Genomic DNA, 125,422 nt, shown 5'->3' with positions numbered 1-125,422 from the left:
CAATTCTAAGAACTCATTTTTTCTATTGTCTCATTGATTTGCAGAACGCGAAGAAACTGAAAGTTTTAAACTTAACAGGTTGTCTTGAGTTAGTTGAACCTCCAGCATTCCCTGCTTCAATTAAACTAGAAAGATTGATTCTGGAATCTTGTTGCAAATTATCCTTGATTAGCCCATCCATTAGCAATCTGAGCAGCTTAGTTTCCTTAAATATGAAGTCTTGTAATGTGGACCAGCTGCCAGATCTGGGTTTCATGACGGCTTTAAAAGAGCTTGTGATCGATGGGACTTTTATTGATAAGATTCAGTTCCAAAAGATTCTATGGAGCAACTTGAGACTCTTAGTGCTTGCAAGTGTGAAAGGTTAGAACAAATATATGAGATTGATCACTTACGATCTCTCTCTAATCTTGCACTGGATGGAGCTGCTATAAAGACCCTTCCAGTTTCCATCGGGTCGCTGGAGAAACTTCAACGCCTATCTTTAAGGAACTGTCAGAAATTAACTGAAATTCCAAAATCCGTTGGAAAGCTCAAGGAACTGCAGTTTATGGACCTGTCAAACACGGGAGTTGATGAATTGCCTCGTTCGGTCGAGCGTTTGGAAAATTTGAAAGTGCTGAAGATGGAAGGTACTCACATAGGAAATTTTCCTGAAGCAATACAAAATCTGCCAAAGTTGGAAGAGATAGATTTTTCTCTCTGCCGGAATTTGGAGATTCAGATGGACTGTGATCTTGCAAGATTATCCTCCTTGAGAGTCTTGAAATTGTCCTACACCCGAATTGCCCACTTGCCTGAGAGCATCTGTCGGCTCTCAAATCTCCAAATGCTTGAATTGCGTAACTGCGAGAAGCTTCAGGCTTTGCCAGAATTTCGCTCTAGTGTATTCATCCTGCGCTATGCATCATGAAAGATGTGGACGGCCTTGGAACTGTCATGCCTGACTATTATAGAAGGGTGGTACTCTGGTGATGATCCTGTTCCAAAGTGGTAAGAATCTCTAAACTACTGCAAAATGACAGATTGGGGATCGATTTATCTAATTTTGGCCTTTCAAAAGACATGAAGTTCATTTTTAAGTGGTATTCTTAGCTCAACAAGATTCATGCAGTCAAAGTTTGGGGCGAAATGGTGAATTGTCAAGTCTTTCGAATAGGTAAATATCTAATTAGATCCCATATCTTCTTCAATGAGACATACTTGCCAATTGAACTCATTATTGTTCCGTGTTGCCTAGTATTCCACCACCTAGTAACCCAAGGTTGAAGAAGGCAACAGAGACCCAATTCTGGAATTTCTAGGACTATGGTTGGTTCTGAAACCATTTTACTGCAGTATAAATAACCTTACGTGGTTGAATAATTACTGTGCTTCTTTAAATTGTAGCTGTCTTTGATCTTCTCTTTGACAGATAATTAAAATTGTTGCAGTTGAAATTGTCTGAGCTGGAGCATAATGGTATTCAAATTTGGCAGCAATCGGGAGGACTCATGGTCAACAGATTTCATCCGTTTTATGTAAGAGGCGATGGTAAAGTCACCATCGAGAACTCAATTCCATAATTATGAGGAAAGGTGCGTGGTGATATGGCCAGACACTGTATAGGAGATTCATTTCAAATGCAAGAAGGCGGTATCTCTTGTTTCAATGATTCGCTAATTCCATTAGTTGCAGTAAGTTCGTATCGGGAGTAACTTTGAAACTCGTCCCTGCACGCGTACTACAGTTTACTCTGTTGTCGTCCTTAATATGATTATCCCATTCGTAGTAGACTGTCCTTCTTCGGGGCAGCTAGCTTGGCCAAGATTATCAGCCTTGTCTGCAGAGTCTGTTCATGTACTAAAAGCTCGTGTGGGATTGCCTCGACTTCTTTCGTGCTCTTAAAACTTTTTTTCCCAGTAGCATGAATGCATTTTGCCTGAATGACAGGACAAAGATGGTCGACAATATCGATCAACTTGATCCAATGCATCAGGATCGCCCGACCGAACTACCTGATACACAGAAAACAGAATCTGCTGGCCTGCCCCCGAAACGTTTCCCTTGCAAGGCGAACAGATCAACTTAAGTTAATTGCAACTCCATGCATGCAAAATTACCGATGACTTTTCCCGTTGAAGAAGACATATAAAGCCGCTATTTCCCGTCGAACAGAGGAATGCTATTTCCAGCATTCCATTGAACATCAGAGAAATACAAATAGCTAAAGTTGGAGCTATTTTCATGGCTTCTATCTCCGAAGCAATGCGTTGACCTGTACGCTAGCTATTCTTCCTTTTCTTTATCCAGCGGCAGCCCAGCTGCTAGTTGACCTTGACCGTTCCAGTGATGAAAACACCACCAAAAACACCCTTCTGACCGTAATTCTTCAAGCAATTTGAAAGCGGAAGAGTTAAATAATTGTACGAAATATTCATAATGCGTGCACTTGCCGATTTCTCGATGAGTACCCGAGAGAGAGCGCGATCATGATGACGGTTGCCCTGGTTCTGCTGGTGATAGCCGTCATAATAGGCGGAATCATGAAGAGGGAACTTGGTGGTAAGTAGGCATTCGACGTAGCCATGCTCGGTGCCGTAACAGTCATCACTGTCGCTGTCGCAGATGTCGCGCTCTTGCCACCACCAAGGTCCACGTCATCGTCGCCATCACAGTCGACACGGTGTCGCACACACTTGCCAACCGGGTCATCATCACCGTCGCAGCTGTCCATGGTAGCACACAACGGAAGAGAACTGCAGTGCTCGAGTACCGCACCGGCATATTTTCTCGCCAGATGGGCGTCGCAACTGCCAGCGTACACACCAAGCCTGGGGTCGCACTCGAGGTCGTCGTCATCTTGGTCACGACCGTCGAATACAGGGCCGGTTCGTGACATGGATATACATCCATGGCCGTCGCGGATGCAGTCGCCACGGCTGCAGACTCAGAGCCTGTGCTCGGGATCAGGGCCAACATCGTCACAGACATCACGAGTCTCAAGCACAGGAGCCGTACGTAATTTCAACGCACAGTAGTGGCAATGGCCGCCGCAACAATCACCGCCCCTCGCAGCCAACATCACCGAGGCTGGCCACGCAGCTGCGATGGGCGCAGCCTCGGAGCCTACGCTCTGAATCGGGTCCGCGTCGTCACAGCCGCAGGTCTCGAGCACAGGAGCCGTACGTGATTTCAACGTCTGGCAATCGCTACGGCCGTCGCAACATCGTCAACCTCGCAGGGCAGTCGACAGCATCGCCGCCGCGGTTGACTCAGCTGCCACGGGGCGTTTCGGTTCAAGCCCCACATGCACGTGTTGACTTCATATATTCCGATTTGGTTATCTGTACTACTCCTCGTTTGGAGAAAATATTAAATACCCTAAAAGTGTCACGCCAATTCTATTCTGAATCATTCACACGTTGACGCAATTTCAAATCAATACTCCTTCCCTCCCCACTCGCATTCGAGAAGCAATTACTCTCTTGTCTAATCTTCCATCGACGACTTGCTTCCACATGATATTGCTAGTATGAGTACCTAGAAGGGGGTGAATAGGTGTCTAAACAATTTATCGATATACGGAAGCGATTCTTAGCATATGATAGAAAGTAAATTTCTCTTAATTAACAAAATGAAATATGATCGAGGTAGAAAGAGTAAGGAAGAGAAAATTGAACACAGGATTTATAGTGGTTCGGCTTATTCCAAGCCTACGTCCACTCTTCCGCACCGACGAGCCCACCGGCTGGATTTCACTATGATCAAAAGAGAAGTTACAGCACAGCTTTGCCTTGATTCACAAAGTGTAGATGTTCTACCACACCTCCTCAAGGTTTCTCACAAATATAGACTCTCTTTTGTATACAAGTATTCGCTCAAAGGATTTATCTAAACAAATAGGAGCTTCGACTTTGGAATTCTTCTATCGCGCACACCTTGAACAACTAAGACAGTCTTCCTTATATATTCATTTATGCCATCATACCCGTTGGCACTTACCAAAGGAATTCCTCCAATCTACCCGTTGGACGAAATCAATTAGGAAGATTGTTCAAGCTATAAAAGGAACGTGTTGATAGCCCATCAATCATGTTCGCCCATACAATCAGATCTTGGTTTCCATAAGCGTAACCTTCCAATAATACTTAGGCAATCACCGGATCTTCAATTATCGAATCAATCTTCGATCAATCAAAGGACTCCGTTATGTCTTCTCCAGCCACGAGATCTTCTCCAGTTGATAAGGTCAAATCCTCAACGAAACATTCAGTTCGGATAACCTTTCTTCAACGGATTAGAGATCAATGAGGATAGACTTTGAGTCTTGAGTCTCGGCTGTCCGGAGGTCTTCGACTTTAAATAGCGAGTCCGCAAGCCTTCGACTAGACCGATAGAAACGTTTTGTCAACTTCAAAATACTTCAAGAAGATTTCTCCAACAATCTCCCATTTTTTTGATGGTGACAAAACTTTCCGCAGATTTGGATATCTTTGACCGCAAAACATTCCTCAAACACATATGCATATCTTATAGAAATAAATGGCTAAATGAATAACACTAGAATCTGCAACCACAGAAAATAGGTTAGTCCAATATATGATTAAGCCATTCATAAGATATCAATATTGATTAATAGAAGCAGTCAAGTCCAAGTCTAGTTCAGTTCTCATCCAGACACAAAACAAAGTCAAACAGGTTCAAACCATAAACCTCAAAACAATCCAACAAACAAAAAGTTTAATGAATGAAAAGTTTTTGATCAAATCTTGCATCTCTCCCCCTTTTTGTCATCATTAAAAAGGATGAGATGAAGTTAAGATTGCTTGGGAACGTGGACAAGCTGGAAATCTTCCATAGACTGAACGATGCCTTCCAGCCTCTTAAAGTCTTCCTTTAGTTGTGCAATCTCCTCACTCTTGGCATTGGACTGATTCTGAATAGAGAGGGCTTGCATTTTATCAATTAATGAACATGAAGAAGCTTGACCTTCATTCTTCAAGCTTTGAACTTCGCATCCCAAGGCATAAATCTGACCTTTCATCTCCAAGAGAATATCCATGATTCTGCGAAAATCTGCTCCATTATCAGCCTGAGTACTTGCTTCGGCTCGATCTGATGGAGTAAATGCAAAAGATGGTAGATCAGCATAATCTTGCAGATTTGGCGATGACACTTCATGACCTTCTTTCGGAAACCGAGATGCATAAACATCCTCTCGGGTCCGCGGTGAGCGATCGACTCCTTCACTTGCATCGGGACATGAAGACTTCACTCCTTTCTCCCGATCTCCCCATGTTTTCATGCCTACAGTGTGGAGAAGAGTGTTCTTCATGTTCTCCTTCTTCTCTTCTTTCTTCTTTGGTCTTTCCTCCTCTCGTTTCTTTTTCAGCTTCTAATTCTTTCGCTTCCTTCTCCCTGTCTTTGTCATTTGTTCCGAGTCTTGCTATGGAACAGGATGACTTAAATTCTTTAAGGCCAATGCAGAGAGAGTGATGTCTTCCTCATCATCTTCATCCTCTACGAGGAGAGCTCTTCTTTTCTTGGATGGAGCAACCATGGGCTCCTTCCCTTTTCTTTTAGCTGCAGAAGATATTTGATGAGATTTTGCAGGAGTCTTCTCCTTGAATTTCTCCAACTCCTTGCTCAGTTCTTTCAGACGCATTTTGGTAACCATTTTCAGACCTACCACCATATGATCGCATGGTCAAACACAAAGGATTTGTGGAAGCTGAATATTCAGATGTCTGAATAACTTCGTAACAAGGCTTGGATAAGGGAGTTGACCTTTGTCCTTCATCATTGCCCTATACATGTGAAACATCACGGTGTGAGGGAGAGAAAACCTTTACCAAAAAGAATGGCATACATCGCTTGGCTCTCGAACTTGAGACATCGTCTTGGAAGTTGATTTCGGTCGAAGGCAATTAATCACAATCTTGTGAAGCAAGATGTTGTATGCACCCATCCTTAAGTAGGTGATCTTTTCATCTCGTTCTCCCGTCCTTCACTAGTTCAAGTGTGGCCCGAGCAATGGAAACTTTGTTTGTTTGATATCTTCCTCTTTCGACTTCTAACACATCTCGCCAGCATGTTCATATCCACAACATAGTCTTGGTCTTTTACGCTGAAAGAGAATCTATTCGCATCCAAAAATCTTAGATTTGAATAGAAATATGCAAGTTAATTCAAGATATGCCTCGTAGAGTCGGAGCGTAACTTTTCAAGTTGAAGATAACCGAACTTTTCCCTTAAGTTCACATTCACTGCATCCAAAAATCAAAATCCACACTCCTAGGGTTTATTACCCCACGCTTCAGCAATTTTGAGTACAGATCCTTTTGCTCCTTTGATCTGAACAAATCTCCCCTTTTTCCTTGATTTTCAACCGCAACACCCATCTTCGGTTGAAATTGACTGTACAATTTATCATCATCATTCCCATCCACAGGATTCGGCCCCCAGTCACGAGGATCACTTGGGATATTTGCAAGGGTTTCCTCAGCCACCCCTTTTCGAGCAATTCCCAAACTTTCCATTTTTTTCAGAAAAATATATTCGTTCCCATGTCCTTTTTCTTTAAGAAAATCATCAATGTATTTCAAGGAGTACGAATTCCTTTTAGGGCACGATATAACCGGTAAATATAAGCGGGCTTTTGAACTCTTACATGTGGTCTCGCATCCTCGATGATTTCTTCCCGTTGTTGATGATCAACTCCTTGAGGACTAGATGGAGGAGAATGACGCGTTGAGAATGTTGTGGGCTCGCTTGCTGTTCCGGGAGCCACTTCATCTTCGCAAGATCGAAGTGCGTAGGTCCCTCACTCATCCTCTGTGGTCCCCTGCTTGCGATTCTTGAGGACTTTCTTGAAGATGACATCTTTCTCAGTCTTTGGAAGATTCCTTGCTTGACTTTCCCAGGAAAGATGACAACTTTTTTTTAGGATTGAACGAAGAAGACAAACGGGAATGGAGGATTGATGCTTTCTAGGGTTTTTGAGAGAAAAGAGAAGAGGAATCGACAGTGCTCGTTCGGTTAAAAAGAAGAGTAAACGAACCGTCACAAAGGAAATAAAAATATACATTTTCAAAATAACTGTCTTTATCCGCAAAAATAACTTCCCTTTTATAAATGAAGCGATGCAATATTTATGTCAATTAAATATAGCAACAATTTAAACACAGTCTGATGATCGTACCTTTTCAAGATGAGATTCAAGGAGAAAACTTACAGTCGACAAACGTACCAAGACTGTCTTTCGATAAAGTCTTGTAAGTCCGAGTCCGAAGGTCTTTAGACTTTGATATCCTCATACCTCAAAATGTTGAGTCCGAACCGTATAGACTCAAATTGATTTTTCTCCAAAGGCTTTGTGAATATATCAGCCAGTTGATTCTTTGAGTCAACAAATTGAATTGAAACATCTCCATTTTGAACATGATCTCTAATAAAGTGATGTCGAATCTCTATATGCTTTGCTCTTGAGTGGAGAATTGGATTTTTGGTGAGGTTGATAGCGCTGGTGTTGTCGCAATTAATCTCCGTGCATGAGTCTTCAATTTCAAAGTCTCTTAGCTATTGTTTTATCCATAGAATTTGCGAACAGCAGCTTCCCAGGGCTACATACTCTGCTTCTGTTGTTGAAAGAGACACAAGTGCTTTGTTTCTTGAAAACCAAGACACCGTCCCCGTTTCCAAGCAACGGCAAGTTCCCGAAGTGTTTTTTCTATCAACTCGCAACCGGCCAGATCTCGCGTCTAAATATCCCGGAAGATTAAAGTCTCCTTCTTAGATACCAAAGACCGATGCTTGATGATGAAGCCACGTATTTAATGATGCGTTTCGCAGCATTGAGATGGGATTCTCTAGGATCTGATTGAAACCTTGCACAGATGCAAACACTCAACAAAATGTCGTCTAGAAGTAAGATAAAGAAGTGAACCAATAATGCTCTTGTACAGCTTTTGATCAACTTTCTTTCCTTCTTCATCTTTGTCTATCTTCAAAGAACTTGACATCGGTATGTCGGTCTTTTTGCACTTCTCCACCCAAATCTTTTGACAAGATCATTAACATATTTTTCTTGATAAATAAAAGTTCCTTCCTTCAATTGTTTTATTTGAAGACCAAGAAAGAATGTTAACTCTCCCATCATACTCATTTCAAATTCATCCCGCATAGACTTAGAAAATTTCTTGCACATATTTTCATTTGAAGATCCAAAAATAATGTCATCCACATATATTTGAACAAGTAAGAAACTTTTGATTTCATTTTTGATAAATAAAGTTGTATCTACTTTACATTTAACAAAACCATTTTGTATCAAAAACTTACTTAATATGTCGTACCAAGCTCGAGGTGCTTGCTTTAAACCATACAAAGCCTTTTTCAGTCTAAAGACTGAGTCTGGCTTCTTTGGGTCTTCAAACCCTGGTGGTTGTTCCACATAAACTTCCTCATGGATAAATCCATTTAGGAAGGCGCTTTTGACGTCCATTTGGAATAACCTGAAATTCTTATAACAAGCAAACGCAAGTAATAGTCGAATAGCTTCTAACCTTGCTACTTTTGGAGCGTAAGTCTCATCATAGTCTATTCCTTCTTCTTGCGTATATCCTTTGGCCACGAGTCTTGCTTTGTTTCGTACGACTTTTCCTTTCTCATTCATCTTGTTTCGAACACCCATTTAGCTCCAATAATGCTTTTTTACCTTTTGGTTTGGATGTCAATTCCCAGACATCATTAATGCTGAACTGTCTCGAGCTCTTCTTGCATAGCTTCAATCCAGCTTTCATCGACAAAGCTTATTCTATGCTTTTTGGTTCAATTTCGAAACAAGAGCTACAAAGACTAGACTCTTCTCGCCTTTTGGATCCGTGTGCGAATTCCTTCATTCATTTCGCCGATTATAAGATCTTTGGGATGACTGGACTTATGCTTCCAGTTACTTGTTGATTTGTATGTTTGATGATCTCTCTCTTTGATTGAATCTTCACGAACATCCTTATTCTGGTTTTCCAGAGTCTGAGATGCTTCTTGAGTTGTAAGCTTTGGAAGGTTCGGAGCGGGTTCAAACTCTTCTTGATGAGTCTAACTTGATTCATCTTGTGTTGAGTCTTGAAATTTGACATTCATTGACTCCTCCACAGATCGGCTCTTCTTGTTATAGACTCTAAAGGCTTTGCTTGATGTAGAATATCCAAGGAAGATACCTTCATCGATCTTTCTTCAAACTTACCAACTCGATCTTTTGCATTTTTCAATATAAAACATTTGCAACCAAATACATGAAAGTATGAAACAATAGGCTTCTTATCTTTGAACAATTCATAAGGGGTTTTCTCTAGAATAGGTCTTAAGAAGACTCTATTGATGATATAACAAGCTGTTGAAACAAATTTTCAGCCCAAAATCGTGAAGAAATCTTGCTTTCTATTAAAAGAGTTCTAGCCATTTCTCGAAGAGATCTGTTCTTTCTTTCCACAACTCCATTTTGCTGAGGAGTATATGGAGAGGAGAACACATGATTAAAGCCAGATTCATCACAAAATTTTGTAAAATCTTGATTTTCAAATTCACCTCCATGATCTGTTTTTATACAAGAGATAACACATCATTTTTCATTTTGAACTTTTTTAGCAAACTTTTCAAAATACGAGAAGGTTTCAGACTTACTTGCAAGGAAATATACCCAAGTAAAACGGGAGTAATCATCCACAATTACTAGGCAATATTTCTTACCTCCAATACTGTGTTTCGTTGGTCCGAAGAGATCCATATGTAGCAACCGTAGTACATGATTAGTAGTGACATGATTTATTGGCTTAAATGAATTTCTTACCTGTTTTCCCAGAATACATGGAGTACATGGATCAGTCTTTTGATAAGGTAATCTGGGTAGTCCTCGAACAAGCTGTTTTGTTGAGATTTTGGCTAACTGCTTCATGTTGACATGACCAAGCTTTCTGTGCCATAAGCTTGCTTCGTCTTGAATTGAGATAAAACATTGCGATTCATTTGGTTTCACATCCGTAAGATAGATGTTTCCATGTCTACAACCCATGAAAGATCGAGTAGAGTCTTTACCGATTCCGTAACATATTCCTTCTTGAAAGAAGATCTTGAAACCAGTATCACACGTTGACTAATGCTGAGAAGATTGTAATTGAGTCCTTCCACTAAGGAAACATTACTTATTGTGAGATTTCCAATTTTCACAGTTCCAAATCCCACAATACTTCCTTTGTTGTTTCCTCCAAATGAAACTTTTCCACCATTTACTTGAGCAAGTTTTATGAAACATTTTGAGTCTCCCGTCATGTGTCTTGAGCATCCACCGTCAAGATACCATTTTACCTTTCTCTTGACGGTGACCCGCATTTAAAAAAGAGTCTCAAGCTTTCTTTGGTACCCAAACTTTCTTGGGTCCTTTGGTGTTAGTAACATAAGCAAGATATTAGCCCATATTTTCTTAACAGGTTTCCAAACCATAGGACACTCTTTTTCAAAATGATCCGACTGTTACATTTTGAACATTTTAGAGCATTCCTACCTACGGATTTAACAAAAACTTTCTTGAAGTGATTTTTGTAAACCTCATTCGAGAGTCTTTTCTTAATTCTTTCTTTTACTTTAGGAAAATCAATCAAGGGAATTGTTTCTTCTGTCCTACCTAGACCAGACTTATTGAAGTAAGGTCTTTGTGCTAAAAAAATTTTCTCAAGTTTTTCAGACCCTATAGAAAATTTCTTTGATATATTTGATAAGTCTGTTTTTAAAAAAGCATTTTCTTTTAAAAGATTATCTTCATTTTCTTTAAGATTGGAAAAGACAAGTCTAGACTTTTAACTCTTTTTGCTAAAACATTTTCCTTTTGTTTTAGAGCTGAGTTTTTTTTTTTAGTTCGGAAATTCTTTTGAGAGAAGTCTTAAGACTAAAGCATAGTTCATCAATATATTTAGAAACTTTGACAGGGAATTTTAAAATTACTTGCCTCAAAATCACCGTCCGAGTCCGATTCGAGTCCGAGTCCGATTGTGCCATCGACATAGATTGGCATATTCATTATCACTTTCTTCACACTCGTGTCACTCCAGTGTTTCGGCTTTGAGAGCTTTTCGAAATTTTTCAGCTTTTCCTTTCTTCTTCTTCGAAGAAGAGGACAAGTTGGGTCCGATGTGTCCATTTTTCTTACATTCAAAGCAGACTATGTCTTTGTTTGGTTCTCATCATCAACAGACTTGGTCTCGTTGTCTTTGAAAGCTTTGTTTCTTTGAGTTGAACCTTCTTCCTTTTCTATTCAGTTTTCTGAATCTTCTTATCATGAGAGCAAGCTCCTCATCATCCATATCTTCTTGTAATCAGTATCATCGTAATCATCATTTGATTTTAATGCAATGGATTTCTTACCTTTTGGATCTTCATCTTCATTGATCCGTTCCACTTCATAAGATTGAAGAGTTCCAATTAGCTCGTCGACAGATAGTGGCATAATTCTCTGCGTCTCTCTTATCGAAGTCTTTATGTGATTCCAATCCTCGGAGAGTCCACGTAGTAGCTTGTTTACCTTCATGGGATCGAAGTTGGTTGACCTTGATTTTCAAGACCATTCACAATATCTGTAAAACGACTAAACATGTCGATATTGATTCTCCTGGTTTCATTCTCAAGGCTTCGTATTGACCAAGAAGAATGTTGATTCTTGTTTCCTTCACTGATCTGTTCCTTCATAGGTGATATGCAATCTGTCCCAAACTTCTTTTGCTGTACCACAAGAAGATATTCTATTATATTCAGTTGGTGATAAAGCACAATATAAGGAGTAAATTGCTTTTGCATCGAGTGTTTGTCTCTTGATTATTTCTTCCCGAGACATTCCGCTGGTTTCTTTAGTTTCTTTTCCTCTTTCGTAGGCGATGCAAAGTGGTAGGAGTAATTCCTTTTTCTACAACGTCCCATTCTAGAGGATCCTTTGATCGTAGGAAAGCTTTCATCTTGTTCTTCCAGATGTTGTAATCCTTTCCATCAAAGTAGGGTGGTCTGGTATTGCTTTGCCCTTCCATCAGCCCTGGTGCTAGCATACTAGCCATGGATCTTTTACTATGAAGTAAAACACTTCAAATAAAGTAAGTACACATGTGCTCGATACCATTTGATATTGCTAGTATGAGTACCTAGAGGGGGTGAATAGGTGTCTAAACAATTTATCGATATACGGAAGCGATTCTTAGCATATGATAGAAAGTAAATTCTCTCTTAATTAACAAAATGAAATATGATTAAGGTAGAGAGAGTAAGGAAGAGAAAATTGAACACAGGATTTATAGTGGTTTGGCTTATTCCAAGCCTACGTCCACTCTTTCGCACTGACAACCCACCGGCTGGATTTCACTATGATCAAAAGAGAAGTTACAGCACAGTTTTGCCTTGATTCCACAGTGTAGATGTTCTACCACACATTCTCAAGGTCTTCACAAATATAGACTCTCTTTTGTATACAAGTATTCGCTCAAAGGATTTATCTAAACAAATAGGAGCTTCAGACTTTGGAATTCTTCTATCGCGCACACCTTGAACAACTAAGACAGTCTTCCTTATATACTCCTTTATGCCATCATACCCGTTGGCACTTACCAAAGGAATTCCTCCAATCTACCCGTTGGACGGAATCAATTAGGAAGATTGTTCAAGCTATAAAAGGAACGTGTTGATAGCCCATCAATCATGTTCGCCCATACAATCAGGATCTCGGTTTCCATAAGCAGAACCTTCCAATAATACTTAGGCAATCACCGGATCTTCAATTATCGAGTCAATCTTCGATCAATCAAAGGACTCCGTTATGTCTTCTCCAGCCACGAGATCTTCTCCAGTTGATAAGGTCAAATCCTCAACGAAACATTCAGTTCTAGATAACCTTTCTTCAACGGATTAAAGATCAATGAGGATAGACTTTGAGTCTTGAGTCTGGCTGTCCGGAGGTCTTCAGACTTTAAATAGCAGAGTCTGCAAGCCTTTAGACTAGACTGATAGAAACGTTTTGTCAACTTCAAAATACTTTAAGAAGATTTCTCCAACACCACACTCCGCTCTACTCAAAGCCATCTCTCTAAGAAACCCTAGATTTGATATTAAGCAAAAGATTGGTCAATTAATGGACCATCGACGTATGGTTTCATATGAGATGGATCAATGGGATAGATCATTGTTGTGTAGTATGGATTAACCAATGGAATGGACAATTGACTTGTGTTTTTTTGAGTTTGGTCAATAGAATGGACTATTAATGTGTTTTTTTATGAGATTGACCATTGGACTAGATGATTGGTGTTTGCTTTGTTATCATATTGAGCATTTGATTATGAATATATTATGTTAAAGTAATAAAAAAATTTCGACCTTTAGGGTTTATTAGATTTTGGTTTTTGCGAAAGTGAGTTATGTTGGTGTTTTAAATGTGCATAATGATTGCTCAATCCTTTCTTACTAAGTTGTGGATGCTCATTCATTTCTTCTTATCATCTTTTTCAAGTGCTTTAGTTAGTGGCCGATAGAGCAATAGCATTATCATGGGAACTATTGAGAGCTGGATATTTGGGGTGTAGTTGGAGGCTACCTCCTTTGGAAAAAAGAGGGCCGTGTTACTCCCTCATCCATATAGGATTTGGGGTGTAACAAAACCAATGGAGATTTAGCTAGTAGAATCATCGAAGCCAAAGGGTAAAGCATAGATGATTTAATTATGATAGGAAAGGGAAAAAGAAGTAAAGGTACGCAACTCCTACTCTTAGACTCCCCTCAGACAGAGGCCCTTTCCAAGAGCTCTTCCGATTCATACAAGAAGAGGAGAGGATCACAAAACCCCGGCGACTAAGAAGATGAAAAGATACAATCCTTATATTTCTTAGGGGGGGCTGATTCAAGTGCTATTGATGAAACTCAACTTCTTGATACTCCCATACTAGTGAAAGAGAAAGTAAAGGAATGGACTTGGGTAACTAGCCCTAATAAGTCATCGGGGGATAGATGGAAATTTTGAGTTGGAACTATCAAATTGCGTTTGATGGTCAAGATTTGAATCAAAATGTGAGAATAAATTATCCTATCCGGTGTTTGGCAATGACCTCCTAACCGGATTAACCCAGATTTATGCCAGATAAGAAATTCGGGTAGGATAAATTTGGATTGGATAAAAAAAATTACACATAACTTAACAAGCCCTCTTTTCCAATGAAGGATCCCCATGGACTACTGAAAGATGTATTCCAATGAAGGATCCCCATGGAATACGAGAACAAGAAAACCGAAGAAAATATGCCAGAATTGATCCACGTAAGCTTTCATTTTCTTCAAAGGACAATGAAGATGAGAATCAGCACTTAACTGACAGAAATGAAAATTCACCATAAGAGGAAAGATCATCTCCACGCGGTTACAGAAGACGAAGCTTGCATGACTTCGCTTTGCCTGTAAACATCAACCTATAAAAGATTTGTCAAGAAACAGATCTCCCTGAGCAATTGGCAATAAGTAAACCATGTCAGCATGAAGCTGTTAACAGCCCAGCTCTAGCCAAAAATAAAGACGAGAGAGAAGGTGCTGGTAATACATTCCCAAAAGGTATGTTGATCGACGAGATGATTTCCCAAGTCCAACATTTCAAAAAACTCGAATGGCGGGCTCCTCACCAAGTCCATTGGTTCAAGAAGACCAGGCGGAGCAGGAAGCTGGTAATTTTGCGCAAGCAAATGGAATTTTTGACAAGGAATATATCTTCAGCTTCAAGAGTTTTCGTTTGAGGAAGCTCCAAGATGGATGTAGGGCGCATCATCATTGTCCGTAGGCGGTCACCAGCGTGGTGGATAGCACATCCTAATATCCATATTATATTAGGACATTTACCAAACACATGATGGGATTTTCACAATCCAAAGAACAATCCGGAGGATTTTTAATCCCGCCTTGTCTTATCCTATCTCAATATGTGTCTAGACAACCAAGTTTAGGTTCTACCTTGGCGTTCCAGCATCTTCAAGTCCAAGTGGCTCAAGAAATACCTTGTGCAGTGTTCCTAATGAACACAAAGAATAAAAGAGTTTTGGTAGATAGAGAAAGAAAAATCAGCTTCCATTCTAGGAGTCCGTCACTATCAATCCCCCGGGGATTAGTGGTCATGCGGGACGAGGAAGTGTCGGTGGGAGTGGAGGATGGTCTAGAGTTGTTTAATGACATCACTTTCAGGGACCCCATTAGTGGTACGACAATGCGACTTTATTTTGTTCATGCCTCCTACCAATTTCCAAGAGCAACTCCGTCTATGGCAGAAGTGGTCCATCTACCATGCTAATAGTCTCCCATTGACTTGTACGGGAGACTCCAATGAGATTCTATACTATTGGGAGAAGGCTGGAAAAAGAGAGGCGGACTATTATAGATTGGTGGCTTTTTGAGAGATGATAAATGACCGTTCCCTTATGGATATTGTAAGTAAATGATATGTCTCCACCTAGGCTAATAATAAAGAATGGAAGCTTTGGTAAAGAAAGGACCGGATAGATTAGTATGCAATATTAAATGGAGAGTGATGTTCCCTTATGTGGAGACCTTTGTCGTTGGCTATAATCATAACCCTCTCCTTCTTTCTCTGTACTCAAGATTGTCAAAAGAAAGGAGTTTCAGTTTGAAGCATATTGGCAAGATGATCCTGAGTGCGAGGATATTGTTAAAGGGGCTAGGAATGACCAAAATAATACTCCGATAGACATTTTGAGGAACAAAGACAAGAACCATCATCATAAAAAAAAAACAAAACAAACCAAGTATTGACCCATCATTAGTGATTGACATATGCTGAGATCTTCCTCTTATAAATTATGATTTGTAATGTGCGCCTAAATTCAGTGAAATAAACATTACCGTCATACGAAGATAACGACAATAACAACATGTTGAACTATCACGTGTCTGAGAAAAAATTAGATTTAAATTTAGATCGAGAGAAATAAGCTCCCGGATTTAGATTTATATCTAAATTGGGAGAGGAGCTCTCGACGAATTTTGCAGAAGTCATAAAATCATGTCTCGGGGATCACGTTGGCTGGACTGGCGATACATTCTCACAGAATTTATTAGATGCAAGAAAATTTATTCAACATGACGAGCGAAAAAAATCTACGACGAGCAGCGAAATAAGAGCCAAACGAGGCCAAAACAGGAATTTCGCAAATCAGATCGATGAAAAGAAAACAAGGGAAAGGGACAATATTAAATGGACGGCTGGGATTGTAGTAACTTAATGAAACGGTGAATAATGTTGACTTAAAGGATGCCTGAAGTCCACGGTCTCAGAGACTGCCAATTGCTTCAGTGCATAAGTCTCCAGTGCCCGGCGGAGACCTGGGTTAGACCCTGTCGATCGTATTCCCACTCTCCTGCCATCTACTGCCTTTGCCTTGTGTTTGCGAGAGAGAGAGAGAGAGAGAGCGAACGAGATGAACTCGGCGTCGCGGCTATGGAAACTGGCGTTACTGTTCATCGCGCTCTCAAGCGCGCTCCAGATACCGAGCCGAGCTCCCTTGGCTTTGATCGCCGTGGCGCTCATCGTTGACTTAGCAAAAAAGCGCAGAAGAAACGCGGTGGGTGTCGCATCCCGATGTCTGATTTCAGCACCTAGCTTAGTTCTTCTAATACTGGTTACAATTGACATGATCGTCTAGTAGAGTAGTTTTCCCATTTTATAAGTTTGTTCAGAAAATGCTTGAATGAGGGATAACGTTGTTGAGTTCGTCTGAGATCTTCTTTTCTTACACTTCTAAGAGTAGAAAGATGTTTGGATGCTGTTGGAAATTTGCTCGACAATACGAGAGTGTTATGCAATGCATTGTCATTTGACTTACTAACTTTTGCTTTTAATGAGGATCGAAAAATTGGGAACTAGAGTCTCCTCTAGGTGGGGATCTACATGTTACGGAATAAATTCTGGTCCCTTGATTTGACAGGAATCAAGCGAATCACTGTCATCTTCACCGAATTCCATCACCTTTTCGGGAAGTTACGAGGTTTTCTTGAGTTTCCGAGGGCCAGACACTCGGAAGGGATTCGCAGATTGCCTCTATACCAGCCTCACAGAAAAGGGAATCTGTGTTTTCAGAGACAATGAAGAGTTACCTGTCGGAGAAAAGATCAAGCCATCACTCATTGAGGCGATCAAGCGATCGGAGATAGCCATACCCATCATCTCGGAGAATTATGCTTCCAGCAAAAGCTGCCTCATGGAGCTGCAGCAAATGTTAGCGTGCAGAGAAAACAACGAGCAAATGATAATTCCCATATTCTATGACGTTGATATCTCTGATGTAGAACACCTTACGGGATCTTTTGGAGAGTCCTTTTATGAACTTGTTAAGAATGAGCGAGTTGGCAAGGAGAGGATCGATGCGTGGAAGAAGGCTCTCCGACATATTGGAGATCTGAAAGGGTTGGAATTGTCTGAAATGAATGATGGGTAAACCAATCTCTGCCTTGAGCATAATGCACTCCTAGTCCCAATATACATTTTCACTGAAAATATTACGTCTAAGATCTCGTTGCAGGTTAAGCTGATCAGAGTTCAGGACTTGTGAGAACTTCATTGTCTTTATTTTTAAAAAAAAAAGAAATTTCTTAAATATATATTGCTGTCATGTCTGTTTTACAATGGGCCGTCTGCACCTGTAAATGCGTCCATTTATCAAAAGTCTACACTATATGCAGCTTTTGTATAAGCAGGAATATCAAGAACTTTTGTTCCTTTTGTTCTACACTTTAGATCTATTGAGTTTCACATAAAACTAAAACCTGAGGGTACACTACAGATGCTTACATGATGGGATCCTAGTAAAATAAGCAAACTTATCTGATAGATCATTTAGTCAATACTCAATACTTCACTGAATCCCTCAATCGGATAAGTCTTGGCACGATTTCATTACCGTTTCACCAAATCTGCATTAAGTTATAAACTGCATAAGGATTTCCCATATCCAATGCTAGGATGAATTTGATTTTGAAATTAGTTATCGAATGAACAACTATCGATTAATTGGTTCCTTTTGTGTTTTCATACATTGTGTTGCCATGTCTTAACTCAATCTTCCCTATCTTACTTTTGGTCTAGTGTCAAGTCATATAAAGTTCATATCATCGTAGCTCTCTCTCATTTCTTACATTGGCAGGCACCATGGCAAACTCATACAGCTAGTCGTCTCAAAAGTCTGGCTACAATTAAAGAAGCCTGGCCTATTGGTGACTGATTATTTAGTTGGAATCGACCATCATGTAGAAAAGATTATGAGGAAGCTTGATGTTGACTTTCGTGATGGACAAGCTGTTGAAACAATTGGCGACGAGGGATGCGTTGTTGGAATATGTGGTATCCCTGGGATTGGCAAAACTACTGTTGCAAAGGTTGTCTACAACCGACTCTATCATCTCTTTGATGGCTGTGCCTATCTCGAGAATGTTCGAGAAAGGCACGCCCAGGTTGAAGGGCGCAAGACTTTGCGAAGTAATTTAGTTTCTCAACTAAGAAATAGGGGAAGTCAAGAATTCAGTACTTCTGACGAGGCTATGCACTTTGTCAAAAATAGATTCAGCAATACAAAGGTTCTCATTTTTCTTGATGACGTGCATGATTCTGAACAGCTAACTCAGATTGCGGGTGACCTTACGAATTATGGTCCTAGAAGCAGAATTATTGTGACATCTAGAAATCAAGATGTCCTCATGGGGGTCAAAGTAAGAATTCAAAAATATGAGGTTGAGGCAATGGAAAAAGGTCATGCTCTTGAACTTTTTTGTAAGCATGCTTTCGGGAAGGATTTTGTCGGAGAGGTCGACCATGGTCTTTCTAGTGCCATTATATCAGCTACTAGTCGACTTCCTTTAGCTCTTGAAGCGGTGGGTTCTTGCTTATTTTTTCAATCAAAAGAAGTGTGGGAAGAGACATTGAAGAAATTCAAAGGTGCTCCTCACAAGAGGGTTGAAGAGGTGTTGAAGATGTGTTATGAAGATTTAGATGAAAATCATAAAGAGATATTTCTAGATATAGCATGTTTTTTCATTGGGCAGGATAAGAGAATTGCCATTTACATGTGGGAAGACTCTGGATTTTTCCCTCAAGAGGCCATTAATGCTCTTCTCGTAAGGTCGTTGGTAAAAGTTGGAGAGAATAACGAGCTGTGGATGCATGAACAATTAAGAGACTTTGGTAGGGACATAGTACGGAAGGAGAACCCTAGAGAGCCTTGCAAGCGAAGCAGGTTGTGGAATCACAAGGAAGCATTAGCAACACTGAAGGAAATAAAGGTAAATGCGAGGATAACAAATGATTGCTTGAGTGGACAAAGTTGATGCTCTTTTCGATATATCTGTCTTTTAATCATAGATTTTAATTTAGACAGAAAATGAAATTATCATTTTTCAGGTTTTCTTGTTGGGTTTGTCATCCAGCTAACTTTTGTTTAATTGACAGGGCACTCACAATGTTCAAGCACTTGGACTCATGTTTGATCATGGAACTGATGCTCGTTTGACTTGTGAAGCATTTTATCCACTACAGAGTTTAAGATTCCTTAAACTGGACTGTGCATATATCGAAGGCAATCTTCAGAATGTTCTTTCAAACTTGAAATGGTTGGATTGGCAAATATGCCCTGAAAAGACCTTGGAGTTTCCTTATTTCAGTGTTGAAAACTTGATCATTCTTGATCTGTCGTGGAGTCGGGTAAATCACGGTTGGAGAGGTTGGGAGCTGATAGAAGAGGTAGAAACTTCATTTATTTTTTTATTTCTTAATTTGACAATTCTAAGAACTCATTTTTTTCTATTGCCTCATTGATTTGCAGAAAGCGAAGAAATTGAAAGTTTTAAACTTAAGGGGTTGTCTTGAGTTACTTGAATCTCCAAAATTCCCTGCTCCAATTAAACTAGAAAGATTGACTCTGGAATGTTGTTCCAAATTATACTTGATTGGCCCATCCGTTAGCAATCTAAGCAACTTAGTTTCCTTAAATATGAAGTTTTGTAATGTGGACCAGTTGCCAGATCTGGGTTTCGCGAAGGCTTTAAAAGAGCTGTTGATCGATGGGACTTTTATTGATACAATTCGTTTCCGAGAAGGTTCTATGGAGCAACTTGAGACTCTCAGTGCTCGCAAGTGTGAAAAGTTAGAACAAATATATGAGATTGATCACTTACGATCTCTCTCTGATCTTGCGCTGGATGGAGCCACTATAAAGACCCTTCCAGTTTCCCTCGGGTCGTTGGAGAAACTTCAACGCCTGTCTTTAAGGAACTGTCAGAAACTAACTGAAATTCCACGATCCATTGGAAAGCTCAAGCAACTGCAGTTTATGGACCTCTCAAACACGGGAGTTGATGAATTGCCTCATTCAGTCAAGGATTTGGAAGATTTGAAAGTGCTGAAAATGGAACGTACTTACATAGGAAAATTTCCTGAAGCAATACAAAATCTGCGAAATTTGGAAGAGATAAATTTTTCACGCTGCCGGAGGTTGGAGATTCAGGTGGACTGTGATCTTGCGAGATTATCCTCTTTGAGAGTCTTGAAATTATCCTACACCGAAATTTCCCACTTGCCTGAGAGCATTCGTTGCCTCTCAAGTCTCCAAATGCTTGAATTGCATAACTGCAAGAAGCTTCAGGCTCTGCCAGAATTTTGCCATAGTGTAATCATCCTGCAATAGGCATCCAGAAAGATATGGACAGCCTTGGAACCGTTGTGCTACCGTTGTGCCTGAGCATTGTAAAAGCGTGGTACTTTGGTGACGATCCTGTTCCAAAGTGGTAAGAATCTCTGAGCTACTGCAAAATGTCTGATTGTGGATGAATTGATCTAATTTTGGAACCTCAGATTTTGGCCTTTCAAGAAACATGAGGTTCATTTTAAAGTCGTATGCTTAGCTTAACTAGATTCATGCAGCCAAAGTTAGGGGGAAAATGCTGAATTGTTGTCTTTCAAAAAGACAAATATCTGGTTAGATCCCAGATCTTCTTCAAGGAGACATACTTGCCGGTTGAACTCAATTATTGTTCCATGTTGCCTAGTATTCCACCAATTAGTAACAAAAGCTTGAAGAAGGCAACAGAGACCAATTCTGGAATTTGTAGGACTATGGTTGGTTCTGGAACCATTTTACAACTGTATAAATAACCTCATGTGATTGACTAAATGCTGTGCTTCTTTAAATTGTCGTGGTCTATGATATGTACTTGACAGATAACTGAAATTGTTGCCATTGGAATTGTTTGAGCAGGAGCATAATGGTATTCAGATTTTGCAGCGGTTGACAGATTTCACCCATTTCATGTAAGAGGCAACGGTAAAGTGGCTATCAAGAACTCATTTCCGTAATTATGATGGAGGGTACGCAGTGATGTGGCTGGACACTGTATAGGAGATTCATTTGCAATGCAAGAAGGCAGTAAGTATTGTGTTTCTCTTGTTTCGATGATTTGCTGCTTCCATTAGTCCCGGTAAATTCATATTGGCAGTAGCTTCGAAACTCATCGCTGCACGTGTACTACAGTTCACTCTGCTGTTGTCCTTAACATGATTATCAATTTGTAATAGACTGTCATTCTTCAGAGCAGCTAGCTCGGCCATGATCAGCCTCATCTGCAGAGTCTGTTCATGTACTAAAGCTCATGTTGGATTATCTCAAACTTCTTTTGTACTCTTGAAACTTTTTTTCCGAGTAGATATGCAAGTCCATGAATGCATTTTGCTTGAATGACAGGACAAAGATGGTCGACATTGTCGATCAGCCGGATCCAACATGTCAGGATCAGCCAACCGAACTACCTGATACGCAGAAAATGGAATTTGCTAGCCTGCCCCCAAAACGTTTCCCCGGCAAGATGAACAGATCGAGTTAAGTTAGATGCATCTTCATGTATGCGAAATTACCGATGGCTTCTCCCGTCGAAGAAGATATATAAAGCTGCTATTTCCCGTCAAGCAGAGAAATGTTTTCTCTAGCATTCCTTTGAACATCAGAGAAGTACAGATAGCTTAAGCCGGAGCTGTTTCCATGGCTTCTATCTCCTAAGCAATGCGTTGACCTGGAGGCTAGCTGTTCCTCCCTTTCTCTTTTACAGCGGCAGCCCAGCTGCTAGTTGATTGTACTATGAATGATAACACCCAGAAACCCCCTTCTGACCTAAGTCTTTAAGCATTTTAAAAGCGTAAGAGTGAAATAATTATTCCAAAATATTCGTTATGCGTGCACTTGCCGATTTTTTGACGACTACCCGAGAGAGAGAGAGAGATCGCTGCCCTTAGAGAGAGCGAGATCGCTGCCCTTGTTCTGCCAGTGTTAGCTGTCGTAATAGGCGGAATCGTGAAGAGGGTAAGTGGACGTTCGACGCAGCCATGCCCGGCGCCACAACAGTCATCCACAGTCAATTCGATCACAGAAGTCGTGAAATCTCTCCTCCCCGCCAAGGTCCACGTCGTCGTCGTCGTCACGGTCAAGACGGTGTCGCTCACACTTGCCAACCAGGTCATCATCACCGTCGCAGCGGTGCACGGTAGCACACGACGGAAGAGAACCGCAGTGCTCGAGTTCTGCATCGGCATATTTTCTCGCCAGATGGGCAGCGCAACCGCCAGCGTACACACAAAGCCTTGGGTCCCATTCGAGGTCCGCATCGTCGTCTTGGTCACAGAAGTCGAGTACAGGGGCGGTCCCGGATACGGATATACATACATGGCCGTCGCGGACGCAGTAACCACGGCTGCAGACTCAGAGCCTGCGCTTGGGATCAGGGTCCACATCGTCGCGGACATCACGAGTCTCGAGCACAGGAGTAGTACGTAATTTCAACGCACAGCAATGGCAATGGCCACCGCAACGATCACCACCCCTCGCAGCCGACATCACCGAGGCCGGCCACGCAGCTGCCATGGTAGCAGCCTCGGAGCCTACACTCTGGATCAGGGTCCGCGTCGTCGCAGCCGCAGGTCTCGAGCACAGGAGCCGTACGTGATTTCAACGTCCAGCAATCGCTATGGCCTCGCAACAATCGCCGCCCTTGCAGGGCGGTCGACAGCGTCGCCGCCGCGGTTGACTCAGCCGCCACGGGGCGTTTCGGTTTAAACGTGTTGACTTCGCATATTCCATTTTGGATATCTGCATCACTCCTTCTCATTTGGAGAAAATATTAGATACCTAAAGTGCCATGTCAATTTTATTCTGAACCATTCACACGTTGACACGTGTCTTCAGACCCTCCACATCAGCCAATTTCAAACCAGCGCTCTGCTTTCTCTTCTCTTTATCTTTACTCGGTGCAGCATTTCTCTTTCCTTTCTCTTCTCTCTTCTCTCTGTCTTTACTCAGCGCGCCATTTCTCTTTCCTCTCTCTTCTCACTCTTTTCCCTCTTTCCTGACGAGACGACGCTCTCTATTGAATTGCACTCTTTTCGACGACGGCCGCGCTCTCTCCAACAACAGTGATGCTCCCTCCCGACGATGGCCTCTCTCTCAACTCCATGGCCTCTTCCTCCCGACCTCTTTCTTTCCGAATTGCGCTCTCTCCCGAGGTCGGCTTCCCCTTCCCTCCCCACTCGCGTTCGAGAAGCAATTACTCTGCTCTCTCGTCTAATCTTCCATTGACGATTCATTTCCACACTTCGTTCTACTCAAAGCCGTCTCTCCCAAGAAACCCTAGATCTGCAATGACAATCCCGACTTTTCGGGCCTCATTTTTTCTTTTTACCGGGGTTTTATGTCTACATCGTTGTTTTGGATGAAGCTCGCGTTTTGATTAAAATGATACTTTTATGGTCCGTTTGTTTCGTCGAAACAACTTCCGGGAAAACATTTTTCGAAATTTCGGATGACGGAAAACAAATGCTCAAAGAAAATGTTTTCCGATCATTGGAAAATCTTCTCTTAAGATTGTGGAAAATGAATTCGAAGAAAATATTTTTCATAACTTCTTTCACTTGTTTCTTTTCATCAACACATTTATGCTTTCTTTTTCTTTTGTTTTCTTTAAAAAATCAAGTTTTTAATTTTATTTCCTTTTTTTCTTTTTTCCATTTCATCTTCTTCCTTGGTGGCCTGGTCGCGCTGCCGGTGGCGCCAACGACCAGGCCGCGAGCCAACTCGAGCCTCGCCCCAGGCCGGCGAGGCTCCGCCTAGCCCAATCGGCGAAGCCGAGCTCGCTTGAGCCCGGCGAGCTCGGGCCTCGCTTGATCGGGCAAGGCAAAGCCCCGTCGACCTAAGGCGGGGGCTCAAGCCTCGCCCAAGCTCGCCAGAGGTTCGCGGGCCTCAAGCTCACCGATCTAGCAATGGAGCTCGGGCTCCCGATCCAGGTGAGCCCGAGCTCCACCACCAAAACCAGCAAGCTTAGCCGAGATCAACCGAGCCTCGCCCAGCTTGTCGGATATGGCGAGGGTCTTGGTCGGCCGCCAAGCGATCGGCCATCGTCAAGCATGCGGCGTAGGAGGAAGGAAAAGAAAAAGGAAAAAGAAAGAAATAATAAAAATTTCGATTTTTTAAAAATACAAATAATTAAAAATTCATTTAAAAATATAAAAAATAAAACTAATTTTTGGTCAATTAAAAATATTAAAATTCAATTTCGATAATTTTTCCCAAACAATTAAATTAGCTAACGAACGGTAGAAAATATTTTACACTCGAAGTTTAGGTTTTTTTAAACACGGAAAAATAGAGTCATTTTCCGGAAAATAACTTACAGAAAAATGTTTTAAAAATATGATATTTTTTCGTGAAACGAATTTCTTAGGGTACTTAATATTTTCTCCTATTTGAGGGAGATACACCTTCCTTTAGTCTCTTCAATTTTCATTTACTTCCAAAATGACTCATGCTAAAAAACTATGAACTGATCGTAATTCGTAAGGGAATTCGTAGTCCCAAAAAAATATATATATATATATCATCTCGAGTGAATTAGCGGGCTAGTTTCGTCATTTGGCATAGAGAGTGAAAATCTGTTGTTAACCATCGCTTTTCACTATTTGAATGTGATCAGTCGATCGTCGAATAAAAAATCGGACATGCAAAACTTTGCTTCTTTTTAACAAGGACATCGTCACTCTTCGAAGACTTTAAATTGGGCATCACTGGACAAAATTAAGAGCCAAATACAACGAGTAGCGTACGTTACATCCTACCAAAATTAAATCCCCATCGATATGCCATTTTCGTTAGGTCACTTATTTGATTTGATAACGATTGAACATTGTTACTTCCAAGCAACTATAATTTATATGTACGGTGTTAATTATGGCTTTTTTCCCCTCCTGTATGTAGATTTGTTCGGAGTAATTTTTTTAGTTTTGAGATCTTTTTTTTAAATATTTTTCAAACAAATCTATGTTCCAGCATGAAAATATCTAAATTTCCCCAAAATAAATAAAATATAGAGTTAATCTCCTAAAAACTCCTTACTAATCCAAAACTAATTTTCTAATCATCAAAAATCCCAAATTTACTTTCCGTTAGCTCTCATTAAATTTTGCAATCAAAATTTTTATTTGAATGACACGTAATATTTAACGAAAGTGCACTTTCCCCATTTGTCATAAATGTATCAATTTATGATTTTTCGTAATATTAATTTAATTTAATATAAATTAATTAATGATAAATTTACGATAAATATACTAGTTTAGAATCTATGTTAATCCTAAACGTAAATATCTAAAAACTGATGGACCTCGTGTGGACCTGTAGGGACCCACTTTGGTATTGCGGTTTTGCCCACAAATTCATTCATGGACAAAAACAAATAGAATTAGGACGTCGCGACTGCAAAATTAAAATCTTCGGATTTCGTACTTTTCCTCTTTCTCTCTCTCGTCGCACCGACGATCCGCGCATCCCGCCACCGCCAAGAACCGCCACGTCTCGGCGGCGACTTCCGACCTCCTTCCGCCTCCGAATCTCTTGAATCCCCCGCGGCCTCCGCCCCTCGATCGATCAGGGCCTCCCCAGATTCCGTCGCGTCTCGTCGCGCGGAGCGCTTCGGAGCCTTCCCTAGGGCTCGGATCTCGCGGTTCTTCGCCTGGATCGATCCTTCGATTCGGAGGTAAGCGCCTCTCTAATCCGTCGACGCCGCGGTTCTTGTTCGGTCGGCATTCGTATTGCCTTGTAAGGGAGCAAGGAGTGATGGAATTCTGTCTCTGGGATCGGAGTTTTTTTTTTTTTTTTTTGTCGTTTAACTGTAGAAATCTTCGATTTGCATTGAGGTCCGTGTGAGTGCGGGTTTGGTTTTCGGGAGCGAAAATGGGAGTCCGAAAGTGTGATTTTCGTGCGGTTAGTGGTGAAATTCGATCCGGATCTGGGAATTTCTTGTAGTCTAGTTTAGGTCTCTGTTGGGGTTGGATGGTCGGGGCATTGCTGTTTACTTGCATTTGCTGCTGAGCTGATGATGCGTGCAGATCTGATGGGATCCTTTGAAATTTTGTGTTGCAGTGGTTATGTTTCAGTAGGTCTCCAAGACCAGAGTCGAAATTTTAAAAAATGCCGGTAAAGACAGCGCATACGTCTTTTCGGGATCGGACACAGGAGTTTCAGAGTATAGCAGAGAGATTGAAGAAGTCGGTTTCTTCTGGGCCGGGACCGAATGGACCAAGCAGCAGTTCCAAGACAGAAGAACAGCGATCTGGAGTTGCTCTTCAATCCGAGTTCAATCGGAGGGCTTCGAAAATTGGATTTGGGATACATCAGACGTCCCAGAAGCTTGCAAAGTTGGCGAAATGTAAGCATCCAAATTGTTCAGAACTAGCAGCTGCTTCATCTGCAGTTATAATTACATGTCCGATTTATGTTTAGGCAAAGCATATTTTGGTCTTTTCTAAGTAGCATTGTTACATTTGGCATTGTTTAGAGTGACCTCAGAGGTGTGACAGTTTGCATGGGTTGTAATTTTGCATTATAGATAGTTGCCCCACTAAGATTTCTCTAGATGACTGATTAACTACATTTCTGTTGCAGTGGCAAAGAGAACCTCGGTTTTTGACGATCCAACTATGGAAATTCAGGAGCTTACCGCAGTCATCAAGCAGGATATTACTGCTCTCAACTCTGCTGTGGTAGATCTTCAGTTCCTTAGCAATTCCCGGAATGAGGGTGTTGTCTCCAGTGACACGACTAGTCATTCAACCACAGTTGTAGACGACCTGAAAATCGATTGATGAGCGCTACAAAAGAGTTCAAAGAAGTTTTAACCATGCGAACAGAGGTAACTCTAGCATTTGCTGGAATTTCATATGTGGAATGCTTCCCTAGTTCATAGAGTGACCTAATTTTGTTTTGCTATTGCTGAACTCAATCAAGTTGATGAGTCACGTGTCTTGGAAAATCACATTGCGTTTAGTCGTAACCATATTCTGTTGTTTATGTGTAGAACTTGAAGGTACATGAAAATAGGAGACAGTTGTTTTCTTCCACTGCTTCCAAGGAAACCGTCAATCCTTTTGTTCGTCAACGTCCACTGGCTACCAGAACAGCTGCTACTGCCTCGGCAGCTCCGCCTCCCCCATGGGCTAATGGGTCGTCATCTTCATCGTCATCGTCATCCCCGTCGTTTCCTGGGTAAAATCTTTATTCTTTTGCACTGTTGTTTGCTAGCTGCCATTCCAAACTGCTTTCCACTTACGTCTTTCAGACCGAACATTTGTTAGGAGTTCTGAATTACTCATATGGTACTCTTGCATGAACTTCTTCCTATCTTTGGACAGCTGCAGTGTAGATGTTTTCTTAGGAAAAACTGTGATTGTTTTGTATGATTGATATTGCATCTAAATTGCACTCAAACTGCGTGGTTCTTTGAGATTGAAGCTGTTGATCACATCAGAAACCCCATGATCTGCTGTTGAGTCGAATTGCTTGTTATTTGAAACTCTTTCTAGAATCGAGCTGCTACAATCTTGTCTATCTATTTGAACTGGAGCTGCAATGTATTCAGGGAGAGAAACCTCCACCTACTAAGCCATCAGAAGAATTATTTTGTTATCTTCAGAGAATATCAGCGTTGATTCCTGTATAATTTCCTCCATAAGACTAGTCTTTGATTTGCATATATCCAATTTGTTATTCTTACTTCTTTAGCTACAGTTCATGTTTGATATTATGTAGAGAAGGTCTTCACATGCTTATTGGGAGATTGAGTTAAATTGTTAATGATAATGTCAAACTTAGTGGGAGATTGTTATGTATCACTCATCATTGGTAAATAGTCATAGATTTGGACTTTATCTGTCATTACCATTATGCCTTTGAAAACAAGTGATGAGAAAAGGAAATAAAGGGGAGTAAAGTTGGAGGAAAAGACAATGGAGAAAGATATCCTTTTGGATGGAAGTAAAGTAGAGAGGAAAAAATGCAGTTGTGAAATTTTAAGATGGAAGGCAATGTAACTTTTGCTTTGATTTGATAATGATGATTGAAAGACTAATCTCATGCATTTTCCCTCTGTATTCTCCTCAATTTTATACCTGGAATCATAAACCGTTAACCCTGAACTGGATCCAAGATATATGCAAAGGATGTTCTCGATTGTCCTTCATGCTAAAGATCGATTTTTCACTTTTGCTCTTCACGCTCACCTTGTAATTGGACGCAGTATACTGGAGCTCTCTTATGATTGGAATCCATCTCTGCTAATTGGATGACAAGTACCTAGTCTCTGGGGCCGGTGCGATGCCCCTAGTGCAGCAATAACCATTAACATGATATGTGGATGTGGTGACATAGGGGCTACAAGTGGCCACATTGCTTTGTTTCCTGCACCATTACGAACTAAATAATTTTATCTGCATTTTGAATTTGTTGGGTAGTCATGATTTCTTTAATGTCAACGTGTTATCAATCTTTGTGTAAATAACCAAACTTCTTAGTGATCTTCCATTCTCTTCTGAGAAGAAATTGAAAATGCGGAACGTGTCAAATCAATTATAATGTGAGGAACCAATTTGTGCATTTCAACCTCAGACTCTGTTTGACTCTTTTTTTCCGGTCAAGAGATTGTTGGCATTGCTCGTCGTGCAATTTTATACAATTTTGGTAGGTGGAATTAGCTACATGTATATGATGCATTTGCTGATATGCCCTTTAATGTCCCGTGTAATTCTTCCTCAGAAAGCAGGGAGATGGGGAGAGTCAGCCTTTGCTGCAGCAAAATCAACAGCAACAACAGCAAATGGTTCCTTTGCAGGATACTTACATGCAGAGCAGAGCTGAGGCCCTTCAAAATGTAGAATCTACCATTCATGAGTTGAGCAGTATCTTTAATCAGCTGGCAACCCTTGTATCTCAGCAGGGAGAGATTGCAATCAGGTGTTTTTCCTGTCTAGAGTATCTCCCATGCAAGCTGTTTTAATTATTTCTCAGTAACCACATTGTGTTTTGGTATAACAACGTTAGTCTGGTTCATTAGACTCTAATCTTTCTGCATTTTTTTGTTCGTTCTCCTTTTTGTCTCATGAATTAAGTTATGACATATTAAATGCCTCGCAGAACCTTAATGCAAATGAAATTTGCTTTTATAGTGAATACTGGAATAGTTTTTTAGAGAGCATTCCAGCATTTAATGGTTCTAGCTTCATCTTGGATAGTTCTGATCACCATTGTTCATCTCCTTTCTGTTTGTCACGGTTTAGGTTGCATACTAGCTACTGATACCATGACGACTAGTTGGGAAAGTTCATGTGCCAGAAGTAGATGTTATCTTCTGCATAGGGTATCTTCTAGGATTGCTAGGGAGTTTTATTTTTATGTATTGTGAATCAGGTCTTTCCCAATGAAATTTAACATTATCAAGATACTTCATCGAAACAAGTAAATGGTTAAATGAGACGTGACATTATTTGATGTGATGATATTCCAAATCCCGACAGAATCATTGGGGCTAGTTGATGAATGGGTCGTGCTAAGAAACTTCGAAATTCGTTTGTGAAATGAACCACCTGCAAATGCACATGTACAATGGCCTACATATAGTTTAATCTGGTGATGTAAACTTTACTAAATGTTGTAGGAGTGTTAAATTTAGAAGTTAGTTTATCTTGCTATTCAACTATTCTTGTTGTCCTGCTTCCACCATGAGAGTGGAATGCCAGTCAGGATTTCTGTTATATGGAAATGAAATGCTGTTATTGGAAATTTTCATTATGGCATTGTTTCAATGGGCATTTTACGCTTCCTTTTTTGTTTCTTTTAGGATTGACGAAAATATGGATGACACGCTCACAAATGTAGAGGGTGCACAAGGGGCCTTGCTGAAGTACCTTAACAGCATATCATCAAATAGGTGGCTGATGATCAAAATATTTTTTGTATTGATTTTTTTCCTTATGGTTTTTCTATTTTTTGTGGCATAGTTGGCTCAAAACGTTAAAAGGAGAAGATAAGTGGACTTATTTTACTATGATATACTTGTTCATCCCTCCAAACCCCTATCGGATATATTCTTCCGCGAGGAGGCAGTATTGGTGTTTCGTGCTCGGTTCTCATTTTGCCTTTGTCTGTAATGAAGCACATAATCGTAAGAGATTTTTTTGGCCAGTGAATCAATCGTACAAGTTGTTGGAAAACACTGATGAAACTTTTATTGTCTTCCTGCTTTTCCAGAGTATTTGAATGCAGCGAGCTTGTACTTAAAACATTTCATGCAGCAGAGTAATTCCACTTATCTTCTCCTTTCAACGTTTTGGTGAAGTATCTTAGTAGCTCAGTCTTGTGGTGAGCTACTGTTGCCTTTCCTACAACCTGCCTTTGTTGAAGTATTTCCGGTGCATTTGGGAATGCTTTTAAAAGCAGCTTAAGCACTCGAAAGTACCTTGAAAAGCTTAAACAAGACCCTGTTTCAACGGACTACTGTTATGTTCATTTCTTTAGGGACTGACTATTTTTTTAATAATATTTTCTAAGTGCTGGCTAAGTACGTGCCCGCTCCGATGCAATAACACAATTCAACGTAAAGGGAAAATCATTGGGGTGAGGACGCAGCAACTCAATGAGTTTGTAAAAATCTGGCGTAGGCTGAGAAGGATGAGTCTTTTAAAAACAGTATTTTCAAAAGCAGTCTTCATTTGTTATTTCATAACCGTAATTTGAGAGTTTAATACTTTTATGCTAGAAAAGCCAACCGAAAAGTTCAATTAGTTTGTGAGATAATGGTATGACTCACTAGTAGATGACAAAAATTGTTCAATTTACTTTATGTGACTTGCATTTCGATCACGACATCCCATTTGAATGATTGTCTTGTCATATTACTAATTAAATCAGTTATCACGTTGTCCTTTGATCAATTATTAGAGGGGCTTTCAAGAGCTTATTTATGTGCTTTCTTGATTAAGAACAAATCTGATCATGTACTTAACAGCTTGAATCCATCTAGGCCCTCACGGGATAGATAAGTTTGAAAATCGATATTGAGTGGGTCTGGCAATGGCATATTGTTAGAAGTTCGCCCTTATTCAAAACTTATAGCATACTTCCTTCATTTGATGATCCAATTAAGTGCTAAAATTTAAATAAATAAAAAATTAGTCAGTTAGTGAGACTAGGCTTGTTTGACAATTGTAACTATCATTTACTTGAAATTTCCAATATTTACTTTTCCAATTTTATCAAATAAGAAATCGGACCAATAAAAAAAAAAATGTCTCTTTTGTTAGTGGATGGGCCTTGGAAACAAATTAGCCGACCTGCGATCCCAGTTCGAACCAGCTCACTTTGTTTAGAGAAATAGAGGAAGATTTTTCTTATTCAAACTAAAACATTGGCATGTCCCAAAAGTTATTTTGTTAGAAGCTGAATCCTATTCGAAACATATAGCATATTTTCTTTGTTTGATAATCTAATTAAGGGCTAAAATTAAAAAAAAATAGTCAATTAGTAATACTAAACTTGTTTGAAAATTACAACTATGATTGACTTTAAAACGCAGTTAACTTAAGTAATCACATAATAGGGCAAGTAAGGAATATATTACTTAACTCATTAATTAGAAAAGGTAACTGATGGCATGTAGAATCTTTTCAATTATATGGTTAAAGTTTATATTCGATCTCAATTTCATTAAAGATATATTAATAATACTCAGTGCTCAATTTCAAGTTATTATTGGATAATTTTTTTTATTTTCAAAATTGAAAATCATCAACACTCGAAATTTAGTATTTAAGTTTCCAATATTTTTTTGTCCTTGTTTGCACATGAACCATCTATATTCCTTGTTTGCAGTTAGAAAGAGCCAAGTTTTTACTCCTTTTTGTTTGATTCAAAGGCTAAGAAAGAAAGAGATTTAAATCATGGACCTTGGTCCTTCGCAAGTAATTTATTAGTGTTGAATCAGTGTGTGGCTGATATACCCAAGCATTATTATGATTTCACAAAATGTGCAATTTGGGTTTAAATGGTAGGAATACCTCCAAGATGGGTGTTGGAAGATGTATATTTTGATTCTGAGAAGATTGGGAGGGTGTTGGAAGTTCAGTTAGATGCTAAAGGAGGTAGACCCCCATAAAATAGGGAGAGTGAATGTTGAAGTGGACTTGCTAGCATCTCTAAGATGCAAAACTATTGTTAATTAAGGAGAAAGAATGCTATGGGTGAAATATAAATATGAATGGCTACCCATTATTGTGAGAATGGGTCATTATGCCTTGTATTGTGAAGAAATCTTGTATGAGCGAACAAAATAGACTAAAAATAAAGTAATCAAGTATGGACCTTGGCTGAAAATTGAAAGTGCATGAAAAAGTCCTCATTAGGAAGCTTCCTATGGGGTGATAAACCAACAAAATGAAGAAGAAAATTCAGTTTTAAAAACGCAAATTCAGCCAACTGAGATGGAAATAGCGGTGAGAGAAAAAGTAAAGAGTCCAACTCCAACTAGAAGTAAAAAAAAAAAAGTGACAGCCCCTCACTAAAGGAGCATGATGGAGTTTCAATCCCAACTGTAGCAAAAAAGGAAAGCAAAGGCAAACAAATAGTGTCATTCAAACCACCCACTATTGAAGTTCTCAAGATCAAGGCACCAAGTGTTGAGAAAAGCCAATGTTTTAAAAGAGAAAAAAAGCAAAAGAGGATTCAAGACTCTACCATTGCACTAGTAGATAAGATAGAGTTCTTAGACACTCCTATTCAGGTGGTAAGGAAAGGAAATTAGTAGGCTTTAGTGGCTAGCCCCAATAAATCACTGGAGATGACATGAGAGTTTTAAGCCGAAACTGTCAAGGGCTAGGCAACCCCTTGATGTTCCAAGAGTTGAGAGCCATAGTGGCTCGAGAAAGACCCAATATAGTGTTTTAAATGGAAACAAAAAGCCAACATTTGCTAGTGGAGAGGATAAAAGACGGCTTAAATACCCACACTCCTATTTAGAATAACCATAAGGAATAGTGGGCGGCTTGATTATTATGTGAGATGAAGAAGTAGAAATCAAAGTGATCTTCAGCTCAAAAGAATTCATTGATTTGGAAAACAAAGATCCAGAAAGTGACACATAAATGAGAATTACTTTCTTCCATGCTTCCACAAACTTTCGAGAAAGACTATCGCTTTGACAACAAATATGAGGCTTCGGGGTAATTAACCAACTTCGGTGGATATGCATGGGCGCTGTAATGAGATCTTGTATAATTGGGAGAAGGTAGGCAAAAAAGAGGTTGACCATTAGAGAATAGTGGCTTTTTGAAAATTCATGAATGATTGTTCTTTCATGGATATGGAAAGTAAAGGGTACGCCTGCATATGGACAAACAATAGAGAAGGAGATGCACTAGTCAAGAATAGGTTGGACAAGGTATTATGCACAATGGAATAGAGGGTAGCTTTTTCAAATGCAGAGGTTATGGCACTACCTATTGTGGGATCAAATCACAGTCCATTCATGCTCTATTTGCATCCACTTCAAAACAAAAGGAAGAAAGAATTTAAGTTTGAGACTTACCGGCTTGAAGAATAGGAATGTGGGGAGATTATTACAAGTACATGGCAAGAGGGACAAGTTTCACCTCCCGAGTTTTTCAAAAAAAGGTCCAAGAAATGTCAAAGGAGCTAGCATTATGGAGTCGGGAAAGTTTTCCAACGCATCATACCAAATTAGAGGGCTGAAAAAGAAATTAACGGAGATAAATAACAAATCGGGGGCAACCACTAGTAAAAAAGAAATCTAGAATATAGTGGCACAAATGGAAAAACTGTGGAGACAAGAGGAGATATATTAGGGGATGAGATCTCATATTGAATGGCTATAGTGCGGAGACAAAAATATAAAATACTTTCATGCAACAACAGTTCAAATGAGGCAACAAAACGGGATAATAATACCGAAGATTGATGAAGAAAATTGGTCCAACGGACAAAACACCCTTAAAAATCATATAGGGGACTTCTATTGAAACCTTTATGTATCGATAGGATCTCGAAACTTCCTATCCATCTTAGACTAATGCTTGAGCTCGGTTAGAGACAAGATAAGTGACAATTTGATGGCAAATGTCACATTGAAAGAAGTCAAAGAAGTAGTTTTCTGCTAAGGGCATTTAAAGCCTCGGGGCTCGATGGTTTGAATGGCCAATTTTATCAGCATTTTGGGAGGAAATTGATGAGGATATACTTCAGCTGGTTCGGATTTTCTTCGATATAGGTATTCGCGACCCTTAATTAAACAAGACCCATATTGCTCTTATTCCAAAGGTTAAAAACCCAAAAGAAATAAGTCAATTTAGACATATAAGCCTATGCAACTTTAGTTATAAAATCATTTCAAAAGTGATGGCTAATAAGCTAAAACCATGACTCCACAAGTTAATAGCAATAGAACAAAGTGCTTTTGTCCAAGGTCGTAAGATTTAAGACAATATCCTCATAATCCAGGAAGTATTGCATCAATTAAAGGTAAGGAAAAGAAAGAAGAAGTTCCAAGCCATCCTTAAATTGGACATGCAAAAGGCATATGACACGAAATGAGATTTCTTGAGAGCATGTATTTTGAAAATGGGTTTTGTGAGCATTGGGTTGACTTATTCATGCATTGTGTCTCAATTGTATCGTACAATGTGAAAGTAAATGAAGAACCTACACAATATCTTCTACCCTCACGTGGAATCAGACAAAGCGATCCACTATCTCATTATCTATTTATACTAATGGCCAATGTTTTATCGTAGATGATGCATAAAGTCATAGTAGATGGAAGCCTCAAATGAATCACTCTTAACAGGTACTGTCATACACTATCACACCTATTATTTGCTGATGATGCTATTTTTTTTTTAATGGAATAGTAAAAAAAAATGCCAAATAGTTGGTGGTTATCTTAAACCAATTCTGTTTTGCAATAGATCAAGCTATCAATTTGAACAAATTAGGAGTTGCTTTCAACAATGGCTACCCCCCTAAATTTGAAGAGGAATATGGCTCGAGAGTTGCATGTCCCAATTATATAGAAGGCGAGGAAATACCTTGGCATACTATCCTATTGGGGTCAATCAAAGAAAGAAATGTTTGCATAGATATTAGCAAGAGTAAACCTGAAAATAGAGGGATGGAAAAAAAGATTCTGTGAAAAGCAGGTAAAAAAGTCTTGATTAAGAGTGTAAAGCAAGCTATTCCTCAATATGCTATGTCGATCTTTAAGATATCAAATTTTGTGTGTAATGCCATTAAGAAGAGAGTAACCTCTTTATGGTAGAAACAAAGTGATACAAAAAGGGGAATGCACTAGAAAGAATGGGAAGTGATGAAATTCAGAAAAGATGAAGGAGGATTTGGCTTCAAAGACTTGCAAATCTTTAACAAAGCTGTGGTAGACAAACAAGTTTGGAGATTATCTCAAAATCCTTCAACACTTTGGAGTCGGGTTCCTAAAGGGATATATTTTCTAGATGGAGATCTTTGTAAAGCCAAAAACGAACATCACCTGTCTTGGAGTTAACAAAGCATCCTAGTGGGAAGAGAAACAATTGAGCTGGAAGTTAAGGGCGCGCATGGAATTATTTCTGTTCCTTTTCGTTCTCGGGAAGAAACAAAAAAAAAAAAAAGTGTTTCTGTTCGGGGAACAATTTTTGAACAAAAGAACGCGTTTGGTAACGTTTGGTCCGAGAATAAAAAGGAACAGAAACACGTTTGGTAATTTTTATTCTTTTTTTGTTTCTTTTAATTTTTTAAACATTTTTATTTTATTTTTCATGTTTTCATTTCTTTTTTTCTTTTTTTCTTTTTCGGCCGGTCCCCGGCCTCCGCGACGGGGCCGACGGGGCCGGCAGCCTCGTCTAGCCACGGCGAGGCTCGCCGGCCCTCGGCGAGGCCTAGCCTCGCCGTGGTTGGGCGAGGCTCGGCCTCGCCGTGGCCGGGCGAGGCCGAGCTCACCCAGCCAAGGCGAGGCTCGGCGTCGCCGGCGTGGGCGATGCCGAGCCTCGCCTTGGCTAGGCAAGCTCGGCATCGCCATGGCTGGGCGAGCTCGGCTGTCACGCCCCGAACCCCGAGCGCGCGCACATCCCACTACGGTCGATCAAAAATGCGACATCCCAGGATATGTCGCCGACCCATTCATTTCTTTACGCATGCGGAAGCGAAACAAAATCCCCTGACAACATTTAACTTGGGATAGAAAAGCAGGAAACAAAATCACAACATAACACTTTCGTAAATCAACGAAATTACAAATAGAGGTCTACGGCCAAAAGTCTACAAAAGAGCGGCTCTTAAAAAGAGATTATCCTACGACCTACAAGACGTACACGATCTCCAATCCTTATGACTTCACTTCTCCAACTCTTCAAGGCCAACCAAAGCTATCCGCCGCTCCGTCCATCGGGGACTGAAATGGTTATTCAATAACCACCGAGACCACGTCTCGGCAAGTTCAACCCCTAAACCTCTATTAGAAAGAAAATACGCCCGGTGGCCTAGCCATATCACACGAGAAGACTTACCTCGCCTCGGCCTTCATCGCGGGTTAGCACAATTTATATAAACCAACCACGTGCAATTATGATAACCAAACAACCGTGGCTCAATCACATTATCAAAACAATTCAACCACTTGGATCGTCTCAGCGATCAATCGACTCGGCCGATTACATGTCATTTTAGCAAATCAATCATTGCTCTCAACTACGGCCCTACTCGACGCGACCTTTAACGGTGGCAATTCACGGCCCCATTGGGCGCGACCTCTAATAGGTGGCATAAAACGCCCCACCGGGCGCGACCTTTATCGGTGGCATATCACGGCCCCATCGGGCGCGACCTCTAATAGGTGGCATAAAACGGCCCCACCGGGCGCGACCTTTATCGGGTGGCATATCACGGCCCCATCGGGCGCGACCTCTAATAGGTGGCATAAAACGGCCCACGGGCGCGACCTTTATCGGTGGCATATCACGGCCCCATCGGGTGCGACCTCTAATAGGTGGCATAAAACGGCCCCACCTGGGCGCGACCTCTAATAGGTGGCATATTCACGACCTCATCTCTCCTCAATTCCCACACTTAGAAATTTACAAAGAATCCATATATATCGCAATCACACTCAATTCGCCACAACCAATCATCAATATCAAATTCTAAATGCACAAAGAAAGCGATCGGCACGAAATTCCGAGTAAATAAGGTTCCCAAATAATTTTCAGAATTTATTAAATAATTAAATTTATTCCGAAAATTAATATAATAATAATATCCATATTTTCACGATCCACACTCAATTTAAAATATCCAATCATCAATTTCAAAATCCGAATGTACCAGTAGCGACCGGTACGAAATTCTGAGAATTTAGGGTCCCGACCAAAATTTGCGGAATTTAATAAATAATTATATTTATTCCGAAAATAATTAAATAATAATATTTTAATAATTTCGAATATTGAAATATTATTTAATTATTCAATAATTTCGAGATATTTAAATAAATCAAAAGTAAATTCATTTTTGTCACATCAAGGTTTATATTAATATAAACACCCACTTAACTTTAATTTAAACACAATTTAAGCTAATTAAACACATTAATATAAACCACCCTTAAATAAATCAAACTAACCACCTAATCACACTTAACATAAACTAAGCACACCTAAAGCATAATTAACCCTCTAAGCGAGGTTTAGTGAGTTAAACTCACCGGATTAGCGAGCCGAGCGGACCAAAACGACGAGGCCGACGCGAGGATCGACTTTCCTCAAAGCGGGCCGAGCATCCGAGCTCGGGAAGGCGGCCAAAACGGGCCAAGAAGGGGCTGCCATACCCATTTTCTGCAGCGCTGTCCATGGCGGTTTGAGGCCGAGAGAGGCGATCCGGCGCCGGCTTGGGTCGAAAACGGGCGGAGGAGCTGCGGCGGTGCCGCACGACCAACGGCGGGGCCTCACGGTGGCGGAGGTGAGCGGACGGCTCCGCCGAGCTTCCCATCCGGGAAATCGCCGCCGACTCGCGGGAAGCCGGGGACGACGAGGACGGCCGGGCGGAGCATGGCTCGCGGCTGCGGCGAGCGAGCGGAGGGACGGCCGGCGACGAGCGGGCGGGCGGACGGTCATGGTGCTCCAGCTTCGACGCCTCCTCGCATCTCGCTGGGACGCGGGGCCGAGGCGGAGCGGAGACGGTGCGACAAGCGAGCCGGCGAGTGCGCGCGGGCGGCACGGGACGGACGCACGGCGGCGGTGGCGACGACGATGTGCGAGCGGGTGGCCGGCCATGGCTGCAGCTTCTTCTGCATTTTTCTGGTCTTCGCACCATGGAAGTGGAGAAGAGAGGCCACGGGGAGAGAGAAGGAAGGAGAGAGAGAAGGGGAGCCATTTCATTTTCTTTTCCCCTTTTCCTTTTTCTCTTTTTCCTCATCCAATCAAGGTGGCCCACCATGACCTAGGATGACCTCATAATCCACTCACCCAATCCTCCACAACATCTTCCAATGGGTCCAATTCCATTTTCCGCCGGGGTCCAATTCTTGTACACTAATTTCTCCAATTCCATTCAATTCTCTTCCAATTGAGTCCAATTGAAGTTCACAAAATTAATCCAATGTCACCACACTTCAATTCACATCTTCACTTGTCCATAGAACCAACTTAAGTCCCAAAAGTACGACCAAAGGCGGGCCTACTAATTTCTCGAGCCAAATTAGCCATGTCTTGATTATTTTGCTAAAACGCTCGCTTGCATGAAAAATCCTCCAAAGATGATTCAATGATCTTGAAATGATTTGTGACACACCGGACTTCCAATTTCGAATTCGATCTCAATTCCACGGTTAATTTCACTTTGGCACGATACTAGCGCGGCCCAATCTACCGGGTAGCCTTTAGAAATTTTCATGCATCGACCGTGGTTGATCATCTCAAGCCACAATGTACATCTTTGAAACATTGGCGACTTTCGGTTGTCGAGGTAATCTCAAGGTTTCAAATACGAACACGGGGTACCCAATCGATAGAAAAGTCGGTCTAGTGCCAATCGACAAGAATGGTGCGATCCGGTGGAATCACCCACACCGATCACATGCCTCGTCGAGTCGACCTATCTCTAATCTTTAATCGATTTTAATTGTGCCTAATGAACCTGCAGACTAGCTCGGTCGAAAGGTCGCTTCCCGGTCAAATTCTCGAGTCGATGCATTAGAAACTCTTAATGACTTCACCCGATAGACTAATTTCCACATGAGTGGCCAACTCGGGAAAAGAACTATATGCGTGCCAACGAAATGCCCGTCTCAATTTATTGAAAATAGAATCGGAAAAATCGGGATGTCACATCGGCCTCGCCGGATCCGGGCGAGGCCGAGCCTCGACGGCCGGTCGCGGCCATGGCCGAGGCCGGCGAAAGAAAAAAGAAGAAAAAAGAAGAAAAGAAGAAGAGAAGAAGAAGAGATAGAAGAGAAATGTTTCTTCAAGAAATGTTTCTGGAGAAAGAAACAATTGTTTCTTTTTTTTTGTTCTTATTTCGTTCTAGAAACAAAAACAAAAAGAACAAACGCAACCAAACGCGTTGTTCTTTTTTTGTTCCCTGAACACTTTCGTACATAGTGTTCCGGAAACACTTTTTTGGAGTGTTTCCATGCACACCCTAAATGGTTGGTGGGAGATGGCTAAACTCAAGTTTAATTGGGGGTCTTGCAAATAGGGATGATCCATACAAAGTAGCAAACGTGATTAATGAAGGAACGAGAGAGTGAAAAGAATTAATATTGCAGAATCTTTTCGTGGAGAATGTCATCAAAGAAATATTAGCTATCCCCATTAGCTCTTCCCCCAAGGCATCTATGTTGGACAGCAAACAAAATCAAAAGCTACACAACTAAAAGCAGCTACAACAATGAGCGTTCCAAGTCCAACAAGGTAAATCCAAACACGGCAATAGCCTCATACCAGCCTCCTAGACAACTATGGACAAAATTATGGAATCTCTAAGTTTCCCCCTAAAATGTGAATATTTCTATGGAGTATATGCCAAGACGCTTTACCCACACAAGAAAAACTTTTCAAGAGAAGAGTGTTAGTAGACTTGTTTTGCTCAAAACACCCAGAAACAATTGAACATATGCTTCTAATGTGTAGTTGGACAAGGAAAATCTGGTTAGACCCAACATTCAAGACACACAACAGCCCTCTAAATGTAACCATAGTAGACAAATGGCTACTGGACGTTCTTGAAGCAAAACCCGACCCAGTTGAAGCGGAGGTAGCCGTGGCAACATTCTGGCTCATATGGAAGGCACGAAATAGTGCTATGTTTTGGGGGCAACAACTTGATCCTCAAGCCATACTAGAAGAAGCACGAGCACAAGTTAACAACCACCTCCGATGGAACCCACATAATAGCAAATCAAAACCTAGAAAAACAAGAGCAGAGACCAAGTGGAAACCTCCATCCGATGACAATCTAAAGTGTGGACATTTTGTGGGTGGGGAGCAAAAAATCTTATTCAATTGCTAGGATCTTGAGGAACTCGAGTGGGATAGTGAAAGGTGGATTTGTGAGCGAGACCAAGATAGAGTCGTCTCTTCAAGCCAAAGCACTAGCTTTCGTGAAAGGGCTAAAGTTTCTACAACAAACCCAATAGAGTCATGTGCGAACAGTACAGTAGAAGACAATAGATTTTGTTTGTGAAAGTGACATTTGAATGGGAGTAGAAAGCATCTTGGGCCGAGAAGGAGAACCTTGGGCCATAAGAAACATAGTAAGTGAAGGCAAAAGGATCTTAGGCAAGTTCCGTCAAGAAAAGCTAGCCAATTGTCTAAGGGAAGGAAACCGAGCTACCGATTGGGTAGCAAAAAAACTTCCTTTCAACTGGGTATCTTCCCATCCTTAGCCTCTTCGGGATATTTTATGTTTGAAACTATGTTTACCTTTATCACATAGCTATCGTATTAATGAATGAAAGAAATCGCCCATTTTATGACTCACAAATAAAAATAAAAATTAAAAAAATATATAGTTTCTTATATTTCCACAGTCTAAAATTATTAATTCTCCATATTCAATAATCAAATTTTCAATTATTTGCTTTTCCAGTTTTATGGAATGTGAAATCGGATCCGATAGAAAAAAAGAAAAGCATTTGTTATGTCCATATAAGTGCGTTTGGTAACATTTCGTTTAAAAATCGTTGTTAAAAAACGAAATAGAAAAAAGTGTTTTTGTTCCTGGGAACAATTTTTGAACAAAAAACGCGTTTGGTAAACTTGTTCGGGAATAAAAAAATGAACAAAAATACGTTTGGTAAATTTGTATAATTTTTTTATTTCTTTTAATTTTTTAATATTTTTATTTTATTTTTTCTATTTTCTTTCTTATTTTTCTTATTTTTTATTATTTAATTTTCCTTTTTTTCTTTTTTTTTTTTTCTTCTTTTGGCCGATCGCTCTTCCTCCCGGCGTCTCCTCGCACGACCGTGCCCGGCGCGCCCCGCGCCGAGCCCGAACCGACGGTGACCCAAAGCCCACCGTCGTCTCCCTCCACCGCATCGGCGGCGCTCAACGCCTCCTCGCCGCCACCATGCGGCCGTTCGTCGGAGCAGCCACCGCGCCCCCTGCACGCCGCGACGCTAGACCCGTGCCGACGGCGTCGCCGACCTCTGCGTCCCCAGATCCGTCGCCTGCCGCTCCGTGTTCTCCCCTCGCGACACCAGACCTACACCCGAAGCCTCCGTCGACGACCCAGTGACGCCGGAGCCCCAAAGACCGCCCCTCCGCCTCACGCCCGATCGACGCATCTACAGGTCTTGAGCCTCCGTTCGCCACCGCCGCATCAGATCTCACCACGCTGTGACCCACGACTTCAAGATCCGCTTGATCGTCGACCCCACGCCGGCCCACGAGTCGACCGGCCGTCCTCGCCGCTCCCCCCGCCCGGGCGAGCTCGGCCTCGCTGGATCTGGGCGAGATCGAGCTCGCTCAGCCAGGCGCGAGGTCGGCCTCGTCGCACCGGGTGGAGACGCTTGCAAGTGGAGATGCTCGCAGCGGCTGTCGGCGCCGGAGAGGACGACGGTGGAGAAGCTGGATGGTCTCGAGATAGAGGCGGCTGTCGGCGCCGGAGAAGACGACGGTGGAGACGCTCGCAGGAGGAGAGGCTCGCAGGAGAACACGATTTTGTTCCTTTTTTGTTCTTCAAATATGTTTCAAAAATAAGAAACATAAATTTGTTGTTTATTATTTATTCCTTTTTGTTTCGGAAACAAAAGAACAAAAAGGAACAAAAACGCGCCCAAACGCGTTTCTTTTTGTTAAAGGAACAGAAAAAAACAAAAAAAATGTTTAGAAACAAAAAAAAAAGAACAAAAACAAATGCAGCCAAATTAGCCCGACCCGATGTCCCAGTTCGGCCCGACCCGCCCGCCCGTCCGGAGAAACGGAGGAAGATTTTTTTTCTCTTTATCCAAACCAAAACGCGCGGCACGCCACGAAAACGTCACCGTATCTTGGAGTTCCGCAAAACTAAAATAGGTGAAAAATTCCTCCCCCAGAAAAAAAAAAATTTAAAGTAAAAATAATAAAAAAATAGAACCCGTATATATAGCCGTGCGGTCCGCTTCCGTTTCTTCATTATCCCTACCACCTCACCCCCTTCCTCATCTCCATCGAGAAACGTCACGAAACCCTAATTTCTTCCCCTGCAACCTCCTCCTCCTCCTCCCCTCCCGCTCCCCTCTGCAATCTCCGCCGCCGCGCTCGGCTCCTCCGCCGCCGCGCTCGGCTCCTCCGCCGCCGTCGCCGTCGCCGCCTCCGCCGCCGCCGCGGGCCTTCCCGTGCGGAATTGCGCTCCCGCAATCCCTGCCGCACCGCGCGGGGAAGCACCTCCTCCTCCTCCTCCTCTTCCCCCTTCCTTTTCCGGCGGCCCCCACCGACCTCCGATTCTCCCCGTCGCCGCGCTTCCCTATTTCCGTCGCGCGAATCGATTCCAATCCGCAGCTCGAACAAGCTGTTTCTTTTTTTTTCATTTTTTTTGTTTTTTTAGACATCGGTTTTCGGTTTTCGGTTTTGCGTTTTGCGTTTCCGTGTTCGTTTTGACAGGGTTGGTAACCTGTATAAAAATTCGTCGAAAAATTCAACAATCCTAAAATTTTGTAAAGTCATTTGCTGGATACATCCTTCGTTCCTCTACCTTTGCCGGAGCTCGGATTGATCGATAACCCCGATCGCCCCTGCGTAGTTCCAGCCGATTCTTTTCCTTCGGACAGATCGCCGCGTCTGAAAGCTCCGTGGGAAAAATCGTCTGGGAAATCCTTCGATTTCGGCATCTGGGCTCGTAGGTCTCGAATCGATACGGTGAGCGTTACCATGGTTGGTGGAGGTGGCAGGAGGGACGAGGGATCCCTGGTGATCAACAACACCAACGTGTTTGCTGCGCTCGAGACGTTGAGGAAGAAGAAGAAGTCGGATAAGGATAAGGGGTCGAAGAGCGGCAAAGGGTCGTCGAAATCGGGTGCCCAGTCGCAGGCCAAGGAGCCCGAGCCTCAGGTTTTCTGGGCCCCGACGCCGTTGAAGGAGAAATCTTGGGCAGATGTTGATGACGATGATGATGATGATTACTATGCAACCACCGCCCCGCCTCCTGCAGTGTGGGGAAAGACGCCCCAGACCGAGGAGCAGCAGCCCGCCAATGCAGAGGTTTGTCGTGGCGTTATGCATGTAAATCGTTGATATATTGCATATGAGATGCTCTAATGTCTGTTTCCTCGGTTGAATCGATGATTGGAGAAGAACCTTTGATTGGATTTTTGTTGGCTCATTGTCTCGAATCGGTTTTATGATTTAGCAGATGAGTTCACGGCGAGCATGCGTATTGTGTGGTATCATTTGTGCCCTGGCGTTAATATGTCCATGGCACGATAACTCAATTTTAAGCTATGACATGATACTTAATTTCGCGTTTTGTTGGGATGATACATATACATGCTGCCCGGCAACTTATCCAACGTTATGTTAGATTTTAAAAGCAGACATGAACTTATTTGATTGCGACTTGAGTATTGTTTTCATCCGGTGTAATGGTTACTTTTTGTCGGTACGTGTTTAATGCCGTGAATCTATTTTAGAGTAATTGCCATAAATTTTCTTAAGAGTTTTGAGATTACAATAGGCTTAGCCAACTGTAGACAGCACTTGGATCTTCTCGAATGCCGTCATTTTCAGTTTTAAATTGGAAGACAATGTTTATGATACCGCTTCCAAACATCTTCGTGAACTTCGTCTTATCAGAATCAAGAACGTGGTGAGCAGCGATGGAGTTTCTTTGAAATGGATTAAGTCACTCTTAAATGACACATGAGGTGTGTCTACCCCATACGTTGCAAGATATATTTTTTCGTCAGTGGATTGGGGTTCAGGACATTTATGCCACCTCATTGATTCTGGTTTTTACTTACCAAAAAAGAACCATGTTTTCTATTTTAGATCCATCATGTGCCTGCTTTTATGATAAAAAAACCGTCGGATGTCAGTTATTCTAGGACATCAGCTTTAATCTTACAATAATTATGATGTTCCTCATTCTTTATATGCATCGAACTATAAGGATTTGCCATCATTTCTGCTTAATTGTATCCATCCTTACGTGGCGGTGAGTAACTGCTGGCAGAACTTGTAAGTCCTAAGCCTTTTGAAGTCAGCAATCTGACTGAAAGTCTTTGCCACGGATAAGTACCAGTACCATATTGTTTTGCTTGCCTTGCTGGAATAAGATGTTTTTTTCCTAAGGATTCCGAGCTTAGCATCAATGACATCAGGGTTTCTGTTTTGTTCTTCTATTCACTGTTCCTTTGGACTATCTGTTGTGGTACTGTGTTTTTTTTACTCTTTGAGCTTCTTAATGTCCTATTCATCTTGTTATGCATGTGTCAGTATAATAGATCCTAATTGTGTATGCTGTGCAATGATAATGAAGGTAATTTTTTTTTTTCTTTTTTTGATACTAGATAAGAATACAGGGATATGAGTAGTGCTTATTACAGTTCTTTTTTCCTTCATGCTGATTGAATACCATCCCTTTCTTGTCATCTTATCTCCTTGTAGAATTCTTAATTGGCGAACCAGACCCAATATTTGGTAGTGAATTCTAGACTTGGGAGATTTTTTTAGTGGACATACATACTGGATAAAAAGCGGTGGCACAATTTGGAAAGGATCGTTATTGCTGCTAAATTAGATGTCTAGCTTGTATGGTTGCTGTCAAATGTATTTTGTGGTTAATAAACCTCTTTCATTTTTTTATGTGACCTCAGACATCTGATCGTGGACCTTAGAACTTTCAGTTAGGGGTTGAGAATGGAAGAGATAAGACTGACTTCACCATTAAAGTTTACTTGTTTAAATGTTAACCATGATGTTCTATCTTTATATTTTACTCTGTATTCTGATTGCAGGATACAGAGAGTGAGGATGATATTCTTGATGAAGGGGATGATGATTTGGAGGAAGAACATGAGCATGAACAAGATGTTCCAGTACACCCAGAGCCAATTGCAATAAAGCCTGCTGAAGTTCCTGCTGCATCCAAAGAGACGGAGAGACAGCTCTCCAAAAAAGAAAGGAAGAAGAAGGAGCTTGCAGAACTTGAAGCACTTTTGGCTGATTTTGGTGTTGCACCGAAAGAGGACAATGGCCAAGATGAGCCACGCGGTAATTAATTATGCGTCATCTTTTATGATCACAGTGAAGTTTTACAAAAAGGCTGACATCTCATGTGCTTTATCACTGGCACAATGGGAAACTAGGACATTCAGGCATAGTGGAATTTTTTATTGGGTGGCAATTTATTAGAGTCCATTTAGAGATTATTAATGTTTCAGTTTGTTCTTCTTTTCTTTTCTGTTATTGATCTTATGTTGGAAAGCTATTTGCCATCCTTTTTGAGTTTAGTCAGTTTTTTGAATCTTACCTTAGCTATGCATTGTCATTTACAGATGCGGTGCCAGATAAGAAAGATGCGGAGCCTGATGGTGAGGGTGAAAAGAAGGAAAGTGCTCCTGGAGAGTCGAAAAGTGCCAAGAAGAAGAAGAAGAAGGACAAGTCTTCCAAGGAGATGAAAGAGCTCCAAGATCAGCCCAACAGTACAGATGTCGTGAACGAACCAGAAACTGGAGCTGAACAGGTTGGTGAAGATGGATCATCTGTTGACATGAAAGAGCGGCTAAAGAAGATGGCCTCAATGAAGAAGAAGAAATCCTCCAAAGAGATGGATGCTGCTGCAAAAGCTGCTGCTCAAGAGGCTGCCGCTAGGAGTGCAAGGCTCGCGGCAGCAAAGAAAAAGGAGAAAAACCATTACAACCAGCAGCCAGTACGGTAAAGGACCGACTGTCATTTGGCATCTGCGTCTTAAACATGTACTTTGTGCTGTTCATATGGCAAATGGGAATAATCTTTTGGGCCTTGTGGCTCTGATGTCTGAGGTGACCTTTAGTTGTATTTGCTGTGAACTAGAAGATTTTTCTTTTTTGAATCTTGGATTTGTTGTGGCTCCATTGCCGTGGCCACAAACATTTTGCCAGTTTTGCTTATATGATTTAAATTCATCCTTGGGTGAGTGATAGATGCTTATAGTTTGGTATTTAGCCTATATGTCCACCCTCGAAGATCGCAGCTAGGAAAATCTTTATGGATATCTCAGACCGTGAGCAGACTGACGCATCCTGGCTGATGTAGAAGTAAGACCCGGAGGCTTTAGAAATTTTTGTGCTTATCATCAACGAGGGTTGGCAATTCTCGTTTGCGTGTTGTGTTTGTGTTGACTATTCCGTCACTACGCGTCGTTTGAGAGGAAAAAGATAATATGCACAACGTTTTCTATTCAAAATGAATGAAATTGTATCAATTCGTGTCGGTTATGGTTAAGTCCAGCCGTGTCATGGCGGATTCATGTCTGTCAACGCGTTTGTGTTGGGTTCGACTAATGTTCTCATGTTGCGTTGGAAATTTTTCATTACTATGAGAAAACCTGCTTGAGGACGTGCATCTCTCGTTCGGTTGCGAGTTCGGTACGCGCCCTTGTCTATTGCTGGGATTTTGGGCAGATGGAAAGATTGAAAAACTTTGGAATGTTTGTGGCGTTTCTACATACGGAGAGATTGAGAAAGCTGAGGGATAGTCAGGGGAGTAATGCCATGCATGCACACATTGATTTATAGATCTGTACCTCGAATTTAAGAAGTAGATGTCCAAGGAGTTTGGAGATCTCCAGCGACAAAACAGGAAAATTAGTTACTCTTCAAATCTGGGTTCGCATGTTCGCATTTTTGGTCTTAAATGACGAGAAGAATTTGGAAGGCCCATTTCTGGCTCGGGCTCTACAGGAGCCTACTGGCCATTGCGAATGGGGAGCTGCATTTCTTCCTTCAATAATAGTTGCAAAACTCTGCTAAGTTTAATTTTTGTGTGTGTCTGTTGACCCTTGACCCAAAATCTAGACCCAAAATCTAGGCCCAAACATGAAGAAGCTAATAGCCGAGGCTAGGTCATGACATACATACATACATAACATGTAAGGCTCAATCAATACAATGCTTTGCAAGCTTATCAATCATGAATATCGTAACAAAACCATCCTCGGACAAAGTTCATTGATTGGAATTTTTTAGGAGTTTATCCATTATTAGTTAATAATGGACAGGGTTCATCGCATGTGGCAATGATAGATTGATTCAAAACATGAATAAGATATACAGCGAATCAAGGAGGTTCATCGGTTCGGTGATAACTATAGTTTAAGGATCTCAAGCAGTTAAAAATTATCCCTAGAATGGCGTGCAAGTAAAGAGGCAATTGGAGATTCTTGTGAAATGAGATTAGGATACATAATAGAATGACTTATTAGAGATATAAAAGGAATCAAAATAGAACACAAGATTTCAACCTGACACATTCCACGCAAGCAAGATCCTAAGAGTAAAAAACCCCACAGCATCAATTTCAAAAGGCCCACTAGATTTTGAAGATGAGAAGATTGTTCGTCATAGATTGATTCGTATTAATTTTAGTTAAGTTTGGATTGCAAATTTAGATTCCTCATTTCGATAGTTTGTCTTCGATTACAAGATTTTTCCAGCTGTCTTGTTTATCTTTCTTCCTTCTCTACACGCACTATTGATTCCCATATAAAAGTCTGATTTCAATTGTCCAGCAAGTATGACTATAAAAAAAAAAAAAAAAAAAAATTACGTCGTCCTTTCCAATTTAATTGAGTTTTTATGCAACTGCCTTTTCGTTTTCCAGTTATTTGTCTACACATTATTCGGTAATTGAAGTATCCAGAAGTCCTTAAAACTTCAAACCATTTTAGAGCCTCCTCACTTTTGACTTCAAGTCAAATTTTCGATACTATAACTGGCCATCCTTGATCTTCGACTCGACTTAAATAATTGAAACCATCGAGCTTCGGACGACCGCGCGCTGACTTCATAAAAAAAGCACGCAGCAATCTCTCGTCTCTCGTCGTATGTCGTCATGTGTTTTAGGAAAACAAAGCCAGCAGCCATTCAGAGAGTCTGAAAACCTCGGTGACTCTCGCCTTTTTCTTAAGAAAACAGTCTGGAAGCAGGTCGTGACATCATTGGGGAGAGATTTGACTGAAAACCTTCCCGTGTCGGACGGACCAAAAACACTAACGGGCGCGCAATCCAAGCAAGACTCATATCAATTTGCATGTTAACATAAGTCGGACTCGAAAGAATGTAGTTTCTTATTAATTCAACTCATTATGTTTATGCATCATTATCGATTCTTCCTCAATTCATTATATTTTTGCATCATTGCCAATTGTTTTATAAACTTAAATAAAAGAGTAATTTATTATTTAAATATTTAAATGCTCCCATTTACCTAGTATATTTATGCATCATTATCAATTGTTCTAAAAATTTAAATTATTAAATAAATACGTGATTTATAATTTAAATATTCTATCACTCCCCAATCATTCGCTTAGTATTAGGTATAAAATTGAATTTGGAAGACAAATGAGGTTTGACATAATTTGAATTCAGATCTCCAACTCTAAATATTTGATACATCATTGTTAATTGTTTTAAAAATTTAGTGGTGGATCACGATCGTAATTCTCCTCAAAAAGATCTGTCGCCACAAAACTTAGCAATGCCTATCACGGGACCCTCCCGCCGCCATTTCAGAATCATCCGGGCTTCGTCTCCCTTCTTCCTAACCGGCGACCGACGGCAGGCAATCCGCCGCCTTCCACGAGCTTCCGCCGACGAAGAGGGCATTCTCGGACGCGAGCCGTTCCGTCCGAGCCGTCCGAGGTGGCGGGGGCCATCGAAACGAACGGGACGATCGATCCGTACTCCCGCTCCACTAGGCGAGAAAGCCAAAGGCCACCGCGGTCATTTCGCCCCCCTTGCCGCCGGGGGGCAATTTGGTCAGGACGCTCCCCAAAATATTCTCTCGCGCTCTCTCGCTCCCTCACTCCACTTCTTCCCTCTCAAGAAAAACCAAAAATTAAGCCAACGTCTCAAGCAAAGCCCCCCCCCCTGTCGATGTCCTTGTCCATCTCTCTCTCTTCCTCTCTCTCTTTCAAGCGAGCGAAGCTCGCATCAATCGAGACTGGCAGCGAACGCATCGACGAGTAAGCAATTCTGCCGTCGTCTTCGTCTTCTTCTTCTTCTTCTTCTTCTTCTTCATCTTCTTGTAGTTGCGTGTTCTGCTGAGCTTTTTTTTTTTCGGGCCTATGCGCTTGTGCGATCGAGTGGGTGCCGAGTTCTCGATGCTCCGATTCGTGGGTAATGGGAAATTTTCGGTTTTTTTTCCTATTTCAATTTTCGTGCTCTGGGCTCTGGGGTTCGTTGGCGATAGAGTCGAGCTGGTTGGCAGGCTGAGAGGGGGAGTGACTTGCTGAAATTCAGCTCAAAGAACGAGAGGACCGCGGCAGTTTTCTTTTTTTTTTTTTTGGATGGTTATTGCGTTTTTAGGATCCGGTAACCCGTAGAAACGATTTCGTTCGCTTGTTTTCGGCTTCGGAGGGAGTGTTTTCACGGTTTCTGGACTTCTGCGCGGCGTTCGTTTCGGCTGGGGATCGTGAAATGACTTTTGTTCGTTGGTTTGGTTTAATTATATGGCAGGTCGTGAATGCTTGACCGACGGCAGCTGCTTTGATGTTGTAGGGGACTAAGAGCATTATTCTTGGTCTTAGTCCCCAGCAGATGAGCTGCGACAGCACGAGATCAGCCAGTCGGGGATAATGAGTATAAGGCTTCACAGCCCTTTTCTTGGTGTTCCCCTTTCTAGCTCGAGAAATAAAAGAAGCAATGTCGACTTTTCCGAACCAGAAAGAAGGCAAAATCGACGGGCGGAGTGGAAGTGTAAGTGTGCTAAGCCAAACCCCTGGGTATCCAGGGCGATTTAGTTCTCTCACTTTACAGGAAAATGTGGAATTACTAAAGAAGAATCTCGGGTCGAGAAGTGGATCGATTGTTAATTGCGTCAGGGAACCTTTTTCTAGAAGCAAGGCGCTGGTAAAGTCTTTGACACCACCTCTTTGGCACGAGGGACTAATACTATTTAGGTGTTCGATATTTGTTGCCGTGATATCTGGGGTCTGCTTATTGGTATGGTATGGGAAGTCAAAAGCCAAGGGCTTCGTTGAAGCCAAGCTTTTGCCTTCTGTCTGTTCCACCCTTAGTGATTATATCCAGCGCGAACTTGACTTTGGAAAGGTTAGAAGGATTTCTCCTTTAAGCATAACCTTGGAGTCATGTTCTTTTGGTCCTCATTTGGAAGAATTTTCTTGCGGTGAGGTTCCCACCATTAAACTTCGCATTCGACCTTTTTCTAGTTTGAGGAGGGGAAAGATTGTCATTGATGCTGTTCTATCTGATCCATGTCTCTTGGTTGCGCAAAAGAAGGATTTTACTTGGTTAGGAATTCCCTCATCAGAGGGGAGTCTGCAGAGGCGGTCTTCTTCTGAAGAAGGCATTGACTATCGGACAAGAACTAGGAGAATTGCTTGGGAGGAAGCAGCTGCTCGGTGGGCTAGAGAAAGGGATGATGCAGCTAGGCAAGCTTCAGAGATTGGTTATGTAGTCTCTGATAAAGGCTCTGGTCCATCCAAAGAAAGTGCTAAAGAGATGGAAAGTAATTTCACAAAATCCATGAGTTCTGAGTCCTTTCCGTGCATGGAGGAGAAGATGCATTGGAGTGATCATCATTGTATGGACACCAGTGTTGATTATGATATGAGGCATGCAGATCTAGAGAAATCATTTGGTGTGAAAGTACCTGACTCTGGACTGAACTTCTGGTCTACATTGATCAAACGAGTTCGAAAGCACAAGAGGAAATCCAATGGTGGTAGTTATTCTGAAGATGTTCTTGCTGCTAAGAACAGAATACTCAAGCGCAGTGCAACAGCAGCAGCTTCTTATTTCCAGAGACTATCTCAAAGGACTTCTGATGAGACCTCACAATCACTTGCAGGTTATAATTTTATGGATGTCAAGAGTTCTCTACAGAAAAGTCAGGCGGGTATTGTCGATGTCTCTGCGACAAGTGTCAAAGGACAGTTGACAGATGATACCCATATCGGTGAATGTCTCAAAACTTCAGAATTGGATCATCTTACAAAGAACAAAGATGAAAATAGACCTAATCGTAGTTTGAATTTTGTATACAATCCATTTTTCATGATATTTGGTAGATGGAATGGAGTGGAAAAACTCAGGCACAGTTCTTCAAGTGTAAAGGTGGCTGAAAAAGTTGATGCTAAATACGACAATACTAGTGTTAATATTGTCAATCAACATGCTGATCATAATATTGAGTATGCAAAGGGTGATACAACGTATCAAGATTCAGCTCTTGGCAAAGCTGACCGCTTGGTTGCAATGCAACAGCCCTTGCACTCATGGCATCTGAATCTCAATTTTCCTTCATCTTATGGAAAAATGGCTGACCGGTTCTTCAATAGCTTTGCTGTTGCCTTGGGGAAGCTGAAGTCAACAGTTGCTCCAAAAGTTGAAGATGTTGTTGCAGAACTTGTTGATGGAGCTGAAGTAGCACAAACTGAAGGCATCAGCAAGATGCTTCCTGTTACTCTGGACTCAGTTTACTTCAAAGGTGGGACATTAATGCTGCTTGCTTACGGAGACATGGAGCCCAGGTGTGTATTGTTTGGATAATGCTGGTTTTCTCCTCGAAATTTGGTTGAGTCTCCTTATTATTGTTTATTCTGAATACTATCCTTGCCCTATTTATTTGTTTACTCACGTTCCAATTTAGTTATTTTGTTGTGCAATTAATAATTATTCTATGCCGAGGTAGATGAAGTAAACAATCAAAAGTGATCAATACTGGATAGGTTTTTGCTGATGTATTGTTTGATCGCATCTTGAGATTTGGTTGTATAATGCCTGAAGCTGAGGATGTGTTGAGAATATTCCTTGGTTGGTACTGTTGGTCTTAGCATGAGTTTTTCAGGTGAAATGCTGCCGAAGTACAACAATATAGATCAATCCTTTTGATATTGCTTAACTCAAGTTTCCTTGCTGTGACTATTTCCCTGATGAGAGTGAGTAATGTGTCTCAATGTGTCCTAAGTTCAATGATGGCTTTTTGCTTACTAGAAAGGACTTGATTATGGTCTCCCAAATTGGGATGTCTTAAATCATTGTTTATGGTTGCGCACATTGTTTAAGAGTTGCTTTTCACGTTACGGTTACACTATCATTTGCTATATCAATGTCCTGTCATATGAGTTTGTTGATCTTATACGTATATTATATTTTATGGCAGTCAGTGATACAACTATGTGCTGCCTCTATCACTTCGGTTAACAAGAAAGACAAGTTATACTTTCTGAGTGGCAATAAGTTCTCCCTCTTCAGTGCGATATGTTTTATTTTATTTATTGATCATGTGAAAGAGTAAGCTTGTTTGCCCATGAGCTTATCATCATCAGTGTTCTGCATATTTTGGCATCTAATCTACTGCAAACCCTAAGTGCTGTGATGGTACTTTCTGGGGAATGTGGTTTGTTTTTTTGGACATTTCATATGAACTTTCTGCGGTCCTCTTTCTATTGTCAAAAATAATGTGTTCTCCTGGCAGAGTGGCATCCTTTGACTTTAACTTGAGTAGCGTAACCTCATAGTTTACTGTCCCATGGCGTGATTTTTAGTTAAAGCTATAACATAATCATTTTTCTTTTGCACTTGGGTGATTTGTTGATAAAGAGCATTTCCCAAGTGTAAGTGATCCTATTCTTGCTTCTTTCACCTTTACTGTTAGTTTCTCATACTGTTGGCATACGTTCTATATAATACGTCTATCGGTATTGAATTAAAGTATTCCGGGATTGAAAGATGCTTGTTCATAAATTATCAACACAGAAGTGATAATATGGTAAAATCTGGTTTGGGTGGAAAGAAACTAGGAATCTTTGTGAAGTTCTGATGCATGACCAATTTTGTATGTCATCTCTTTATTGGTAAATGACGTCACTCTCTGACTTAATCCAGAGAGATGGACAACACAGATGGACATGTGAAGTTTCAAAAGAATTATGGCCTCATTCATGTTCAACTGAATGGTAATTGTCAGATGTGGAGATCAGATTCAATGTCTGAAGATGGTGGTTCACTGTCTGCCAATGTTTTTGTTGACATTCTCGAGCAAAAATGGCATGCCAATCTAAAGATAGCTCACCTTTTTGCTCCAGTAAGTTTGTGGCCAGATGTAAACGTGAAATGCAAAGGACTTGCGTTGTGCTGCCTAGGAGGTGGCAAGTATCTCATGCCTAATGTTCTGCCTGTCATTTTCTGCAGCTTTTTGAAAGGATTTTAGAAATCCCGATTACATGGGCGAAAGGTAGAGCCACTGGTGAGGTGCTTCTCTAACTTCAACCTCTTCATCTCTTTTTGCTTTTTTCATCCATGAATGATTTCGTCCGCTTCTCAATATGGTATGATTCCTTTCATTTCTCTCCATATGCCTTGAGGAAGTTTAGGTTAACTTGGAGCAAGAAGTATTTCGTTGGTTAAGATGCTATTTTGCCGCCATCACAATTTCTGCCTGCTGAAGAACATCCTTTTCTTCAGCAAATATTGCTATACATGATGATTGCGTCGATTGCTGTTCTTTATGGGATGCTTTTATGAGTGAAAATATATTTCAAGACATCATGAAACAGATTGAGTGAGTTGATTAGCTGACATTCTCGCAAGACTTGGTGGTGCTACTAATGAGTCCTCCTTTAGGCCTTTTTTGTTGCAATTTGGCCTTTCATAGACCTAGGCAGCGGTAAATTATATATACTAAAGCACAAGTCGTTAATCCCAAGAATGCCTAGGCAAGGTTCCATTGGGCGTTTTTTGGATGACCTTAAAGGAAAGTGGTCCACTCTATATCACAGAACTGCCCATTCTGTATAACGAGCCCAATTTTTATCGACAAGAGATGGAGTTTAAGATGCATTGTTAAGCTGGTATTTTAGATTTAGTGAAGTTAACCAACTTATATAAGAGTTGGAGAGCATCTGAAATCAATCTGTGGACAGTTTTGTCAGCAAGTAATTCAATGATTAGGCAAGAGCAACATACATGATTCGGTGACTGTTTCTGAGAATACTTCTGTGCACAAGCATCTTTAAGTCCTTCTCTGTTCCCTTTTGTCCTTTTCCTTTTCCTCTTCCTTTTGTTTCTTTTTCTTGAAGGCTCTGCTTTTTTTGCAGGTTCATATGTGCATGTCCAGAGGAGAGACATTTCCAAATATTTATGGTCAACTTGATGTGATGGGATTGGCTTTTCAACTATATGATGCTCCATCATGGTTTTCTGTATGTCCTGGGTTAATTTTTGCCAATTTGACATTAGTTGGCCATAAACTGATAAATCATAGTTCTCTAATATGAGAGAGAGGACACACACATGAGCATCTAGCACAGTGCAATTCTTTCTCTGATATTCTTGAGTTATTATCACTATCTATGGTTGTCGTGCACTTGCACATTTAGCATAACTGATGAACTTTCTCTCTCTGATATACTTAAGAAGATTTATTAGTGTTCAGCATGGCTTCAAAAAGTAGAGGTTTTGTTTTTTCTGAAATTGCCTATTGTATCTCTTCTATAGGATGTTTCGGCAAGTTTATCTTTGCGCGGTCAAAGAATATTCTTACACAATACAAGTGGATGGTTTGGCAGCGTTCCCCTGGAAGCTTCTGGAGATTTTGGCATTAATCCTGATGAAGGAGAATTTCATGTAATGTGCCAGGTATGTGTTAACCTCAACATAGATTTTAAGTTGCACCTCTGATGCTTGTAGTTTGCACCTGCTTTTTGGATAGACATTGTGGTAATTGCTTAAAACATATTAATTTCATTGAATCTTCACTTTGAGAAATTAACTGACCAAAGATTGTTACGGTAGCTATATCCTGTATTGTGATAACCGGGAATAAATGTCACCAAATTGGATGTTTTTCTTCTTTGCTGAATGAGATGTATTTATTTTACTGTCAAGTGGATTTGTTACTGAAAACAGCAGTTCAAAAAGAAATGTCCGTCTTATATTTATTTTAAACATTGTGCTTGGAATCGTTGAATCATCAACGCCACGTCATTGCCCATTTATTTACTGCCGGCAAGCTGCCATTACCTCAATAGCTATTGTTTGTGTCATGTCTGCTGCCTTTGCCACTATTATCACCATTGCTGCCAATGACAGGAAATCTTTGTTGCCATTGTCACCACTGTCTCAAATTGCCCCTGTGAACACGATATTTATTTTAGAGGCCATAACCACAGACCATGTCCTTGGCCTCCCCAGCCACTGCAAGCGCTATAGCTATCGGCATCCTCATTGGTGCAGTCACAATCACCTTATTACATTTACCGGTGTAAACATATAAAGTAGAATGTGTCAATCAATAACAACTTAAGCTTTTAGAACATAAAATTGCATAGTCAACTTTACTAGAGTATCAGAGTCAATGGTGTCAAGTTCAATTCCTCACTTTCACTTTGGGTTTTCCTTCTTTATATGGCAACGGGATGAATAGTTCTTTTGTTGACAGATACCAGGTTTGCATGCCAAAGTGCTCTCTCCTCTTATAATCTTCATGTGAGGGAAATTGTAACATGTGAAAAAAATCTATGCTGTTTATTTATGCCTTAAGATTTTAGAATAGAAATCCTGCAATCAAATTAATTAACCAGCATAGCCAACCTTGTGGTTAAATACCTCTGCCGCTTGGCTGTACTTCACTGCTAGTGTGGATGGCTATGCCACCTTATAGTACTTTGATAGATGCAGCCTCCACCACTGCCAGCACCTGTGCCACCTTACAATTACCCGTACCATTGATTGTAGCCATTATTAACCATTGATCGAAGTCGCAATGGTGAGTTTAGGTTATAACTGAACTAAGGACAGTTAGCTATATAGATATGAGGTGAAAAATTTTGGGGAATGAAAATTAAGGAGATAATGAGATAAATTAGTATCATCTGTTTTTTACTCAGCCAGGTCCACCTACGAGTTACCAGTTTACTAGTTCTAATCCCACTAAAGTTTGTGCTGACGGTTGCTATTTTTTCATGAGTGTCTCTTCATCTGGTTAGTTTAGTTTTAGATAGCAGCTCAAAATATTAATTTCCGCTGCACTTGGCAGTTTTTTTCTGGTGGGTAGGCAGGTGTCTGCATCTGTGTGCATGTATCCATGTTTCTTAAATTGACTGAAAATTATTGGATGTGACAGTGCATGAGTCATTAAGTGGTTCTTTGCCTTTCTCCATGCCATGCACTTGCCTGCACATTGCTGTATTAGATAAATAAGAATGAAATCTGTGTCCTTGAGCAACATTATGGCACTCGATGTTCAAATTTCACTTCTCTAAATTCTATAAATGCCCCTTCTTATCATGTTTATTATCCATAAAGGGTTACTTCTCTTTTGGGTTGAGAATGGTCATGTGGAAGCTGGTGCTATTTGAGAAATAAGATATACCATGTTATTTTCCTTTCGATAATATGAGTAACTGAACAGGAAGATTGCTCTGAAGGGTTGAGCTCGAGTCATAATATGTTTTCTGTTTGCCTTTGTTGTCACAACTCTATGACTGCATGGTTGTGTCAGTTTTGTTTTCCTCATTTGGCTTCCTGTTCATTCTAATGATTGCCCTTCCTTCTAATGACTGCCCTTCCTGTCTCTTTTTTTCAGGTTCCTTGTGTCGAAGTGAATGCCTTGATGAAAACTTTCAAGATGAGACCTCTGTTATTTCCGGTATGAATTAACTTGAGAAATCTTAATTTAGCTATGTGATAGCTATTGCTTGTTGGCAGGGGAGAAGGAGACAGGAGGCTTTCTTTTGCCTTTCTTAGCTTCCTTAAATTTTCTTTTGACCGTTTCTCTTGGCTGCAGCTTGCTGGTTCAGTAACTGCAGTATTCAACTGTCAGGGCCCATTGGATGCTCCCGTGTTTGTGGGTAGTGGGATTGTTTCAAGGAAGATGGCTAATTCTGTTTTAGACTATCCTGCATCTATTGCATATGAAGCAATGTTGAAAAATAAGGAGGCTGGTGCAGTGGCTGCATTTGATCGAGTTCCATTTTCATATGTATCAGCCAATTTTACTTTCAACACTGATAATTGTGTAAGAATTTTTGTTATCACTAAGTCAATTGTAAAAATAGACACACTTTTATAGGAAATGCTTAGATAGTATAGTGGGATAAAGCTTGCTTCCATATTATAGGTTGCGGACTTATATGGTATCAGAGCTAGTCTTGTTGATGGTGGTGAAATCCGTGGGGCTGGGAATGCATGGATTTGTCCAGAGGTACTTCATCGACCTTTTTTGATATCCTACATATCCCTTCATGTCTAATGTATGATATATACTGCGTCACAGGGGGAGTTGGATGACTCGGCTATAGATGTAAATTTTTCGGGAAACTTAACTTTTGATAAGATCTTGCAACGGTATATGCCGGCTTATCTTCATTCGGTGCCGCTCAAGTTGGGAGATTTAAGTGGAGAGACAAAACTTTCTGGGTCACTTTTGAGACCGTAAGAGTTGTCTACCTCTTCTCTTCTACTTTTTGGAGATCAGACTCCTTTCAGTGAGATCTTAGTAATTGTTCAGTTAGTGAATCTACATCTAGATTGCAGTTGATTTATATAAGATGGTTTATGATTATAGGAGATTTGATATCAAGTGGACGGCACCAAAAGCGGAGGGATCATTTAGTGATGCTCGTGGGGACATCATTATCTCACATGAGTATATAACTGTTAATTCTTCATCTGTTGCTTTTGAGTTGTACTCAAAAGTTCAAACATCATATCCCGATGAATACTGGCTTGAGAAAAGGGACGTCAATCCGATGAACTCTGTCCCATTTATTGTTGAAGGAGTGGACTTGGATTTACGAATGCGGGCTTTTGAATTTTTTAGCTTTGCTTCTTCTTATTTTTTTGACTCTCCAAGACCTGTGCATTTAAAAGCAACTGGAAGAATAAAGTTCCAGGGAAAGGTTACAAAGCCCTTAGGCCATGCTAATGGGCACATGAATACTGATGACAGTTTGCAAAGTGTGCACGTGAATGTGAAGAGAGCTCAAAGAATCTTGTGGGCGACGTGGCTATCTCAGGTCTCAAACTGAACCAATTGATGCTGGCGCCTCAGTTGGCAGGGCTCTTGAAAATTTCACGCGAATATATAAAGGTAACGGCCGTGCAGTGTCACTTTTAGAAGTAATTTCCTCAATATACCATGGCATTGCATCTTGCTTTGTTAGGTAAAGCATTTTTTGTGATATTATCTGCTTTTCTTCTGCATTTATTTAATGTAGATAACCCTGTACATTTTTCAATATTAGTCAAGCTTCTTGCGAGTAGTGCTTGTGCAGCTTTTAAGCAGGAATAATAGAAGTTTTTTAGGAGTCATTACAAAGAGCCGTCACAGTGGCTGGAAAGTTGAAAGTCTAGATATATTTGTCTACAATTCCTTTAAGGAAAAATGCTATAGCATTTTTTACATTGGATGCTGCATGATGTCATATGATTTTAGTGCTCTATGAATTAATTAATATGCTTCCTGTCTGGAGTTGGTTACACTGTTGGAATTATATTGAATTCATTATCTAATGAGGCATTAAAGACAGAATATTGAGAAGAAAACAAAGCTGTTGAAATTACAATGACTGCAGAAAAAGTAGTCCTGATGCAACTTGTATGGTTCTTACTGGATTTCATGTTCTGAAACAACTTTCTTCTAATTTTTCATTATTGTTTTTCTGATAATGCAGTTGGACGCCACAGGAAGACCAGATGAAAGTCTTGCACTTGAGGTTGTGGGTCCTCTGCAGCCTAGTGAAGAAAATCTCCAAAATGGGAAAATGTGTTCCTTCTCTCTGCAGAAGGGGCAGCTAAGAGCTAATGCTTGCTTTCGACCTCTACATACTGCCAACTTGGAGGTACTTCTGATTTCATTGGTTCTTTACAAAACAACGGAATTATTGTTGAAGATTAACTGCTATATGCATAAGTTAATATCATAAATATGACTTACAAAGTAATAATCTAATATTCCCTTTCTTGTGTTGCTGGATGTAGCTACGCCATTTGCCTCTTGATGAATTGGAGCTGGCTTCCCTCAGGGGAGTGATTCAAAGGGTAAGTTTTCATGAAGAGTTGCATGTTGATTTCAGTTCTTTTCCTTGTAGGATGATCTTTTCGGTACACATATAGCTTCGCAAGATTAATCTTGCTTGTTCTTATACCATCTGTACACTGGAACGTCCTGTAGATATAAAGATCCTTCTTGGATTTGGCATCTAATTATAATTGCACTGAAACTATACTTGCATTTTTAGACCCTCCTCACCTGTATTTATATGAGTGAAGAATCATGAATTTGATTGGCAAATTTGAGGTTTTTACCTGTCAGAGGCAATGTAGCAGCCTTCTTATAATTCCTTACAAGATGTGAAAATGGGAATTTCTTATTTTACGGTTACTAGAACACTGAATTTTTTTGAAGGGTTATATAGTTAGCATGACTTGCCTCTTCTCCACTCAAAGGATCTGCATTATGTTCTCAGGTATAGGAATGTATTTGAGATTGGTGATAACATTTGAGCTGTTGCTCTCTTTCTGCTGCTGTTTCGTTGTCAGGCAGAAATCCAGCTTAATCTTCAGAAAAGAAGGGGTCATGGAGCTTTATCTGTGCTTCAGCCAAAATTCAGTGGTGTGCTAGGGGAAGCTCTTGATGTAGCTGCTAGATGGAGTGGAGATGTTGTGAGTGCCCAGACTCACCTTCCTTCGTTTTCTTTTCATCCCTAGATGTTTCTCAACACTTACATTTTGATCAGTTAATTTATCAGTTGAGAACATCATGATCAGCATTATGGTTGTTCGATGTTTGGCAATTTCTTTGCCTGACATCCCACTTTACCTGCTTTTCAGGTAATTTATATGCATATTAGTTGCACAAGAGAACATCTGCAATTCTCATACTTCTTTTCCTTGCTTGTGTATAAACTCTTAGCTAAACGATTTTCCTTGATATTTATTTTGGACTCATTAATAGCATCATTGGCGTGCTTAGTCTCTAATTTTGTAGCATTATATTGGTTCAATGTTGGAACTTTAATCTCTTATTTTGTGGGATTGTAATCTTTAGTCAACTTTGAAGGTTATGTCTCCTGGAGGCAGTCAATGCACAGGCTCCTATTTTACAGTTGCTCATGAGAAGGTTGCCCATTCATGACTTAAATCTTTGGCTAACATTCTTGTTCCTGTTTTTCAGATTACAGTTGAGAAAACCATTCTAGAACAAAGCAATAGCCGATATGAACTTCAAGGTGAATATGTCTTGCCTGGCAGCCGGGAACGAAGCCCTACTGGTAAAGAAACTGGTGGCTTGTTGAAAAGAGCAATGACAGGGCATTTGAGTAGTGTTATATCTTCTATGGGAAGATGGAGAATGAGACTTGAAGTTCCTCGGGCTGAGGTTGTTGAGATGCTTCCACTGGCGAGACTTCTTTCTCGAAGCACAGATCCGGCTTTTCATTCTAGATCAAAGGTTGTATTCCTCTCAATCAGTTGCGTTTGAACTTAAATTGAAACTGGTGAAAGTACCATACTTGCAAAAATCTTGACGAACTTAATTTACTCTAGAAAAAGAGTTGATATGGGGCCCATCTCTAGTAATTGTGGTGCTCGTTGTTGCAGTTGGATGAAAAGTGTTGATTGTAGTATTACTCTGAAGTAGATCATCTACTAGGAAACCATATTCTGAAACCTGGAACAAGTGAAGTCTGGCTTCAAACTAGTACTGTAATATAGGTTACCAGAGCAGATGGTGACAGTTCTCATCAGATCTAGGAAACTAGTGGATTAAAATACTCCATAGGATGTCCAAAGAGACTGCAGATCATCTTTATTTGTCATTGCTTTGCTTTTGTGAACTTTCTTTCTCTTCTTTTGTTCTGATCAAATTACCTCCATTAGTTTCCCCTTATTGTTCTAGGTTTTACCCTTTTATTCCACTTAAATTTTGCCATCAAAATTCATTGTACCATCTGGTTTGCACTTATTTGCAGGATTTTTTTATTCGGAGTTTGCAGTCTGTGGGATTATGTACTGAAAGCGTACAAGAACTCCTTGAGGTACTTTATTTCTGGTTGTTTTAAGAAGCAGCATTGCTAGACGGCTGCTGTTTGATGCTTGGAAAGCTCAATATGTTCATCATTTTGAAGCTGTATCAGTAAGCCATGATGTTTAATTATCTGTGTCTCAGGTGATACGTGGGCACTATAGTCCAGCAAACGAAGTGATCCTTGAAGACTTAGCACTTCCTGGGTTGGCTGAACTTAAAGGTCGCTGGCATGGCTCTCTTGATGCAAGTGGTGGAGGGAATGGGGATACAATGGTAGATATCTTTCCTTTAAAGAATTATTACTATAGCCAAAAACACTGAGATCTTTGAAGCACAAGATCAGACACTGGCTTTGAAATAGGGAGCCCATTGTGCTCGTATGAGCGGTGAAAATTGAATTCATTTAGCAGGGGACAAAAGTCTTTTGTGCCTAGATGAAGTAATTTGCCTTTTCCCTGTTTGGAAATAGGTTTTTTGCCTGTCAATTTCTCTTAGTTACAATCTTAGTCGCTGTCATAACTGAATCTCAATACCACTAACTTTTTCATTCTTTCTTGTTTTTTTCCTTTCTGTCTTCCAGCATAGGACATGGTCCATGTGATCCTGTGATGTCGAAATTTCTAGACGTACTTCCAAATTCTTTGATATGTGTAGATGGGACAATGAAAATTTACAATGTCTCTTTGATTTAATTTCAGAAACATTTTTGATGGCATATTGCTTAGTTATCCTCTTTCCAAGTCTGCAATTTCTTGGCTCATCTTGCTCAAGACAACTATTTGTACTGCATGAATCCTACAGGCAGATTTTGACTTCCATGGAGAGGACTGGGAATGGGGGACCTACAAAACTCAGCGGGTTCTGGCAGTTGGTGCATACAGCAATGATGATGGATTGCGGCTGGACAATTTTTTTATCCAAAAGGATAATGCCACAATCCATGCTGATGGAACTTTGTTAGGCCAAAAAAATAACCTGCATTTTGCTGTTCTAAATTTTCCTGTCAGTTTAGTCCCTACTGTCATTCGCGTTGTTGACTCTTTAGCTACTGATGTCATTGATTCTTTGCATCAATTACTAGCACCAATTAAGGGTATTCTTCACATGGAGGGAGATCTTAGGGGTAGTCCGGGTAAACCAGAATGCGATGTCCAAGTGAGGCTTTTGGATGGTGCTATTGAAGGCATTGATCTAGGACGTGCTGAGATTGTTGCATCCTTGACCTCTTCCAGCCGTTTTCTGTTCAATGCGAAATTTGAACCGGCGATCCAAAATGGTCATGTGCACATTCAAGGCAGTGTTCCTGTTACGTTTGTCCAAAATAATCTCCTTGAGGAGCAAAACATTGATAGAGACAAAACTGAAGCTTCTTGGGTCTCTGGCTGGACGAAGGAAAGTGGTCGAGCATCTCTGGATGATACTGGTGAAAAGAAAGCCTCTAGAGGTAGAAGTGAAGATGGGTGGGATACCCAATTAGCTGAAAGCCTCAGAGGTTTAAACTGGAATATCCTAGATGTTGGGGAAGTAAGGATTGATGCTGACATAAAAGATGGGGGCATGATGTTGTTGACAGCTCTATCTCCACATGCCAATTGGCTTCATGGCAATGCAGATGTAGTGCTTCAGGTGAGTCCAAAGGGATTTGTTAGTGTGTTTCTTTGACATGATGAAATTGTTTATGATTTGTTGATGCAAACTTCCATTCAGTGTGATTGGTTTGCCTTGACGTTTACCACTCACTGATGAACAGGTCAGAGGTACAGTCGAACAACCCCTGCTTGATGGATCTGCATCTTTTCATCGGGCTTCTGTCTCTTCACCTGTGCTCCGTAAACCACTCACAAATCTTGGTGGCACGCTTCATGTGAAATCAAATAGGTTATGTATTGGTTTGTTAGAGAGCAAAGTAAGCAGGAGAGGTAAATTGTTCATAAAGGGAAATTTGCCTTTCAAGACAAGTGAAGCATCTCTTGGTGATCAAATCGACTTGAAGTGTGAAATATTAGAAGTACGGGCCAAGAATATTTTAAGGTGATCAATTCAATTCAAATGAAGCATCTCTTTTTCAGTTTTCTTCAGCTGCCAAAGTTATGATAGCTGATGGTTGCTGTGTTTTTGGTTATTGATTTTGGTATTTTAATTATTACATCATGGTCTCTACCCCGGAAGATAATTGGGAAATATCTTTTATTTCTTATTGTCCATTTGTGACCTTCTGAGCTTATGATTTATCTGTATTTCTGATGCTTGCATATACGTGATCAGTGGTCAGGTTGACACACAGATGCAAATAACTGGTTCCATTTTGCAACCAAACATTTCTGGGAAAATTAAATTGAGTCACGGAGAAGCATACTTACCTCATGATAGGGGCAGTGGAGCCGCACCTTTTGATAGATTGGCCTCAAAGCAGTCCCGGCTCTCTGTTGCTGGTGTGAATCGTGCATTTGCTTCAAGATACGTTTCCCGGTTTTTTAATGCAGAGCCTGCTGCTTTGCGAATTGGATTCTCTCCACGTTCAGGTAATAAATTGTTTTTTATGTGAAATATGGACATCTGGACTTGTAAGACAAGCTTAATTTGTTGAATTGTGCTTCTTCTGAAATATACTTAGACTTGGTTATTAAGATAAAGTTTTCTACTCCAGTAAATATTTTTCTGTGTTGGGTGGGATGCTAGTGTGTTCCTACCAAGGATTTTCATGTTCATAAAAACAGACAGTATATCAAGGGCTTAGTCCTAAGAGTATTAATCCCAAAGACAAAAGATAAGAAGGAGAGGTGCAAAATCATCAAAAGGACAACGTCTTCACATATATTGAGTGTTGAGTAATAAAGGAAATAGCTGGAAATTAAGGAGGAGCTCCTGATTATATGACGTGTGTTCAACACAATTAAATATTCAATGAAGGTGCTCTCGATATGACTAGTTAGCCCAGTATAAATTTCTAACTAGAAGGAAAGAAAGTGTGCATAATCTTATTACAGGAGTTAATATCATTGCAATGCTCCCCTTCCAGTAAAATCAGCTGAAGTTAAGAAGGAAGCGGATCGAGTAAACATTGCACCAAAAGTAGATGTACACCTCAGTGATTTGAAGCTCGAACTGGGGCCAGAGCTGAGAATTTTGTATCCTTTGATTCTCAATTTTGCTGTCAGTGGGGAGCTGGAGCTTAATGGCCTTGCTCATCCCAAGTTGATAAAACCCAAAGGCATCCTGACATTTGAAAATGGGGATGTGAATCTTGTTGCAACTCAGGTGCACCATTTGTTTTCACCATTTCCTATTTTGGTGCTGCATTCACTCTGCTTTATCATCTGTATCCTCACGCCTGATTTTTGTTGGAAACTGCATCCAGGTGAGGCTGAAGAAAGAGCATTTAAACATAGCCAAGTTTGAGCCTGAGCATGGACTAGATCCAATGCTAGACTTGGCTTTGGTTGGATCAGAGTGGCAATTTAGGATCCTAAGTCGAGCAAGTAATTGGCAGGATAATTTGATTGTGACCACCCGCTCTGTGGAGCAGGATGGCCTCTCACCTACTGAGGTAGTTATTAATAACATTTACGGCTCTGCTTACTTAGTAGTACTCTTTTGAATGATTGGTAAGCCACTCAAGGCAAGAGATTCTGCGCCATACAAAAATTGCCTCAACTTTAAGTAAGTGCATGCACCAAACGAGTTTGCTTTGTTTCCATTGTCGCCATCCACCACATAATCCATTTGCTCATATCAGAATGATGGGATCAAATTTTTTTACTCCTCCTTGTTTGTGATGGCATGTGTGGTGGTGACTTGGGAATTGGTTTCTCGATTGCATGTTGTTCCTGCAGGCAGCTAGAGTCTTCGAGAGTCAATTGGCAGAGTCTATCTTGGAAGGTGATGGTCAGCTTGCATTTAAAAAGCTTGCAACTGCAACTCTTGAAACACTAATGCCAAGAATAGAGGGAAAGGGAGCGTTTGGCCAGGCTAGGTGGAGAATGGTCTATGCACCACAGATCCCGAGTCTGCTCTCTCTTGATCCTACAGTTGATCCTTTCAAATCTCTAGCCCATAATCTTGCATCAGGAGCAGAAGTTGAAGTTCAGCTTGGTAGACACCTTCAGGTTTGCAACTCTTTACCCTTAACTCATGTTTCCGTTTTTCCTCAGTTCTATGTTTCGACATTGAGTCACACTTCCAGTCATGGCTGCTAATTAGTACGCTCCATGGCCAAAGCCAGCAAAATCGTAGTATCTCTTGTGCAATGTTCCCATTAATTCCTGCCTATGTATGCTAGTGGTCCCAAAATACCTAGCATCGATGAAGCAGCTGATTCTCTAGAGGAAAAGGAAAAAAATTGATGAAATTGCAAAAAACAATTGTCACGTTTCGCTAATGTGCCAGATGAATATTGTAGTTTAAACTGTTCTTTTGCTTGCGTTGCATTTTTACTAGTAACAACTAGGATAGAGATGGGAGCTTGTGGACACTGGTTCTTCAGATTTCATGAGGTAGAATTAGGTCTCTTGTTGATTGTTGAGAACCATCTTTTTCTTCAAAAACACTATTAATCACATTAATATATTTGACATCTCAATACACAACGTCTTCCTGGTTTTATTTTCTCTAGGCCTCTGTCGCGAGGCAGTTGAAGGATCCGGAGAAGGCGATGCAATGGACCTTGATTTACCAGCTCACCAGCCGCCTGCGGGTGCTTCTGCAATCAGCTCCTACCCAATGCCTGCTCTTTGAATATTCTGCCACCTCCCAGGATTAGACCGTCATGCGTCTGCGGACTCAACCCAGAGGTGGTTAAGCTTCTTGCCGGTGATGTGCACTTTACGGTTCTTTGCCCCTTGGCTTGGGGATTGTGATATTAGGTGCTGTATATATGTTTAGTCATTCTTTCGCTCGGAAATCATCGAGCCCACATGTTCTTCTTTTTGCCTTGTAATGTACAGTAGCAGAATGCTGGCGACCCGTTACATAGCTTCGTCATTCATTATCACGTTCTAATCGAAGAAGGGGGAAAGATCAAATTGAGTTCCCCGTTGAGTGCTTTCGCACTCAAATTAGTTGAGTTGTGCAGGATTTTTCGCATGAAGTCTTATTTGTGTGGCTGAATCCGACTTAAATTCGGATTTCGTCGCTCAGTTTAACGGCACCGGGAGGATTCATGCGTGTGGAATGATGCAAATCATTTCACGGATCAGAGAAAGCGATGAACCAAGTGATCATAGGAAGAAGAATCAATTACCACTTTGCTGTATGATCAAGCGTTTGCTTTCGCCTCCATAACAAGTTATGCGGCAGTCACCGGAAAATCAAATCATGTCAGCCCGTCGGTTATCATTTGGCTCGAGCACCGTTACCCTGAGGCCGGGCCCAATTTGAGGCCCAGGGCTGCTCATATGGGGGTAAAAATTATGCATAAATGGGCTGAGCTTCACAACAAGATAACTCTGCCCATGCCCGCCAAAGAGTGCCCTTTGGGCCCATATGACTCAGGCCGACCTGGGAGGCCATGGACCTCGAGGCCCATTATCATGTCTATGGGCCTACTCGGGTATTGGCTATACATGAAACGCCCAGCCCAATTTCAAGGCGGGCTGGGACTGTAGTTGGGCCCTAAAAACTATGCCCAAGGTTACTCATCGGGTTGGCCGAGACGGTCACTTATCGGGTTATTAACAACAAGACCTTCAGGCACAATGGGCTACTTAGGCAGGGATATGCCTGGCCCTTAACGGAGGGGCACTAGTCCAAGCCTATACCCATTTTAGTAGTTTAACCTTTGAGTCCAGCCTAGCCCAATGCATGGATTTGGTTGGACCGAGCTAGGCCCGTTCTATTCTATACTCTCAATTTCTATAAAAGATGGTTCTTAGACATTCGATATGTTATCTAAACCATCCATTTTGAAATTTCGCGTTCATCCCAATTATGTTTTAATGAAGTACCCGAGAACTTACTCCAAAAGGTGTTAGATTACTATGCCGACTCGACACTGTGCTGTTAAATTTTTATTAGCATTGGATCGCCAATCAATAATCGAGATTGGATGTTAATGTTCCGACGGCTAAAATTATGCAAGGGCATGATGTTCACAATTCACAGGGCATAATAGCCTCTCCCCTCCATGAGTACCTAAGATTGGATCCTCCATATGAATAAACACAGCTCCTGCCTCGCATCTATAGATTCTATACAGTATCAGAAAGGATGAACGGCAAAATTGAATGCATGGAAATGCAGGAATTAGACCAGAGGCACAGACTTAACTATGGTGATAAGAACTGTGCATTTCGAAAAATCCTCGGAATTGGAAACATAGGAGTCCATATTCTCACCCTTAAAGATCTAGTCCCAGCTGATAACCCCATCTCAGACGATTCAGACTAGTAAGACCAGCGAGAAAGATGACCAGAAACAGAAACAGAAGGAAAGATGAAGAAGGTTCTGCAACTCAAACAGGAAAAGAGGCAAATATCATCTTCTTATTCTGACAAACATACAAGCCACGATGACAGGGAAGAACCCAGCCAAAACAGTTAATGAGGTAGATTAAGCGGGAGGCAAGTCCTTAATGCAAAGAGCCTGCAAAAGAGCAGAAGAACCTATCAGGGTAGATACATCGCGTATCCCAGCTACTCCCCACAACGCTAAATACTTCAATTAGTAACAAGTGGATATGCCCCTTGAACAAACTCAGCAGAAGCAGCTAATAAACACATAACGTCATAAAGAACTTATCACCAGCTAGGTGCGTGTAAGTGTTCATCTGTTGTTTGACCAATCATTTGGAGAGCCTAAAAGTGTATATTAGGTCATCCATATTTGACAAAATTACGCATGTTTAATGTCATCTATAACTAGTGACTCTCGAATTGAACCGCATGATCATACTCAATTCCAGAAGATTAAAATTAGAGATAAGCATTCATCCACTAATCGCACCTAAATCCACTCACTCACCACTGAATTAACTGACGTAATCCAACGAAATATATTGAGCTTACTCATAATGCACATGAACAGTGAGGTTTCATCCTAATTCATGGTTGATGTAATTTTCTTCAGTATAAACCGTACTTCAGTATAGACAAGCAAACAACTTGGTTCTTCATCTTCACTAACTAGTAACTTGCTTGAAGACTGAGCAGAACCTGTATCCAGCAACATTCACAAATATAAACCTATGAAACCCACTCTGATGAGTACTTGTTTCCATCTCCCATGAAACCACCAAATTTTACTTGCAATTATGGTGTCTTTCGTCTTCGATCAGTTTGTTTGGGTATACTAAGATTTATTGAGATTCAAGCCATTTTGCAACATTACTCTCTTGGTTTGATTATACTCAAGTAAGGATGCTATCATGCACCTTGTACACATTGGTCTAACACAAGAACATAAACAACACTTTGCCAGGAGGCAGATTACACCATTCCAGAAACCTAAAGTCTGTAAATTCATGACAAAAGGAGTTCACATTCAATCTCGACAAAGCTTCGGAAATGCGAGTAATTCGAATAGGAGTCTTACTCAAGCTGCCTGGGACGGAATCATCCCCGTCTTCCTCGCGTACGCGAAAATCCCGCCGGCCTCGATCACTGGCCCTGCATCGCCGATCGGCTTCAGCTCATACTCCTTCCCGGTGGTGTGGTTGATCAGCTTGCTCTCCGCCAATTCGATCGTCACGGTGTCGCCCGTCCTGCACTCCTCGCAAATCCTCACGTCCGTATCCAGCGGATAGACCTCCCCGGTCGACACCGAGTTCCTGAAGAATATCCGCGCGTACGACTCGGCCACCACCACCGCGACGCCCGCCGCCCCGAGCGCCACGGGGGCGTGCTCGCGCGAGGACCCGCACCCGAAGTTCGCTCCCCCGATGACGATCTTGTACTTGGTCTTCGTCTCGCCCGGGTCGATGAACCGCGTCTCGTAGCTCGAAGGGAGGCCGATCAGCGCGTAGGAGCCGAGCTTCTCGTACTCGGCGGGGTTCGACGGGACCAGGGTGAGGTACTCGGCGGGGATGATCTGGTCGGTGTCGATGTTGTCCCCGACAACGTAGCAGAGCCCGTGGAAGGACTTCGCGGCCTCGCCGGCGGCGGCTCCGGCGGCGGCGGCGGCGGGGCGCGGGGCCGCGGCGGTCCGGGCCGTGAGGGGAGCGAAGCCGGGGCGGCAGCGGATGCTCCCGCCGGGCGACGGCGGAGCGAGGGCGAGGCTGAGGCTGAGGCGGCGCGGGCGGGGGAGGAAGCGGCGGGGCCGGCGGAGGGGATCGAGGCCGGCGGAGGAAGGGGTCAGGGCGCGAGAGTGGAAGTGAGTCGCCATGGGAAGGAGGAAAACCCTAGGACGGCGGCTGCGTGAGAGTGGCTGTGGTTGGTGGCCGCGCGCGGGGTTTTAATCCTATGTGGCGCCGGCGGCGCCGGCGGGTAGGGGGAGGCGCGGCCTAGTAGAGAGTTTTTTTTTTTTTTTTTTGATGGGTGGGTAGTGGAGAGTTGAGTGCTCGTCTTGTCCACTAAACACTGCCATTTCCTTTTCCTCCACGAAAAACCTCAAAATTTATTTGAAATTAATTTTTTATCAAAAAACTTTAAAACACCTTATAATAAATTCAGTTATATTAAATTTTACTGTTAAATTATTGAGTTTAATAGCATGTAACAGTTAACAAGTGTAACAACCGTGGTGGCTTTTTGAGTAGAGCTTTAGTGAACTTTTGCAAGAGAGATGAAGAGTTCGAAACTTTTACAAAGTAAAGGCTCTAGCGAAGTTACTTGGTGACTTAAGTATGCTGTCGGGTGATGGGTCCTCTCACTTATGTAAAAGACAGGGGTTTATACTTTTGCTACTCGGATGAGGCAGGTTCCTTTAGTACAAAAAAAAAAAAAAAAACCAGTTAACAAGTATATTAATTTAAGATTTTGCCCTTAATTTGTCACATATCTATCAATTTATGATTTTTCGTTTTATAAATCCAATTTAACAAAAATTCAACATAGAATAAATTTTTTACGAATTTATCCAATTTGAATTTTTATTATCAAAAAATTAATTTGATCAAATTCATCACAAGTATATTAATTTAGAATTATTATTTTTTTTTGGTATTAACTCTTTGGTTTATCTTTTTTCAATGTTTTGCTAATTAAGATATGTTTTTTGTAAGCCGAATGTGGTATTTTGGACTATCTATTGAATTTTTGGCTTAATGACATGGAAATTCATTTTTGTAAATTTACTCCTTTTAATAAAAGAAAAAAGGGAATGATAATTGTTTGGTGTTATTGTTGGGGGCGAAGGCTAGATATTATTATTTTTTTGGTTTTGCTTAGTAATTGAATTTCGACTTTATTATAGGAGATTTCACAAATTGATAGCATTTACCGAGCTCCCATAGAGAATTCGTGTGTTGGGCCAATATAACTTAGTTTGTCCTACAATTTTACTCGTCCAAAGTTGTATTATCTTGTTAAATGTGTTGATCATTGACATTACACTTACAAAAAAAATCCGTACGATTACATTTAATATTAAATTTTCATGATCAAAACACTTTGGTATCCATTTGTTAAACTCAAAATGTCAAAAACTTTAATAATTTTGTCGTAGCTGAAGGGCTGGACTCCATTCATGTAAATCAATTATTTCCTCCCTAGCAAAAGACAAAATTTACTGCCTTTCAATTTCATATTTCAACGAAGGAATAAGTTGAGTAAGACTACAAAAATATATATAAATAATAAAAAATAAAAAATAAAAGAAGCCGATGCCCTACCAATCGCAAATCAACACGTGGCAAGTTAGGAGTAGCTGCTAAGGTCTAGTGCTTTTAGTATTTATAAGAGAATTTCTCATTAATCCGGAAACGATGGATTGAAATACATGTCAAATCACACCTTAGCCTATGAACTGCTGAAAAGCAGATGATGGAGTTCTCTCCAAGTCTTCAACCTGCCTGTGTCCCCTGAATGGCACAGTCGAGCTCAAGCTACAGAGCAAGCAAGCGTGGCAAATGTGCTCATTAAGGATTGATCTGTGTCAGTTCATGAAATGGACAAGACGGTTTCGGACGATGGCGAAGGATAAGATACCGAACGAGTAACAGAGAGATTCCAGTATCGTTCTGTTAAATTCATTGAAGTACAGAGAGAATGATCTCCAAATCTTCTTTCGGAGAAGTAATGTGACTAAACGGTACATCTGAAAGCTTGACACTCGGGCAAGCAAAAGAAATGGGGTTACTGTATGAGTTCCTAGAGACTAGGAAAACTCCGAGGTTTATTTCGCCGAGCGGCGCAATGTTTTGCCGCCTCGTATGGGGTCATGATCTGAGAGTTCCTCATCATTAAGGGACTGTTCTGGAAGCACCAGACCGTAAATAAATGCTACAACAATGAGAACATTAATGTGGACAACAAAACCTCAGTCGACAAAAAATGGTAAGTAGACATCCGATTAGTGGAGCTTGAATTCACCCTGGAAGTGCCGCAATGTGGGAAGTCACTCCATTTGATTATTCTCAAGTTAGCCCTTCAGGAAGATCAGCTGTAGTTAAATCTTTGGAAGAGTGAAAGTGCAGGTTCAGAGGGAGTTAAAGTCGCCACGCATTTGCACTGCCATGATCAGTTGATCAAGTGTCAATGGAAAACGTCTAGTTCTATTAACTCCAACAGTTCAGCAAAAAAGTGTGGTCTATAATATCTCATGATTGGCCTTGCTATGGATTAGTAATGAATAGTTTACCTTCTGTTGTCTATACTTTTCACGTATCGCATTTAGGGTGGAACCACTGGTGTTGAGCTGCAAATCTTCCAATGCAAGAACCGCAGCTTTTAACTCTGTTGCCTTGTACTTGGTGTAGTGTTCTAGAGTTAGATTCTGCAAAACATACACAATTCCAGGCTTCATGGCAAACTTCCATTTGGTTGAGAAAGAGATGTATGGATATTCGAGAAATTGCATACCCAAGGGTTGTCAGATTGATTGAGTGTCCATCTGGCAAGAAGTACAGCAGATGCAGCCATAAGGGAAGGCAGAAACTTTAAGAAACTATACTCAACGAGAGTTAACTCTGCCAAATAATTTGCCAAATATTCTAGTTCAACAGAAGGGACCTGCAAAATCGATTGAGGTTTAGCTTTTACACATTTGACTAACTAACTCAATACAGGAACAAATACCTCACTCGATACTTGGGCAGCTTGAACAAATCTCCTGGAGAAAAAAGGAAGGGTAGCATAAAGGTCATGTCATCAAATAATGCAAATAATATGTGAGCTGGCAATCTACTGTTTCGCAAGATTACTACCTCAGAAATGTTTTAATGGTGGGAACAGACAACTGAAAATGCAGAAGATTTAGAACTTGACTCTCCATTTTCAATACCTGCCATACAACTTCTGTCAAATATTTTAAAGAGTTAATTACAAGAAACAAAAAGTTATCAATCAATTCTTACACAAATGTCCTCCTATACAGTTGTTATGGTTTTCTCAACTAAGCTAAAACCGCAAATGTGAGTTGAAATGACACAGGCTCATCTTGACACATTTTTCTACGTTAAAGGATAAGATAATATAAATATGGATTACAGACAAATAGAAGGCAAATTTGAACAACGTCCTTGATTTTTTTCCAGCAACAACCCAAAAGCTCTCCTTTCAATTTAAAAGGAATTGTAATGTCTGGTTAGAGTGACCATCCTATGACTGACCAAAATTTTTGGTTAGCGCTTGATCTACTGCAATACTCAGCATACTAATGCTTTCATCATTTTGGAAGGAAGAATACTAATATAGTCAAAGGACAAATGCAGTATCAAGTACAAGTCAACTGATTCAAGAGTGATAGGGACCATAGATGTGATGTGAGTGCTGAGAATAGATAAGAATGAATTGGCAAAATGAGCTCCTTACCTCTAGACTTGTATAGGTATTGTCCGTGATAAAGCAAAACTCTTCCACTCGTGGTGGACAGATTTCCTCATACTTCCTTCAAGATGCCCGAGAGCATAGGAAGATCAAAGATATTTCACGTTAGGTGTAAAGAAGGAAACCCGAAGTTCACATTTCACAATGACCACAGCCAAATGTAGCACTTACGAGGCAATTAGCATGCAAGTAACACCAAGCAATTGGAGTCTTTGCTTCTCAATAAACTTTTGTGAGAGAAACCGGTCTATGAGATTCACAGTGAGGTAAAGAGTATCAGGAACTAGTTTATATTCTTCAGAAACCTGGAAAACAAAAGAATGGTAGAGTTGGCAAACTCTGTCAGAGATGAAAAATCAGAAAGATCATAGACCAAACCAAATAGTCCAGTGATGAATCTATGACAGGTAGTCTCATTGCTATCCATACAAACCTCAACAAGCCAGTCAACTAGAATTCCACGCATGTTTGGAGTGACATCTTTCTGCAAGGTTTCCATATATATAGTTGAAGGTCTTCGCTCAAGCTGCAAAAGGTGCAGATGATATTAATACAGCCATCAATAAGTTGCTGATGAATGTGTACTGCTGAGATTTGATAATCTTTTTGTCCCAGAATACCATTGAGTCTCGGTTCAAACCTAGATTTGGTGGTGAAAGTGAAGCATAATTCCCTTGATTTGCCCCTTCCCTTAATTTTGGTTCATTTCAGTAACTCACTAATACTAACTTCACTCTAAGCATGAAGTAGCATGGCATAAATATAGGAGATGAGATTACTTTTAAAAAGTTGGATAGAGAGAGTCGGCAGCAATTTGGATAAAACCATATAATTAGCATCAGTTCACAAATACTGACTTCACTCTAGGCCTTGTATTCACTCAAGGTCTTGTATTGGCATAAACCACACAATTAGCATCAGTTCAGTAATGGCCGACTTAAAGACAGAACAATATCAATGCAAACCTCTGTGCTGCGTTTATAGTTGTATATGTCAAGTGCATATGGGGTGCAAGCTTGAGGATCCTCGAGTTTTGAATCTATATCTACAATACTTGGTTGAACTAGTGCTGCTGACTTCTCACCACATATAAATTCTGCATATCCAGCAAATTGAATTAGACTAAATAAGGACATTTCATTATTAGAATCAGGAAATATCTTGTCGTTGAACAAATAATCCTCATCACTTTCTGTGAACAAGAAATAACCTTCTTCATAAGTTCTAAGAAATTCACCTCGTGGTTTCCTTGAAGACTCTGCTACAGTGTCCTTCATCGAGATACTATGCTCTGAATTTTCTCGTTTTGCCCATTTGTCTGGGATAGTGATTTCCATAGACTCTGCCACTTTTATTTTGGACAACTCTTCTACAAATTGCGCTTGGACATCCTCCTGCATTATTTGGACAGCTCCACTTTGATGCACATCTCTGTCCTTCTTCATAGACCACTTTCTACCCTGCCTGCTGGTCTGCCAATCAGCAAGAACAGTCACTAGACTTGAAATGTATAGCTAGCTGAAAGCCTAAATTCTGGACATAAAATGAGCCATGGAATCAACTCAAAGCAGACAGCTATTTGAAGAATGGACAAAGCATCTCGTAAAATGCTCCCCTTCTCTGAATTGCAGGAATATGAACAGATAACCATACACTACCCCATGACAATACAGCCTACCCATATGAAGAACGGAGTCAATTGAGAAGAATGCCTTGCATTAACCTGAGCTTTGGCACCATTGAGACAATTCGAGTATGAATTCTCACAAAAGATGTTAGTAACATCATTGAGTACTGTTCTCTTTTTGTGCTGCTTGCTAGCATTTCCAACCATAGTTCCTTTGTTCTCGTCTGATGCTGATCTCTTGGCATTTGCACGGACAGTATGCTTTTGTTCCTGTTTAAAGGAGGGCCTTGAGGATGGGAGCATCCCTGTTGATGTGCCCAATGCTTTAGACCTTGATCGGGTAATTCGGATAGTGGGTGCTTCACTTTTTGTTCCAACTGCATTTTCTTTGTTCATATTTGCACTCCTCACCGAGGAAGTACGTGTCATCAAATCAAATGGCTCCTCATTGCACCCACTATCCTGAAGATGAAGTTTAACGTTATATGACTGGAACTAATAGCTGAATCGGAACAGGCAATTATAGTTCGAAATTGTTGAAGATACAGGCATTTACAAGCAAACTAAACCATAGCCATCATGTTACTCTTGAATTTCAAAGAAGAGAATAGACTCTTATGCCATCAAAACTAGTTCCCTGTCTCTTTAGCCAATAAGGCTATACAACCCAAAGGTTATGGGCCATAGTATCTCAATTGCTACTCAGGATCACACATTCAAATGAGTTTTTAAGACTCTAGGAGGATTTGGGATCACAAATGAGAAGGCAGTTGGATACACAATTAGGAGTCTCATCTTCATCTTCAGCCTTCTGCACGTTAAGTCTTTCGCTTGTAAGCACTCTAAAGGATCTATCTCAAAAGAACTGAACAAGTGAATACACCTCATCTAGTTTTTCTTGACTTTTGAAAATGTATGGGCAAAACACCCTATGGCAGTTACCTCTTACCAAAAAAAAAAAAACACCCTATGGCAGTTCTAAGTTTCTAAGGTAAAACTAATGGATTAATAGCTGACAATGCCTTTACAGGAACTGAAGCATGATAAAAACCGGGCTAAACCTCCCATTTGTTTTAGAGTAGGTTCAGGAAAGCTGATCATACACAGCAAAAGCAAAGCAGCAGCTTAAGGCCACTTTAACGTTTCTCTCTCCTATTCAATTATTGTGCTTGGGCTAGGTAGTTTCCCTTACCCAGATTGTCATATTCACAATACATATGAAAGTCACCCATCCCCTGAGATAAACAACCAGAACAATTCATTCACTGGGAAAAAGTGGCATGTTGAAGAAATTACCTTGTATCATGAGGAAGAGGGAATGAGCATTCTGCAGTTGCTTGAGATGAAATTCAAAAGGCCAAGTGTAAAGACCAAGTCACCTGACACAACATAAAGGAAGATTTATATATGTTTAGTCCTGAAATCGAAATCATCACAGAGACATCCTTTTGCACAAGGCCTATCGGCCTTATGGTGTTTGGAAGGATTAATCATTGTAATGTCCCCCGCACCAAAATTGTGCCCTAACCACAACCTGACCTCTGGGTCAAAATGAAGCTTGAGCACCCTTGTATCTGCACAAGGATTGCCCTCGAACTATGACAAGTTTCTTGCAGGGACACCAGTACTGAGGCTTAGGGGGAGACGACCTCAGTTGTCCATTTTCCTTTTAATGTCAAATGCTCATAAAGGGTCCGATTTTGCTTGTGAATGGAAAGCTGAAGGGACAAATTTGTACCCTCAAAATAAGAACCCAACAATAAAAGAGCAGCTATGATGAATCAACATGAGCATTCCGACAAACTCAATATGGTTCCGGACATGGTATTGAAATAATTTTCTATCTTCAAAATCTTGAACACCCAAAATCTGGGAGGGAAAAAAAGGATGAAATTTGAAATTTGTGGTTTACTTAGCGCACAACATTAGAACCCGAAATCAGCTTTACAGCTCACAAGTGGTGTAGAGGATCCCAGTTCATGGCTGAGTGAACAATCGCAGAGAAAGTAAAAATGCAATATTTGTAATCACAGAACGAACAAGAACTACACCGTCACTAATATAAAATTCAAAAGTGGGGTCAATCTAATTCGACCGCAGTCAAAAGCAAAGCTAATAAGACTCGCGAAAAACCTAAGAGTGGATCTCCAAAATGAGCTCGAACTCCCCAAATTCCAGTCGACACCCGGAGAAAAGGAAAAAAGAGAAAAATGAGGCGGACGTTCTAAGACATTCCGAACACAGATCCACGAGGTGAATCTCCGAACAAGATCATGGGATTCCCTCGAATCTGTGTGCCGCTGTCCATCAAGAACCCAAAACAAAAAGTTGTTCGACGCCGGAACAGATTGTAGCCATTACTTATGCAACCAAATCTTGCCCTATAGAGAGAGAGAGAGAGAGAGAGAGAGAGCGCTTACGCTGTTGTGCTGGAGCTCCGCGACCCCTCGGAGGAGGTCCGCAGAGAGAGGTGTAGAGAGAGAAAGCTCGCCAGGAGGAGAGAGAAAGTGAGTGCAGGAGAGAGAGTGACTGTGCGTGGTGTTGATATAAGCGGAGCGGAGGGAGCGTGAGGGAGAGCGGGACGGAGGCACAGTTCAAACTTCCAAAATTCTATTTGCTTTTACAGTTCCTTTTTGTTTTTAATTCTTGAGGTTTGCCCATCACATATTTGGCTTTCTTGGTCAAAGTCTGTGCCCGTACTCGTACATTTTTATTTTATTATTATTTAGAAAAACCATACATTCCTAAAAGATAAATGAATGTAAAGAACTATACCAAATGACTTTTCTACGGTTGATCTTGGGCGTTCTGTCATTAAAATACATGTTGTGAACATGAATTGATATTGATTTTCACCTTTCGTCTTGATAAGTTATGGCCTCATCGATTAGGTAATCTCATACAAGCCCCTCTTAAGCAGATTTTTTTTTTATCTTTGGTTGATGGAACATTAATAACTGACCTGATTTTTATGTCCAATTTAGAAGATGATGTAGTGGGATATATTGACTATAAATGGAGCCTTAGATATGAACTGTATTCAAATTTTCAAATTAATCATGACTTGAAATCCGAAATGAGCTTTTTCTGACTAAAGAAGCAAAATCAAATGGTTTCCATAAGAGGGACTCGAAGTTTTGTCATGATTTTCGTCTTTTGGGAAGTTGATAGGCCAGTTTCTACAGCATTGCACAAATTAAAATGGGGCACATCATTATTCCATCTTTTGAGCTTCAGCCTTTTTCATTTTTTCAATTTTTAGAGGAGAGGAATTTGACCTAGATCTATCCCTCCCTTCCCCAACTTGCTTTTTCTTTTTATTTCCTCTCATTTCTTTTCTTACTATACCAATCTAGATTTAGATCTAGGAGTTTTGCTCTTTTAGTTTTAGATTTATGAGCTTTTCTCTCCCATCTAATTATATATTTAGGAGTCTAATGAATAAGTACTTCGACTCTAATTTTAATGGTGTTCACAAGAATCTTTGTACTAAATCTATACTTATTCAACTTGTTTTTGTTAAAAGCTTTCTTGTTTTTTTGTTAAAAGCATTGGCGTCTTGCACTTACTAAAGGCCTCACCTTCACGGTTGTTAAATCTGAGCTTGTTGAAGATGTTTATCTTATAACTGTTGGGGACACTTAACCTAGGTACACACCACCGAAAAGTAAAGCCGTAATTACATATAGAGATCTCAGCATGTGCTCATCATTAATAATAATGTGTGATTTGGTAATCAGCCGCCGATCATTTTGCTTGGATAAAGTCACATGTTTGTTATTGAAGGACAAGCGTGTGACTATCTCTATCAACTATGCTCTGATGATATACTTTGATTTTTGGTTTTTGGTTTGTTTTCGCCCTATAAGGGCTTGCATTGTAAGGATGACTTCAGAGATTTTCTATGGATCATTTCATGTATCATTTTTGTAGTGAATAGAAATTTCTTTTAACAAAAAAAATGGGGCACATCAATATTCTTTCTTCCTTATTCTTTTTAATTAATTAAGGAGTCATCTACAAATATCATGAACATCATTTTGGAAATATTCATTAGCGAATTATGCCAAATGATACTCTGATTAAGTAATAAGTAATGGAGGTTGGTGATTATTATTGGGATTTTGATAATTAAGTTGTGAAATTTTAAATGATATTTTGTGTTAAAAAAAAGGATTAATACCACGGAAAATTATAAACTAGTATACTTGTGACAAATTTATTAAAAACTAATTTTTTTACCATAAAAAATCCCAAATCAGCACACCTGTAATAAATTTATTTAATTTCCGTTAAATTTTACTGTAAAATTACTGAGTTTGATGACACATGCAGTTAATGAGTATACTAGTTTGGGGTTTTACCCTCTGTTTGTCGCAAATGTACTAATTTGTAATTTTTTGTATTATTGATCAAATTTGACGAAAATTAATGAAGAGTGAATTTATTATCGATATATTTGATAGTCAAAAAATAAATTTATGATAAATTTGCCTTAAGTGTTTGAGTTTTTTATGATCGACAAATTAGTTTGTTGTAAATTTTGTCATAAGTATACAAATTTAAGATTTTTTTGGTAGATTAATCCTAAAAAAAAATAAAAGGATTCGTTGATTCAATAAAGTCACATTGTCCTTTTCCTTGTCAAGTATTTCTTCCAACATGAGATGACTTTTGTTTTTTTGGTGAAGGTAATAATAGTATTAAGGGAAAGGACAAACGTACAAAAAATCGGGTCCAAAACCTACACTCTCGCGAAGAAGCAAAAGTGGAGGGGATCCGATGTAAAACCACAAGGCAAATACGCCCACAAGGAAGAACCCACACAACAAACCGAACAACCCACCCTCAGGCAGGACCACCGACCCTCACACCCTCTAACAAGGAAAGGCGAAGAGCAGAAATGCGAACAACTGCAGACACAACCTAAGGAGGATCCGGAGAGCTCGAGAAAATCACGGGGTCAAAGCCCCACCCACTTTGAAGCCTTTTGTTCCTCGGAGAAGGGGCAACATCCTTGAAGGTAAGGGCTTTGTCCCTAACCACCATCAGCAAATGGTTTTTGAGAGCGGCCACCACGCACGATTCACCCTTGAAGATGATTGCATTCTTTTTCTTCCATATGAGGTGGCACAAAGCACCAAAGGAGAACCGTGCAATCCCTGTGATAGAAGTCATTTCCGGAGAGGAATTTCATGGCTCGTGGAAGCACTTCATTCCAAAGACTGTTCCTCCAGGAGGTTGCACTGGTGGCCCAAAAGAAGGCCGGTGAAGCCGAGGTGCGACACCCGAAGAAAATGTGGTCTATAGAATCGGGACCTCGCTACAAAAAGCACACACATTAAAGTCAATACGTCCATGGGATAGAAGCATGACTTGTGTGGGAAGCCGATTCCTGACTATGAGCCATAAGATGAACTGGAAACGAGGGGCTACAACATTGTCCCAAATGAGAGGAGCCCAGTGACCCGAGATTTCTTCGATATGATAGAATCCCATGCAGATGCAACCGAAAAGAACCCGACGGATGACCGCACCAAATAAACCTGTCGCTTCCAAAGCCAAAGACGGAATAGCAAGGCCCCATCTCGACAACAACTCCCCGAATATGAGACCCATCGGGGTAAAAAGATCGGCTACCACCGCGTGATCGGGAATAAGGAGCCTTTCCCCGAAGGAAGGAGGCACGAACCCATCCAGAGGGCCACAAGACAACCAAAAGTAGTCATGCCATAAAGAAACAGCCAAGCCGTTTCCAATGTTCCACCAAAAGAAGTTCGGAAATACCTTCTAATTTTGGAGAATTTTCTTCCACGACCAAGAACAAGTCCTCGGTTGGGAAGCGATCCAGAAATTTCTCTTGGCTAAAAAGATAGTGGATCCACCGACACCACAAACGATTCCCTATCGAAAAGAGAATCCATATAAACTTTACCATTGAAGCCTTGTTGCAGTCTCTCAGGTTCCGAATGCCAAGGCCGCCTTCCGCTTTAGGGTGGCACACATCCTCCCACGCGACCTTGGCTCCCCCTCGGCCCAGGGCCGTGCCTTTCCATAGAAATTGTCTCATAATTCGTTCAATGTTTGAAAGAACCGAGGTAGGGAGAGTAAAGACACTTGCCCGTAAAGATTGGATCGAATGAAGAACGAACGAATAAGCCGCAACCTCCCCGCAAATGACAAAAACGATGCGCCCAAGATTGGATCCTAGCCGTAATGCGATCCGTCAATGCAATGCGTCCGCTTTACTCGCCTGGAAGAGATAATTGGAACCCCAAATACCGAACAGAAGCTTCCCCTCCCGAAATCCAAACGCCCAAAGGATTCTCGTTCGAATGCGGGCGTCGCCTCCCGAGATGAAAATCTCACTCTTATTTTTGTTGGGGACGAGACCGCTCCGGGGAAGAGAAGATGTCGAGTCCTCTCTAAGCATAGACACCGAAGGCCGCCCGCTGACGTAAGAGAAATACGTCATCGGCGAAGAACAAGTGAGAGAGTTGGACGGGCTTACATCTCCAATAATACTTGAACTGTCGATTAGCCGTGCGAGATGCCAAAATGCCCGAAAACACTTCCATTATTAATGTGAACGGAGGTAAGGGGACATAGGATCCCCTTGCCGAGGCCTCGCCCTCCGGAAAGAAACCGTGAAGATCACCGTTAATGGATATGGAAAATCTTGGTGTCCGAACACATGCCATGACTAGCTCAACAAAACCAGCAGGGAATTGAAAGGCCACAAGAACAGATTCTAAAAAATCCCAATCAATAGAGTCATAGGCCTTATGAAAATCAACTTTCACCGCACACTTGGGTAGGTATGGTTGAAGGTGGAACCCTGCAAACAATTCTTGGGCAAGGAGGATATTATCTCTAATCCTCCTACCTTTGACGAATGCATTTTGAGATTGACTAATGAGATCATTCAAAACCAACGCTATCCGGTTAGCCAAGATTTTCGTAATCACTTTGTAGATAGTGTTACAACATGCAATCGGTCTGTAGTCAGAGACAACACTAGCATTTGGGACTTTAGGGACAAGAGCAATAATTGTAGCGCTTACCTCTTTTAAGAGCCGACCGGATTGGAAGAAATCATGGACCGCCGGCAGCACCAAAGGTCCAACAATCTCCCAATTGGATTTGAAGAATTCGAGGTGAGGACACCTCGGAGTGCCATAATTGGCAAGACGACACTTAAGTGCCATAACTTTAAAATGGTACACTTAAGTGCCATCATCTGAGCAAAATGGGACACTTAAGTGCCACTCCGCGAAAAATCCGGCCAAATGGCGACGTGGCAATTTTCAGCGAGTTTAGTCCAAAACGGCGTCGTTTTGCACGCCGACGTGGCGGAGAAAACGCAAAAACGACGTTTTGTGTCTACGTGTAATTAATAATATAAAAATTAATTAAATTATAAAGTATTCAAAAATTAAAAAAAAATTAAAAATTTTAAAAAATTAAGAAAAATTTAAAAATTAAGAAAATTTTAAAATTTTTAAAAATTAAGAAAAAAAAAAAGGGGGTCGAAGGGCGGGGCCGAGCCTCGTCGCCGCCGCCCCCCGTCGCCGCCGGAAGGGCGGCGATGGAGGGGGAGGGTCGGCGGGTCGCGCCCCGGCCGACCTGACGGCGAGGGCTCTGCCCTCGCCGGATAGCGGCGAGGGCCGCGACCTCGCCCGAGATCCGGGCGAGGCTCGCGGGCCCTCGCCGCCGGCCGCCGCCTCGCGGCCCCGGCCGTGGCCCGCGACCCGGCCGACCCTCCCCACTTCGTCGCCGGCCCTTCCGGTGGCGGCGGGAGGAGGCCGACCGGCGGCGAGGGCCCGCGAGCCCTCGCCGAGATCCGGGCGAGGGTCGCGCCTCGCCGCGATCCGGTGAGGGCCGCGAGCCTCGCCGTCGGCCGGGCCGGGGCGCGCGACCCCGGCCGACCCTCCCCCTCCATCGCCGCCCCTTCCGGCGACGGCGAGGTGGCGGTGGCGGCGAGGCTCACCCTCACCCGCCCCTTCGACCCCCCCCTTTTTTTTATTTTTTTAAAATTTTCTTATTTTTTAAAATTAAAATTTTTAAAATTTTCTTATTTTTTAAATTTTTAAATTTCTTAAAATTAAAATTTTAAAATTTTTAAAATTAAAATTTTAAATTTTTAAATTATTATTATTTTTTATTATTTTTATGCTGATTTGAGCTCCATGAGCCACGTAGGCAAAAAATAATAATAAAAAATTGCCACGTAGGATTTCCGGCAAGGGTCGCCGGAGGTGGCACTTAAGTGTCCCACTCGAAAAAAAAGTGGCACTTAAGTGTACCGTTTGAAAGTTATGGCACTTAAGTGTCGGCGTGCCAAGATTATGGACTTGCGCCGTACTTCCGCCGAAGAATTCCACCGAAAAACCATCCGGTCCGGAGCTTTGCCTTTGGCAAGGGAGAATAAGGTGGATTTGATTACCTCATCCGAAACCGGCTCGCTCAGGATACGAATCTGGTCAGGGTCCAGCGGACAGCGAATGACACGCTTGACCTCCTCACTAGATGGCTTGGATAAGGCCTCATGAGGGGATAGCAGAGAAGAGAAGAACCTAATGAACACCTGAGGTACCACCGCTGGATCGGTTATTACCGTCCCCGAGGGGTCTTTGACAGAGAGAATCCTATTGGCGAGCTGTCTCCTTTTCACGGAGTGATGGAAGAACTTAGAATTCTTATCCCCTTCTTTTAGCTATCTGATTCTCGATTTTTGTCTATAAAAAGGCTCTTCATGGCTTCTTAATTCAACAAAAGCCCGGCGACAACTCCTCTCCCTTTCAGTAAGATCCAAGTTTGCCGGTCATCTTGAAGATCGATTGAATGGCACTTAAGGCCGCCTTGCCTCCGCCGTTCTTAGAGAGACCTCCGAAAAGGCTTCCCTGGTTTAAGAGCTTTAGGCGAGCCTTCAACATCTTGAGCTTGGAGACTAACTTATACATGGGTACTTGATTCATCAAGTACTCCACATCCCGCACTAAGGATTTGAAATCCGGGTGCTTCTCCCAAAATTCAAAGAACTTGAAAGGCTTACTCCTACGGGAGGATGAAGAACTCTAACCACCATTGGCGTGTGATCGAGATACCCAGCCGAGGAACGCCGCCTCGGAGAAGGAAAAATCAACATTCCACTTATTATTGACGAGAACTCGGTCTATCTTCCTCATATTTCTAGCAAGACCTAAGGCCGACGTACTCCAAGTATACCGAAGGCCAACAAATCTTAGGTCCGTCGGCTCCGTCCGCACCAAACATTGAGCGATTCGTCGAAGTAAGGGATCCATGTGGTAGTACCTCCAACCCGGTCCGACGGATCTTTGATTGCATTGAAATCGTCGGCAACAACCCACGCAACATCCTGAAAGATCTCATTGTAGTGCTGGAGATCATCCCACAGAGGTCGACGACGGACAAAGGAATGCTCCCCATACACAGTAGAAATATAACAGCTCACATCGGAAGGTATCCACTTAAGACTGCCATGCAAAACTTGGTCACCGACCGAAATGGGATTAAACTCAACAAAATCCGGTTCCACCCGACCCAAATCCTCCCACGAGGAGCACAATCATAATTAGCAAGCCAACTCCAACCCCTAATGAGGGTGGAGGAAATAGAATCAAAAAGCTCCTCCGGGACTTTGGTCTCAATCAAACCAATGAAGCAAAGCTTATTAACAGCAACGAAGCGCCTAATCTCGGCACGCTTAATAGGATCTCGGATGCCTCTTATATTCCAGTAACCCAAAAACATCAAAAAACTTGAGAACGAAGCGAGACTTACCTCCTCTTGGAGGTCCCGGAGCCCGCCGCGGGGCCCTTCGGAATGGGTTTGCCGACGGCTTGAGAATCATCATCACTCGATCCTTCATGAAGGCTGGAATTACAGATCTCATCTGAGCTCTCATCCTCGGCCAACGCCGACTTCAGATTAGGAGGGTCTTCTTCCGTGAGGGGGAGGGGGAAAAGGCCAAACGAAGTCTTAGCCACAGCCATATGCCTGTCCCGAGCTAAGGTAGCCGCTTCCCTCGCCACTTGCTTCTTCTTCTTCTTTTTATTATTCTTCCACTTTACGTGATTCCACCCCAACTGAGAGTCATTCGCAGGTTCAGACGGAACAGGGACGCAAGGATGCGTATCAGGAGGGTCAGATGGTCCTCGAGGGACCGCTTGGGGAGCGCTTGATTCTCCCACAAACGGGTTACGTTAATGTTACCACCAGCAGAGGGCCCTGCAGAAGCCACTCCAGCTTGATGGCTGTGAGAGTTGTCAACATCTTTCCCAGCTGGGGTAGGCAAAGCTACCTCTTTACCTTTGGCCGAAATAGTAGCAGCTTCAGGATTCGACTGGGCAGTAGCCTTATCCTGAGTAGACGCCTCTGCAGAAAAACCAGCACGAGTTTCTTTGCAACTATGACCAAACACGCCACATTTGAGACAGGCAACCGGCTTCCATTCGAACTCCACTTCCACCACATCCGTTTTCCCGTCCGTGATTAAGTCAATGGTCTCGCAAAAAGTTTGCTGCACTGTGATTTCCACACATACCCTTGCAAATGACAACATGGACATTTGCTCCGTTCTCTTGTCCACATAGAGTGGCCTTCCAATAGCACTAGCAACCTTGCCAATTGACTGAACAGACCAATAAGCGAAGGGGAGATTTCTTAGCCGTACCCATACCGGCATGGTCATGTGAATGTCTTTTTTAAGCTCAACACCCGGTTGCCATTGCTGCAATATGAAAGGAATTCTTGCCACAGTGATAGGGCCGCCTTCCAGGATTCTTCTCCCGAATTCCTTATCAGTAATACGTAGAAGATACACTCCTCTCCCATTTGAAAGGACTTCCAGTAACATTGGACCCCAGGCTCTCCTCAGGGCTTCTTCGACTACTTTGAACGGTAATTTCCTACCGATAAAGTAACCAACCAAGCAGTCATACAGTTTGGGATCAGCTGCCTGCAAATCCGACTCATCCATATGTATCACAGGCTTGTTATTCACAATCTGCGGAGCAGTATAATCCAGGTCATAGCCTTTGTTTGCCGCACTAGCTACCGCAGCCCATGAACGGGCTTCCGGCTTCTTCGAGGCACCCCTTGATTTAGGTCTCTTGGACTTAGATCTCTCTCTATTATTCGGCCGGCCTCTACCAGACGCAACAGGAGGTCTAGATTTCGAACGGCCAACAGAGGAAGAGGGGATACTTTGATTTCCAGCATTCACCGAAGGAGCAATCAACGAAGGTCGCACAATCCTAGGGGAGGAAGGAGACTGAATACTAACCCCCTTATCATTCTCACGGTACTGTACCGAGTTGCTCTCCATTGCAGCAGAAGATTGCACACCAGAAACGAAAAAAAAACCCTAATCCATCGATCTCAAAAGAAACCGTTGGAGGGAGACGTACCAGGCGAAGCTTCGGAGGGGTTTAAAGAGCAAGGAGAGGCGCCTCTTGACGCCGAAAATCGGCCCTAATCGACGGCCAAACCGGGTGAATCAGCAACTTCAGAATCGCAGGAACAGTGCAGAAATCGGGAGCTCCTTTTGCTTTCCTCGCACTGCGGCCACCTTTGAGCCGAACCTCGGAGCCTACTTCCTGCAGAGTAATCCACGCCGCGTCTAGGCTGATGCCGCTGCGTGACGAGGCTGAGCCGCCCCTCCGTGTCCAAGACGGAACGCTTCAGATCTGCGAGCGTGCTCCGGTTCCCAGACACTCCGCACGCACAGGAAACTCAGAGAGAAAGAGAGAGGAGGACACGGCGGGACGATGGCTACTCCGGCGAGGAGGCATAGGGTTACGCCCATGCGAGCGTGCTGGTCATCGTCGTCGCCCCCTTGGCATCTCGTCCCCTGAAGTTTTTCTTTAATAAATTGCAAAATGAGATGACTTTTGTTGCATGCTTCATTATTGACAAGATCCACCTTTTATTTGTTTTTTTGGTCCTTTTGCTGTTGACGAGTTATTAAAACTCGGAAGTGAAAAATATTTGACACAATTTAAAGTTTAGATACATAAATCTATCGACTCAAACTCTCTCAAGTTTAATTTCGGTATATGTAATAAAGTTATGATCCTCTAGACTTTTGTGGCCGAGGGCTTTTCGATGATGAATCTGTCCGTTTCTTTGGATTTGTTCAATTTTCAAACGTATGAAAAGAAACTTGAATATATCATATGTGGTGATGTTTACACTTAAATAAGAACTAACATTCTCCATTTTAAAAAATGCAAAACAATTAAATTTGACTTTTCAAAACTTTCTTAGAACCAACCTTAGGGTTTATGTTTAGTCGCTGCGTTAAGGATTCTTAAGCATGATGCCGTGATGGTGAGTTATGGCGGTTCCCGAGCCCAATGGTGGTTCTTGCGGTCCCAAAAAAAAAAAAAACCTTATTACTTTTCCTGATAAAGTAACTATCATTCATTTGAGTGAATTGGTGTTTGGTCGTCCCTTCTTTGACATTGCTGTCACAAGATAGTGATTTTTTTTTTTTTTACTTAAGTCCCACATTTTCTTTTTTTACCCTTTTTATAAAGTCGTTTAGCTGTCAATCATTTATAGCTTTGGCATTAGTATTTGTTTATAGAATATTTGGTGAAAAACAAACCTTTAAACCGGATTTTATTAAATGGGCTGTCATACTAGAGCGCTTGCCAATAATGTTACTTATTATATGACGTGTGATAGAAGCATAACTTTTTTTTTTTCTTTTTCTTCCACATATGATAGATGCTAACAATTTAAGTGGATGTGTTTTTTCTTTTTTTTAATTGTTGTTACAAGACCCGTTTTTTTTTTTTCTTTTCGTACAGAGTTTTCCTCGTACGCATTCTCTTTTGATTTTTTTTTCACATGTAATATAGCCACATTGTGCATATCTTGTTCACCTATTCAGAATATAACGAGGAGGTACTCGAAAAATATCAACACGTGGGAGCACGCATATTGAATGACAAAAGGGGAACCCATTGTACTCGAAATAGCAGCATAAGCAGATAATTTATTGTTTTTCTGCATCCCATTCGACCACGAAGCATTCCTATTTCTCGAAATCTTCGACTTAAAAAATAGAAATTCATTCCAACTTCATCTCTTGTTGGAGGAAATCTAGATGCCCCAGACACCCCAATTGAAACCTCTTGAAAACCTCATGAGTGTACATGTAATGGGGGACTTGGGTTCCATTGTCGAGGTCTAAGGATTTGGGCATGATTACCCTAGACCTAGGCATGGGCATTGAGATCTTAGGGACAACCTTAGGGACATAGGCCTGGGTGCCAAGCAATGAAACTAGATGCCATGGAGCTTGACTTAATGTTGGGTACTAGGCCTTGATCTCGAGAGACTTAGGCCTAGTCGTCGGGGTCCCTAAACCCAAGTGTTGGGGACCCTAGCGGAGTCGCTGAGGAATCCGACCCTAATGCTAATGACTTATGCATGGGAGCCAAGTATTCAAGCATAGTCATAGGGGCTAGTATGGGCACTAAAGTCTCAAGCCTAGGCTCAATTTTTGTGGACTTGGGCCAAGTCACCAAGGACCAAGGCATGGGAGTAGTTTCAATACACAAGCGTTGAGGTCTAGTCGTATTGTGGAAAATGATTTCTAACTTTTAAATAGATAGTTCATTTTCTTGAATATAAGAATATGTATTTTCTATTAATCATGAATAGACTTTCCATTAACTCATTTTCTCAAGCAATCCAAACGTTGGAAAATGGTTTTCGATAATAAATTTTTTTCAAAGTAAATGCACCAAAAGGAATGTTATATACCTCACAAGATCCACCTATTCTCTATTATTTTTTCCTTTTTCCTGCTGACGAGTTATTAAAAATTGAAAGTAAAGGGATTTTGCCACGATTTGAAGTTCGTGAACCCCCATTCTATTGACTCAATATCAATCTCAAGTTCAATTTTAGTATATATAATAAAGTTTTGCTCCGCCAAAATTTAGTGGGTGAGGGCTTTTCAATGATGATTCTATCCATTCCTTTGACTTTGTTCAACTTTCAAACATATCAATGGAAATCTTTCTGATAATGTTTACATTTGAATAAGAGCTCACGTTCTATATTTCTCTGTATATAATGCAAACCAATTTGAATTGGACATTTCAAAACTTTCTTTTAGCCGGTCTTATAACTTTCGTGGAGAGGTAAATATCTGTACTCTACTGTTGGTTTTTGAGATCACTATCACAAGATTTTTTTTTTTTTAAAACTCAAGTTCAAGATTTTCTTTTTTGACCTTTTTGTGAAGTTGTCTTGCTATTAATCATATAGCTAAGTTGACACACGTATATATTTGTTTTTGGAAAACAAGCCTTTGTAAAGGTACTACATGGGCCGTCACACCAAGGCATGTGCCAATAATACTTCTTATCACCAAATTCTCAAAAGCTATCTAATATATTCAAACTGGTTTGGCCCACTATCCCCACCTCAAGCTCATGACAATTCTTAAGGAGCATAATATTTTTAATCTTCGTGCTATGATCATCGCTTGAGGGAGTCATATGAAAATTCGTGCTTCTTAATGGGATCTAACGTGAATTTGACTAGATTGAACTTGTCATCATATTCAAATTTTTCTATTAGGTAATTCATGTTCTATATATTGTCGTGTTCGCATCGTGCAAATAGAAAATGGAGGGTATTACCAGGCTATGGTCTAACAGGCTTAGTCAATGCCCTACTTTGCATGTCTCCCAACAGCTCGGTGGCTGAAAAGGACGAGAAATGGGTGTTTCTATCGGACCAGTGTAAATGGAATCATACCAGCCATAACTTTTTTGGGCCAATCCACATCAAAGCACGCTCTTATGTGGTGGCCCATGATCAACAAGTGAGTATACAAGATGGGCCGATCAATCGAGAAGAGTTCATGGATTAGCTGAATATTTTCTTTTTTCTGGCCATCGTCATGTATTTGCTATGTGTGAATTCGTCAAACTCGTGCATAGCAATCACCACTGGAAAGAGACAAAGGATTTATAAGGAGAAACTAAAAGGAGCCATCGATGGTAATTCAGAAGTCTGGAAATTGGCTTATTTTACACAATTTGTTTTCATAAATATATTCGTAGAGAAAGAAAAGAAAATGAATATTATCAAGAGAAGAATGCAGTTGAGAAATTACATTCGGTCTTTAAGAAATCAATAACCCAGTTTGCCTCTTCAATGTCCAATTCCTTTAGTATTGTCTTCAGTTTCTTCAATTTTCCATAAGTTGAATCCATGTCTTCTCCTCCTCTAATAGACTCATCTTCTTCGATCCCCCCCATGTCAATCCATTTTGCATGTTCAGCCTTCCGTTCCTCTAGCTCCACCCTCTGCAACTCCACTTTTGCTCTCATTGACTGCAATTCCTCCATCAGTGGCCTCAAACTCGCTTCTTTTGCATAGACTTTTTTTTTTTTTTTTGGGTAAGAATCTTTTGCCACCTGCTCTTTCAAAACTCTAATTTCTTCTTCTCGTCTTATGAAATCATCTTCTTCGATCACCTCCGGTATCACCTACAATATTAGCTAAATTTTGTCAACACTTATTGAAATCATATGTTTTCTTTTCCACCTCGTACCTCTAAAGAAAAATCCACACCTTGCTGTGAAATAGAAGAACAATTATAGTAAATGTTAGAAAACCTAAATTAACTAATATTAAGTAATAACATATACATCAACTCACATTAAAAAAAAAAATTGAATTTTCTTATGTATCACTATTTCAAGATAACGTTTATAAAGACGAAAGATTATGATACTATAAAGTGTATACTAAATGCTATGATTACAAATCGAAAGTATAAGCTCAAGAAGAATTAATAAAGAATCAAAGAAGAGGAAACATATTAACAATAAAAAGGAAAAAAAGAAAAAGAAATAATAAAGGCAGTGTGGAGGAACTCTATTATCGTCAATTTAGAAGATGCGTGAGATTCCATAAAAGTAGAAAAGGAAATTTAGAAAAGCGACTCACCGGAGACAAGGCACATTCCACATGAGCAACAAAATTATAATCACAGGTCTCGCAAAAATAGACCCATTTTTGGGGATCCCTCCTCCGCTCGCAGATGTCGCAGTAGTACTCTGCCCTCTCATCTTCAATAAACGATTCGCGGAGGACTAATGGCCCACAGTAACCTGTGATGCTCCGATTTTATAGTCAGCGGTAACTGAGAACATTCGTAGTGAAGAGTATAATCGCACTGCTCACACGAAAAGAAGTCGATCCCGCAACTTTTATGGCAGGCCCTGCACTTGCGGTTGTTTTGCCTGCCCTCCGCAATCCGGTGCTTTTTGATCTCACTAAAATAGAAGAGATGGTGCTCATGGAAAGGATGTTTCAGAGTCGGTTTTTGAGCACAGTCAACATGGAGATAGAACTTGCACTCTCCACACGAGAAAGCGAAGGTGCCTCTGATTCTCTCGTTGCAAAGGTAACACGCAGTATCTTTATAAGGAGATGAAAAGCAGAGGGTGAGCGCATGTAGCGAGTGAGAGGGGTGTACCAAGTGGGACGATAGCTGCAAACATGATTTATGGAGCTTAAACTCGCATCCTTCGGAAAAGCATTTGTACGCCGCAGTTTTTCCCATATATTCCTGTTACAAACTGTGCAAGTCCTGTAATAAACTGTGCAAAAGTCCTTAATATTGCGATAAAGCTTCAGCTCATGCTCATGGAAAGGTAACTGAACCGTCAAGGCCACTCCTTTCTCAAGATCCGAGAGAGTGGCAGAAGCGCAAAACGGATGGATCAAGAGGTCGCACATTTGACAGGTGTAGCAATAGGAATCACGTTCTACTAGAGATCCACAGACTGCACATTTGTGTTCCTTCTCATCGGGACATTGAGCGAAGGTCAGAGTGTGCTCAGGGTGAAGGTAATGTTGAATCGCATCTATAGGTGGTTGGGCACATGATCCATGAAGGAAGAATGAGCAATCTGAACAACCGAAAAAGTCCTCCGACGGAATCTGGTCTCTACAGATACGGCACTCGATCTTTGTCCGGGTTTTGGAATGGTAGGAGGAGAGCTGATGCGGATGCAGAGGATGATCGATCAGCGATGGGCGTCTACTGATGTCCTCTCTCTCATCATCATCATCATCATCACGAGGCATAGTCGAAATCACACAAGACAGATGGAAGATTAATTTGCATTCCTCACAGCGGTACCTTATGGGGATGTCATCCGGAGAGCGACATGCATGGCATTCACCCTCACATGATGAATCGTAAGAGAGGTAGAGAGGGTGCTTGGGGTGGAAAGGGTGGTGTTGTATCTCCAGGGGTGCCTTGGCACATGCCTCGTGGAGGAAGATATTACACTCCCTGCATCCGCATGCCTCCTCCTCCTCCGAGATCCGCATCTTGCAACCTCCGCAGGAAACTTTCCCGTTCTCACGGGGAAGGTGGTTAATGGATGTTCATGAGCGAACTGCAGTCGAGATTCTCCATCGCTGGCCTCTCGCAGCATCGAACAATAGTACTTCTCAACCTGCAGGGTTCTCATCGCAATGGTAGTGTCGAGCTCGAAGTCGCACCCACGGTCGAACTCGACACATCGGTATCGGAAATACCCGGACTCGTCATCAAGCACTTGTGAGAAGGGGTTAAATCGGTAAAGCTCGAGGGGTGCTCGTGACGAGGATGTTGGATCTGAAGAGAAGATGATCTAGCACATGATGTGTGAATGTAAAACCCGCACTTTTCACAACAGTAAATAGAAGTGCTACCATTATGAAATCTTCTTCGCAAAATTCACACTGCAGGAAGGCTTCGTCTTCAGATCGTATTTCTTGTTGGGCGGTTTGGAAGTGTTGGCTCAAATTTCGAAGGAACAGGACGTGAGAATGCAAGGGACTTTGGATGGAACTCATTTTGAGAGAGAGAGAGAGAGAGGGTGAACGCGGGCAAATATGGTGGTGGTGCGGCAACAAACCTTACCCTTCATATAATAGATGGGTTCATTGGCCTCGAAACATACAAGAATACTGTTTTTTTTTTTTTTTTTTTCACAATCTTATCCATTCCACGTTTATTTTCTTCTCCGAGACTTTGAATATTCATTATTGCCTAACTAATAGTCCTCATTTATATCCATCTCATAGACTCTGAATGTTAGTTATTTCCTAGCTAAACTTCCGTTCATATTCAACTGGTAGAATTTGAGTGTACCTCATTTTTGTCTTCTTCTAATAGATTGTGAGTGTTGATTATCCTGGTAAAAAAAGAAAACAAATACCCTGAAATAAATTCTTAAGTAACACGGCCTGTTTTTAAATGTAACATATGAAAGTGAAGTTAACCCAAGCTATACTTACAAAATGACAATTCGAGTAAAATAGAATAGAGGAACCAACTAATAATATGTCTTACTAATGAGCGAAAATCATATGATTTCATGTACATAATGTTTAATTAAGTGTTGCTTGTCCAAATGAATTCACTTAATTCAAAGATCACAAGGAAATGACGTCATCTTAAGAAGTATTCTTATTCGAAATATGATTTACCCATAGTTTATGTAGCTTTATTTTCAATTTATATAGTGGATAAAAAGGAAAAAAAAATGAATTGCATTCCTCAATAAAGATAAGTGGTATGTCCACAAATTATTCAACACTCCTCATGTCTAGTAATTTTGAAAATATAACCGGCATAATTACTAAAAAAGTTATAAATCTATTACAATTGTGTCAATTTAGTCATAAATCTATTTTTTTTTTGTTAATTCAGTTATAAATCTTTTGCATTTGTGTCAATTTAGTCCATCCGGTCAATTTTAACCGACCAGTGTTGACGTGGCATTCTAATGTTGGCTTTAGTGGCTTTCAAACTTCTATCCTCTTTCCTATTTCTCTCGGATAGTATTACATTTAGAAAACTGCTTCAAAACAAGAAAGCCCATCAAGTATGCCTCTAAAAACCACCGATGCACAACTTTAGTTTAGAAAATTAAACAAGAAAAATTTACAAAAAAAGGAAAATTAGGGCACACCAATTCAATCTGTTCCTTGTGGAAAACTAGAAAAATGACCGGTTATTGTCAATTTCCGAAATTGAAAATCGGAAACCATTTAGAATAGGCCGGTTTGGTCCGATTTGATTGCCGGTTTAGATGAGGACCTTGCTCACTCCCTTGTGAAAGTAAAGTTAACCGAAGTTGGACTCACAAATCAGAAATTAAAGTGAATTGGGATAGAGGAACAGACTAATATCATATCTTGCTAATAAGATAAATTCGAAACGCCAAGTGTAAAAATCAAAGTCGCCTGATACAACGCAAAAGAAGCTTTATGCATGTTTAGCCCTGAGATTGGAAGCATCACAAAGACATACTTTTTCTTTTTCTACTTTGTGCAAAAAGCTGTGTCTCCTTTTCCTTTCTTTTCCTAAAGCGCGAACGCATAAATAGCTGTGCTTTCTTATTTTCTCTTGTCTAGTTCTTCGTTCATACCAAAGCACCTGCTCTTTTTTCCTTTTCTTTTGTCTGGATTCCAAATCACGTGTTTGGTGCTAATGTTCACTGGCCTTCGTACATATACAAAATCATTACTTTTTATTTTTCAATGGCCTGATAAGTCCACGATTATTTTGTTTTGGTAGGTTTTGAAGGTTTGTTATTGCCTAACTAATAATCTCCATTTGTATCCATCATCACATGAACTTTTTACTTCGATTATATCCTAGCTTCGAGAAGTCAAATGTAAACTCTAGGTCACCTGACATGATCTCTTCCAAATTCCTTGAGTTTGGGACACTTGGAGTGCCATAACTTAGCACGGGAGGACACTTAAGTGCCATAACTTCGAAAAGATACACTTAAGTGCCAATTTCGAAGTTAAATGGAACACTTAAGTGCCACTTCGGCGAAAATCCGGCCAAATGGCTGATGTGGCAATTTTTCGACGAGTTTGGTCCAAAACGGCGTCGTTTTGCACTCTGATGTGGCAAGAAAATGCAAAAACGACACCGTTTCAAGTCGATGTGTAAATAATAATATAAAAATTAATTAAATTAAATTAAAAATTAATTTTATTTAAATATTCTAATAAAAACTAAAAATTAAAAAAAAAAAGAAAAGAAAGGGGAGGCCAAAGGGGGCGGCCGAGGACCGAGTCCTCGTCCGCTGTCGTCTCCCGCCATCGTTGGGAAGGGCGCGAACGGAGGGGGAGGGTCGATCGGGATTGCTGACCCTCACCGACCGGCGGCGAAGGCCGCGAGCCTTCGCCGCCTCCCCGCCATCACCGGGAAGGGTCGGCGACAGAGGGGGAGGGGTGGGGTCGCCGGGCCTTGGCTAGGGGCCGGCGATGTCGGTCGGCGCGACGAGGGCCCGCGAGCCCTCGCCGCGATTCGGCGAGGGCTCGCGGCCCTCGCCCGGATCGAGGCGAGGGTCGCGTCCCTCGCCGCGATCCGGCGAGGGCTCGCGGCCCTCGCCGTCGATCGCCCGAGCCCAGCAACCCCGGCCGACCCTCTCCCCTCCGTTGCCGGCTCTTCCTGGCGGCGGCGGGAGGCGGCGAGGGCTCGTAGCCCTCGTCGGATTTGGGCAAGGCCGCGACCTCGCCCTAGATCCGGGCGAGGACTCGTGGCCCTTACCGCCGGCCGGTCGGGGGGGCGACCCCGGCCGACCCTCCCTCCTCCATCGTTGGCCCTTCTCGGCGATCGCGGGAGGCGGCGGCGGCGAGGGCTCGGCCCTCGCCCGCCCCCTTCGGCCTCCCTTTTTTTTTTAATTTTTTTCTTAAATTTTTAGTTTTTAGTTTTTTTTTTTTAAATTTTTAGAATATTTTAAATAAAATTAAGTTTAAATTTAATTTAATTAATTTTATATTATTATTTACACATCGACACGAAACGACGTCATTTTTCGCCACGTCGGCGTGCAAAACGACGCCGTTTTGGACCAAATTCGTCGAAAATTGCCACGTCAACCATTTGAACGGATTTTATGAGTGGCACCTAAGTGTTCAGCTTAACTCGAAACCGACACCTAAGTGTACCTTTTCGAAGTTATGGCACTTAAGTGTCCTCCTGTACTAAGTTATGACACTTCGGCTGTTCTTCTACCTAAATTCCCCATTAAATAGTGCATACTCAAGAAATATGTGTTAGGAACGGGTTCAAACTTGTGCTTCCATTCCTTTTTTTCTCCATTTCTTCACTTTTATCTCCAAAGTGCAAACATGTAAAAGGCTAAGCTTTCTTTTCTTTTCTTTTCTTTCTTTTCTTTTCTTTCTTTCTTTCTTTCTTCCTTTTTGCCTTTTTTGTGCTCATGTTAGGAACGCAAATATATGAAGAGAAAAAATAGAGAAGAAAACAAGTGAGAATTTTTACGTTAAAAACCTTTTCCAAAATCAGTAAAAAGGGAAAAATCATAGTGCCACACTAGACAATCTTTCTACCATCAGTATCAGTGTTACAAGCTCTAGGGTTACAAGATTCAGCGTTACAACTATAAAAAATATTGCCCCTATATATAGCAAGAGTTTAGGGCATACATGATTAATATGAAAAGTACATGCATAAAGCCCTATTATTTACTTTAACATTACAGGATGGATGACTTGGGGGAAGTGCCTGCCCAAAATAAAATTTTTATGCACTTAAACATTATTTTCCTCTATCAGACTCTATAACTTCATCGGCTCATTCAAAAGATATGTTCACTGGCCTTGAAACATACAAGAGTATTGTTTGTTTCACAATCTTGACAATTCCACATTTATTTTTTTTTATCGAAGACTTTGAATTTTATTTACTGCCTCACCAATAATCCTCCTTTATATCCATTTGTCTTCGATGGGCAAACTTTTAAATGTTATACCATTCCCTAACTAATCCCCATTTGTCCTTTTTGATACAACATGGATGTTGATTGTGCTTAATAACAACTAAAAAAATGAAACAAAAACCCTGAAGTACATTTTAAGTAACAAACTTATTTGGAATGTAACTTATGAAAGTGAATTTAACCGAAGCTGTATGTACAATTTGAAAATTAAAGTAAAATGGAATAGAGGAACAACCCAATGATATATCTTACTTATGAGTGGTACTTATACGAATTCACATTTGGAATGTTTAATTAAGTGAAACTGCCTATCAAAATGAAACCACTCAATCCAAAGATTACAAGAAAATGAAATAATTGCAAAAAGTATTTCCATTTGAAATATGATTTAATTATGGTTTGTGTAGTTTTGTTTTCAACTTCAAAAGCAGATGAATAATAAGAAAATTAATTATATTCTAGAATAAAAACAAGTGGCGTGTCTACTGTAGTTTATATGTCCATAAATTCTATTACACTTCTCATATCTTGTAGCTTCGAAAAATTTCTACGAATCTAAGCCTCGTTTTTTCCCCAAGACTTTCTTAAATACATATATCGTCTAGGCCATTGAAATTGCCTCCATTCCCTGTCTTCATGAAATACTATTCCTAAAGATCGATATTTTCTAAGTGAGAAGAAGGTTTTTTTTTTTTTTTTTGGTGTGGAAACCTATCTCCACCTAATATCCCACCAACCCCTCACTAGCGAACTCCAACACCACGGCAGCGGCGGGGTGGGGAAATTGTGAAAGTAAAATCGACGAAAGTTGTACTCACATAGCAGAAATTAAAGTGAAATGGGATAGGGCAACAAACTAATATTATACCTTGCTATTAAGATAAATTCGAAAAGCCAAATGTAAAAGTCCAAGTCAACTGATAGAACAAAAAAGAAGCTTTATACATGTTTAGCCTTGAAATTGGAATCATCAAAGAGACATACTTTTTCCTTTTTTCTCCTTGCACGAAAAGTTGTCTCCTTTTTCTTTCTTTTCCTAAAGCGCGACCGCGTAAAGAGCTTTGCTTTCTTATTTTCTCGTCTTATTCTCCGTTCATACCGAAGCCCCTCCTCTTTTTCTGTTTCTTTTGTCTGGATCTCAAATCACGTGTTTCGGTTCTAATGTTCATTGGCCTTCATACATATACAAGAACATTACTTTTTATTTTTCAATGACATGATAAATCCACATTTATTTTGTTCTAGTAGGTTTTGAAGGTTTGTCATTGCCTAACTAATAAGCCCCATTTGTATCCATCATCACATGAAACTTTTACTTCAGTTATATCCTAGCTAAGTTCTAGTAAGTGAAATTCGAGAAATAAAATGTAAAGTCTAGGTCACCTAACATGACCTCTTCCAAATGCCCCATTAAAGAGCGCATGCTTAAGAAATTTGTCTCAGGGATGTGTTCAAACCCGTGCTACCATTCCTCTTTTTCTCCATTTCTTCACTTTTATCTCCAAAGCACGAACTTGTAAAATATGTTCACCGGCCTTGAAACATACGAGAGTATTGTTTTTTCCACAATCTTAACCATTCCACATTTATTTTTCTTCTCGAAGATTATGAATATTCGTTATTGCCTCATTAATAACCCTCATTTATATATATTTGTCTTCAGTGGGTAAAATTTTGAATGTTATACCATTCCCTAACTAATCCTCATTTGTCTTCTTTGGATAGATCGTGGATGTTGATTACACTAAATAAAAACTGAAAAAATGAAACAAAAACCCATAATTACATTCTTAAGTAACAAAATTATTTGGAATGTAATATATGAAAGTGAATTTAACCGAAGCCGTACTTACAATTTGAAAATTGAAGGAAAATGGAATAGAGGAACAACCTAATGATATAACTTACTTATAAGTGAAACTTATTGATTTCACGTATGGAATGTTCAATTAAGGTCTGTTCGTTTCGCGGAAAATATCATGTTTCCAAAAACATTTTCCAGGAAAATGACTTTATTTTCCGGTGTTTGACCGAAACTTAAATTTTGAATGGAAAATATTTTCCACCGTTCGTTAGCTAATTTTATTGTTTGGGAAAAATGATCAAAAATTAAATATTTATACTTTTAATTGACCAAAAAATTAGTTTTATTTTTTTATATTTTTAAAAAAAATGAAATTTTAATTATTTATATTTTAAAAAAATTGAAAATTTTATTATTTATTATTTTTCTTTCTTTTTCTTTTCCTTCCTCCTTCCTCCTCCTTCTTCCATTGCCTCCTTCCTCCTTCCTCTGCCGCCTTCGTCCTCCCTCGGCGATTCTCAATCCACGACGATCGGCCGGCTCACGGCGTCGGTGACATTGACGACGACGGCGAAGACTTCCTTGCACCGATCGGCGGTGGTCGTCGCGCAGGTGCTTTTCGTTTTCCCCAATCGCCGTCTCCCTCCCTCCCTTTCTTCCTCCGTCCCTCCGTCCAACCTTGGGGGTTGACTTGGGGATTGGTGATCGGGTCCGTCGGCGAGACGGGCGCTCGCCGACGTGGAGTCGGTCGGTTTCGCGTCGCGGTGGTTGATCCTCTATCTTCTGTGGCTGCACCTACCCCTCTCTCTCCCTCCCTCCTCTCCGCATCGGAGCTCGCAAATGGGCGGGCTCGCTTGGATCGGGAGCCCAAGCTCCGCCGCCAGATCCGGCGAGCTCGCGGTTCACTAGAGCCTGGCAAATCTCTGGCGAGCTCGGGCGAGGCCCGAGCCTCGCACAGCTCGCCGGATCTCGGTGAGCCGCGAGCTCCGCCCCAGCTAGCGAGAGCTCTGCCTCGCCCGATCTGGCGAGGCCCGAGCTCGGCTTTGCCAAATCGGGCTAGGTGGAGCCTCGGCGGCCGGGGCGAGGCTCGAGCTAGCTTACGGCTGGTCGCGGTTCTTAGGGACGCCGTCGTGGCTGGCCGGCCGCCGCCAAGAAGAAGATGAAAGAGGAAAGAAAGAAAATAAAAAAGAAAAGGAAAAAAATTAAAAACTCGATTTTAAAAAAGAAAAGAAAAGAAAGCATAAAAATAAAACGAAAATATATTAGTAAAAATTAGCAAGATGGAAGAAGATATGGAAAATGTTTTCCACTTCTCGAAGTGGAAAACATTTTCCTCACTTTTAAAGGTTGTTGTTTCCAATGATGGAAAACATTTTCCTTGACTAGTTCATTTTCCGTGAAACAAACGCTAGAAAATCTGGAAAACTTTTTCCCGAGAAGTCATTTTCCGCGAAAAGAATGGACCCTAAGTGAAACTGCCCATCAAAATAAACCAGTTACTTCAAAGGTTACAAATAATTCTTATATTTAGCCTGAACAACCTAAAGCTGCTGACTTCTCACCATACATATATTCTGCATATCTAGCAAATTGAATTAGGCTGAATAAGTTTTACTTCATTATTAGAATGATGAAATATCTTATCATCGAACAAATAATTGTTACATTTAGCCTGAACAAGAAATAGCCTTCCTCACAAGTTCTAAGCCAATTATCTTGTGGTATTCTTGAATACTTTGTTACTGCATCCCTCAAATGGATACTATATTTGGAATTTTCTCATTTCACCCATTTGTTTGGGATAGTGGTTTCTATAGACTCTGCCACTTTTATTTTCAACGACTCTTCTACATATTCCGCTATGACATTCTCCACAATTATTTGGACAGCTCCTCTTTGATGCACATCTGTGTCCTTCAAAGATTGCCTTCTACCTTGCTTGCTGGTTTGCCAAATAGCAACCGGAGTCACCAGACTTGGAACATATAGCTAGCTGAAAGTGTATGTGCTGGACATAAAATGAGCCATTGAATCAACTCAAAACAGACAGCCATTTGAAGAATGGACAAAGCATCGGACAAAGCATCCTCAGGTCCATCTTGTAAAATGCCCCACTTCTCTGAAATGCTGGGAATCTAAACAAATAACCAGCCAAGACCTCATGACGAATGCGGACTCCCCGTGTGAATAACACAATCACTTAAGAAGAATGCCTTGCACTAACCTGAGCTTTGGTAGTATTGACACAGTTCAAGAAGGAATTCTCACAAAAGATGTTAGTGACATCTTTGAGTACTGCTCTCTTTTTGTGCTGCTTGCCAGCTGATGGATTTTTCCTTTTGATGGGCCTAAGTTGGTCCGTCCGCCCATGTTGGGCCCAAAGGCTCGGCCTGTGAGTTAAGGGCTCATGGAGGAAGTTATTAAAGATAAGGGAAAATCTTGGAGGCGGTTAATTGGGGGTGAAGTTACGTATTTTTGAGAAGGAGAGTTTACGTTCTCTTTGGAAGTTACGTCTTCTGACACCGCTTTCTCCTGAAGAACAGAACAGGATCATCCTCTGAAGAACTGTGTGGATTCTTCCTCTTTTCGCAACATCGTTGTTTAATCTGTGGAAACGAGGTATGTTCAATTATGTGATATACCTTTATGATCGGTGATACATGAGTTTTTTCCTCGGCTTGCTTCCATTACGTTGTTTCTCTTAGGGTTCGATTCTGTGTCGAATCACTGTTTTGGGAATCCCGTCGTTTTCCAAATCCCTCAACATTGGTATCAGAGCCATCTCGATCATGTTTCCCGGTTACTGTTTACGTTTATAAACAAGTTTTGATTGATTGTTTTTTGAAATGTCACTGTTTGATTGATTAAAGGACGGAAAAATCCCGACATCGTACTGTTCCCCCTAGTTTTTTGTTTTTCCGTAGATCAAAGTGCATTTCTGTTTGCTTAGGGTTGAAGTGCTCATCGATACAAGATTTCGAGTGGTGGCCCACCATTGGATGCCGTCGGACGCGCCGCCACGCGTGGCCGAAGTGTTTGGCTTCGTTGGCGCGTGCATTGCAGGTGCCGAGGCGGTTCCCAGGCGCGTGTGATGCACACGTGAGCGGAGGAAACCGCAGGTGCATGCATGGCACGCGTGCGGCAACTGCTAGCGTGTGCGAGGCACGCACCAGCTAATGTCATCGTGATGTTGGCCGGCGGTTGCCTACTCACGCACAAGGCACGTGCCGGTCGGTTCGCCCGATTGGTCCGACCCGACCCGACCCGACCTGACCCGACCCGACCCATTCGACCTGGCAGACTCGTTGACTTTGATCGTAGATCGTTGACTTTAAATAAAAAAAAAAAAGGATGTGTTTCTTTTTTTAATTATGTTTATGTGGATTATATGTAATCCCTTTTGTTATGCATTTATTGCAGGAACAATGCCTCCCCTTAAATTGCATACACATATTCGCGCAATTACCGATGCACAAAAGGAAAGACTATCAAGGTTGATAGCTGAGTTGACTGTTTATCGATGGGAGAGCGGCGACATTATTGATCATGTTCTTGAAGTCAACGGGAAAAAGGTCATATGGAATGGTCATCCCATGCCACAATTTGAGATGGTGCGATTTTTCACGAACACTCTTCCACCATAATGGCAAGGAGTGTTGAATCGCTTATGGGAAGTCAACAGAGCTACTTTGTATAGGAATCTTGTGATGGCTTTTATAGATGAATATTATCGGATTGTTACAAAATAAAAGATCAAGAAATTGAAAAAAAAAGATCTTTCCTAGTTCATATATTGACTTGGGTTTAGATGTTTCGAGTTGTCTTTCTTTTAGTAGGCTTTATGGACATATTATGTGAATATTTTTCTATCTCGTTGATGTCAGTGTAACAACTGATGCGTTTAGTTACATAATATGGAAATTTTCTTTCTTAAATCATTAATGGGTGTTCAATATCATTTGCTTCCATTATATATTGTTGTAAATTAATATGTTAATTTACAATTCGTCGTTGGAAGTTCAAGAAAGTTTTAGTGACTTTGCTGAACTTATTTTGCATAGAAAATTATATTAATGATAATTTCAAGTTAGGATTTTTAAATGATGATTGGAAATTCAGTGACCTCTTGATTCTGAAACCTAATTTGAAATTATTCATTAATATGATGGTTTTATGCGAAATAGATGCATAAATGATAGGCAGTAATAAATTGTGCAAATATGTCTGATATGTTCAGATCAATGGCTTCAGCCACAAAGAGCATAGTCGCTGAACTAAACAAAAGTGAGAAGCTCAATGGTGATAATTACGAAATATGACACATGAAAATCCAATATGTGCTGGAAGAACAAGAGACACTAGAAGCTCTTAACTTGATCATGGTAGAACTTGAAGAAGGAAACACTGCGCATCATAAGAGAGATACGGATGCATTTGCTGCATGGAAAAGAAAGAACTTCATTGCTCGCATTACGTTGCTGAGTAGCATGGAAAATGACATCATGCGTGAGTTTAGGCATTTTGAGAATGCCAAGGAAATGTGGGAAGCGTTGGCAGCAAGATTTGGTCATACTTCGGTGACCAGACTGAGGTAGCTCACTATTAGGTTTGACTCTTATAAGAAGCCACATGGTCAGACCATGAAGCTACACTTAAGAAATATGTCAAACATGATTAATGAGCTGAAAGATGCTGGCCATGTCTTGACTGACGAGCAGCAAGTGCAAGCAGTGATTTATTTCTTGCCTCAAAATTGGGAGAATATGAAGGTGCACCTGACCCATAATGAGAATATCAAAACCTTTGAGGATGCAGTGTGCCATCTTAAGCTGGAATAAAACCGTCTCTTGGCGGCTAAGGCAGAAACTGAAATTTATCATGTTCGTTCCAGCTCACATGGAGCTTCGAGCTCCAAGCGCAAACATCTAAACTGGTTTGATAATAGGAAAGGCAAGGGAGCAAGCTCTTCAGGGAAGAAACCTAAGCTTGACCAACATGAAAGAGGAAAGCATCCTCGAATGAAGAAATTGTCAAGGGTGAAGTGTTTTAACTATAACCAGAAGGGTCACTATGCTCGCGATTGTCGTGAGCCAAAGAAGGTAAACACCCCTTGTACTTTTGGGAACTTTGCATATGTGTCAAGTTCTGTATTCTTAACTGAATTTAATCCTTTGTGGACTGTAGATTCGGGAGCAACAAACCATATAACGAAGGATAGAGAATCTTTTGTAGAATTTCGACGAGTTCCGACTGGAACTAAGTGGATCTATGTAGGAAATAACTCCAGAGCTGAAATTAAAGAAATTGACATCTACCAATTGAACATGCGTGGTGTACGCACTTTGTTCATATATGATGTATTATATGTTCCGGAGATTCGTCGAAATTTAGTGTCTGTTTTAGTGTTGGTTAAACTTAGTTTTAGTATGAACTTCCATAATAGCGGTGTAGATTTGTATTTGGATACAAACTACTATGGTTGTGGTTATTTTCTGGATAGTTTTATTGTACTAAATGTTAAATGTAGTAATGTCAATATTTGTTATTCCCTTTTCACATCTTCTACTTCATATAATAATGATGTGAATGTGTGGCATGCTAGACTTGGCCATATTGGCCAACAACGTATGAATAGACTAGCCAAAGAGGGCTTATTGGGCAATATTGAAAAAGTTGATTTGCCTATATGTGAGCATTGCTTAGTAGGGAAAACAATAAGAAAACCATTTGGAAAAGGTAAAAGAGCTAAATTTCCTTTGCATTTAATCTATTCTGACATCTATTGTCCAATAAATGTGAGAGGAAGGTATGCTGTTTATTTCATCACATTTATAGATGATTATACTCGATTCGAATATGTCTATTTGATTTCTCATAAATCTGAAGTATTGAGTTGTTTCAAAAGGTTTATGAACTTGGTAGGAAATCAATTAGACAAGAAAATAAAAGTATTGAGATCCGATCGAGGTCGTGAATATTTATCTGATGCGTTCAGAAATTTATGTGATGAAAAAGGAATGTAAAGACAATTGTTTATTCCTTACACTCCTGAACAAAATAGTGTTGCGGAAAGAAGAAACAGAACCCTTCTAGAAATGGTTAGGTCCATGATGGTGCATGCTAACTTACCTATCACTTTTTGGAGTGATGTTTTGTTAATTGCTGCCTATATACTTAACCGTGTGCCTTCCAAATCAGTTACTTCCACTTCATATGAGTTATGGAAAGGTAGAAAACCAGACTTAATTTTTCTTAAGCTATGGGGTTGTGCTGCCTATATTCATGAGCCCTCTAATAAGTTTGGGAAATTGGGTTCCAAAGGAAAGAAGAGTATTTTCATAAGATACTCTGAACACTCGAAATGATATGTGTTCATAGGTGAGTAGGAAAGTGGGAGTATAACTGAGTTTGAATCGCGAAATGTCACATTCTTAGATAATGATTTTCCTAAGAAGGGCGAAATAGTTGAGAATTACTCCTTATTTGAAACCTTGGATCCAGATAATGAATTTAGTGGAGTTCGTCCAAGTTGGAGTAACATGAGAAGTGATGAATTTAATTCAACCCACTCTCAATTACAACCACATGATAAGACAATATCATCATTATCTAATTCGAGTGGGAGCATAATGGGGAGTGATGTGCAAAGTGTACCATCTCCCATACGGCGAACAAGTCGCAAAAGTATTCCCCGTCGACGTTTTGACATTGAAGGGGAAACTTTTATGGTTGCTTCGCAAGATGAAGATGAGCCAATGAATGTAAATGAGGCTATAAGTTGCCATAATAAGGAAAAATGGATGCATGCAATGGAAGAAGAGATTGAGTCAATGAAGTCAAACCATATTTGGGAACTAGTTGATCTTCCAAAAGGACACAAAGCCATTGGGAACAAGTGGGTTCTCAAAATAAAGCGTAAAGCTGATGGCTCGATAGAAAGATATAAAGCTCCCATTGTGGCGAAGTAGTATAATCAACATGAATGAATTGATTATGAGAAAACATTTTCTCCTATCGTGAGATTTACCTCGATTCACATTATTCTGGCAATAGTGGCAAGTATAGATATTGAGTTACATCAAATGGATTTAAAGACTGCTTTTCTCAATGAAGAATTAGACGAAGAAATTTATATGGAACAACCTGTTGGTTTCATTATCAAAGGCCAAAAACAAAAGATATGTTGACTTTTGAGATCAATATATGACCTTAAGCAGTTGTCGAGACAATGGTATATATGTTTTCATAATGCCATAATGGCTTATGATTTTACAATGATTGATAAGGATCATTGTGTAATTATCAAAATGTCCAAAGATCAATTTGTGATCATATCATTATATGTTGATGATATATTGATTGCCGGAAGCAATAAGGAGTTTGTTAATATTATCAAAAGTTGGCTATCTTCCAACTTTGAGATGAAAGACATGAATGAGGTTGCATACATTCTTGGAGTTAAGATTTCAAGAAATCGTTCGAAGATATCATTGTCTCTTTCGCAAGAAATATACATAAATATGGTTTTTGAACAATTTCGTATGCAAAATTGTAAACCCATAGATACTCCTATTGCAAAAGGCGAAGAATTGAGCCACAGATTGTGTCCAAGGACTTCACAAAAGAAGAAACAAATGCAACATGTTCCTTATGCTAGTGTTGTTGGGAACTTGATGTACGCTATGATGTGTACAGGACCTGACATATGTTTTGCAGTTGGAATGGTGAGTAGATACCAATCCAATCCATGTCAAGCACATTGGAAAGCCGTTAAGAGAATACTGAGGTATCTAAAGAGAATTGCTGATTATACGCTGAGTTATCAAGGAAATGATCTATAACTCAAAGGCTATTTAGATGCTGATTGGGGAGGAGATTTAGATGAAAGAAAATCTATCTCTGGATTTGTTTTCTTACTGAATAATGGCGCCATATGTTGGAGCAGTAAGAAACAAATATGTATAGTCTTGTCCACGATGGAAGCTGAGTTCGTGGCATTATCAACATCAATACAAGAAGGTGTTTGGCTTAAGAGATTTTTGGATCATTTATGTGTTATTGAGAATGCTGCAGACTTATTGTTGGTTAACTGTAATAGCCAAGTAGCTATAGCGTACACCAAAGATCCAAAATATCATGACAAGACCAAACATATATATACAAAATATAATTTTGTTAAAGATATGGTTGCACGAAAAGATGTGAACTTACAACATATACCTACGTATAGAATGGTAGCAGATCCAATGACAAAGCCAATATCTAAAGATGTGTTTTGTGGTCATATGAAATCTCTAGGACTGCGTAGAGGCTGATGTACTAAATATTGTAATTTCCCATAAGTGTTCATATTTGATGAATTTGTGTTTTCATCATTAATGCCTATGAATCTTTGTTTGACGTTTATGCATCTTAATGCTTAGTGCATTATATTGAGAAAGTATGTCGGACAGATAAGAGATTAACCCACTCACACGGGTAATCGCCGTAATCGCCTCTATTTACTATGTGATAAATAGAGATGAGATGATTTTTAAGCTTATTATCTATGTGATAATTGAGAGCTCAAGCTTAAAATATATATGTCGCCTTAACTGAGTGTTAAGATGATGATATAATATTTTATATGTTCGAAAGTAAAATAACCCACATATTTTACTTTATCTGTCTATGATGCCAGATGTGAGTTCTGATGACTTCTGTGAATGAGTAGATACGTGAACTCAAGTTAGATATTAAATATGTCTGAACTATCATCTGTATGGTATTAAATGTGTAGACATACGCTCTATGGGAAATGAGTTAAATACCGTAATACGTATTTCATACTATGTATGCATGAGACGACTAATAAGAGTGACAAAAGTTTTGATCTCAACTTTTATGCCGTGTGAGACTCTTGAGGAAAATAGTTCTCAATTTAGTACCCTCATGACTCTTACTTATTCTCAAGATTTCTATTCAATGTTTGCTATTTTAGAATGTTGCTAATGATCATGAATTGTGACATTTCTAGAAAAGTAAGTTGAACTAAAATTGAATGTTTCAAGGAAAGAGAAAGATTGAATTTGGAGAATCATATTTTAGTTTTGTATTAACTAGTCGACCAATTATGATTGTTTTGAGATAATTATAATTGTGAATACAATATATCATTGTTTAAAAAGAGATTAGAAGAGAGATATAAATGTGATCGATCGATCCAGGGTGTTACATACTAAATATACTCAGGATGTGATGCCCATTATGAGCAGCTATATATTCCTAACCGATGTATGACAACGAGCTTTCAAAGTATGTTGGTCACACGGATTATTCACCAGTATGAATGTTGCAGAGAGGTAAATAAGATTCTGTTTGGCCTACCATGCCAAGTGGGAGATGGTGTGTCTGTTGGGTTTTTTTCTTTGATGGGCCTAAGTAGGGCCGTCCGCCCATGTTGGGTTTGGTCCACCATGTGCGAGTGGGAGATGATGGATTTTTCCTTTTGATGGGCCTAAGTTGGCCTGTCCGCTTTTCCTTTTGATGGGCCTAAGTTGGCCCGTCCGCCCATGTTGGGCCCAAAGGCCCGGCTCGTGAGTTAAGGGCCCATGGAGGAAGTTATTAAAGATAAGGGAAAATCTTGGAGGCGATTAATTGGGGTGAAGTTACATATTTTTGAGAATGAGAGTTTACGTTCTCTCTGGAAGTTACGTCTTCTGACACCGCTTTTTCCCGAAGAACAGAACTGGATCATCCTCTGAAGAACTATGTGGATTCTTCCTCTTTTCGCGACATCGGTGTTTAATCTATGGAAACAAGATACGTTCGATTATGCGATATGCCTTTCTGATTGGTGATACATGAGTTTTTTCCTGGGCTTGCTTCCGCTACGTTGTTTCTCTCAGGGTTCGATTCTGTGTTGAATCACTGTTTTGGGAATCCCGTCGTTTTCCAAATCCCTCAACACCAGCTTTTCCTACCATAGTTGCTTTTGTTCTCGTCTGATACTGAATTCTTGGCATTTGCACATATAGTACGCTTTTGTTCCTATTTAAAAGAGAGCCTTGGGGATGGGAGTATCCTTGTCGACATGTTTAATGCTTTAGCTCTTGCCCGGATAATTCAGGCAGTTGATTCTTCAGTTGTGTTCGGGCTGCATTTTCTATGCTCATATTTGCATTCCTCCCAGAGGGAAATGCCTGTCATCAAATTAAATGGCTCCTCTATGCACTCGTCATCTTGAAGATTAAGTTTATCGTTAGATGACTGGAACTAAAAGATGAATCGGAGCAGGCAGTTATAGTTTGAAACTGTTGAAGACACAAGCATGGCAAACCATAGGCATCTTGTCATCCTGGAATTTCAATGACGAGAAGAGTCTCTCGTGCCACCAGAACTAGTTCCCCATCCCTTTAGGCAATAAGGCAATACCATCCCAAAGGTTGTGGACCACATTATCTTAATAGCTACTCAGGATCACAGGTTTAAATGAGTGCTGAAAATCCTATGAAGTGGATTTGAGATTTACAATAGAGGAGACAGTTAAATGCACAATTAGGAGTCTCATCTCTCTCTTCAGCCCTCCCCACATTAACGTTTTCATTTGCAAGTATAAAGGATCTATCTCGCAAGATACTTGAATACCTCATCTATGTTTTCCCAACTTTTCACCATGCATTATGGCAGTTCTAATTTTCCAATCAACAATTTTCTAGGTAAAACTGATGGATCATTAGTTGCCAAAGGCCTCTAACTAGAACAATTTATTAGAAAAAAGTGACCGATATCTCTCAAGAAATTTCCATCAAATTTGTTCTCACATGGTTTTACTTTTTGTATGTCATCATAGACCAAAACCAGCTTTACAGCTAGCCTTGTGATTATGAATGTGCTTAATACAAAATTTGAAAAAAAATCAATGAGAAGAAGGCAAACCTAGACTTGTTAGGAACTAAAAGCCACAAACATAATTTATCCTAGTAAATAATGTGAACATGATCACCACTTATTATAATTTATCTTAAAAATTAACGGGAACTCTTACAAATTTTTAGTAAAGGCTGGAGGTTGAAGAGTTCATCTAATTTATTTTGGGCTTGTGTCCAATGTAGGCAATGAGCTTGTAAGATAAATCTTCTTATTATCAGTCGCAACATTCCACAAGGGGAACAACTAAGTAGCCCAACACCATAGCCCATGAGGTGCAAATGGGTGAGTTTGGTTCGACTTAAAAAATGGGTTTTGGGTGTAATGCATATGCTAAAAGACAAAACCCTGTGGGGAAATGCAAATTACTTTTGATAAAAACTCATTTGCATTGCAACTTTGAGTAAAGTAGTGTTTGATTAAAAAAAAAAAAATTGCAAAGGACTTTAGTTGTAATTTTTCTTCTTTTTTTGATTAAAAAGAAATCAAACCCTTTGCCAACTCTAGGGAAGGTTTAGGCCATCGGCAAGCTAGATCTGGCACCAATGGTTGACAATCGAGGTTAGGCGAGGGTCGCAAAACCCAGGCGAGGGCCGCCTTGGAGTCATGTGACCTCAAGCGGCCGTAGGTTGGGTCGTATGACCTCGAGGACGGCCACCTAGCGTAGTGCGACCCTGGATGATGAGGCTTGAGGTCATGTGACCTAGGCGACCATTACCTGAGGTCTCACAACCCCCAAGCAACAAGCCTTGAGGTTGTGCGACCCAGATGACCGTCGCTTAGGGTCTTGTGACCCAATCATCCCTTGCCTAGGTCGCACAATCCCAAGTAGCCATCACATGGGTCATGCAACCTTGCTAGCCCCTCACTGGTTAGATTTGACCTCTTTGGCCCTTGCCAGCTATCCTCGCAAAGAAGATGAGTGGTAGCAATGAGGGGCAAAACCAGAAAACTAAAGAATTGGTGTGGTTAGATTTGGAAAAAAGATGTTTAACTTTAGTTTCAACATTTCACAATGCTATTTCAAAAGGCTAGTCCCTACTTGCCAAGGGCTTTTAGCATTCCCAAGGTCAGCATTGGGCTAAAAGCTATTTTGAAAGACTTGTTAAACACCTTAGCATTTTTCGAAGAGGTTTTGGAGGTTGAAAGCCTCTTGGAAAAGCTATATCAAATACACCTCAAGTCTGGAGAAATGATAGTAGACATCAAAATTCCAATTTTCAAATATGAAAACACTTCATACTTTTGAGAGAAAATATATTCTAAAAGAGTTTCATTTTTGATGGTTTTATGTGATGGGCCTAAGTTGGCCCGTCCGCCCATGATGGGCCTGAAAGCCCGGCCCACAGGATTAGGGCCCATGGATGGAGGGATACGATGAAGGGGTACGTTTCTATTTTTGAGGGAACGTATATAAGGGAGGAAAGCGAGAGACGAAGACACCTTTTGGCGTAATAACATACGTTTTCTCTCCCTCTCTCACTCCAAAAAGAAAAACAAGTGCTTAAGGCGACGCCGTCTTCCCTTCAGCGAATGCCTGTGGTAGTGAGCAATAAGGAGGCCAAGATGTCGGCTGACTTGATGGCGGTCTTGGTGGCAAATGGTCACGACTTTAAGGGTGGCTAAGGGGGTGTCTGGCAAATTTTTGTTTCTGTTCTCTAGAACACAATTTTTGTTCCGAGAAAAAAAAAAGAATAGAAACACGCTTGTTTACACTTTTATTCCCGAAACAAAAAATCTATTTTTTTTGTTCCCGGGAACAAATTTGAAATAGAAACAAGATGTAAAAAAAAAACTTATTTTTTTGTTTAGAACACTTTCGAGAAACACTTTTTTTTTTCTCTTTCTTTTTTCTTCTTCTTCTTCTTCTTCTTCCTTTTGCTTTGGTCACCGACCTTGGCCATGGCCGGCACCGGCGACCAGCCGGATGACGAGGTTGCCAGCCCTCGGAGAGGCCGAACCACGGCGAGGCTCGTCAGCCCAAGGCTCGCAGTGGCCGTGCGAGGCTCGGCCTCCCTAGTCGGCTTGAGGTCGAGCCTTGCCTGTGCCGGGGTGAGGCGGACCTCGCGCCGCTTGGGCGAGGCCGCCGGCCCTCATCGGCTGGTTGTCGGCCATGGTCGAGGTCGGCAATCGGCCAAAAGGAAGAAAGGAAAAAAAAAAAAAAAGAAAAAAAGAAAAAAAAAAAAAATTAAAAGATTAAAAGAAACAAAAAAATTATATAAGTTTATCAAGCGTATTTCTTTCTTTTTCTATTCTAGGAATATAAATTTTGTGTAGTTACCAAACGCGTTTTTCTATTAAAAATTATTAGGAACGAGAAATAGTTTTTTCTACTATTTTCGTTCTATACTATTTCGTTCTAAAAGTAACAATTTTGAACGTAAATATTACCAAAAGCGCCATAAGTTAGTAGAGAGGTTTATGTTTCCGGTTGGAAAAAGTTTAGAACCGAGACAAGGGCATTTTAGGAAGAGAAGCCACGATCTTGTAAATGTTTGTATAATGATAACTGATCTAACCTGCAAATTTGTATTGAAGATGAAAGCTTGGAATTTTTTTACCAAAAAAAGAAAAAAGAAAAGGAAAGCTTGGAATTTAAATAGGTAATATTGAATAGAGGGAAAAAAAAAAAAACAGATGGATCATGAGAGATAGCCAGTATTGGAGTTGCTACAATACAACAATACGCGCGTGGTCATGAGCGGGAATCTGATACTCAAGTGGACTAGAGAAGTCTAAGGTTCGTGTCTCAGGGAAACAGTTATGTAGACGGCCAACTTTGATATTAGAGGTGAGGCTTATGAACAGGGTTATCCGATGTAATAGGCAATCGAAGTTTCCTTTGATGCCACGTCAACCATTCGGGATTCATCGGAGCGATCATCTACATGCTTCTCATCGAAATCATTAATCACGATCTATTCATGCATCTAACTCTATACAAAACTAAAAGTTCGCTCCAGTAACAAAACTACGCGTGCACAATCAAGGTCACCATCGACATGAAAAATCATGGGAATACAAGTGCAACGGAGTTTCTACCGCCTGTCACGACGCATCTCCTTTTACGAGGTCTGGCTCTCCATCACTTCTTCCACTGGGGCAATCTTTGTACCACAACCTGCAATTGAAACGCACGAGCAGAGATGTTTGTCAGACCTGTATGTCCCCCAAGAAACAGAGCAATTCTCACATTGCGTTTGTTGCATTTAAAAACTTCATTATAAAGGAAAATATAATCCATGAAAACCATTTTGAATGAAAATAGTTAGTTTTCAATTGCTTGGTGGTTTAGGAAAAGTGACGTCTTTCTTACTAAAAGACGAAAGGCGTTTTCTCCCAGTCTAAGCTTGTTGTTTTTAGTGTATAGATAATGTTTTCTATACATTGATTAGTTTTTCATCATCCAAGCACCGGAAAATCGGAAATCAATTTCTTGGAATTAGTTTTCCTTCAAATAAAGGGACCCTAATTCGTGACAAGCACAGCTTACTTTCTTCCAGATTTCAATTAAATTGCAAAAATGCTTTCAACTAAAGGACAGGAAAGATCCATGGCGCTTTACCTTTCCAGAGTTTTCTTTATTCCCCACAATAGTTTGACAAGCAAGCCTCCAGGATTCAGGTTTCTGGCAGTTAAAGCTATTGTTAGAACAACTTGATTATCGAGGTTATAACCTGCATCTGTTAGACTATTAACAGAAGAGAGAGAGAGCTTACTTTCTTCAAATATCGCAGTTCAGTATTGGTTCTCTCATTTAGGAGATCCTTCCCATCAATAATCTGCCCAACAGGACAAGTTTCAATCATCCGATATTTTTCTACACATGACTGCAAGCCTCAAATTGTAGGATGCCTAGGGAGCTCAAGTTGGCCTCTAAGCTCTACACATGACTGTAAGCCTCAGCAATAGGAAGAGAACCATGCACATGAAGGAAGCACTCTTAACATCTTCCCCTGAAAGTTCTTGCTCTAAGAATGCACATCTATATTACTCAGACCTCGCGAACCCTCAGTCCTTCATAGTTTTATCTCGTTAAGTTGCTCTGGACATGGGATTATTTGAAGCATACGATTAAGAATTCTCAGCTCAAAAACTACAACGGATATTTTCTTCCATGTCAAGAATCCAGAAACACCTGTGTGCTTCCTCACACGAGCTTCACTATCGCTCCAATGACAATAAATTGTGGCATCCTAATTCCCTGTCTACAATACGAGAGCTGCACAGCAAACTGGCGAGCCATACGTACATACCTCCACAATGCAAGTGCCACAGCTTCCACCACCTCCACAATTCATCGCTTTCCCCTGCAGAGAAGAGAATATCATCAAACACTTCTAATGCATTCCAAAACTCACCACCACGTTTAACCAGAAAAAGTAGGCAAATTCACAATGCATTGAGAAACCAATCATAATATCGAATTGATGATAAGTGATGCCGAATCTTAATTCATATACAAAGCGAATCAATCGGCGAGAAATTTGCTCGAAGAACGAACTTACATACGTGGCATAGAGCTCGATCTTGTTCTCGTTCATGATGTTCCTCAGCAGCTTCTCTCCGCTTACGGCCTTAGCCTTATCCACCGGATACGAACCGTCAGCCCCCGGCTTCGGCTGCCATCGAAACCGCGTTTCATCATCAGCAATGCAAAATTCTTCATGCAGGAGATCGGCATTTTGTCTGACTAACATGGCGACTACTCGCAGCAAGTTATATTCGCGAAACTACAGAATCCGGCGGAAACGCATGACGATAATCAGTCGGGGCGCGGAGTGATTACCCCGATGAACTCGAGCTCGATCTCCGGCTTTTCTGGCGCGGCCGACGAAGGTTCCGTCGAACCCGCCGCATTCAACGACAGAGCGAGTCGCTTCCGGCGGACGAGCGTCGAAGTTCTCTGGCGGTTTCCGAAGTCAGAGGTCACGTCCGGTCGCCGGAGGTTCACGGCGGTGGCGGCGGCGGCGAAGCTGAGGGAAGCCATTGTCGCCGCCGATCGTTCCTCCCTTCTGGCCTCCTTCGGTTTCCGGTGAAGTTTTTGTGCGGGGAAGATTTTGTGGCTCACGTTGCTTCCGCTCGGTTCGTGGCTGAGGCTCGGCCGCGAGGGACCCCGAACCGGAGTCACTGGAGACTGGAGAGAGGGAGCGAGAGATTTTCGAAAGAGCCCCCCCAGTTTGATGGCTTTTCCCGAAGTAACCCCCGAAATGGTACTTCGTTTTCCAAAATGGCCCCGATCTGAAACACCCCGTTTCAATTTGACCCCCCCTTCCCTCCCTGGGGGTCACCACCTCGTCGCTGGTGGTAAGATCGTCCCGTCCGGCGAGCACGTGACAGTCACGTGCCAATGTAAGATCCCAGAATTGTCTAACCCGATTGAGTTAAGCTTTTACTAAGAAAACTTTCTCTGTTTTTAATCCTTAAAAAGAAGCTCGAATTGGTGTGTTGATTCGTGATCTTGTCAAAAATTCACTCACTAGAGCAACTGCATCGGTTCTACATGCAGAGATAAGCTCGCTGATTCCCGAATGCTTAATCTTGTGCTTGATGATGATGATCCTTCAACACCTAATTAATTTTTACCTATTTGGCTGCCCTGCTCTCTCATTTCCTTCTCAGACGTTGAGACCCAGTGGCCTTGCCCATCTTCATAGATGTCATGGCTAGTGCCCTAATATATGAGGGATTTGTATTCTATTTGCTCAACAGAGATTTTTCTGTCTCTCTTTTTCCGGGGTTGCTTTTTGTTTCTGGTGCTATAACTTCATCAATGCCATCCATCAGGCGACTCGCAATAAGAGTTAATCACTGTATTATTTTAGGTCCATGAAATGAATACCAAACATATGAAGCAATGAGCCTATTAAGATGGGTGGGTTGGGTTGGATAAAAAAAAAAATAATGATCCTATGCAAATTGACTTATTTCAATGCAGTGAGAATGTGGCAAACTATACTCGGCCCAATTCGTACGAACAGAGCCTCAATGTTAATCTTTACGTGGCTTCCCTATCATATTTGTTTTCTTGACATATGCTTTTCTTCACATATATCTCCTCCAAAGTTGTTCGCATTAAATTGCAGTGATGGACCAAATGTTGGGGGATCAGCAAGATCACTTTCCTATCTATCTTGGCCCCTTCAATCACCCCTCCTCTCCTTCTCGGTGTATACCATCCGTAGATGGAGAAAAGTTAGTGTAAAACCTTCATGCGACCGAGCAATTTCTAGTATGGGAACCGACTCGTATCGTTACTTTCTGCAACTATGGAAAGCTAGTTTCAAGAAACCTATGTCTTTACGAAGCTTCATCCTCAAAATGTTCCCAAGCTGCCAAAAAACAATTGCATTTACATCGCTAGGGCAGTCAAGATTATCAGGTTGCCCATATTTGACAGGACATCATTGCAGGAAGGTTGTGTAATATTGCCAAATTACCATCGTCGGAGAAAAATACTAAATCAAGCATAAACCTATGGACCTCAATGTGATATTAAATTTTTCAAATTTTGCCGATGCTGTCATGAACACTTCAATGAAATCTTAATATGATCATTCCAATCAATTTTTACCTGAAAATGCCAGCATAGCAACAATCTAGCCATTGCTGGCCTTTCTACATGATACATCCTGACTTAAAATGTCGTTTCCTGTACTTTGCTGAACCTTCTTAACTTTTTTTTTTTTTTCTGTCTTTTTTTTTTTTTTTTTGTGGTTAATGTCCATCTCCTTCCATTTCATCATCTACTGTTCATTTTCTTCAAGGACACTTTTTTTTGTAAATCTTCAGCTAAGTCTAACATTACATGAATCTCCCTCTAGTTTAGTTTGCTGTAGAAATTTGAAATAATGTTCATTACATATAATAATGTATGACCTAACCATAAAATAGAACACAATTTCTCATTGAACTTTTCTATGTCTCACAATTCCTACAAGGATGCTCCAAATCTCGCCCGACTAAATTGTGTAACATGGGATAGAATGTGTGTCGTACATGAACATGATGATGAGAGAGACTCATATCAAGCATGATGATCTTAATGTTAGAAATGCTACTCCTTACGCCATCAAAACAAGAGTAAGCGTCGGCATATTACATGAAAACATCATAAGTAAGATCTGGGCAAAGTCGTCTCGAATCGGAGCATGACGTCTCTGTCACTATGCTCTGGATCCGAATATGCAGCTTATGAAATGTCGACTGTGCGTGCAGCATCCAAAACTCAACCCTTCCATGGATCGAAATTTACGGGACGTAGACCAACTGAGGTGCGCGAAAGCCGACACACGCACCACTTAACCAGCTACACCCAAACGGGAAAGGAAAAAGAAAAAGGCGGCAAGTACTTAAAGTCGAATTCATCGTCTAACTCCAAAAGTATTTTCTCAAGTCATTCTTCCCGGAAACCACCTTCACATTTGTTGGACTTCAAGCCACCTTAAAGCGGCCCAGTCACTAAGCCTATCTAAGCAGCTTGAAATCTGCATAAAAGCAAAATTTAATAAGTAGCCAGAGCAAGAGAAGCCCAACTTGAATGCTTTCCCAGGCTCTCCGATTCTTACATTGTATCAATCTTTCAGTGTCGAGCACATTCAAGAACCACTCATTCCTCAATCTCGTCTTTCTTCGCTTTTGCTGGGTGGGGTTAAGTAAAATGATGAAAGAGTAGAAGATGTGACAGAAGTGGTGTTGACCAACTTTTTCAAGAAAGAAATTGAAACCGAATGTCCAATATTTGAATTTTACCAAAAAATAAATAATAAAAAAGGGGGATGTAGATCCAACTCTTGCGTATAAAAATCAAGGACTAGCTCTTCATTAGGTCTATGATGCTAGAGCTCATCTGGGGCAAAGGTCAATTGTCCTTAAAGTCAAGCTGATATGTGACTAAAGAGCGTTTCCGCCACGCCTTTCCTTGAGGCTTTTCCACTAGTTGGGTTTATGCCGACAATTGAGAATTGCCACCCAAGAACATTTTTGCCATCATCTGCCTTGATAGTGAGTAATAGAAGCTATTGTTTAGGCTAAATTCACTGCTGAGGGAAATTTATAAATTTAATTACTATACTATAATATGTTGCTTCTATCTTTAATTGGTAATTCAATGTGAATTCCGCATTTTTCATTTGATGAAATCGGAGATTAAATTTCAGTCCTCTGGAGCTTCTTAATCCTTTAAAGAATTGTCAATGACCGAAAGGCCTTCCGATACTTAAGTCAATCCATTATAAGAAAAGAGAGTATTTTATTTTGAGTTGGTGAGATTATGCGAGGCTTCGAGAATTTACCCGAGTTCTTCTCTGTTTAATTTTATAGTTGATTTTGTTTGATTGCCATTGGCTGCAAGGGGGGCCAAGTGTCGTAACCATTCCATTATTGATAGGTTGTTGACCGCGAGGTGCCTTTGATAAGATTATGAGCATGTGCTTATATTGCATTTGCTCAATATGCTCTTTAATCAGTGTACTGTTTTATCGATTTGTGTGGCACATCTAAATTTACTCACTTGAGATATTGTTCACTCTAGTCCATCTTATGTTGAGCCTTACGGTTTTGTACATAGGTGTGAGATTTTGTGAAACCATTAGAAACTATTTTAAAAACTTAAGTTATTAAATAAATGTGAGATTTGATATTTACATATTCTAACACTCACTGCCTAAACGTCGCAAATAGAAGCCTTGTAGCGTTGAACTTGGGATTTTCTACTATGGTATTATATCAGATTTTGTGGAACCATTACTAATTATTCAAAAAGATTATACTATTATTTGAATGCATGATTTAATAATCTAATAGTAGGCACTTTTCTAGGAGGTTACCCATCTCAGTAGTACTTTCCCCTCATAGCATTAGCACTGTTAACATTAGAGTTTTGATGCTAAAAGTTTCGTAACATTAAAATGAGTATTTTTTACGTTAATTTCAATTTCACATATATATCATAATGCTCTCCTCATGTTCAGTACAAAATTCAATTCACTCTTGCTAAAAGATCGCCAGGAGATGCTCTTTATCCTAGCTCTCTTATTCCAGCAATCACTCCTCACACTTGTCAATTGGGGTTGTTAGAATATGGGCAACTTGACCGACAAAGCAACATGAACTATCAATGTTTCCTTGATGTCTTTTGCCACTCCTTTACCGACTTCTATAACGAGGTCAAATTCGGTTTTGTATCGAAGTCGAATATCGCACTGTTATCTCAGCGCCTTTCTTGCTCTACTACTTTGAAGTCCAATTTTTAATACAAAGCCTTTGGCCACATCATCCTACTTATATCTTGAAGTCTTATATCTCCAAGTGTAATTGATATAGTCAATCAAAATGAGCCTAGGAAATGTTATTATCTACTTGATGCAATTGGAAGTCTTAGAAATTTCAATAATTTATTGTCTCTATAGCTCAAAGTTTTTTCTATTTTTCGGAATTAATAAAATTTGATCGAATATTTAAATATTAAACCACACCATAACTTATTTTTTTTTAGAATACTTGACAGTGCTCTCATAAAATTTTACATGGTATCAAAGCAAGAGGTCCTGAGTTTAAATCTTTTCAAGGCCTCATTTGTCTCCTCAACAAAATATTTCCTCACTTAGTACTAAGCAAAAACATTAAGCGTGAAGGGAAATGATAGAATATTTATATATTAAATCATATCATAGGCCGTGGTCCCATAAAATCTACAAAATCGATTCGATGACAATGCTAGATCGAGTTATGAGGGAAGAAAGAATCTTGGGATGAATACACAATAATGCAATTTGGTCAATGTGGGCATTCTGTGAGCGTAAAGCAATTGCTTGGTCATCGCGACCCACGTGGAAAGGAATTTCTGATGTAGGGGGGAAGCGTGTGGATCGGTCTATGCTTCAAAACTTTGTGGTTCAAGTTCTATAACTTGGGTTGGAAAGCTCCAACTAGAGGATCTGCATCAGATTTAATGTCGGCGAATGAAAATTACCCTACTTTGTTTTTTATAACCTCGATTGTTGGCCTTTTTTTTTTTTTTTAGGAGCTTGCAACTAATTTTTTGGACACGATGAATTCTTTCATCATATTGAAATTCGATCATTACTAGACTCAATAGACTTGTCAGAATGAGCTCAAAAGAGAAAAACAAATTCTATCACGGCTATCAATGAAAGGAAAATTTTCTCTACTTTTCTTTTTTTTTTTATTCCTTACGTCAATTGTTGAGTTCTTTTAGAGCACCCAACGAATCTCATTGTGTCACGGCAGTTTCCTCATCCTACCACAATCGAATAATCATCATAATTAGGAAACCTCTTAAGTAATCTAAAAAGACAAAACTCTACCCGTGACGGTGATCCCCCAATCTACATAGAATAATCAAATCTTCGCATGTATCACGAAAGGAAAAAAAAGCTTGGAGAAAAACAAAATCTTCCGCGACGTGGGCAATATCTAGGTAAGCTGAAGAAATTTCTAATGCCCTACAAATGGGAGTGGAAAACGCTTTGTCAGATCATGATGTGCCGACTTGACGCTTGGCCTTCGGCAACATCTCTGAATTTCAAAAGAAGGCAACGAGCCTTTAAATTCCACTTCTTCTTTATTCACGCCTCAAAAGATAAAAGGTCAATTTTTGTGGACGCATTTGGCGCAGCATTTACAAGTGACTTTGGACCACTCGAAGCCATCGAATCTAAATTTGTGTTAGGTGACACAATCGTACAAAGTCGAGCTTTGAATATGCTCAAGGCTCACGGCAAAACCCCCCCTTTCCCCAACTTTGGACTTTATCATTTTTGGAATGCTACTATATGGGTTGAATCGACTTTTCTTCTTTCAATTTTACCCACACTAATATATTGATATTCTTATTTTACTCGTGTTTCTTAGACGGAGACAAAGACAATCATGACTGGGAAGTTTTCTACAGGAGGTAGAGAGATGCCGACATAGCTTCGTCAACGGTTGCTTCATGCCGGTCTCATGGCCTTTGGATGACATGGACAAGCTTCGCTTAGACGAGATCTGCCTCACCTTGGGTCAAGCGACCTCAATGCTACCTTGCTTGGGTTTGCCCACCCCTAACGAGCCGTCCCGAGGTCTCTTGGTCTCTAGTCTAGTTTGTCGGGCTCCAGATCTAGCTTGCCAATGGACACACAATGCCAACAAGCTTCGCCAAGCAAGATCTGTCTCACCTTGGGTCGATCAACATAGTAGCCTTGTCTAGGGTCGCACAGCCTCAACGTGCCTTGTCAAGGTCTAGCGACCTTTATTAACCCCTCCCACAAGGGTTGCATGACGCCACCAAAAGCAACGGTAGCAAGCTTTGCCAAGGGTTGCTCGACACCAGAAAACTTCACTTTGATGAGATTTTGGCACGAGATCTATCAAGTGCACAGGTCTCATGGCCTTTGGATGACATTCATCAAGTTGCAGTAATTGCCGTCCTCTCTTTTGTTATTCCTTTTCCTGTAATTTTAGGATCATTGAAAAAAAGAAGAAAAAAGAAATTGATTTACTAGAATGAACCAAGAGCCAACTATTCAAACACTATTTGATTTTTTTTTTTCGGGAACACCTTGAATCCAAGAATTTTGTTCGGACACTAAAAGTCATAAACCTAAAATTCTCCCAAATGCACTCTATGTGCCTTCAGCATAAGAGAATGGATCATTTGGTCTCAGTTACACTTTCCCCATATTTCACCTAATTTCAATATAGCACAAGTAAAATTGGGTGGGTTGGTAATGGAAAAATAAATAAATATATATGTACAAGTACAAAAAATTTAGTTGAAAACTGAAGAGTACTTGTTATACCAACAAAAATCAGCTAGCGTATAGAATTGTGCAGATTACCCCTATCTGCACGTTGCTTAATCGAACGACTCCTAGTACTACTCACGCAATTTGACTTTAATCTAAGGAGAAACATCTAAAATCATTCAAAATGTACAAAAATCAACATTATGTATCATTATATGATTGGGTTAACACTACGAAAAATCCAAAACTGGTAAACCTATAATAAATTTACCAAAGATTAATTTTTTTACCAAAAAGAAAAAATCAAACTTGTACATTTATTGATAAATTTACTCTTCATTAGTTTTTTGTTAAATTGGAATAATATGATGAAAAATCACAAATCAGTATATAGTAATAAACAAAGGCTAAAACCCCAAATTGATACACCGTCAGTTATCATGTATTATCCAATTTAGTTGTAAAATTTAACAAAAACTAATTAGTGTTAAATTTATCACATGTATACCAATTTGTGATTTTTAGTGATTACAAAAATTAGTTTCATAGGGTTTTTCATAATATACCATATATGATTTGTTTAATATCATAAAAAACCCAAACCGGTACACCTATAATTTACCCATCATTAATTTTTTGACTATCAAAAACCTCAAATGAGTATATTTGTAACAAATTCACTCTTCTTTAGCCAATACTATGAAAAATCATAAACCGATATACATGTGATAAACGAAGAGTAAAACCTATAAATTAGTAAACCTATCAATTGCCACGTATCATTTAACTTAGCAATTTAACGACAAAATTTAACAAAAACTAACTGACAATAATTTGTCACAGATGTACCATTTTGAGATTTTTAGCGGTCAAAAAATTAATTTACTAGAGCTTTTCGTAATATTAACCCTATATAATTTCTTCGTATATTTTCAGAACTTACAATTCATTTTTGCACGTTTTCAAAATATAAAGGGATTGCCAAAGCTACTTGGCATGCAGAATAAATTTAATATATTTCGTTGACGGTTGACTATAAAAGTTAAACATTGGTCTCGAATTAATATGAAATCTGCATGCACATGAATATGTTGCCCTAGTGTAGTGCCTCTAGGAACTAATTGAGCTGTCGGTCCATTCACATAAGACCAAGGGAGTACTCCTAATCCATCGCCAGTCGTCATTTTCTCACACTTGTGTCACGGGTCGAAAGTTTCTTGGCTGAGCACAAGCCCCTATAGCACCTAATGAGCCAAAACACCAAGTCAACCTGGACAATTTGGCAAATCCTAAGCTCACAATTGATAGTACCAGATCCTATTTAACTTGTACATCCAATCTCTCAAGTGAGATATAGAACACTTTGGTACAATAATTGATTTTAGCTTGACGTGGCCATCATTAGAAGCACGACATTAGCTCATGACCAGTTGTGAATGAGAGGCCAACCTATCTGCAAAGATCCTTCAAGATGATGGTCATCGCCTCTTTGGATTCCTAGCACAAACAATTTGATGCTACTTCCACAAACAAGTTGTACCTCTTTCATTTCTCATACTTCAACCCAATGCCACTAAGCCCACTTCCAACTCACATCAGTATGGGAGAATTAGGGCAGTGACGCTTTTCCCCACTCAATTTCCAAAACACCCTCATTGCAAGCTATTCAATCACTTCCTTATGTTCTTTAACCATCACCGCCACTCCTTTGAAACTCACATGAATGGCAAATGCTTGTGCAATAGAACATGCTATTCCACTCCATCGGTTGCTTCCCTTGATCAAAGTTATTCTTGAATCTTTGGTCACTTGTACTCTCCTTGAAGAGTGTGGCATCTCAAGCCAAATATGCTCCCTCAACAAAACTTTCTTTCGCCTACTAGGCTTCTCCTAATCTTAGCAAACCAATGGAGATTTCTCTTCTTGTTGGAAACATGACAATAGATCTCTTCTCAACACTCACCATATAGTTTGGAAACTCACTCTGATACTGTTTGTTAGGCCCAAAGTTTCCTCATCAAGGACAAGCCCTGTAGTGCTTGGTGAGTCAGATTACCAAGCCAACCTTCCCTCAATATATTCTTTTCAAGTACAATATGTCAAATAACATCCTCATAATTGATCATACCATGCCCAATTTAGCTTGGGTATTCATTTTCTCGAACGAGATATATGAATAACCGGTTTCAACCTCCTATGACTATCATTAGGAAGCAATGTCAACTCTTGACCAATATGGCATGGCGACCAACCCCACCTTGAAATTTCCTCTAAAATGATAACTATCCCATCCTTGAATTCCTAGTACAAGTACCTCGACACCACTCTCGACCCGTCATAATTATGATCTTATGTGTACTTTATGTAACTACATATGATTTTTTTTTTTTACCTAAATCCTTTCACTAAATTAACTCCAATCCCAAGTCAATATATAGTAATTAAGGCCGTGTTGAATTTTGTTAGAAAAAGTTCATGGTCCAATACATTATGATTAGTTCTGCCCAATTTCCACTACATATTATACAGATAACAAGTTCATACTTTATTTCTATTCAATTAGTCCCTTTAAGTGGGTCCATTTTTCTCTTTCCTGCTAGTGGACAAAGCATGTGTTTATTGTCCACACGAGAGCGCAAAGAAAGAAGAAAGGAAAAAACAGCCTTGTCGTGTAAACACTAAAAACTGTTTGGATTCTTATTGAGATGCCACAATTTCTTCAAATTTTTTTCTGTCCACTATTATGTCTTATTCCACCTTCCCCAACATCCTTCCAAAACCACATCCAGACACCACTTCTGTCCACCAGCCGGCCCCATTTTAACCCTCTTAACATTTAAACCAGATGTTTACATTAATATACTCACTCCATTAGTGGACGTGCATATATATAACCTTCTATGATTAATGAAAGAAGACTAAATAAAGTGTTGAGTAGGTCACTCCCAATTGGAGAGGCCAATGCAATTATGTATATCTATAGTAGAATATGTATAGTAGTGAGTGTGTAAAAGAAAAAGAAAAAAAAAAGGAGAAAAAGAAAAATAAAAAGAAAATATCAAAAGAGAATGAAGATAAATCAACGTGATCTTCCACATCCAGAAAATCAAGAGAGATTGGGAAAGAAATCAAAGTGAAATTTTCAGATCTACAAAATCACAAGAGATTAGGAGATAAATCTACGTGATTTTCATATTGTACAATTTCAATTGGGATTGCATTTGCTCCTATAAATAGGAGTCCTCATTAACGGAGAAGTATATACAAAAGCAAGAATATTATAGCAGCGTAGCGGAAGAAACAGGTTTCTTCTTCCAAGAAAGAAAGTTATCTTTGAGTGAGTTATCTAGTTTGTGAGAAGTTCAGATCCATAAATTGAAGACAGTGAGAGATTCACCTTTGGGTGAAGTTGTATCCCATTATTTATCATAGTAGAAGTTTGAAGTGGACT

At 40.6% G+C, this 125,422-nt stretch overlaps 8 protein-coding genes and 2 long non-coding RNA genes across 14 annotated transcripts; 6 read left to right on the top strand and 4 right to left on the bottom strand.

Annotated features, from left to right (window-relative positions):
* The first annotated feature begins 34 nt into the window (after positions 1–34).
* Positions 35–1,904, top strand: LOC104437736. Its single transcript, XR_005549944.1, has 2 exons — positions 35–993; positions 1,434–1,904. It is a non-coding gene; the product is annotated as an uncharacterized LOC104437736 (long non-coding RNA).
* A 14,450-nt stretch (positions 1,905–16,354) lies between these two features.
* On the top strand, positions 16,355–22,228 carry LOC104439912 (disease resistance protein RPV1-like). The gene is made up of 7 exons (XM_039308379.1): positions 16,355–16,622; positions 16,986–17,491; positions 18,201–19,332; positions 19,499–19,789; positions 19,872–20,832; positions 21,303–21,470; positions 21,786–22,228. The coding sequence occupies exons 1-5, from the start codon at positions 16,479–16,481 to the stop codon at positions 20,730–20,732; spliced, it is 2,934 nt and encodes a 977-aa protein (XP_039164313.1). The 5' UTR covers positions 16,355–16,478; the 3' UTR covers positions 20,733–20,832; positions 21,303–21,470; positions 21,786–22,228.
* Positions 22,229–25,820: 3,592 nt separating this feature from the next.
* On the top strand, positions 25,821–30,624 carry LOC104437729 (syntaxin-32). Its single transcript, XM_039310455.1, is given in 7 exon segments — positions 25,821–26,115; positions 26,502–26,787; positions 27,024–27,212; positions 27,215–27,270; positions 27,436–27,623; positions 29,169–29,366; positions 30,250–30,624. Coding segments are annotated over 6 exon segments (1,029 nt in total). The 5' UTR covers positions 25,821–26,115; positions 26,502–26,549; the 3' UTR covers positions 30,410–30,624.
* A 13,029-nt stretch (positions 30,625–43,653) lies between these two features.
* On the top strand, positions 43,654–47,069 carry LOC104430761 (nucleolin). The gene is made up of 3 exons (XM_010043482.3): positions 43,654–44,149; positions 45,904–46,159; positions 46,444–47,069. The coding sequence occupies exons 1-3, from the start codon at positions 43,820–43,822 to the stop codon at positions 46,824–46,826; spliced, it is 969 nt and encodes a 322-aa protein (XP_010041784.1). The 5' UTR covers positions 43,654–43,819; the 3' UTR covers positions 46,827–47,069.
* A 2,898-nt stretch (positions 47,070–49,967) lies between these two features.
* On the top strand, positions 49,968–50,778 carry LOC108957035. Its single transcript, XR_005548969.1, has 2 exons — positions 49,968–50,114; positions 50,608–50,778. It is a non-coding gene; the product is annotated as an uncharacterized LOC108957035 (long non-coding RNA).
* Positions 50,779–50,831: 53 nt separating this feature from the next.
* LOC104437726 (protein TIC236, chloroplastic) lies at positions 50,832–67,203 on the top strand (the record flags this gene model as incomplete). The annotated part of the gene is given in 25 exon segments (XM_039309781.1): positions 50,832–50,908; positions 50,910–52,643; positions 54,001–54,199; positions 54,307–54,366; positions 55,212–55,316; positions 55,612–55,752; positions 57,701–57,763; positions 57,902–58,132; positions 58,235–58,318; positions 58,391–58,548; positions 58,682–59,081; positions 59,084–59,206; positions 59,790–59,957; positions 60,097–60,156; positions 60,658–60,780; positions 61,292–61,567; positions 62,088–62,153; positions 62,285–62,416; positions 62,945–63,769; positions 63,894–64,174; positions 64,409–64,665; positions 65,163–65,401; positions 65,502–65,690; positions 65,977–66,249; positions 66,756–67,203. Coding segments are annotated over 25 exon segments (6,411 nt in total), but the record flags the coding sequence as incomplete, so codon positions are not given.
* A 1,204-nt stretch (positions 67,204–68,407) lies between these two features.
* LOC104437725 (3-isopropylmalate dehydratase small subunit 1-like) lies at positions 68,408–70,628 on the bottom strand. The gene is made up of 2 exons (XM_010050737.3): positions 69,671–70,628; positions 68,408–68,722 (listed from the first exon to the last, which is right to left on the bottom strand). Exon 1 carries the CDS (start codon positions 70,457–70,459, stop codon positions 69,671–69,673), a length of 789 nt encoding a protein of 262 aa, XP_010049039.2. The 5' UTR covers positions 70,460–70,628; the 3' UTR covers positions 68,408–68,722.
* Positions 70,629–72,219: 1,591 nt separating this feature from the next.
* LOC104437724 (cyclin-A2-1) lies at positions 72,220–78,234 on the bottom strand. Of its 4 annotated transcripts, none has more exons than XM_039308270.1 (13): positions 78,109–78,234; positions 76,985–77,067; positions 75,740–76,150; positions 75,272–75,533; positions 75,027–75,157; positions 74,495–74,587; positions 74,233–74,366; positions 74,047–74,122; positions 73,440–73,516; positions 73,312–73,345; positions 73,096–73,245; positions 72,875–73,009; positions 72,220–72,744 (listed from the first exon to the last, which is right to left on the bottom strand). In XM_039308270.1, the coding sequence occupies exons 3-13, from the start codon at positions 76,115–76,117 to the stop codon at positions 72,673–72,675; spliced, it is 1,542 nt and encodes a 513-aa protein (XP_039164204.1). In that variant the 5' UTR covers positions 76,118–76,150; positions 76,985–77,067; positions 78,109–78,234; the 3' UTR covers positions 72,220–72,672. The 4 variants fall into 4 exon arrangements, with proteins under 4 accessions (XP_039164204.1, XP_039164206.1, XP_039164207.1 ...); XM_039308272.1 differs by having other exon boundaries at positions 75,299–75,533; XM_039308273.1 differs by having other exon boundaries at positions 75,785–76,150.
* Positions 78,235–91,790: 13,556 nt separating this feature from the next.
* Positions 91,791–93,621, bottom strand: LOC104439903. The gene has a single exon (XM_039308258.1). It carries the CDS (start codon positions 93,086–93,088, stop codon positions 92,060–92,062), a length of 1,029 nt encoding a protein of 342 aa, XP_039164192.1. The 5' UTR covers positions 93,089–93,621; the 3' UTR covers positions 91,791–92,059.
* Positions 93,622–112,970: 19,349 nt separating this feature from the next.
* LOC104437723 (photosynthetic NDH subunit of subcomplex B 3, chloroplastic) lies at positions 112,971–115,347 on the bottom strand. 2 transcript variants are annotated; one of them, XR_005549263.1, is made up of 7 exons: positions 115,011–115,347; positions 114,730–114,843; positions 114,478–114,531; positions 113,941–114,003; positions 113,787–113,849; positions 113,190–113,342; positions 112,971–113,135 (listed from the first exon to the last, which is right to left on the bottom strand). XR_005549263.1 is itself a non-coding variant. In XM_010050730.3 (6 exons), the coding sequence occupies exons 1-6, from the start codon at positions 115,209–115,211 to the stop codon at positions 113,307–113,309; spliced, it is 531 nt and encodes a 176-aa protein (XP_010049032.2). In that variant the 5' UTR covers positions 115,212–115,347; the 3' UTR covers positions 113,032–113,306. The 2 variants fall into 2 exon arrangements, 1 of the variants encoding a protein (XP_010049032.2); XM_010050730.3 differs by having other exon boundaries at positions 113,032–113,342.
* Positions 115,348–125,422: the final 10,075 nt, after the last annotated feature.

This window comes from Eucalyptus grandis, chromosome 3 (assembly GCF_016545825.1).
Source record: "Eucalyptus grandis isolate ANBG69807.140 chromosome 3, ASM1654582v1, whole genome shotgun sequence".
In the NCBI taxonomy this organism is placed as follows: Eukaryota; Viridiplantae; Streptophyta; class Magnoliopsida; order Myrtales; family Myrtaceae; genus Eucalyptus; species Eucalyptus grandis.
The sequence above is the reverse complement of the archived record's forward strand: the minus strand, read 5'-3'. Positions and strand labels throughout refer to the sequence as shown.

Excerpts from the sequence above, each read along its gene's own strand:
- LOC104430761 (XM_010043482.3), top strand. The coding sequence starts at position 43,820 with ATGGTTGGTGGAGGTGGCAGGAGGGACGAGGGATCCCTGGTGATCAAC. Across the intron at positions 44,150-45,903 it reads AGCAGCCCGCCAATGCAGAG|GATACAGAGAGTGAGGATGA; the intron begins GTTTGTCGTGGC and ends TTCTGATTGCAG. Across the intron at positions 46,160-46,443 it reads TGGCCAAGATGAGCCACGCG|ATGCGGTGCCAGATAAGAAA; the intron begins GTAATTAATTAT and ends TGTCATTTACAG.
- LOC104439903 (XM_039308258.1), bottom strand. The coding sequence starts at position 93,088 with ATGCGGATCTCGGAGGAGGAGGAGGCATGCGGATGCAGGGAGTGTAAT.
- LOC104437725 (XM_010050737.3), bottom strand. The coding sequence starts at position 70,459 with ATGGCGACTCACTTCCACTCTCGCGCCCTGACCCCTTCCTCCGCCGGC.
- LOC104439912 (XM_039308379.1), top strand. The coding sequence starts at position 16,479 with ATGAACTCGGCGTCGCGGCTATGGAAACTGGCGTTACTGTTCATCGCG. Across the intron at positions 17,492-18,200 it reads TTGTCTGAAATGAATGATGG|GCACCATGGCAAACTCATAC; the intron begins GTAAACCAATCT and ends TTACATTGGCAG. Across the intron at positions 19,333-19,498 it reads CAACACTGAAGGAAATAAAG|GGCACTCACAATGTTCAAGC; the intron begins GTAAATGCGAGG and ends TTTAATTGACAG.
- LOC104437723 (XM_010050730.3), bottom strand. The coding sequence starts at position 115,211 with ATGGCTTCCCTCAGCTTCGCCGCCGCCGCCACCGCCGTGAACCTCCGG. Across the intron at positions 114,532-114,729 it reads TCGAGCTCTATGCCACGTAT|GGGAAAGCGATGAATTGTGG; the intron begins GTAAGTTCGTTC and ends TCTTCTCTGCAG. Across the intron at positions 113,343-113,786 it reads ATAAAGAAAACTCTGGAAAG|GTTGTGGTACAAAGATTGCC; the intron begins GTAAAGCGCCAT and ends TTTCAATTGCAG.
- LOC104437724 (XM_039308270.1), bottom strand. The coding sequence starts at position 76,117 with ATGACACGTACTTCCTCGGTGAGGAGTGCAAATATGAACAAAGAAAAT. Across the intron at positions 75,158-75,271 it reads TCTTAGAACTTATGAAGAAG|AATTTATATGTGGTGAGAAG; the intron begins GTTATTTCTTGT and ends CTGGATATGCAG. Across the intron at positions 74,588-75,026 it reads ACTATAAACGCAGCACAGAG|CTTGAGCGAAGACCTTCAAC; the intron begins GTTTGCATTGAT and ends CACCTTTTGCAG.